Source organism: Cinclus cinclus, chromosome 10 (assembly GCF_963662255.1).
Source record: "Cinclus cinclus chromosome 10, bCinCin1.1, whole genome shotgun sequence".
NCBI lineage: Eukaryota > Metazoa > Chordata > Aves > Passeriformes > Cinclidae > Cinclus > Cinclus cinclus.
The window spans coordinates 713513-856367 of record NC_085055.1 but is presented as its reverse complement, the minus strand read 5'-3'; the positions used below and the strand labels follow the sequence as shown (position 1 = coordinate 856367).

Here is a 142855-nt window from a genome sequence, read left to right as displayed (position 1 = left end):
CCATCCAGCCTCTGGATCTCAGAGAATATATCCAGTTTTATTCAGAGGGGAGGGTGGGGCCACCCAAAGGAACTCATCCTTCCTTCTGAGAAGTTTCTACAGTCTAGTGCTTCCACCAAGGCAACGCAGCAGTCTTGCTTCCTGAAATATAGAACTGAAAATTGTGGGTTTTTTTCACTTTTGGAACATGTATATTTTCATCTGTGTGACCACACGCCCCTGCAGTGAGCCACAGAGGCTCACAAAGCTCCTGAGTGCAGAGGAGGCAGCAGGGCAGGAGGGAAAGGCAAATTCAGGGCACCTTTGTTCTCCCTCCAGTTCTGACATAGTTCAGGGGCTTATGTAGCTCTTGGCAGCCACTGCCAAATCAAAAAAACCCCAAGTGACGGCTCTGTGTAACTTCTGCTCTTTGGTTCAGCACGGAGCAGCTGCAGAGGGAGCGTTTGGGGTGCAGCCTCCATCCTGCTCCAGGTGCCAGGGATGTTCCTCCTCCTGCTCATCCCACACAGCCCTCTCACGGCACACAGCTCCAAACCCTTCCCTTCCTGGCTGGCCACCACTGCCAGTGCTCCACAGCATCTCTGGCTGTTGAAACAACCACATAAAAAAAAATATAATACACCTGTCGGCAGTTCAAGATAGAGTCACAATTTACATAAACCCAGGGTCACCTCAGGGTAAAATCACCCATAGAAAGGGATAAAAATAAGTTAAAGTTTACACTATAGACAGCTTGGCTAAAGGCACAGGGGAAGGGAGGCTTTCTTTTATCATGAAATTACAACTTAAAAAAACCCAACACACTACTTAGTGCATGTGAAATATTTCAATTTAGGCAGTGGTTAACTTTGCTTAAATGAGGCTCTGATTTCAATGAGGTTACTAAAGAATGAAGAATTAGGAACACACATCCACAGAATCAGAGAATATGTCAAGTTCAAATTCAAACTGTTAAGTCAGTGCACAAACAGAACTTTGATCATGAATTTATATTAACTATTCTATTGTTGGCACTGGGGACACCTAACACATTTGCTTAGGTGTGTTTACATCCTGGAATAACACGGTTTATGTCTCTGTGTGAGTATGCACAAACATGTTTTCCAAATGAACTCCAGTTCCTCATCAGTTAATTGCCGTTAACTACCGAGTGCGATGATTCCTCGGTGCCTCAGCACACCTGGAACAGCTGCCACAGGTGCACACCGAGCAACCCCAGCCTCCTAAAGGCTGCAAGGAGCCCAGGAATGTCTGTCCCTGGGCTCTCAGCAGTTCATCAGACAGGTTTGGCTCCCTGTCCCCGTTGCAAGGACACAGAGGTGACACAAGCCTGGCTTCCCTCACAGACCAGATGGGTCAGACAGGTCAAGGCCTCACCTTTCATCACCACAGGGACCTTCTGGTTTAGCAATGCTGAACTAATCTGTGCCAGGTCAAAAGTGCTTGAAAAGAATCAGAGAACTCTTTTTAGGGGCTTATAATTGGCTAAATCACAAGCACACACCTCAATTTCTGTTACTGGGCTGATACTCAGCGAATGCAGGCACACAGTTCCTAATTTGCTGTGCTAGAAGCAGAAAAATGGATGTTTCCCAAATTGTGGATACCAGATACATCTTAGTACATATGCATAAATATTTATGCTCAGCAATCTGTAACTGTCACTGCAGAGGCTGAAGTACAGTAATACTGTAAGGGAATAAATGTCTCAGCATCTGTGAACTCTAATTCACTCCAGGCTGACCCAGTTCTTTTGGAAATAATATTTTTCTGAGCTGTTTCTCTGCTGAGAGTCCAGGTCTTAGAAATACCTTAAATGTACAGTGTTCTCCTTAAACTTTATTATAAAAATATGTGGAGACATGGCATGTACTTCTGAAATCTGTGCAGCTTGTGCTATACAGCAACTCAGATGTGAATCTCCTCTCTATTTTTTCCTTTAATTAAAGGAGAAACCAAAAGATCCAACAACCAAAGGGAAAGCAAAACCCACGCTAAAGCAAACATAACATTTGAAACAAGAAACCCTGTAGAAAATAGGCAGCTGGTCTGGGATGCAGCAGTGTCCCAAAAAGAAGGGAAATGAAGACTGCGAACATTAGAAACTCAATTATTCCAGCACTTTGTTAGCATGGTCTCAACTTTGGTAATCATCAGTAAACTTGGCAGCAAACTCCCCATATGAAATGGGGGTACGTGATCCTGCTGCAGTTCATTCAGGGGATAAAATGATCACTAATCTCATCCTTCAGCACACACAGCTCCCAAGCCCCCTGAGCCACATTGCAACAATCAGCACTATAAAGTTCCACACAGCTTAAAAGGGATTTTGGTGATTAGTGGTGTAGGGAAGCTCAGTCTAAATGTCCAACTCATCCCTGGTGGAGAACACACGTTGCACAAATGTTTTTTGCACTTTTGAATCTGCTTAGCAATGTAAGGAGGGAAAAACCCAGTAAATCCATGACACACACACACACACACACACACACACACACAAGGATGTTTTATACCCAAACCAGAAGAATGGAGCCCATCTCCCCAGCTCCCTGCCCTCATGCCCACAACCATGTCTGGGACGTGGGGAGCCTGGCACTGTGTGTCCTGCTTCCAGCCCCACCCCACAGCCCTGCATGGCAGATCCCAGCCAGCCCAACCAGGATTTCATCAGTCCTACATTGCCACTCCGACCCCAGCTCACCCCAGGAGCCCAGCACAGCTGGGGAAGGTGCCACGACCCAGCAGAGGAAGGTGGACACGAGGAACATTTTGTGTTTTTTAAGGACCACAGAAACTTGATCTCCGAAATGAGCCTATTTTATTCTTCTGCAGAAAGTGTTCCTGGAATATCTGCAGAAATTTCTCTTTCAAGCTGCTTCTCTGGACAGGAGTGGATACAATACGTGTCCCCTGGATTGCTGAAACTGGGATAACTGTAGGAACACTACAGAAACAAAGGATTAGATTAATTTACCCACAAATGAGAAACTGGGAAGGGACATCTGCTATACATACCAACCTGTACCTTTTGCAATACCTGATTCAGAGGAAAGAACAGCTAGCTCCCATTTCAGATCAGTTTTCATCCAGAAGTCCATTTATGACTGTCCTCAAAAGTAACCTAAACCATCCCCTTTCACCCTAGTGTAACAAATTAACACGAATGTATCAAAAGGCAAAGACTGCAGCAATTTTTGATCATTCTGTTTGGTCTCACTGCTGCAGCATTCCTTGCACAATCTTTATTGGTCTGTCAAGCAGAGGAGAAACATCTGGGATCTGTCTGTACCTGGACACCAAATCTATTAACTTAGCCCTTTTTACAATGTTCCCTTACAGAACTCTGTAGAAATAAATGAAGTTTAAATCGCTGAAGCTGGAGTTACATGTCAGGCACCATTTTCCTAAAAACCTCTCTTGGCTTCTTGATCAGTCTGCTCTTTACCCAAACCTCCAAAAGACCCAATACGGCCAAAACTAAAAACAGAGTCAATACAGAACAGCTGCTTTCAATATGTTAAGGCTTACTTGAATGACTTGTAAGTTCTGGTTAAGTGACTTTTAATTTTACAGTGGTTTGGGTAGGATCTGGGACTTGTTGGAGAGTGCAGATGAAGGATTCGAGTTTTGGTTTATGCACAGCATGCACTTCTGGCATGGACAGCAGCAAAGCAGCCCCAGTGCTGGCTGGAGCAGTTGAACCCTTCAGAAATTTAAAACAGCCACAGAGAAAATGTGAGGGCTGTTCTGGAGGTTTGCACAGGAACATCTCTGCTCATCATCATTGACCAGGTTTTGCTGGGTGCTCCTTCAGCACCATAATGATTGTCCCATAAGGAATGCTCCAGAACTGAGATCACTGAGGTGAGATCATCTGTGGAAAGGGAGGAATTCTGATTCCAACCCCAGTGAAGTCAGATCGCACACACAACACACACTGACTCTTCCTTGGGAAACACAGCAAGATTTTTGATTACAGGCAACAAACTCCACACAAATTAAAACACAAAATCAACAAAAAAGCCCCAAACCCCAACACACACAGCCTCAGCAACACACTTGCACTCTATTTCTCATCACTACAACTCACTTTAATATCTTTTGCTTTTTGCACTAAAAGTTTGCTCTCAAATCCTTCTCATCTGCTGCACACACTGTCCCCAAAGACTGTCAGCCCCAAACACAAAGTTCTACAGTTTGGGCAGATGCTGGATTCCTGCAAAAAGGAGCTTCTCAAGCAGTGCTGTAGCAATGTGACAGGAAGGAGAGTCTGACACAGGCATTTTGCACCAGGCTGTAAATGCTGTAGGAACAGGCTGTAAGCTGTGAATATCAATATTTAAAACCATTTCCCCATGGAACTGAGCTCACACACATTTGCTTCTAGAGCAGGTCTCAGATGTGACCAGAACAGGAACAGTTCTGCCCAAGGGTGCAGTGAGGGCTCAGAAGAGTGCATGGGCTGTACAAAATACAAACCTGGACAGGGACAGAGCTCCTGATGGCAGCACAGCTCCAGCTGCTTTCCATTTGCCTCGTGGGAGTCATCCACACACTCCACCCACGTGTGCCACTCCTTTTAGCACAAAATTCTGAAAGAACACGCAAAGTTTCTGCATTTTGTCACTCCTTGAAGAAATCTGACCCCGAACAACACCTGCACACAATGAGTACCCGAGTGAGGAAGTCATAAAGAGCCAGCTGCCCTTTATTTAAAATGCCCTTTGCAAACAACTTGCCGTACATTCTTTTTGAGAGAAGCAGAACCACCAGGATCCCACAGAGTTCCACATCAGCTCCAGCACCATCAGATTGACAAATCCTGAGCATCATGTTGATCAGAAGCACACTTGCACCAGGCCTGGGGCTGAGCACGGTTACAGTCACGGACACTGGGATGCCAGACGCTTTCTTCCAATAGAACAAGCTCAGATTTTTAAAAATACAATCATTATGTACAGCAAAATATGTGGTCACAAGACCAGCCTTTAACCAAGGCCTTGTTTACACAATTTCTGCAATGTCAGGAAGTATTTTGGCCGGGAATGTTATTTTTCTTCCAAAACAAGTAAATATTTGCAATTCTCACTGTGAAAAGAGTGATATACCACCTCTGTATTGACACGGGTGTAACATATTCCCACAGGGAAAAGGAATAAAGAGTACCTTTATATTGATACAACATTTCCCTCAAGTGTCCAAGCTAATATAGCTTTCATCACTCAGTCAAGTTAAAACAGGATGATTTTTTTTCAGACTTTTTATAGACAAGGCCTATGTTTAACAAGCACCAAACCACTTCAGAATATTTGGAAGATCAGACTACTGAGCTCTACACTTTGCACTGCCCTTACCAGTCACAGAGAGCATGGAATGCCTAGCACATTCAAAACCCTGATCAGACAGTGCCATGGCTGTTTAAATGCTTCACTGTTTAACAAATAGACCTTTTTTGGCCAAAACTAGAATGTACCACAGAGAGGCCCAGCACAACACAGAGCTCAGCTGGCTGCCCCCAGCTGCTGTGCCAGGCTGAGCACAGCTGGATGCTCTGTGCTGAACACCCACTTTTGCTTTATTCCTCCAGCACAGCCCAGGCACTGGGGAACGTGAAGGACCTGGGAGGGCACAATAAATTCCTGCTTTTATCAACCACATCAAGCTCTCAGTGCCCTGATCTAGAGCGAGGCCTGGTGGGTGCTGCACATTCCCACTGAATTTAAGGCAAAATTGAACCATGGCAGTAACAGATGTAAATTCATTTATTTTTTAACATCAGACATGCAGTTTGTAAGCTGCAGATGTGGCAGCAGTCCTTAGCTTTCAATGCAGTACTTGGGTTAAAAGAAAACCCTTCTGTCAGTGTTATTCCCCCGTTTTCCTAGCATGGGAGTCCTCTGGCTTTTAATGGATTTTTAGGAACTTCTGGAAGATGAGCTGCAATGAGGTTTTCAATTTTCCCTTGAAAAGGTAGATTAATGTGTGCATTACAGGCAGAGCCCAGGCAGCAATGAGGGGCCCAGCACTGGGGCTGCCTTCTGTTTTTCACTGTGGTTGTGTCACTGAGACTGACACAGCCCCCCTGGCTGCACCACAGGTCCTTGCTGGGAGGACACACCTGAGCTCAGGAGGAGAAACTCACTTCCAGTATACAATCTTCTACAAATTTTCAGTAGATACTTGACATTGCTGCACAAAGTATCCAAGTCTGACTAAAGCACAAATGGTAATTTTCATTTCAATCAGTGGGATTTCAAAAGATAGCATCAAACTGACACTACACACTGTTCTTCCAGTGCTGAGGCACAAAGTTTTCCCGCTTAAAATAGGAGAATTTACCAGATTCACAGAGTAATCTTGGCAGTTACTTTTCAGTTGGCCTGATTAAAAAACCTTTACATATCATTGCTCAACCTTTGTTTTTGAGATTTAAGACAATTTCAAGATTTCTTGGGATAGGGGGGAGAAGGAAAAGGAGAGTTTCAGGTTTTGTGTGCAGACACCTTTAAAGAAGGGGCAAAGAGAGGAAGAAAACAGGTAAAGGAGCTCCTTGGATCTTCCAGCTGATGGGAGGCACACGTCTCCTCCCACCCCAGCCCCTCTGCAAACCAGGAAACAAAAAGATTGGGTTTATAATTTTAAAGATAATGCAATGAGACTAAAAACTTAAATTTCATAAATAGCTGACCTTTAGAACTTCACCCCAATAAACCCTGCTGCTTCCAGGAGGGAAAAAGGGCCTAAAGCTGCCTCTGAGCACAGCCTTCTTCTCACAGCTTGGTATCACACTGCGCCAGGAGCTGAACACAAGCAAAGCCTTGCTTCAAAAAGGACTAAATATCAGGTAAAACAGCAATCTTGTGCTTTGCCTTTTCTTAACTTCTGTTCTTAGCTAAATTGACCCCTCTACCTTTCACTGCTATTGAGATACAAATCTGGACTAAGAGCCTGTGTGAAAGTCAGTGTTTCATGTGATACATAACAATGCACAAAGTTGTTTTCTAAAAAACAGAATTTGTATTAAAATTCTCAAAATGGATAGACATCTCTTCAATGCATGTCCGCAATTAAAATGACAGTTGTTAGAATTTTCTTGGTACATCACAACGGTAAGATTTCCTTCTTGGCTGGCTGGAGGCACATCCCACGACAAAATCAAAGGGAAATAGAACAAACAAACAAAAAAAGCCCTTCCCCCCAAAATCCCAAAAGATTAAATTCTTGTAAATTTGAAGTAAATGAAGCCCGAACTTGCAAGACGTTGAAATAACAGTTAAAAGGCTCAGATGGAAATAAGAAATAAATTCCACTAACAATAGGCCCTTTTGTCCTGGCTTGCTCGGTGTGATTACTGCAAGGAAACTGTTAAGTAGTTTTTGGAGTAGTAGATAATGGGATTCTGTGGAGCTTTCACAGGTTGGCACCGGCTGGAACAGCTGAGTTTTGAAGGCACTCTACAGACACAGGGCTGCTGTTGGCCCTGTATCACTCATGGGAAATCTTTGCACTTGAGAGAGCTAGTCATCAAAATCAGGTATTGCCAACCCAAACCCAAAACCCCTGGCACAAAAAGCACCACCGCCCCCCCCCTCCCCGCCAAAGGAAAAACCAAAACCACAACGAAATCACACACACACGCACACCTAAAAAACTGTGCAGATTTGTAACATTTTCACAGCTGATTTAAAAAAACAAACAAAAACAGGAGAAAAACCACCACGCTACCACTCTCCTGCAAACTCCCATCCGATACAGCAGGTAAACAAAATAGAGCATTATTCCAGGGATATCGGCGGCGCTGCCCGGCGCCCCGTGCCTGGCAGCACCGATCGGGTCACAGTCCCAGTTCCATGTGCAACTCTCCGGGCGGGACGGCCCCGCACCGCCGCCCGCTTGCATAGAGACCGCGGGGAGCGGCACCGGGAGCGGCACCGCACACCGGGAGCGGCACCGCACACCGGGAGCGGCACCGCACACCCGGGGGGTGGGCTGTGGGCACCGCTCCTTGGGGCTGTCCCGGGTGCGGGTCCCGTTCTCCCCCGGGGCTGTCCCGGGTGCGGGTCCCGTTCTCCCCCGGGGCTGTCCCGGGTGCGGGTCCCGTTCTCCCCCGGGGCTGTCCCGGGTGCGGGTTCCCCGCGTGGCTCCGCTCCCCGGGCGGCGGGACCGGCTGCTCCCGCGCCCGCCGCCGACACTGATAGGAAATATGCCATGACCAAGACTGGACGAAACGTACATGCCGAGAAAAGCCACATTTCCAAGACGATGAATTTGATTTCTCCCGATGTTTTCTCGCCGAGCGGGGCCGCCGCCGCCCTCAGAGGATGGCGCAGGAGGCGCAGCACGGCTCGTCCCCGTTGGGCTGCGCCGCGTAGTTCATCTGCCTGACGATCTCGGCGAACAGCTCGTCCACCGAGGCTTTGTTTTTGGCCGAGGTCTCCATGAAGGGGCAGCTCCACTCCTCGGCCAGCGCTTTGCCCTCCCCGAAGGAGACCTCCCGCTCGCCTTCCAGGTCCACCTTGTTGCCCACCAGGATCATGGGCACCCGCTCGTACCTCTTGACGCGGATGATCTGGTCCCGCATGGGCTTGATGTCCTGGAAGCTCTGCTGGTTCACCAGGCTGTACACCAGGATGAAGCCCTGCCCGTTCTTGATGTAGAGGTCCCGCATGGAGGCGAACTGCTCGGTGCCCGCCGTGTCCAGGATCTCCAGCACGGACGGGGACGAGTCCACCTCGATCTCCTTGCGGTAGAAGTCCTCGATGGTGGGGTCGTACTTCTCGATGAAGGAGCCGGTCACGAACTGCACGGTAAGGGCGGACTTGCCCACGCCGCCCGAGCCCAGCACCACCACCTTGTACTCCCGCATGGCTCCCGCCTCCCTCCGCCGCCTCCCGCTCGGGGCTGCCGCGGCGGGCGGGGACGGGGCGGAGGGAGGGAGGGGACGAGGGACGGCCCCGCGCCGGGGCGGGGAAGCGGCGGCCGCGCCTTGCGGAGCGGCGCCGGGACAGCCCCAGCGCCGGGCGGCGCCGAGGAGGAGAAGGAGGAGGAGGAAGGGGATGAGGGAGGGAGGGAGGGAGGGAGGGCGGCAGCGCTGCCGTTACCGGCCCCGGTCCCGGCGCGGCGGCGGGACAGCGCTGCCACGGCCCATGGCGGCCCGTCTCCGCCCATTGGCTGCGGCGCGGGGCCCGTCCCCGCCCATTGGCTGCGGCGCGGGGCCCGTCCCCGCCCATTGGCTGCGGCGCGGCGCCGCCCGGCCCCATTGGCTGCCGGCGGCGAGCGGCAGAGCGCCCGCGCCCCGCCCCGCGTGTGTGACCTCCGCCCTCCGCGGGGTCAGCGCGCGCCCTCCCGCCCGGGTCCGTCGGGAACGGGACTTGGATCAGGATCGGGAGCACCGCGTGTCCCCTCCCGCCGCGGGGGTCCCGCACTCCGCTCGGAAATGGGGCCCTGGCAGTGGGACCGGCAGCCCGGGTGCCCCACCCCGGTGCTCCTGCCCCGCCCGTTATCGGTGCTGTCCGGCCCGGTGTGTCGCGACTCCCGCCCTATCGCCGAGTGCCCGGGGACACCGGGGAGCCGGGGTCGGGAGCTCTGGAGCCATCCCGGCAGGACAGCCCCGCTCCCGGCTAGCCCCGTGCTGCAGGGTCGGCACCGGCTGGTGGCTCGGGAGGGACACGGTACCGTCGCCAGATGTTGATACTGTTGGCACTTGGTGGCCCGTGACCAGCAGGGCTGAGTCACAGAGGCTGGCTACGTGCCACTGTTTGTAGAAGTCGTCCCTTGGACTTTCTATTAGACATTCCTTCCAAGAAAGTATCATTAGTTGTTTTGGCACCATCCGATCTTTGCTGTTGTATCTTACTCAGTTCTTCACAATTCTCGGTATTTATTCACATAATGGTGACATTTAGATCTTTTCTACCACACCTTGTTTACAAGCCTAATCTAAATACAGCTCTTGAGGTAGGCAAAGTCTAAAGGATTTGACATACGTTTCACAAATAATGTTCTCATATTCCTTAACAATTTCCACAGAGGCTAAATTCTACTGAAATTATTTTTGCATCATTCAAATGCTGTGGGGATTCATCCCCGTGGTCAGGGATCCTCTGATGAGTGCTGTACCCTGGTGATGCCCTGGAGCTCACGTTGAACCCCTCTGCTGCTGGTGTGTAAGTCTGCAAATAAACCTCTCCTGAGGAGCACAAAGGTTGTGTTCCAGCAGCCCTGCTGTGGAATGGACAATGGTTGGAACAGCTTTGTTAAATCCGTCCCGTGTGTGACCCGTGTGTGGTTTGTGGCTGCAGCCATGTCCCGTACCCAGTACCTGAGTGTCCCCAGGTGGGCTGCTGGTCTGTCAGGCCTCCACCTGATTTCCACCAGGTGCACGTTCTTCTCACACACCTACAAAACCTGCAGACTGCTCCTGAGCTGCTGCAGGTGCAGTGTGGGTCAGCCTGGGGGTGCAGCAGGGATTTTATCTCCCTCATAGCCCCAGGGCTGGGCTTTGGTCCCCTCTCTGTTCTAGGCTCTGCCTGCTCCCCAGGTAACCCTCACCTTGCGGCAGACTGCTGTGCCGTGATTTCCCAGAGCAGTACTGCAGCTCCTGGCACACTGGACAAGACCTGGGAGTGCTCACACTGTGCTGTGGTTCTGGGAATGCTCACACCGTGCTGTGGTTCTGGGAGTTCTCACACCCTGCTCTGGTTCTAGGAGTACTCACACCCCGTGGTTCTGGGAGTACTCACACCCTGCTCTGGTTCTGGGAGTACTCACACCGTGCTGTGGTTCTGGGAGTACTCACACCCTGCTCTGGTTCTGGGAGTACTCACACCGTGCTGTGGTTCTGGGAATACTCACACCATGCTGTGGTTCTGGGAGTACTCACACCCTGCTCTGGTTCTGGGAGTACTCACACCCCGTGGTTCTGGGAGTACTCACACCCTGCTCTGGTTCTGGGAGTACTCACACCGTGCTGTGGTTCTGGGAGTACTCACACCGTGCTGTGGTTCTGGGAATACTCACACCATGCTGTGGTTCTGGGAGTACTCACACCCTGCTCTGGTTCTGGGAGTACTCACACCCTGCTCTGGTTCTGGGAGTACTCACACCCTGTGGTTCTAGGAGTACTCACACCTTGTGGTTCTGGGAGTACTCACACCCTGCTCTGGTTCTAGGAGTACTCACACCTTGTGGTTCTGGGAATACTCACACCGTGCTGTGGTTCTGGGAGTACTCACACCCTGCTCTGGTTCTAGGAGTACTCACACCGTGCTGTGGTTCTGGGAATACTCACACCGTGCTGTGGTTCTGGGAGTACTCACACCCCGTGGTTCTGGGAGTTCCCTCCATGGCTGCTTAGCCCACCCTTTGGGAACCGAATAACTGAGCTCCCTTGGAAGCTTTTAAGCCATTTTCCACTTGTTCCTGTTGCTCCTTTCACTGTTCATCTGGTCACCCCCCCAGCAGTAATCTGGGAGCAGAGCTACCACATCACCCAGCTCGGTGTGAGCCAGCCAAAATCAGTCAGCTGCTAGCGAGGGCTGGCAAACTTCTCTTCAAAACCAGCTGTAAGAATTGCTGTAAGGTTACAGTGTCACTGCAGAAATATTTCATTTTCTTGTTCTGTGCTCAGGGTTTGGGTACGGTGTGGGCTTGCTCGCCTTCATTACTGCTGTGGCAAATTCACATCCACATTATTCACATTACACTTTCTCCTGGCATGCCAATTCCAGTCTCCTGATAGCCAATTCTATGAAGACCAGGCTGTAATGTTGGTTTAAATCCTATCTATTTAATCTAAACTCAGCTGTTGGATTGTGGTGTGTGTTGTTTTTTTTCAGTGACAGAATAAAATTATTCTCCATTTTTTCATTCTACACTATGCTATTAATTGCTGCTGTTTCTTACGAAGGAAATGTATTGCATTCAAAGTAAGGAATGATCTTTATGCTCATGAGTTTAAATATGGAATATGATTTCTCCAGTGGCAGTGCCCTACTACACGTATTCATTTAATCTCTCATTACCAACCAGCTCTAGTTAGTTAGTCTGCAATGCAAGGATTCTGTGGGAAGTAACTAAGACAATCAAGTGTGGTTTTCTTAGAAATGAATTCTGGTGCATGGCTACAGACCATTGAGGGGTCTGTGGGTTGGAAAGTTTGAAAATCCCTGGCTGAGGGTTTAGACACAGAAGTTAAATAAATCATGAGAGGATGCAGCACATAATATTTGAATTAGGAAGCATGTATTGCATTGGGTGGTTGTGCTTCATTAATGGTAGTGATCTAGATTCTCAGGAAAAAAAATAATATTTTCCTGAAACAAGCTCTGTTTGGGCAACATGAAGGCATGACAATGCAGCAGGATCTAGGCAAAATATAATCATCAGAGTTGGCTGTATTAATTTGATTTTCAAAATGATCACTCATATTTAAAAAACAGTTTCAGGATGATTTGATACTATCTTAAAAATGCCAAAATAAAAATAATGTGAAAAGCATAAATTTGGTTACTAAGCAGTTCACCATACAGTATTTACATGTATAAGCAACTTTCACTGTGCTGAGTAACCCTGCTGGTTCAGTAAAACTGCTTGTACAGGCTGAGGTTATTTCTGTGCATTGTTAGAGATGCTTTGTGCAAGTAAAGCACTGGCTTTGGGTGGGTTTTTTAATGTATTGTTCTTTGTAGGCAAAGATCAAACGAGGGTGGTTTAGATCAGCAACATGCAATATCTGAAGTTTGAGTACCCTGAAAGTTTGTCAGTGCCTGATGACAGGAAGGTTTAATGCTACAACAAGAAGTAAAAACTTCCTGGTGTCCCTGAAGGGACCTTCCAGCTCTTTAATGATGCACAGCCACACTCAGAGCTGTGGGGTCAGTGCCACCTCTGAGACCTGACCACTGAGACAATTTAGAGAGAGGTTGTACAGAAAAACTGTGCCCTGCCTGAGGGAGCAGAGAATGCTGAGAGGATTTTTGAGTTTTGAGCTGTTTGTGTTTCTGCACAGGGTTTGCTGCTGGATCTCAGAAAGCTCGAGCTCTGTAAGCGAAAGGGAGCTACGTTCTGGGAAATGTGAGGCTCTGGAATAGAGACTGGGAACATGCTCAGAGCTGGGTGAGAGAAGGTGCCTGTCTGAAGTCTGAAGCTGCAGCTGGGGCAGGAAGAGCTGCTTGCCTTCAGACAGTTTCTCTGCCCCTGTTAGTGGCTGCACATGGAAATAAGGTTCATCAACACGTGGGAAGTTCTTGTGACTGTGAGAGAGACTCCTGAGCTCATAGTGCTCTGCCAGGTACTAGCTAGGCAGGCTGGTAACTGAATTTTAAAGCTACTAATCATACTAAGTATTGTATTTTAATTTCTCAGCTCTTCTGCTGAGAAAATCCTGAGGGAAGTCACAGGCTAAGGATACTGCCCATCATTTAATTCCTAAGATGGCAACGTTCCCTGGATATAACACACACCCCTTACCACTCACTTAAGGTTAAACTGGCTCCCAACCCAACAGTTAAACTGAGAAGATTCAAAATCACTTGGGGAAGAATTGCTGTTCTGTCACTGCTGTGCTGTCAGTACGTGGCATTGATATTAATAGTAAACCTAAAGGTAAAGAGGGAATAATTACCAAGGGGAACTAAGAAGATGGAATAATCTCAGAGTTCAAAGAACAGAATTGCACAAAATGTTTTCTGGCATTGTACAAATCTGGAGAAATTTTTTGTTGTTTATTCATTTTGAATGTATGAAATTGAGCAATATTTTGGGGCCTAAATTAGTTTTTAGTACAGTGGTGTACAAATAAATCTTTCTTTTGGATTTGGCAGCAGGATGATTTAGGTTGCTTGGGAGGGGTTGAGGACGGAGAAGATAACAAAATATAACTAACAAAAATAACAAAAATAACCTGGCATCCAACAGCACTTAAATGAAATATTTAACTTGTCTGCACCTCGAGTAATTCTCGGTAACTCCAATCAGGGTGTGTTCATAGGGAGTGCAGAGAGACAGTCAGCCAGGGTAATTCCAGGGGCAGGTTTCATGGCAAGTGAAATTGTTGTATGGCAGCCCCAGGCAGGCAGAGAGACCCTGGTGCCACGGGCTGCAGGTGTGCCACGGGATACAGGTGTGCCACGGGATACAGGTGTGCCACGAGCTGCAGGTGTGCCACGGGCTGCAGGTGTGCCACGGGATACAGGTGTGCCACGGGATACAGGTGTGCCACGAGCTGCAGGTGTGCCACGGGATACAGGTGTGCCACAGGCTGCAGGTGTGCCACAGGATACAGGTGTGCCACGGGCTGCAGGTGTGCCACAGGCTGCAGGTGTGCCACGGGATACAGGTGTGCCACGGGCTGCAGGTGTGCCACGGGATACAGGTGTGCCACAGGCTGCAGGTGTGCCACGGGATACACGTGTGCCATGGGATACAGGTGTGCCACGGGATACAGGTGTGCCACAGGATACAGGTGTGCCACGGGATACAGGTGTGCCACGAGCTGCAGGTGTGCCACGGGATACAGGTGTGCCACGGGATACAGGTGTGCCACGGGCTGCAGGTGTGCCACGGGATACAGGTGTGCCACGGGATACAGGTGTGCCACAGGATACAGGTGTGCCACGGGCTGCAGGTGTGCCACGGGATACAGGTTTGCCACGGGATACAGGTGTGCCACGGCCTGCAGGTGTGCCACGGGATACAGGTGTGCCATGAGCTGCAGGTGTGCCACAGGCTGCAGGTGTGCCACGAGCTGCAGGTGTGCCACGGGCTGCAGGTGTGCCACGGGATACAGGTGTGCCACGGGATACAGGTGTGCCACGGCCTGCAGGTGTGCCACGGGATACAGGTGTGCCACAGGCTGCAGGTGTGCCACGGGATACACGTGTGCCATGGGATACAGGTGTGCCACGAGCTGCAGGTGTGCCATGTGCTGCAGGTGTGCCATGGGCTGAGCTGGGCTGTGCATCCATCCTGTCCTGCCCAGCTCCTGGGCCTGCCCGGGAAAGCGCAGCTCCATGTGGACTTTCCTCTGCCGAAAGATCCTCAAATGCAAAATACCGATCTTGGGTGGGTTTTTTTTTTTTTAAGAAATAATCACAGCTGCTGGTGGGTGTAAATGAAGTATAAAAAAATAAGAACGAAAGAAAAAAGTGACACACATATGCAGAAAGAAATAAAGTTCATTATTTTCATCAAAAGTCCTGCCAGAGATCTTATCACTGTTGCTAAAGTACCCTGTGCTGCCAGAACTTATCAGATGTTTCCCTTGAATTGGTGTCATAATGCTACTTTGTATTTCTTTATAAAGAATGTGTTCCATGGCATGCTTATATCCCACTCCTAGTGATGTTTATGTTCAAAATATGCATAATTTTCGAAGTTCAGGTCTATTTCTGCGCTCGTTATTTGTGGTCAACTCCCAGGAGCAGTTTACCTGAAAGGTTATGGGGTTTGGGTAAGCACACAGAGCAGGGAGAACATTTCTCTGTTCCTGTGTGCAGCACTCAGGTTCTGTGTAGGTGTGGTGAAACAACTTTTGGAACCATAAAAGCAATCTTGATAGCACTTGCATGGGAACAGTGCTATTGTATGGTAATGAAACTGGTGTAGTCAGCCTGGAGTGAAACGGGTGACTAATTCAAAAAGCAAACTTCCTGTTTGCAGCAAAAGCCCTTTGTAGAAAACTGCCTTTTCTTCACTGCCCCGTGCCGCTGTGTCACATTGCAGCCTTTGCTCTGCTGCTGGGAGTGCTCAGATACAGCAGATAATTATCATTCGGAGTTCTCACTCTGGAATTTAATTCCCCGGTCTCCTGATCAGGAGCAAAAAAGTTTTAGTGACGGAGTCTTCTGTCATGACAGGGTGGAAGGAGTGAGGTCCAGCTGGGGTCTCTGGGGGTGAGATGGGAGAGTTCCAGAGTCCCAAAGAACCAGCAGTGGCTCAAAGGTGCTGCACTCTTCCCGGGTGGGAGGAACCACTGTAACAATTTGCCTTTGGTCTGGGCTTGGTGGTGTCCAGCTCTGCTTGGGGCTACTGGTAGTGAGGTCTGGGGAGTGTTCCCACCCTGCAGTCTGAGGAGAAGGATACCAAAGAGAGGATTTTGGGAAGGATGGCATCGTTAGAGCTCCGAGCCGTGGGCTGTGCTGTATATAGTGCACAGAATATCTCCTGCAGTACCCAGCAGAGTTCTGCTGCCTTGGGCCCTTGAAAGCATTCAGGTGTAAATATTGGTTGTATTTGAGCATTTTAAAGTAATTTGGAGGTAAACATATCAACAAAGGAGATAAGGATTTTTTGAGACCCGTGTTGGGCTCCGTCTGATGTCAGCAGTTTGCAGCCTCAATAGCCTCCAAATCCCTTGCAGTCCTTTAACACAAAGCCACGTTTTCTGATTGCTCACAAGGGCTGCTGCTGTTTCTGGCTGGTCAAGGCTGCAGGGATCTTTGTGACTGGCCACTGATTGTGTCACCAGCCTAAGGACTCTTTCATCTTCAGCTGCTGGGCAGATCAAGGTGAGTGTGGGAGCAAACTGAGTGTTGCAACGCACGGCCCTGCAGATAACCCCACCCAGCACTACTGACAGCGGAGCTCTGAGAACCAGCAGATAAGGCTCAGGGATGTTGATACCGCTTGGTCTGAGCTATGTTCGATATTGTCAGGCAGGGCAGTCAGGAATGCTGGTGTGACCACGAGCCCTCGGAGGATTTGTGTGTGGGCTGGGGATTGTCACAGCCTGTCAGGACACAGCCAGCTCCCCAAGGGCTGTGTCCCTGCGGGCTCCTCACAGCACAGAACCCCCTGCTCGGCTTCCCGGGGCCCTCTCTGCATGCCACAGTCCACAGCTGCAGCCGTGAATATGGAATATTAACACTCCCTGGATGGAGATGCATTTCCATTTCTGTATCTTTTATTTTGTCATTAACAGTTCCATTTAGAGGACCCCACTGTTCACCTGCATAGTGACCTGCACTGGTGGCATCGAACTGCTCCCAGCAAAACACACCCAAACAGTCCTGTCATGGGAGAAGTATTGCACTGTCATGTACCAGAAAAATCAGGGTAAAAATGACTTCAAACACGAGTTGATTCTGTTTGTGGTCCATCACTTCACAAGGCTGAGGGACCTGCAGCAGACTCAGAGCCAGGTGCTGCAGGATGGAGGCTGACCTGGCAGTCGTGGCTCCATGGAAGCAGAGCAGTGTGGAATCAGGAGCTGGTCCGTGGTAACTGGGGAAGAAAACACATTCTACTTTATTTACAATAAGCATATTTCCCAGGACAGAGTTGAATTCGACTTGTTTGCCCACTTGCAGACAGCCAGCAAGACCCCTGATCCCAGGACCTGTTCCAATTAATCCTGCTAATGCTGCCTTTCATTTTATTCTTGACTACTCAAGCAGAGATGAAGTTTGAGGCTCTCTCGGTATCGCTGAGGCAGATGTGGCATTTTAACACTGTCAGCATGACAAAATATCAGGATGGTCAGAGTTTCAGCTTTGCTTCTTGAAGGATTTTTGCCTGTTTTTTCCCCAGCAGCAAAGCCTGTAGGCTGCTTCCCCTGCCAGCAGATCCTTTTGGGTGATGTGAACTGAAGTTAAAACTCGAGGCACCGTCACAGATGGCATCCAGGCACAAACGTCTGTCAAAATCCAGTTTATCAAAATCACTGAAAATTCTAATTCTGTTCTCCAGAGTGCTGACAGCAAACTTGATAACATCAGCAAATTTGGGGTTTACACTCTGGTTTTCAAGGCACTAATACAAAACTCTGGTATGTCTTCCAGTTTCATGACAAAGTACTGACGCATCAGAAGTTTTTAAACAGGTTATTTATCTTCTAGGTGTTTTCCCAGGCTGATGAAGTGCTGCAGTGTTCAGCCAGGTTTGTGGGCTCTGAGGTGACTGACTAATGCAAATTGATATCTAAGAGTCAGGTTTGATTTCAGTGTTAACAAGTGCCTTGGAACCTGTCTTTGTTCAGTAAACAACATATTTCATAGTTTACATCTGACTGAATCCTTCTGCAAATATAAACAAATACATTGATGGAACAAGAACGTAAACTCTGTGACACTCATGGCTGCAGTGACTAATCAATTAAAAAGTCTTTTTGTTGTTGGCTATTTAAATCAAAGCACCCAGCCCTGTAGTGCAGGGCACCTAAAGCAAGAAGAGTTTGAGGTCTGCAAAGCCTGGAGAATTGTTTGGAAGAGATTTGGGATCTTATGATTCCTGGGGTCTGAAAGGAATGTGTCAGTTCACTGTGTCATGAACTCAGTCTGCACTGTCATTGTTTAAATGAAGCTCCTGTTTGTCTCCTGGTGGCAGAGTCTCCTGTGACAAGGCTCGGGGCTGAGCAGGGAGGGTCCCTGTGCTTTGGGCAAGGGGCTGTGCTGCTCCTGCTGAGCTGGCTGAGCCAGGCTTGGCACGCAGGGCACGGGCAGCGCGTGGGGTCTGTTCTGTCTGCCGGGCTCACACCTGTGCCGGTACCTGGCAGTATAATAAATAAATTATAAATACCCCTGGGGTGTGAGTCACACCTCGAGTGGTACCCAGAGCCTTTCCTGCCCCTCAGCGAGTGGAGGCAGAGCTGGGACATTTTACAAGGTGTGGTGCTGACTCAGGGAGCTGCAGCCAAATCTCACCATTTTCCTGACCAGTGAACAGAATGAATCAGCAGCAACCCAACGAAACCCCACGACTTAACTGCACTGAGTGTCCTCATGCCATCCCAGGGGACCAGAGAGCTCCAGACACTGCACCAGCTCAGGGAGGAACCAGCTGGGAGCTGTGGGGCTGGGACACCCCCACGGGCCCTCAGCTGCTCTGGAGGATGTCCCAGCACTCTGATGGACTTTGGATAGCACTGATGGGGAAAAAGGAGCAAAAGTCACCTGGAACAATAAAAACCTCAGTAAATGGTAGGGTTGCCTCTGTGTCTCAGGAGTCTGCAAACAGCCAGCCTGTGTTCTTACTACAGTGACTGCACTTCTAAAATAGCATACTGGTAGCGAAAGTACCATTTCAAAGTAAAGTTTGGTGTAGATAAAGACCAAGCCACCGTTCCTACTCCTACTTACCGTATGGAGAAGCCACTGGCTGTTACAGCTCTGCCAATAACTGAGCTCACAGCACAATGAAACTCTGTAAATAGTATTTAAGCGATGACAGTATTTAAACATTTAACTCACCGAGCCTGGTGTGAGTACACTTTCTCAGCATTAGGAAATCTATTGCTTAATTAACGTTTTATGGCAGTTTGCATATATAAGGCACTATATATGAATGCTGAGCATGATTCAGTTGTCAGTATCTGAACATGAATTACATTTCACACAGGGTTTGGGAGAAGAAATTCCATAACATTAGGCAAAATGGCTTATGCATTCCCAGTAATTTTACATAAAATCTATTCATAGTGCCCATTGACTGGAAACAATATATGGGATTCTTTTAGCTGAACTACTTAATTCAGCAGATAACCACTGCTGCTTCATAGTTCACGGGTGAGAATGTAAGGGAGCAGCTGAGGCATCCAGCTGAATTCGATTAATGACAAAGGAACGTTTCAGAGGACAGTGGTGACACTGTCCACTGTGCCCACAGCACAGTCAGGAATTGGAAGTGACCACTTGGAGCTGAGCAATAAAACCCGAGACCTGATCCTGTCCTGGGAGCTGATCCTGCCCCAGAGCTGATCCTGTCCTGAGCTGATCCTGTCCTGGGAGCTGATCCTGCCCCAGAGCTGATCCTGTCCCAGAGCTGATCCTGTCCTGGGAGCTGATCCTGCCCCAGGGCTGATCCTGACCCAGAGCTGATCCTGTCCTGGGAGCTGATCCTGCCCCAGAGCTGATCCTGACCCAGAGCTGATCCTGTCCTGGGAGCTGATCCTGCCCCAGAGCTGATCCTGACCCAGAGCTGATCCTGTCCTGGGAGCTGATCCTGCCCCAGGGCTGATCCTGACCCAGAGCTGATCCTGTCCTGGGAGCTGATCCTGCCCCAGAGCTGATCCTGACCCAGAGCTGATCCTGTCCTGGGAGCTGATCCTGCCCCAGAGCTGATCCTGACCCAGAGCTGATCCTGTCCTGGGAGCTGATCCTGCCCCAGAGCTGATCCTGACCCAGAGCTGATCCTGTCCTGGGAGCTGATCCTGCCCCAGAGCTGATCCTGTCCCAGAGCTGATCCTGTCCTGGGAGCTGATCCTGCCCCAGAGCTGATCCTGTCCCAGAGCTGATCCTGTCCTGGGAGCTGATCCTGCCCCAGGGCTGATCCTGTCCTGAGCTGATCCTGTCCTGGGAGCTGATCCTGCCCCAGAGCTGATCCTGTCCCAGAGCTGATCCTGTCCTGAGCTGATCCTGTCCCAGAGCTGATCCTGTCCTGAGCTGATCCTGCCCCAGAGCTGATCCTGTCCCAGAGCTGATCCTGTCCCAGAGCTGATCCTGACCCAGAGCTCATCCTGTCCTGGGAGCTGATCCTGTCCCAGAGCTGATCCTGCCCCAGAGCTGATCCTGCCCCAGAGCTGATCCTGTCCTGGGAGCTGATCCTGTCCTGGGAGCTGATCCTGCCCCAGAGCTGATCCTGTCCTGAGCTGATCCTGCCCCAGAGCTGATCCTGTCCCAGAGCTGATCCTGCCCCAGAGCTGATCCTGCCCCAGAGCTGATCCTGTCCTGGGAGCTGATCCTGTCCTGGGAGCTAACCCAGAGGCACAAGGAGTTGTGGGATGCAGCCAGGCCTGAGTGGTCCTGCCAGATTCAAACTGTCATAGTCATTTTTTTCTGACATTCCATCAAATTGAGACAGTGCTTATCACTTCTGGGCTGGCTTTTTCTGTTCTACTTTTGATCATATCTGAGTTCTTGGGGCCTAATATTGGAGGGCCATTGTGGAGTATAATCTTAACACAGCAATTACCAATGAAAAATGGTAATTTCAATTAAATAATTGCCTGAGACTGTCTAAAACTGACTCAAGCAGAAATTTCTAACAGCAGAAAATTTCTTTCTGCTATTTTATGAAGTATTGTTAATACTCAAATAGCTATATACTTCAATAAATTTCCTTTTTTCCCCCTCTGCTGTCTTGCAACTTGGAGACAATTCTCTGGGTGTTTGTCACCAGAAGGTGACAGTTTGAGCTCATGGAGAAAATGATTGCAATACACATAGTAACAGAACAAGCTCTCCTTGTCCATTGTTTTGAACAAAATCCATGAAATCTCACTCAGAAAGATGTAAAACCCGACCCAAGGGCTCCTGGCACTGGTTATTCGCTGTTTCCTTTGTTCGTCTCCTGTTTCATGCTTGCTTGGGGCAGATCACCTGGAGCTCTCTCAGACATCCCTGTGGGATGTCAGCAATGCCCAGAGAGGATCCAGGGCTGGGACCAGGTCCCCTGGAGGGAAGACCAGCAGCCTCGGCTGTTTATGCTGTTCCTATATCTTCAAATTGAGCAAGAGAGGTCTGAGGCTTCTCCCTGCTATCAGCACATCTGCAGAGATAAGCAGGGGATCCCAGCCCTGGCCTTTGCTGGGCGCTTGTGCTGAACACCAAACACCCCAAATGCTGTGGGTGGAGCTGGGTGACTCAGGGCTGGCCATGGCTCTGGGTCACCGGGCCAGGACTGCTCAGGACCAGCACCCTGTGATCTGGTCTGTGTGGTGCCACTGGGGCTCAGGAGGTTCTGGGCAGTGCCCTGCCCCGAGCACTGGGCTTTGGGCACTGGGTGTGATCCTGGTCTCATTCCCAGCTCAGACTCTCCCTGCTGCCTCTCCTCACTGACCAAACAGAGCCTTTCCAGGGGTGCAGGGACAGACAGCTGCCCTGCTCCTGTCCCTTCACCTGTCCCTGTCCCCGTCCCTGTCCCTGTCCCTGTCCCCGTCCCTGTCCCTGTCCCTGTCCCTGTCCCCGTCCCCGTCCCTGTCCCTGTCCCTGTCCCTGTCCCTGTCCCTGCCCCTGTGCCTGTCCCTGTCCCTTCACCTGTCCCCGTCCCTGTCCCTGTCCCTGTCCCTGTCCCTGTCCCTGTCCCTGTCCCTGTCCCTGTCCCTGCATCCTGCAGGACTCCTGCTCCATCAGCATTTGGAGTATTTAACAAAGCCACTCTGTCAGATTTTCCCCATCCACAGCCTGGCTCTGAGACCTGTGAGTGACAGCACTCACCCAGCCACAGCCTGGCGTGGGGCAAAATTCCTGACCCAAGCTCTGCCTGCTCCTCTTGGCCCAGCACAGCACAGTTTGGGCTCTAAGAGGCTGTGGAGGAAGCTGGACATTGAGAATTAAGTTGTGCTTCTCTTCAGTTAGTTATTTCTTGTACCTGCCTGCAGGCAATCTTTGGGGTGCAAAGGAAGGAGACAGCAAGGAGTGAAGCATCACTGTTTTTCCTGTTGCAGGGACAACTGAGTTTAAGGAAGTCACATATATATATGTATATAAAAATATAAGCCATGATATTGTATGTTCATGTACACAAATTTTGAATATATATTTAAATATATAAATACAGACTATTACATGTATGTAATACATGCTATACATACCTCTCTCTTTAAAAGAATACAACTATTCCACATTAAAAATACATCTAAAATTCTGTATTCTCTACAGGTTTTTGCTATTCTGCCCAGGGAATTACAGGCATCATTCCCCCCACCTTATTTCCCAGGGATTCTGTGACCTGAGCCCACCGCCTACAGTTCAGCCCACAGACAGGCTGGCTACCTCCTCCCACAAATCCTCCTTTTCTTTCTTTCTTAGGTTTTCTGTTCCTGATAAAATTGTTATTCCAGTTTCCAGCTCTTCCTAAATGACTTGCAGAAGGCAGTGACAGGTTGCAATTTTAAATCCACTTAGCTGGGTTTTTTTGTGAATAATCCTGTTTGACAGGCTTTCCTGCCCTCCCTCCCTGTCATTAGGCACGGCTGCAGCTCTGGCTGTGCCAGGAGCAGGGGAATTGCTTTGGTTGGGGACGCAAATGAGAGAGGGGGAGACTTCCAGCTACTGCAGCCGAAACAGAAACAACAGAACTGCTGTCTGGAGCCCAGCTGAAAAGCAGTTTGATTGGTTAGATACCATGAATATCTATTAATTAATGCTTGAAGTGACATTTCAGTATTGTATTTGAGTAAGTTGCTCTGTGAAAAGTTGTAATTTTATTCATATAGTTTTTAACAATGATCTATTAGATACAATGAATCTCGTTTTTGTTAGTGCTTATGTTAATGCTCTCCAGTAGCAGGGATGGGGCAGCCTGTGCCAGGGCCTCAGCCCCTCCTGGGGCAGGATTTCTGCCCTATCCATCTTTGCTAACTCGGGGAGACCAGCCCAAGGTGTGCTCTCTATGCCCTGAGCTATGGGACACTGCCAGCAGCAGCCAAGGCAAGGCACCCCTGGCACGGCACGGCACGGCACGGCACGGCACGGCACGGCACGGCACGGCACAGCACTTCTCTCTTCCTGACTCGGGCTGTGGCCAGGGCAGCGTGCCCCGGGGGATGCCCCTGGGGATGTCCCTGCCTGGGATGGCCCTGCCTGGGATGTCCCTGGGGATGTCCCTGGGGATATCCCTGCCTGGGATGGCCCTGCCTGGGCTGTCCGTGCCCAGGATGCTCTGTGGCACCCCAGGACGCTCAGCCAGGCACTGGAACCTCACTGAAAGCAGCAGCAGGACCAGCCTTGGAGCCAGGGATCTCCACCAGCCCCCAGCCATGAGCCAGGCAAGATAACACAATGCAGGACAGCTGTTATTTGGGCTGTGCCTTTCTTCTGGAAGTTTGCTTCCTGCATCAAGCCCCTGCCTTTCCAGAGGTGCTGCCCAGACCGTGACATTTACATGTGGCCTCCATTGTGCCACTGCCCTTCCCAAGCCAAAGAAGTGCAGTCTTTTCACCGAAGTGCTTTTGACAGGGATTTTGAATGGGCTGGAGTGGATGTGATGGACACTGCAATAACAGCTGTTAGCTTTAGTCTGCCTGAACCACACACTGCACATATTGGCACTGCTGTGACCCTTCGTGTTGAAGCAGTCAGGGAAAATTAATTTATTTTACTTCTTATTGATTAGTTTAAAAGGTTTTTGCTTACCCTGTGCTCAGCAAGAGATATAAAGCCAATTATTTTGAAAAACTAATGGGATTTTTCAAATTGTAGTGCATTTATTGCCATCTTATTTAAGAACAATTTGCCTCACACCAAATTGTCCAAGTAATCAGTGTACACGGTGCATTCACTTGGAGATGTTTATTATTCTGGAGGGGAGAGAGGGAAATAAAAAAATAACCTCCTGTTGCCTTTTAATTGCTCATTTCCTGCTCAAGACAGCAAATGCCATTTGGCTGCTATAGGAGAGATAAATGGGCGGGGGGTTCTGCCTGCACAGAGGAGCCAGAGCTTTGTTCATTAGCACAGAACCAAACAGGAAAAATAATCACTAGGAAAGCAAGCCAGAGGTAGCATTACTTTCTGTAGCAAGGAATAAATGCAGATTATTTCCTCCAAATACATAAAGGTTCCAGAGCCACCTATTGTAGCACTAATTGATTCAATTCCCTTGTGCTGCTGCTGAGCACAAAAGGCTGTGTTAGATCCAGTGGTACCATGGAACTGTGGAGTATCCTGAGCTGGAAGGGACCCGAAAGGATCATGGGGTCCAGCTCCTGGCTGCCTGTGGGATGCACTCTCAGTGTGAGGGTGGCTGGCGTGGTGCTCTCTGGCAGGGCAGCACAAGCAGCCTACGTGCAGCCTCGGAACATTTTTAGCACAGCAATGCCATGAGTGTATTTTTGTTTGTGTTACAAAATCTCTGCCTTTAATTTGAGTCTGGAATGGGTTTTAGATTCAGTTATATTTAAAAATGAAAAGAACAAGACCCCACAAACAAGCTGCTGCTCCTCACTCAGAACTGGTAGTCAGGGAAAAAAATGAGGGTCCAGTTTTAAACAACATTCAACACCTTGACTAAAGAGCTTAACCTGCTGGGTTTAACAGAAAGATCATTACAGGAATTGGATTACAGTTTACACCTATAAGGAGAACATGAGAGGCTCCAGGTCTGCCTGACCTGGCAGACAGGTGTGACTTAGGACACAGTAACAGCAGGCTGGGGCTCCAGAGTGGCAGAGTGGGACAAATTTGACCAGCCAAGATAACCCAGCATGGAACAGTTCCTGAAAACTGGAAGGAGCCTCCTGCCCCTCCTGGGTTTGTTAGACCAGGGAGTTTTCCCTGCAGGAGCTGCTGCAGGTGGGCAGGGGTGAGCTGGAGAAATACTGCAGTTTATGATATGGAGAAGTTCAGAATGGAAACCTTCAGTGATTTCTTCCGGGTTTGGATTCCTTGAGTGTAAACTCACAGTCTAGAGCAAGCAGAAGTGCTGACAGGGTACCTGGGGTACCACAGCAGAAGTGATAAACCCAGGGCTTGTTGGAAGGTACAGAACTCAGTGTCCCGTGCTCTTTATTGCAGAGATAAGGCACTGAACAATCCCATCCTGGCAGGCAGGGGCTCATCAGCCTTGCTCCATCTTGTGCAAGATGTGATGAATCACATCCTGGGCCGGGAGGGGAGAAAGCACGTTTGAGCCAGCAACAAATCCTCGAGGTTCTGAGGCAAAAAGGACATTGAAATCCAAGGAATATCAGAATCCCAGACTGTTTGTGTTGTAAGGGGCCTTAAAGCTCATCCAGCCCCAGCCCCTGCCTTGGGCAGGGACACTTTCCACTATCCCACATTGTTCCAAGGCCTGTCTGGCCTGGCCTTGGACACTGCCAGGGGTCCAGGGGCAGTCACAGCTTCTCTGGGTATCCTGTGCCTTCCCACCCTCCCAGGGAACAATTCCTTCCCAATATCCCATCCATCCCTGCCCTCTGGCAGTGGAAGCCATTCACTGCGTCCTGTCCCTCCATCCCTTCTCCCCAGTCCCTCTCCAGCTCTCCTGGAGAGTGCTCTAAAGGCACTGGAAGGGGCCCTGAGGTCTCCTTGGAGTTTTTTCTCCTGATACCTCCCACAGCCCGTGGGGGGCTCAGGCAGGGACAGAGCCGCGCTCTGACCGGACCCGCTGCCCTGTCCCCAGCCCCACTGTCCCTGTCCTGCCGCGTGTGGAACATTCACCCCCCGAGCACCCCCGAGCACCGTTCCTGTCCACTCCCATCCCTCCCGTCCCCATCTCTCCCGTTTTCATCTCTCCCGTTCCCAACCCGTTCCCATTCCGTTCCCATCCAGTTCCCGTCCCGTTCCCATCCCGTTCCCGTCCCGTTCCCGTCCCGTTCCCATCCCATCCCGTTCCCATCCCTTTCTCCCGGGCCGGGAATGAGCTCCGGACTCCGCGGGCGCCACCTGGTGCTGCCGGGGCCGGCGGGAGCGGGGCCGGGCCGGTGCCACACGCGAGTTTTGGGGCTGAATCCTCGGCAGGGGGACTCCCACCTCCCCCGGGACACCTCCACGCGTCCCACGGGGCGGGAGCAGCCGCCTCTCTTCAAAATGAAATCAGAAACTCCAAAACCTGCAGGTTCTTTCCCAGTCCCACAAGCCGATGGCATTGAATTCCTTCAGGCTGAGAATTTCACCATAAATGGCAGGAAGCCGGCAGTGAAGAGCGGCTTCTGTGTCTGTCACCGCCGCCCTTGGATGCTGCCACGAGCAGAATTCCTGCAGGAGTCGCCGACCCCGCTGGGCTGGGGGTGACAGCAGGGACACTGCTCCGCTCCGTGGATCCACAGCCGTGGGCACCGTGCCCCTGTCCTGGCCCGGAGACACCGCACGGGGTCTGTCCCCATGGGGCGACACCCCCGGGCTGTCCATGGAGAGGGAGATGGGAAGGAGGGCAGTCCCTATCCCGATAGATGGGATATGGGGAAGGAGTGGGAGCGGGGCCGGGCGAGGGGCAGCAGAGCCGTGGGGTCCCCGCGGCTGAAGCAGCAGTTTGGTAAACGCCAGGGGTGCCGCAGAGCCACCTGCACCCGCACCGCCCCGCACCGCCCGTGCGGACACAGCATCCCCTCGGAGCCGTCCTGCTCCATCCTCTGTGCCCCGGGCACAGCTCTTGCTCCCGCCGGCCCGTGCAGGACGTGAGAGCAGCAGTTTGGGTGCTGGGTGGTTTTTCTGCCCCCAAGCACGCTGGCAGCCCCTGGAGCCCGGCCGCTGCCTCGCCGTGGCTCTTGGCCAAACGTTACTCACCACACGTTACAAGACTTTTATATTTAGCCGGTGCAGAGACAATATCAGCGACTTAAAAATAGGTATAAATGAGGCTGCAGCTCCCATGAGCGGCTCTGGGGTGCACAGGAAGGGCCGGGGCCGTGGTCAGCCACCGGGCAGGGCACTGCTGGTACCCACCGCCACGGACCCGTGCCACCACCGAGGCCAAAGCCACCTCTGCCCTGGCACACCTGGGCTGGCGCTGAGCCTTGCTGGTGCTGAGGCTGGGGATCTGCAGGGCAGCCCCTTGGGAAGGGAAGCCCCTCTTCCCCCGTGCTGCTCTCGGGTCGTGCCCGGCTCTCGGAGCCCGGGGCCCCGGTGCCACCCGAGCACCCCGCGGTGCCTGCGCCGCGCAGTCACCATGGAGATGCCGCAGCTCGGGTCCGTCCTTCGGGGGAAACGCTGAGGAGCACAAAGGCTGCTTTGCAGCAAAATTATTAGCAGGAATTTTTATTTCTATTTAAATTCTTATTATTTTCATTCATCCCCTTCTTGTTCTTTGTAGATACTGGTGGACATCCATCCCAGTGCTCCTGACCGGGCTGTGCTGGAGCCCCTGCTCTGCCCTGCACAGACCTGGTGTGTGCCCACTCAGCCAGGGCTGGCTCCCCTGCAGCACGGGACACTGGCAGCCCGTGCCAGGGACAAGCCGGCCTCAGCTGTGCCCGTCCCTCAGAGGCAGCTCTGCCCATCCCAGCCTCGAAGGCTCCATGGGGCTGCTCAGGAGGGGAAGCAGCCGGAGCTCCCTCACAGGCTTTGCACGTGGCTATGCTTCCCATACAGGGGATGAATCTCTAAAACAGGTTTCACAGCAATTACCTCTGCTTGGAAAGTTTTATCAGGGCCTTTTGCACCCCTCTCTGAGCCACTCCCATTCCCAAGGTGTTTTGGAGAGGGGGTTCATCCTGGGCACTTAGTGAGGTCTCCAGTGCCATGATCCCTACCCATGGGATATTTGGCTGCAGTGGCTGTAGAAAGGGAACACACCACTCCGTGCTCTGCTAAACACTGAAAATCTGAGTCAGGATGAGACCAGCTCCATGGAATGGTGACACACGTCATTTTCGGTCCACATTTCGAAGGAGAAAACACTGCCTTGAACTGCCTGACACAGTTCCTGGGCTGCTCCTGAGATTCTGAAGGGCACTTTCAAACTAACATGTTATTCTCACAACTCCCTCACTGCAAAGGACAGATCAGCTTTGGAGAGCATGGGCCCATCAGAAACAAGAAGCCCAGCTGTTGCCAAGCATCTGTGAGGGGGGGGCAGAGGCAGCAGGCACTCGCATTACCTGAGACACTGGAAGCCAAGGGATGCATCATCATTCCCACAGGGAATAAAACCCCTCCACACTGAATGATGCTTTGTCATGTATTTGTAAATTGATTTGTGATACATTATTTAGGAGCTCACATCATAAGACCATCATTCTTTTAGTGGGATTAGGAAATTGTTAAGATCAGGAGGAGCAATACATCATCTTTCCAAAAATAAAACACCTCATGATTTTAATGTGATTTCTTGTTATTGACACACGTGAACAGCCCATGATACCAGAGCCTCTCCCTTACCCTCCGAGGTTCTTGGAGAACGTGACATTTACCCTGCTCCATCCCAGTGGATTTCCTTTCACCTCGGATCGCTGTTTGCTGAGTGTGCTGCCACAGCTCCAGTTTGCACTTCCCAAACATCACGACTCCTTTCTCAGCCCCGTTCCACCCACCTCATTTGGGGGTGCTCATCCTGCCATGAACAGAGCAGGTTCTGTGCCTGCAAACAAGAGTTTTTCCCTGTGCCACTTTCTGTGCCTCGGACACACCTTTGGTGTCCTTCTCCTTCCTGTCACATTGTCTTATCCCCCACCCTGCCAAGGGTTTCTTCCCTCTGCTGCCACAGGAGCTGGTGCCCGCAGCCCCTGCCAGGCCCCCAGCTCACAGCCCTTCTGTGCCAGGAGAGCAGAGGTCAGAAATGGCAATGCTTGGGAGGGGCTGGCAGCCCAGTCCATCCTGGGGAGTGCAGGGGGCTGCTCCTGGTATATGAATTCCAGCACCAAAGTTTGATTACAGCCCACGAGTTTTCCTGGCAAAGCTGCTGCTTCTCATGGAGTCCAGCTGGAGATCAGCAAAATCCAGGAGGTTTCTAAGCAGGAGAGACACAAACCCTTCAGTTGTGCTAAGTGGGACTTGCCTAAACCAGCAGTGGGTTTGTGTCTGTGAAGGTGGCACAGAACTACTTTGACTTCTCCTTGCTTCAGCTCCATATAGCTCTGACATATTTTCCCTGAGTTTTTATAAATAACAAGTGCAGAACACACAGTGGTTGTAGGGAACTGGCTCTAGCAGCAAATCTCCCCTAATGGTTTCAGCTCCTGTGGGAGGAGGGATTCTTATCCTCAATGCATTTGTCAAAGAAGCTTTGCTAAGATGTAAAATTAAGCTACTTTTTAAAAATTTTTTAATGGTACTAATCAGTTTAACACCGTGAAAGACACCATGGAGAAGTTCTTTGTAATTTTAGAAAACCTTGGAATCCTGACCTCACTGTGGAATCACCCCAGGGTGCTGTCTCCAAAGCTGTGTGTTGGCAATGGGAGGGGAAGGAGATGTAGAGGGACACACTGTCCTTCCCAATCTCTGGGACATTCCCTGGGTGGGAGTCCCCATGGACCCAATGCACGTGGGATGGATATGGGGACCCCAAGGCAGCATCAAATGTCCTGGGGTGTCCCCCCAGCCCAGGGGGGTCCATGGAGCTGAGCTTCCTGCTCACAGTCAGGGGAAATATCTCACTGCTGCATTTGGGCCTTCTCCAGAGCAGGTTTTATGGAAAAGGCACATCAGTGCAGAAAGGGATGTATCCTGGTCCTGAAGAGTTTGATTCTGGCAGAAACAGATAATCTGTTTAATTTAAAGAAAATTTGCCCATAATTATTCCTTCCCAAAATCTGGACATGATCTTCTGTGTGCTTCCAGCTCCCTGCCCTGGATGACAACATAGATCCTGTCCTTCAGCTGCAGCATCACTCTGTGCACTGCAGCAGCTCCTTGGCCAGCAGGGAAAAAGCCACCCTGATGCTTAACTAAGCCTGCAGATAAATATGGGTATTGCAATGGAGAGCACCCACCCCCTCCTGTGCTGCTCCAGCCCTTCCTATGCACTCCCAGAGTATTTATAACCCCTGGATATGTGCATTCTAGGAAAGCACCAGGCTGGTGCCAGCCCCTCGCTGGTGTGCAGGGCTGCGGGCAGCAGGGCCCAGCACTGGGGTCAGTGCAGCTCCAGCAAAGCCCTGCTAGACCCCACAGCCCACTCGGGAACAGCTCTATCCCAAAGTGTGAAATCCCATCTCCAGAAAAAGGGATCCTGCTGCAAGTGTCTGGGAAGTACAAGGTGCACGAGCAGCTATTTCAGAGCTGGATTTCAAGCCACAGGCAGGGAATGCCCCAGCAGAGCAGAGATGCAGCAGCTCAGGGACATGTGGAAGGGAAGGGAGGAAAAAAACAAGAGAGAAACAAACCCAGCAAGATTCCTCCTCCATTATGAGGTTATAAATGAGGTCTTTGGAGGCCCAGGGATGCTGATTAACTTGCACGGCAGACAAAGACCCTGACATCAATTAAATACTGCTGATGAGGTGAGGTCAATAGTAATTATAACCTGCTCATATCTTCATACATTAGAGACACATTTAATCTTTTTATTGAAAAGCTTTTTACTGAAATCAAATAGTATGATAATTTCCTGTGGTGTCCTGTTTCTAAGTAGGTAGATGGAAAGACCCTGGGTTGCACTTCATCAGCTCTGCTTCGGTCAAGCTCCTGCTCAAGAAATACCTTTAGGACTTTTTTGGTGTTTTGGCTGTTTATATTTTGAAAAAGTCTTTTGAGTGGCTTTGAAAAGGGAGCTCCCACTCGTATCAGTATTTCTCAACATGAGGCTCAGAGTCAATGACCCTGACCATAGGACAGCTGCACTTTTGTGTTTTCCAGGGCAATCCTTGCTGTGTGTCCGGCTGTTCTGTGCTCCCTGAGCTGCCGGAGGCCCCGGAGCTGTTGAGGAGGAAAGGCACGGCTTGGAGCTGCAGAGGGAGCTCTGCCTTCCCCCTGCACTCTGTCTGGGCCTCTGAGAGTCTCCTACACCGCAGCGTCGCTCCGGGGCTGCCCGGGGCAGCTCAGCCCCGCAGAGCTCTTGCCCCCAGAGCAAGCTCAGTAAGGAAAATAAGGTTTTTTCCTGCCTGGGGATGTGCTGCGTGCCCGGGGGAGCGGCAGCAGCGGGTGCAGTCGAGGACAGAGGCGGGCACAGGCGAGCAGCACCTGCCCACAGGTGTGCCAGCTCCTGCCACCGCTGCTGGACCTTCTGAACGGGTGACCGTGCCGGAGGTGTTCACCCAGCTCTATAAACTACCTGCGAAACCTTCCATCCCTTAACCCAGGCGACTGGGAGAGAGAGCGGGGGCTAAATATATCCCTGGAGCAGTGACAGCAGCAGGGCTTGGGTAGAGGTTTGAAGGGAGGCTGGAACCGGGAGCGCTGCAGAGGGGGCGGCCGCCAGTTCACACTTCGCTGCCGGAGCTGAAAGTGCTGAAAGTCCAGGAAAGGCGAGGCAGCTCCTCCTTCTGTGCCGGCTGGGAACGCCGCACAGCTCCTCGGCACCGTCTGGGATGGCGGGGATCGATCGCTCACGGCCGGGCTGGGTGCGCGGGGGCAGCAGCCCCGCAGGGGAAGGGCGCGGGCAGCGCCGGGTGCCAGCCGGGAGCAGGCAGGGACAGCTCCGTGCCAGTGCCCCAGGCTGTTCCGGGCTCCCACCTCCCCTGCCCGCTCCTCTCTGCTCCTTTGCCGGAGGAGTGGCTGCGGAGGGTTTGTGCGAAGCTTCTGTTGCCGCATGCAGAGGCAGGAGCCATCGCCGCTCGTGCTGCGGGCACGGCAGAACCAGGGGCTGGGCTGTGCCCCGGCTTCGGGACCGCGGCAGTGCTGCCCGCCCGCACCAGGCCTTGAGGCATCACCCTGGGGCTGCAGGTCATGCGGAGAATCCCTGCTCCCGCAGGATGAACCTGCTCTGCCCACCACGAGCTCCTGGACCAGAGCTGGAGCTGCTGCAGATCGCACAAACCCTGGGCATCACCAGGACCCACACGCTGGGATGGGCTAATGGGGTTTTTGGATCGAGTTCGTTTAATGGTCGCTTGGCACCAAGACAAATGTATTAGGTTTGCCAGGGAAAGTTTATACCCCGGTTAAGTGGCAAACACAGAGCTGCTGGAGTTAGTGCTTCTGACTCAGTGTTTTGCTGCTCCACACTTCGCACTTGGTTTGGGGTATCCCCACCATTCCTTGCCACTCTTCTGTCCTGATGGCCCCATCCCCTGAGCACAGGGGGATGCTGGGGGAGAAGCAGATCCTAAAGGCACCAAGGCTCAGATACAACAGTGACCAAAGGGATTGAAACACTCGTGGTGCCTTTGGTGACACATACGAGAGTCAGGGAGTGCCCAGCCAGGCTCAGAGCAGTGGGAAATGGCAGTGCCAGAGCCTCATGCCCCCTCAGGGGTGTCGCTGCCACCTGCCCAAAAAAGAGCCTCATTCAACTGGATACAATATGTGAACAGCTCTGCAGGTTTGGAGATGATGAAAATGAGCACTACACTTTAACCCCTTTCAAAGCAGAGACTTTGAAAACCACTGGAGCCTGGCACACCTCTCCAGGGGTTATGTAAAGTAACTGTTCACAGCACGAGCTGACAAATATCACGTACAGCATCTAATAATTAGATGGCACTGAAATATGACTCATTTTCAGTGACTCCATGAGGATGTTTATACCCTTACAGTGATACTGGGAAAGAAGAGCAGAAGGCTCTGGAGGAGCCCCAGCCTGGCTTGCTCCTGTTTCCAGGGGTGGTTCTGGGGCACACAGCCCTGCCGAGCCCCAGGGAATGCAGAGCCCCTGCCTGGGGCTGCAGCCAGCCTCACATCCCTGGTGTGGGAAGAGGGGAGCTGTGGCCACTGCTGGAAGGACGCTGCCTCCAAAATCCATCTGGGAGCCTCCATGCCCCAGTCAGGCTCCTCTGGGTGGCCTCTGCTTCTGCCCTGCTGCCTGTGCAGCTACACATGTTCAGTGTGGTGAGTAATTCCAGGTGGTGCTGCTAGCCCGGCTTTGTGCTTGTTGGCTGCAGCAGCAGGACCAGTGGTGTGGCTGCTGAGGCAGCACACAGCTCGCACCAGTGAGATCTGGGAACATTTCACAACGTGCAGATTGCTCCTGAGGTTTGCTGTGCACATCCTGTCATGACTTAACTGCAGTTTATCTTAGTCTGGGAGGCAAATTCTTCTGTTTGCTATTTTAAATTATCCAGCCAAAGAGGCAAAGCAAAGCCCACAATGCAACACCTCAACTCCTGGCTTCAGATGCTGATGAGGGCAATGGGGCACAGTGGTTCTGGCTTCTCTTTCATTCTGGAGGTTTCCCACCAGTGTGAACTTACTGATGCTTCTGGTCCAGAGTCTTCATGGCAAGGGACAAAGGCCCCATTTGTGCACTGCCAGGGCATGGTGTTTTCTGCCTCCCCATCTTTTATAGGAAAGTATTGGGAACTTGAATAAATTACAAATGTATCTTAGAGTTTTAGGAACATGTGCACATGCACATAGTTACACACACACCCCTTAGATCCATCTGTGTGTAGCTGATGGTGTATTTTTAGATGTGGTGTAAATTGATCCTGTTTGTGAGCTCTGGTCACTGTGAATTGATCAAGAAAAGGAACAATTGAAATTTGTGTTTCTGTACATTCAATAGAGGAGAATAATGTCTGGGGGTTTACTTTGGAATCCCCTCCTGGACTGATGGTAAAAGCAGGTGAAAAGCCAGTGCCACCTGTGTCCCACCACCAGCTCCCCGTGGTTTAGGAGATGTTCCTGGCTGACCTGCACCCGGAGTCCCGAGCTGCTGCAGGGCTTGGCTCTATTTTGGGTGCAGGTAACTATACTTAGGGCTGAGTCATCCCTTCCAGTATCAGTTACAGGACAGCTTAAATGAGCTGAGCTGGTGGCCAGAGCCGGTGGGAAGGGTTGGGGCCACGATGTTGATCTGAGCCTCTGGTGGTGGCAGCAGCCGTGGGTCTGTTTGGAGGGGACAGCTCCAGCCCTGTCCCCTCTCCCTGGCTGAGCCCAGGGGGAATTGCAGCACAGCTCCAGCCCTGTCCCCACTCCCTGGCTGACCCCAGTGTGGGCCAGGGGGAATTAGAGCTGGCACCCGAGGGGTGGGTGCTGCCACTGCCCAGCTCCATCCCTGCTGTGGGCAGGGCACCCAGGAGTCCCCCGGCGGTTGTAAAGGCAACATCCCTCAGTGGAGCCATTCCTTGATGTCACCATGGCCTGGCATGCTACAGAGAGATGCTCAATTCAGCCAAAAATTCAGGTCTGCTTCATTATGGCCATGCACTAAGGGCACCTGCTTATCCAGCCATCTACTGGGCAATGGGATTCAGGGGGGACTCACTGGTATTTAACCTTTCTTGGTTTCAGCAGCCTGCTCTGACCCTGGAACCAAAGCAGCTCTCATAGCACTCAGTAAGGATCGTGTCCCAGGGGCTGTGGCAGTGCTGGATTCTGCTGGTGTGGCACCAGCCCTGCCAGCACACAGCTCTGAGAAATGTTTTCCTTTGCAGATTTATCCCCATGCAGAAAGGGAAGGGGAGAAAACATTTTCATTGAATCACAGCCAAAGAGACAAGTCAGCTCCTCCATCTGCTCCCCGTGAGGGTTTGGGTGTTGATTTGCCTCTGTGGGTCTCTCTGGACCTGCTTGCTCTGTGTTCTACACGACACCTGTGGGACAGGTTTCTTCTGATTTTTTTCTGTTCTCAGTTGTCTCAATCAAGTGACACTTTGCCCAGAGTCTGAAGGACAAGAAACAACTCAGAAACAAAGGAATATCTTGGTGAAAAAGCTGTTCTGATGATAGCGAGAGCTGGCTTGAAAACCTAGAGTTTTATTCTGAGTCGAGTCCCTCAAGTAATAGCTGAATGTTGGCATAATTTGTTTTTTGAAGTGTTTAACTTTATTTTTAGTGTGTCAATGTCAAGGTGAATGACAGATTTTCAACATTCCCTTACCTCCACCTGTTCTGTGCTCAAAGCTCCCCTCCATCGCCCTCTGAGGGGCCTGGAGCCCCTCCATGGGAGAGGAGGAGGAAGAGGAGGAGGAGGAAGATGCTGCACCCTCCAGGGCCAGGAGGTGATGGAGGGGGGTGATGGGATGGGAAAAACCAGGGCTGGTGGGATGGGGGTGGTCGAGGTGATGAGACTGGGGAGGGCAGGGGTAGGAAGCAATTCTTTCCAGCTCTCTCCCTTCCCCAATGGACTTTGTTTTAAAACAAGTAGTCTTTTAAAAATCTAGGGCAAGTCAGCCTTCTGCCAAAATTAGTCTTTGTGTAAGAGCATGAGAAGGAATTTTAATGGGTGGCTGGTATGTGGGGATGAGGGGAATGACTGCTTTTACTATCTAAATGCTGTTTAAATAAGGCTGTAACATCAAACAGCTTTGCCACGCTCACAGCTCAGTTTTACAGGAAGCATCACTGCCACCGCTCACAAATACACAAGAATGTTAAACAACAACTTTTTATTTGTGCCAAACGTGTCCCGACACATTGCTGAGGAGGAGGAGAGCTGCAGTGCCAAAGGAGCTGGGGCAGCACCCGGGACCTGCTTCCCTCTGGCCTGGCTGCTGGCCCTGCATTGGAAACTGCCACAAACCCCTGCAAGGCCACTTTTCCTGTTGGGCTGGTCCAAGTGCAGCTGAGGGCAGCAGGGAGAGGTGAAACCCATCCTGGGATGGGGATACCAACGGGCCAGAAATACCAAATAAATAAATAAATAAATAAATAATTTGCCCTCTACAATGCAAAGCTTTATTATCTTCAGTGTAAGACTGAACTGCTCCGGTGTTTTTACTGAGGATATTAAAACTCAGTAGTCTGCTAAGAATTTAACTTCTGTGGAGCCTTAAAGGTACTCTCTAATTCTGAAATTAGCAGTAACATAATATTTGGTACAAAAGCTGTGTTATAATCTCCAAGAGCTTCTCCCAGCTGGGTCCCAGAGAGATCAAGTGAGCAAATCCTCATCTGTTGGTCCCAGGGCTGTGCCCCAAGCTTCTGGCACATTTGGGATGCTTGGCTGCATGCAGGAGCATCCCTTCCCCTTCTCTTGGAGTCCCTTGGGTCTGTTTGGGTGATACCAAGGCTGGGTGCCTCTGCATAGCTCCTCCACACCTCTGTCTGGCCCCAGCACCTGACACTCACCCCAGTCCACTGAGCCAGCCCTGGCTCTGTGGCTGGGTCATTTCTCAATCACTGTCCTGGAGAAAAATCAGTTCCCCACAAAAGGCCATTATTCACAGTGGAAGGAAGTGCATTTGTGACCAAGCAGCCTGGCTTCCACAGGGAAATCTCTGTCAGTACACTCCTGAATGCCAGCACAGCATGGCGCACAGCCCTGCCACCCACCAGGGACCAGCCTGGCCTTGAGCCCTGCCAGGGGAGGGGCAGCCACAGCTTCCTGGGAAACCTGTGCCAGGGTTATACCACCCTCATCATAGAAGCGAAGAATCGAAGCAGAGTGAGGCTGTCACCCTGCTGGAAGAGGTCCCTGGGAGCAGCAGGGTTTGATGGATTTCAGTCCATCCCAGGTCATTGGCCCAGCTCAGGGGGAAGGGTGTGGGACAGAGCCATGAACTGAAAGGAGAAGTCTTCTATGAATTATTAACATAAACAGCTCTGCTGTTCCTTGGCTGTAGGGGAATGCCAGGAAGGGTAAATGTGTTTCCAGCACTTTAAATGAGCTGATTTTCTGATGGTCACTTAGGGATGCAAGGATGCTCCCACAGGCAGGCAGCAGTCACTTGGGACCCTGGGAATGGTTTCCTGGTGGGAGACTCTGCCTGGCTCTCTTTTGGGATCCCCAGGGAGCACAGCGTGGGCTGTGTACCCCAGGGACAGAAATACACCCAGCACTTCACTGTCCCCTCCAACAGGCACTGCTGGTGCTGGTGACCCCCAGCCAGCTACCACGGAGCCGAGCAGTGCCGGGAGCTCCTGCTGATGCCACGGACACAGCTGAGCCCCAGCCAGCTGCCCCGGGCTCTCCTGCCTCACCCTGAGCACCTCCAGCCCCGTGGGGATGCCAGCACAGGCTGGGCACCATTCCCACATGGCTGCATGTGATGGTTTGGGGTAAACCCCACAGATGGGTCTCTTAATATATCATAGCTGTGCTGAATGCAGAGTAGGACTGATGGGCTGCCTCAGGATATCAACCTGTCTCTGCTCTGGTGGAGGAAAATAGCAATGCTTTTTGCAGGTACCAACTATAACCTGATCAGTAATTCTGACCTGCTGGGGAGAGAAATACAAATTTGCATCTAAAGTCTTATACATTAGGAACTTGTGCCAGGCCCTGAGCTCTGCCCTGTTCCAGCCCTGCCTGGGCTCAGCTCCATCCGATTCCCATTCCTGCATTACCCTCCCACTCCAGCAGAGCCAAGGCCTTGTGCTGCCGGCAGAAACCCAAGCTGCACAGTCTAAAAACCCCCATTTATTTAATTATTTACCTGTTCCACCCACTGCCTCTTGCCACAGGCTGGTCTTTGCTTTCCAAATGCTGTAAATTAAAGTTTAGAAACAAATATCCCCTGGGGCCACGCGCTGCCTCACCTCTGCCAGGGTCACAAAGTGCCTTTGCCCTCTTGGGCCAGGGTTAAAGGAAACCACTGTAATTGCACTTGATGATCTTGGGGGTCTTTTCCAACATAAATTATTCCATGATTTGGTGGAACCAGAGATAAGTGCACAGTCAGCTCAAATATTAAATCTGGTGTTCACAAACTGCCTGAGTCTGCTCATGTCAAACACAACCAGCCAGAGCAGGGCTCTGGACCTGCCTGGCTTGGAGCATTTAAAGGTTTATGTGCTGGGGGGAGACGAGGTCTTTGGGCCGCAGCAGGTTTTGGAATGGAAAGGAAGTTTTGGAAAGGCATAGAACGGCATGATTTGTTGATGACGGAATTCATTTACTGGTAAGAAAATATGATTTTAATGGAATAATTTTAATGGGTAGCTGAACCATTTGCATGAAGGGCAAAGATAAATGAAGAGGAAGAAAATTCAGAGAAAGGTAAATAGATCTTTAAATAAATTAGGTGAAATCAGTGAAATACTGATATGTACCCACAGCCATTCCACAGGATGAGGAGAGAACAGAACAAAACTGCACATAGTATGAAACTGGGGCAGCTGCAGGCAGCCAGACGAGACAATGGTATGGAAATACAGCCCAGCATAAACCTGAAATACCTATAATGGCAGGGAAGGCATGGCTAACAGAGGCTTTCCACGTTTTAATCAGATTTGACATGTTAAGCTGTTTGGGAAGGAATCATCACTCAACATCCTGTGAGGAAACTGAGACCCAGCAGTCATTGCCAGAGGTGAAAAGGCAGTTTTAGCTTTGATCTGTACAGGGAGAGGGGCTGGGAGCAGATTCACCTCTGGCTGAATACTGGGAATGGGAGAGGGTTTGGAGTGGGTGGGAATGGGGCAGCAAGTCAGCCTGCTGCCTCTGGAGCTGCACAGGTGTGACCCTTGTCTGTGCCACCCACGGACACACTGACCCCAAACATCACAGAATCACGGAAAGGTTTGGGTTGGAACAGACCTGAAAGCCCATCCAGTGCTACCCCTGCCATGGCAGGGACACCTCCCACTGTCCCAGGCTTCCCCAAGCCCCAGTGTCCAGCCTGGCCTTGGACACTTCCAGGGATCCAGGGGCAGCCACAGCTTCTCTGGGCACCCTGTGCCAGGGCCTCACCACCCTCTCAGGGAACAACTTTCTTCTAATATCTGATCTATATCTACCTTCCCTCAGCCTAAAGCCATTCCCCCTTGTTCTGTCACCACATCTCTACATGCCTCCTTTGTCTTCGAAGGCTAAGCATCACTCATTTATTCAGTTATTTTGATTCTCATTTGGTCTGCCTCGTTCCTCTCAAGGTTTTAAATTGCATGGATTTTGCAAGCCTTTTATTACCTATTTTTAAAGACATATCACTGCCAGAAGAACCTCCTGGAAACATGAATTAACAACACAAAAGGCAGAAGGAGTGTTTCATAATGTTACTGGGGCGGCTCCAACACGAGTTGCTCGGTGAGGTGGTGCAGCGCCAGCAACGCTGGGGCCACACTTTTGCTGCCACTAAAAATAGTTGCAACTTCAAACCCAAATATATTTTTGCTCATTAAAATTATAGACAAATTAGAGGATTTTTTTACTCTTTAATTAAAGCGGCTGCATAACCTGAGTGTAAACAAAAGGTAGCACGGTCCCTGCAGATGTTGCAGTCAGATTTCAGTAGTGTTTACAAAAAAATGGAACTTGACAATATTAAAATCACAGCACGCCAGAAAAACAAGCATTTTCACATATGCCCTTGGAACACACAGTAATTCAAAGCCACATGCCAAGTAATAAGTCCTGTGCCTTCAGAGTATTTGAAATTGCTATGCCCATGCAGTCGGGCTCCAGACACACCCAGGAGTCCCTGGAGTCCCATGTCCTTCCCCACTCAAAATAAGAGGACAGCAAGGCCAGGGAAGCTCCCCATGACCCCTCCTGGGGCTCACACAGCCTCCTGCTGGGGTTTGGCTGGGGGGCCTTGCTGTGGAGCCAAACTCCAGAGTGTCCCTGCAGTGCTGACACAGGGGCTGGCAGCCACCAGAGCAGCCCTGCAGCTTCCCCAGCCCCATCCACACAGGGCAGGGCTGGGCACCAGGCTCACCTGCACACCCAGGGCACCCTGCTGCCAACAACAGGGCCAGGTGCTACTCATTCCCCACCCTGATCAGGAGTTCATTGATTCCGTGTCAAATGGAGTGGGTTAAAACAAAAAAAGTCGACAGTGCTGTGTCATGCAAATGTACAAACTGACAGCAGTTCATGTGAGGGTTTCATCCTGACTTCACGTTGTGTTAAAGATATGGAAGAGTTACTGGGCATAAATGGGAGCAAACATTAACATATGAGCTGCAGGAAGCAAGTACAGCTCCTGAATGAGAATTTGGGTTGGCATGGATCTGGAACCTTTAAGCTCTAAATAACTGTTTACTTAAAACTTTGTGGTGTCTTAAGAGAATGATTTATAGTTAGAAGATTCTCAAACATACCCGGGGGAAACAGGTTACAAGCATGAGCACAAAGTCAGAACAGGTTTAATCTCATTTGCTAGTCACAGTTTGCACAGCATGAGGGAAGGTGGAACTTCCAGGTGGTCACAGTAGTGAGATAATGAGCTGAATCTTGTCCCTAGTAATCACAACCCATCGTTGTCACTGATTATTAATTACCAGCCCAAAGGCTGGAGCTGCAGTTGCATCCCTTTGCATATTGGATGGATTAGAAACTCCAGGTGAGTGGCTCAGGGAAAGGCCTCTTCAGCTACACCCATCTCTGCGGTTTATGAATAGTCATAGGGGTCATCTTGGGCTCCTAGTACTGGAGGCCTGATTGCCTTTCACAAATCCATCACAGAAAGGACAGATTAGTGACAGACTCTCAGCTCCCCAGGAGCTCATGGCTGCAGCCCTCACTGTTCCTGGAGAGCTGCTGGGGTGCCCAGCTGACCAGCATCCTCCCAGTGGGATGCCCAGTGCATGGCTCTGGCATGCTCCAGGTGAAAAGGAGGTGTGGGAGGAGACAGGAACCTGCTGGGGTTTTGCAATGGCTCCAACTACCCCACACTAAATTCAGCAAGGCTCAAAAATGAAGCGGAAGCTCTTCAGAAGGTTGTGGGACTGAGCTGTGGCTGCGGCAGCTCAGTGTGTGCAGCTGCGAGTCCCATGGGCAAGGAATGAGGGGTTAGCTCTGCAGGGCAGGGGGACTGTGAGGTTTTGGCTCTGCAGGGCAGGGGGACTGTGAGGTACAGGACCAGTGCCTATAAAATGCATTTCATGACCCACTCCGTGTGCGCCAGGAGGCTCCTGAGAAAGCTGCAAGTTCTGCTCTCTGTTCTCAGCTGCCCAGCAGTCACAGGGACCTTCCAGCAGTGAAGTGTCCGAGCAGCAGTGGTCACTTGCTGGAACACCCTTGAGCAAGCCCCAGCTGAGCTTGGCCAGCGTGTGGGTGTGCAGGGCTCACGGCCACCCACAGCCCCCCCCCGGCTCTCCCTGGCCAGGCTGGACACGGGTCTGTCCTGCTGCCTTTTCGGGCTCTGTCCCCTCCAGCCAGGAAGGGCCAGACAGCTCTGCTGCCCTAAGAGCCATGGTGCAGACAGGGAACTGCACAGAGCCTGGCCTGGGTCTGTGGGTCCGTGGGTCCGTGAGTCTGTGAGTTTGTGGGTCTGTGGGTCTGTAGGTCTGTGAGTCTGTGGGTCCGTGGGTCCGTAGGTCTGTGAGTCTGTAGGTCTGTGGGTCTGTGAGTCTGTGGGTCCGTAGGTCTGTAGGTCTGTGAGTCTGTGGGTCTGTAGGTCTGTGGGTCCGTGAGTCTGTGAGTTTGTGGGTCCGTGGGTCTGTGGGTCTGTAGGTCCGTGGGTCTGTGAGTCTGTGGATCTGTGGGTCCGTAGGTCTGTAGGTCTGTGGGTCCGTGAGTCTGTGAGTTTGTGGGTCCATGGGTCTGTGAGTCTGTGGATCTGTGGGTCCGTAGGTCTGTGGGTCTGTAGGTCTGTGGGTCTGTGGGTCCGTGGGTCCGTAGGTCTGTGAGTCTGTGGGTCTGTAGGTCTGTGGGTCCGTGAGTCTGTGAGTTTGTGGGTCCGTGGGTCTGTGGGTCTGTAGGTCTGTGGGTCTGTAGGTCTGTGGACCTATGGGCCTGAGGACCTGCATCCTGCTGGGGACCTTCTGTCAAACATCAACTCGTGAACATTTTATTTCCTAATTGAAAGCGAGAAACTGACCACAAAAAGAAACAGGATTTTCAACAGGGAGAAGCAGAATCAAAGAATATCCTATTTTTATGCTCCCTCTCTGTGTAATTCATCTGCCATTCCAAACAAGACGTGCCTCAGCTGAATGAAGCCTCTAATAATCACATAATAGGAGAAGTCATTTATTGTGAATCAGGCTCTTTCTGTGGTATATAAATAGTCTGTGCTGTTCCACAGGCTTTGTCAGTCAGGATTAATTAGCAATTGACCCTTGCTTAAGATTTCTTCACTACCTTTACATTTTTCATAGGGCTAAATGAGCTCTCCACATTGCTTTAAGAGGCTTCCTAAGCTGGAGTTTCATTTACCTCTAGGCTATAAATCAGTAGTTTAATTTATCACTACATTACATATCAGCAGTGAATAGTCAGGGTGGAATTGAGTTTATTATAAAGATGTTCTGTTAGAAGACACAGTATTACAGTGATTGAAACATGCTCTTCAATTTTCCATTAATGCCCAATTCTGAATATGACCACAGAGAACCACACTTTACAAACTTTACATTTAGCATTCTAATAAATAAGTTCAATAAATAGGGACTCTGCAGAGGAAGCCGTACATGTGAACAGAAGCTGCTTAACAATGTTGTCAAAAAATAACTAGAGCTACTCTCATTTGTAACCAATCACTGGAAATTGGTAAGTAAAATATAAATATTTTACTCTTGTGATGCAGACCAGAGGAACAAAGATCTGTTAAAAATCACCCTTAGGATTACATCGAACTTAATTTTGTACACTGAAATTCATAACTCAGAGCATGCTTTTTTACTGCTTTTAGCACAAAATATTTTCAAATACATTTATTAAAAATATGAGAAACGAATGAGACTGCCCATGTAGAATTTCATCTGTGCCTGAACACTAGCTCTTGTGTTACACAATGTTGCAGTTTGGCTAATTTTGGATGAACTATTTCACACTTGGAGAAGGCCTATAGTAAAGGGCCAGATTTAGCCTGTAGTATATAGCAACATCTTTTTAATACTTTTGTCAAAGTACAAAAAAATTATTTTCCCCCATTACTGTTATATATATTATATATATATAATCCATTTATATTATCCATTTTAATAGACACTGTTCTTGGGACACGACTCCTGTGTTATCTGCAAAGCCTGCAAGAGCAGAACCATGGTGGTTCTCCAAGGGCAGGTCTGTGGAGCTCGTGTTCCCCGCTGGCCTCCAGGCTCAGCTGTCCCCAGCACACCCATCTCGGGTTCCGCACAAGCTCCGGTGCCAGCGCGGTGCCAGCGGCCCCTGGGCCGGGCGGCTCCAGCCAGACCACGCCGGGCCGGTCCCTGCGGCTGGCACCGCGCCACTGCCCTGGGCACGGGGACAGGACCGGGCCCTCGGCCCCCTGAGCCGCGACCCCGCACGGAGCCGTGACCCCGCACGGCCCCGCTCCCCACGGCCGGCAGCGCCCGCGTGCCCGGCAGCGCCCGGGGACGCCTCTGGTGCTGAGGGGCCCGGGCACCGGGGAGCCCTGGCCGCTGAGGGGGCCAGGCTTGCCAAGAACAACCATCGCGATCCTAAAACACAACCATGCACACACCAGTAAAGCCTACCTCGAGTAAAACACCGGCACTGAAAGAGGACTGAACCATAAATGCCACCGAAATATCAAGTCATTATCAGCACTAGATGAAAAAATAATAGAACTGAAAATGATAACTGCATCATGACTTTGATTTAAATCCTTGCGTACAACAGCGAGTGAGCAGAAAGCCTGGTCTGTGACTGAGCCTCAGAAGACAAGACACTGCTCTTATTTTTATTTCCTATTTTTAAAGACAGGCTGACTGAGAACATTTTCAAACGTGGGAGACTAAGTCATTAAACCAGATGCACTTGGATTGCTCTCCTCCTTTAGGGGATTTATTTCATTTTACTTTATCTGACACAAGTCAGAAATAAATGAAACTACTGAAGGAAAGCTGAATTTTGACACATTATTTTCCATTAAAATTCTTCCGCTGACTTTGTTAAGCTTTTGCTAAGACCAGAAAATGAGGCTTTATCTAAAAAAAATTTGAGATTGGTAGATTTTCCTCACACACTTGTAAGCCCTACAGTCTCCTACTGCCTCAAAGCGGAGGATTTTTTCAAACTGTTCCCAAACCTTCTTCATTTGTTCACAAACTGGTATCTCCATTCTGTTTATACTCTGATAAAATATTGAGAGTCATTTCCTCACTTTTGGACTGCACATTGTGTTCGCTCCTTCTGGATGATTTTCTGGTGGCCCGGGAAAGCCGCCTTCGGAAGGTGTCACCTGCCAGGAAGTAAAGGATGGGGTCAACGCAGCTGTTGAGGCTGGCCAGGCCCCTTGTCACTTGGTAAGTGGCATAAACCTTATCGTTGAAGGCACACATATCTGGGGTTTGAAAATCCACCCTGGCCCTTAGATTTAAGGTTTTCATCACATGGAAGGGAAGGTAAGACACTGCAAAGACCGTCAACACAATAATGACCAGGTAAATCGATTTTCTCCTGAGAGGAGAATTGTCCAAATCTTTGTAAATCAAAGCTTTCACGATGAGCCCATAGCAACCGAGAATCACTATGAAGGGGATGCAGAACATCAGCACTGTGGTGCACATGCTATAAATGAAGTAACTTCTCAGGTAATCATCAGCCGTGGTGTCGTAGCACGTTATGGTTTTATTTTTCCTTATCCCTGTTCCCGAATAGAAGAGTATTGGAGAAATCACGGCCACCACAAGGACCCAGACCAGGCTGCTGATGTACATCGCGTTCTTCTTCTTCAGCCTCCCTAGCGACTTCAAGGGGTGCACCACTCCCGTGTACCTGTGCACGCTTATGCAGGTCAGGAACAGGATACTGCCGTACAGGTTCACGTGGAAGATGAACCTCTGCAGCTTGCACATGATATCTCCGAAGATCCAGTCTGTTTTGTTGAAGTAGTAAAAGATGAGGGCGGGCAGAGTCAAGACATACAAGAAATCGGCTAGTGCCAAGTTGAACATGTAAACCGAGATGCCGCTCCAAGGCCTCATGTGGAAGACAAACATCCAGATAGCCACGCTGTTGCCCAAAAACCCAGTGATGAAGACCAAAATGTAGACGGTGGGCAGGTAATAGAACTGGAAGCCGGTTTTGGTCAGGGAGCACTTGGTGGTGACGTTTCCCGCAGACCAGCTGCTGCTGGATAACAGGTTGGGTTCAGTTCCGTTCAGAGCAGCAGAGAGAAGGACTTCGGTCATGATCCTTCCCCCAGCGTCACATCGGTCCGAGGCGAAGCAACGAAGTCTGTACAGGCACAGTAACGCATCTAAAAAAATAAAGAGAGCAACGGAAACGTAGCTGGAAGGTGAGCCCTGCCCTGCTTTTCCTCAGAGGTTTCCAAGCGGCGGTGCCGGGCCCCGCTCCGCTCCCCGTCCCGCTCCGCGGGCTGGAGCGGGGACGGGGACAGGGACGGGGACAGTGACAGGGCGGCGGCAGGAACGGGGCCGAACGAGGGCAGGGAGCGGCAAATCCACCCGCGCCCCTCGGCGATCGCCGCCGCCCCCGCGGCTGCCGCCCCGTCCCGGTTCCCTCTGCCCGCCCGCCGAGCCCCTCCGCCCCCGGCCCCGCCGCACCCCAGCCCGGCTGCAGCAGCGCCGGGGCCGCCCCACCTGCCTCCTCCTCCTCCTCCTCCTCCTCCACCTCGTCGTCGTCTTCTCAGCCCGCGCCCGCCGCTCCGCGCCGCCAGCAGCGCCCGCCCGCGGGGGGCGGCGTCCCGGCCGCGGCTGCCCCGGTGCCCATGGCCGGGCAGGGCCGGGAGCGGCGGCGGCGCCGCGGAGCGCGGCCCCTCGGCGGGCACGGGCTCGGGCACGGCCCCGCCGGACTGAGCCGGGCGGGACGAGGCGCGGCTCGGCCCCGGTGCGCCCGCCCCCCGCACCGCCCCCGCACGGGCGGTGCTGCCGCGCCCGCCGGGGACGGGGACCGGCGCTGCCCCTGCCTGCCCCGGGGCGTCCGGCGCGCCGAGCTCGGAAAGCGCCCGCGCTGGGCAGGAGGCGGCGGTGGAGCCCGCGCGGTGCGGCGGCCGTGGAGCCCGGGCACGGCCACCGGCGGCTGACGGTGTCACCGCACAGCCCGGGCAGGCGGGACAGGGAGCGATGGCCGCAGACAGGGTCCCTTTAGCCCTCAGGGGCACGGGGCAGGGTCTCTTCGGCTCCCGCAGCGATGGGACGGGGTCCGTTTAGCCCTCAGGGGGATGGGGCAGCGTGGTGCACCAGGGCTGAGACCTCTCTGTCCCACGTCTTTGCCAGTGGGTGGGTGCCAAGGGTGCTGCTTCCGAGCTGCTGCCTGAGGTGGAACAGTCCTTCCCTGATTCTGCTTTCACTCAACCCTTTGAAATCTGCTCTGCAACCCAGTTTAAGTGACACGAACATGTTAATTGCTGTAAATGGAACAGCTGAGCAGAAATATGCTCTACTGACCTCTAATTAAGCGCTATACATTTGGCACTTGAGTCAGAATATGGTTATTATTTATTGTCTTGGCAAAACACAATCTGCTGGTTTCAGCCATTTCTTCCTCGTTCCCATTTTCGCTAAGTGTGGTGGGTGAGACATGAGCCAGTCAGAGCTGCTCTCAGCTCAAAGCTGTGTTCTAGACGGAGTGTTATTAGTCCTTCATGAATATGTATTCATTTCTCAAACTTTTGAGTCTGTTTAAATTATAAAACTTCTTTGCTGGGAAAGCTTAATTGGGAAATCAGCTGCATATTGTACCCCTGTGGGAATATGCAAGTGGCTGCAGATGGAGTCGCTGGCCTGGCTTCACTTTTGGGGTGACTTAAACTACAATGTCAAAGCAACAGCTTCAGTTTTGTAAATATAATACCTTTCCTTCTTGTATGTTAACGTTTTTTTTTTCCCTTCTGTATTTATCCACTAATAACTGCTTATTCAGTACTTTAAGATTCTTTTCTATTTTAATACAAAATGAATGTGAAGAGAAAGGAAAGCAAAAAAGGAGACAAGAAGTGAAACACCTGTAAAATCCATGCTGTACAGTGAGCCTGGTTTGCAGAGCTGTTCTGTGGTGCCCTCTAGGATTTGAGAGCACTGAAAAAATGAATCCTGAGTCTTCATATTCCCAGGAAAGCAAACACCCAACCCACGAGCCAGACACATGGCAAATGCAGTACAATGATATCAAGCCTACCACGCCAGCTTAGGGAAAAGCCATCTTGTTCCTCTGAGAATCAGCTGCATGACCCAAAGCAGAATTTATTTTAATGAAGGACTTGGATTATTGTGTATGAAAGTAATAAAACATGCAAACCGATGCTATTAATAGAGGACAAACCTTTTAGTTTCTCTGTCCCTTTGTAAGAGCCGTTTCACTAGTGACTTCTCAGTGCCACTGCTCACCGCAGCTTCTCGCAGCAGCTTCCCTGAGTTTCCTGTCGAGCAAATTTTGAGTCATGCCGATAGCATCAGCAAACATGCACTATGAACTCCAGCCTGTTTCCCTCAGTTACCTAAGCAGCGCCGTAAATCCAGGCTGGAAAGACAAAAGGTTGGAGCAGCAACTGGGGGAGCACATAGCTGTGGGGAAGGAGGCATTTCTGGGCTTTGTGCTGGTGCTGGGGCCAGGCTGAGGTGCAGGCATGGGCACGGGCCATGGAGAGCAGCAGGAGGTGATGGTGCCAGGAGGAGAACTGATGGTGTGCTGGGAGGAGGATTGGTGTTGTGCTGGGAGGAGGATTGGTGTTGTGCTGGGAGGAGGATTGGTGTGGAACTGGGAGGAGGATTGGTGTGGTACTGGGAGGATGTTCCACGTGTGCTGCCCAGCCATCTGCAGGTCTCACTGACCTCAGGGGGAACGCTGACACAACAGAGAGACACCCCCGGGCAATCCCTGGCTACATGGAGAGGTGACAGCTGGACTGGCAGGACATTCCTGAGGTACCAGTGTTCATGCTGAAGGATGAATACAAAAGTGCAAATACTTAAGGCAGAAGGGCTCTGTACCAGATCCATCCTTCCCTTCCCTCAAGCTGCTCTTGATCTGTTACTAAACACTCCAAACTCAGATTTATAATCTGATGTGAAGCCACAATTTATTTAGTCTTCCGTGGCAGGGCAGGATTTTCCAAGATACCTGACTCATCCCTGTAACCTTTTTCTAAGTGCCATCTCATTTTTCAGTGGCTCTTTGGAAGGGTGGGCCGCTGAACTGTTTGCAACAGTGGCTGACACTGATTCCGGGCACCAAGCTGCCTCCCTGCCCCGGCAGTGTCCCATGGGAAATCTCAGGACCCGAGCAGCCTGTGCTGTCCAGGCAGACCACCCCTGCCCTCTCGGGCAGCCTGCACCTCAGCATGGCCCTGCAGAGCCTTCCAGCACTGGGAATGGAGATCTCACATCCTGGGTACAACAGTTTGCACATTCTGGCTGCAGTGCTTCAGCTGCAAAAGGTCCAAACGCATGAGTAAAGAATGAGGCAGATTTTTTCTCAGCCACACTGTTCTATGCCTTCTTCCACAGCCAGCAAATGAGTGCCTTCCTGCTTGCCACGCCGAGCTGTTCTTATTTTGGAGCACAACGTGAAGCATGTTGCATTAGCACCTTTCCCTCCATCACTCCAGCATATGCCTGGAGCTGACTCGGTTTCTGTCTGGTAGAGCTGGAGCTGAATTCCTTCCAGTTCTGCCTCTTAATGCACTTTCTGCAAAATCTGGGATTTTATACCACTGATTTCCATTAAACTGAATGTTTTGTTCTGTTAGCAGCTGATTTAACCCAAACGGATGATATATCCCTAACGAGGAACCAAATTGTGCTGGAGCACAAATGGAAATTCCCAGTCAGTCCAATTAGTGCTGAGCCGTTGTGGTGTGGGGGAGTGTGAAGGGAACAGGCTGCTCCTGGATCCAGCTGTTCCTACCTGTTGGTGCTGGTTCTTGGGAAGACTCAGATTTCAGGATCTCAGGGTGTGCTGGTATGAACAAGGGGCCCAAACCAGGTGCTGAGAGCTGGTGGAAGGAACCCTTGTAAATGGTCATCACAACGCCTGCTGGTAGAGAGGGAGAATATGTACATGTATACACATATACACAGCCAGAGAGGAGCTAAGGCATGCTGCATCTCACTCGGGAGTGCTGTGGAAAGGACAGGTGAGAACAGGGATTGCAGAGAGAGCACAGAGCTCGCACGGCAAGCACAGAGCTTGGAGATTGAACTGCTCTCAACTCCCCACCACAGGACTCCTTACCTGCTGCAAAAATGCCTATTTCACGTTTTACCTCAATTGGCTTGTGACCTACCTATTGGCTCCTGGAGAGCTCCATTCGCCTTCACTTTCGGAAACTCTTTAGGTCAAACAGCACTTTACCACATTTTTTTCTTTCTTCAGTCCCTGAAGCTTCTCTTACTCCTTTTTCATGTGTCACAGAAGACAGCATCTCTTCCCAGTACTCGTTTATACACCCTGCAGGCATTCCACGGGAGCCCAAAATACAATTTATTTTATTTAAAAATACTTCTGCCTGCAGTGTATAAAACAGTTTACAATATCCCCTTAACAACAATATTCCCTTTTCCCCTTGTGAAGAGCCGGTTTCTGGTGGGCAGCTCTGCGGCAGCCCCAGGGCAGCTCAGGAGCTGCTCCGGTGCAGGAAGGAGTTCGTGTCCCCTGGGCAGCCCGGCCGCGGATCCTCCCCTCGCTGCCAGCCTCGGCCGCCACTGTTTGCCCTTTCCTGCGGAAAACAAGCCTGAGAAATGGCAGCTCAAGAGCTGACAGGAATAATTAGGCGTGTCTGTGGCAGATAGGACACGCAGGGCTGGCGGGAGCAGGTCTGAGCCGAGCAGCTGCCAGCGGGATGTGGCCGCAGGAGAGCGGGAGAAAGGAGCTGGCTCTGCACAATTCCCTGCGGGAGGGTGCGGGTGGGATCGGGCTCTGCTCCCTCAGAACAAGGGCAGGACAAGGGGAAAACAAACCCAGGTTGTGCCAGAGGACTCTTAGGCTGAATACTGGGAAAATTTCCTCACCAAAAGAACCCTTTTGGTCCAGCCCCAGCACAGCTGCCCAGGGCGATGGTGGAGTCCCCATCCTGGAGGGATTTAAAAGCCCTGTGGATGTGGCACTGGAGAGCCCAACGGGGTAAACGGTGTGGGGGATTGCACGGTCTTGGAGAGTTTTTCCAGCCTAAATGATCCTGTGGTTCTGTGACTCTAAGCTCTGATGGTGTTTCTGTCCTGTGCTTCCTGTCCTTGCAGAGTGGCAGCTGCTGTCCCCGGAGACTGTCACCCCACAATTTTGGGGGTGACAGAATCAAGCTGTGTTCCAGTTCCTCCAGAAGGCTCCTCAGTGCCCGCTGTGGCCGGGGCAGCAGCTCCCTCCCCTCCAGCACAGGAGGAGCCGGCTCCTCTCTGCATTTTTATTTCTGAGCTGACATTTTGCCGTCTTGAAAACAAAAGCTGTTCGTGGGCTAATTAACTAGATCTCACAGAGCATCGTGTGTGCCCCAGGGAGCCAGAGTCCCGACAGGGTATGAACTTTGGGAGGCAGAATGGCACAGTGGGAAAAGATGGCAATTCTGTACTCAGCACTGGGAGCTGTGGTCAGGGTCCAGCACGGGAGGTGGCAGCGCCACGTCCGGCTGCCCCGGGCCATGTCCCATGGGAATCCCACAGAGCCCCAGAGGCCTGAATCCTGCACATCTTTGCTTCTCCCTTTTTACCTTATTAATATCATAAACCAACAAGGATAATGAAGCTGTTCTGGAGTCCTTTCTGTATTCCAGAATATGCAAATGGTTTGTGGTAGCAATACAGCGCAGCAATAATTGGAGTTAATGGAGGTGACGTATTAATCCTAGCAGAGCAACTAAACTTCCAGAGTCTAAAGATAACACACAATCCTGGAAAACTTGTTCTAATTACAGCAGGGAGCAATCTTGTCTTCTTCCTATATTGCCATTTAGAACTGGAATTACTATTCTCAGTAGAAAAGCTCTTTTGTTCAGCTCCCGGCCAAGAAAGACAATTCTGCTGAGGCGGTTTGATAGCACATTAATACTCACATTATACAATTTCCTCAAACGGCCAGGAAGACAAACAGGTCAGAAACACTGAAGATCACATACCAGGGGAGACAAAATTAAATATTTCAATTAAGAATTTGCTACCTAATGCATAGGGGCAATGAATGTGGCACTGCCCCTGAGGTGCTGCGACCAAAGCTACGACCCAGTGGACTGGCAGGGCACTGCTGAGATATCAGTGGGACCTTGCAGATTTGAAAACTCCTTCCAGCCCTGTGAGGCTCCTCATGTGGGCACAAATGAAGGCAGTAGCCAAGCCTGTGACAGAAGAAGTCAAATACAGGTCAGAAAACACCAGTCATTGCATCACCACCACATCATAGCCAGCATCATCTACTGATGTTTAGCAAATATTAGCAATATGGTCATAATGGATTTTCAGCTAAGTTTCCCTTTTGATATTTCTTTATATATTTGTGTAAATGTTCACAAAATTGTTTCTTGTTGTTTTAGTGTAGTTTTGGTTAAAATAAGTCTTCTCAACCCTCAAAACCTCAAACAGCTAAAATCAGGCAGAGTTTCAGGTGCTAAACTCGTACAGAAGTTGTTAAAACTGATCTGAGAGAGTTTTTTAAGGCTAAGACAGTGAAATCAGAGGGCAGTAATGTAATGAGAGGTGAGAACCCAGAATATTGCCTTTCCATGGGCAGCCACAACCACAGATCCAAAGTGGTGGAGGTGACTCCTGCCGCTGTTTCCAACCCCACGCGCTGGAGCCCTCTGGAGCTGCCATCCTTCTGCTTTCCTTCGTTCCCTGCCCACATTTCCCTCCCGATCAGCTGTGCATGAGCTGCTCTCTGTGCAGCAGGCACACACCCACACACCTGCGAGGAGCCGGGGCTGCCTCACGCCTCACTGCCCTGGGAGCCCACCTCTGCCTCCTCTGGGCTTCACCTGGAGGGCCCCAAGCGCCCAGTGAGGATCCAGCAGGGATCACTTTGGCTAACGGATCCTGCTTTGGCACTGGCTGTACGACCAGAATAGGGAAGGTGCCCGTGTTTCATCCTTTGCTGAATGCCAGGGGTGAAACCCAAGTGGTCCTGGGTGGGGGTGGCCCCGTGCCCTTCCTGCCCACAGCACCAGCTCTGCCTGTCCATTCCTCACATCGCTTTGCCTTTTTGCAAGCTGCCCTCCCTCACTCCCTCCCATCCCTGCCCGAAGGGTCTAATTAGGGGAAGGAATGGCCTCGAAAAAAACAGTCATGGAAATGGAAACCAAATTGTTCAGTTTAGTGCTGCCACATAATGAATCCTGGATTTTTAGACTGGTGCCAATTCTCGCTCTTATTTTATTTTTGGAATTTCTGAAAATGCAGTAATGACAAAAAGGTGTCAGGAGTTTAAATTGTGTGTTAAAAGCCCCCTTTTCTGAGCTCTCTTCCATCAGGTTTGGAGCGGATGGGGGTAGGAGCACCTTGAGCAACACCTCTGCACTGCTATCTCCACAGCCAGATCTTTTCATCCCTTCTCCAGCTATTGTTCCCTCCCTCATTATCCTGCAGCTTTCTCTGCCCTGCTGCTCCTGCCCCCGGAGCTCTTTGTGGGGCACAGTCACCTCTCATTACTGGGGTGCTCTCGGCTGCTTCCTGTCCTGTCTCTCATGACCCTTTTGCTCTCGGCTGGTTTCGGTGCTGCCTCTTCAGCTTCAGAAGGTTTTCCTGTCTCAGAGCACTTGGGCACCTGTGTGTACCTGCAGCCTGGCCTCAGGGACACTTCTGTCTGCCCATGGCAGCCAGAGGTGAAACTCAGCAGCTCCCAGTGATGCTCAGGAGGGAGGTGATGCCAAGGAACAAACACAGAGACACATCGGTACCTGAAATAAAACCCCCTAAAGCTAATCCTGCAGGACAAAGAAATGCCAGCTCTGCCCTTACTGGAAGCAAACCCCCTGGCACTCCCCAGCAAGGCATTTCCAGTATAAGGAGCAGCCTCTGAAGCTGCAGCTTTAGTTGGAGTTGCAGCTCTGCAGTGATGGGGTGGCCCGGCTGCAGAGGCCCCTCTGTCCCCACATTCCCTCCTCCCTGTTGAACTTCCAAACACAAATAAACTCATCTGATTTGTACCCTGAGTCATGGCCCTCTGCAGCCTGCCATGGCACAGGGACACCCACACCCCCTGTGGCAGCAGGACTGGGCACCCCACACCCAGCTGAAGCCAGTGCCTGCTGCAGGAACATCTTCCCCTCCTGCCCTTCAGCTTCTGCTTGCCCTGTGCTAATGTTTTCCATCCCTTAATGAATGATTGTTTATCCAGCTCTTAAGGGATTAACCTTTGTCTTTTCAATTTGAAGATTCAGGAGCTTATTCCACAAGCGCAGTCTAAAAATGTACCGGAAAAAAATGGCTGGCATAGATAATCCTTTTTATAACCTCTAGAATTTGACTAAACTAACCCACTGTTACGGAAAAATACATCTGTTAATGCTCAAACATGTTGTTGTATAAACCTTTTAAAACTATTAATGATTGATTTTAATGTCTCATATTTAATGTCTCATATTTAGTGTGGGGGGGCAAATTCAGCACCAACTAAGAACCATAGCAAACTGGGGTGAAGGCAAAACCTGCTCTGTGAGTTTCTCTTTGCTGCTTTGATTTCTAAATAAAGTAAAATCAATTTTAAATGGGGCAGGTAAAAGAACTGCACTCCCAGAACTGCAGGGTTGGTTCTGATAAGGATCAACACCAAACTATTCTGTGTCATGGGGCTTTCCTTAAGAGAAAATCATCCTTCATGCCTAGAAGCAGCACCCTGGCACAGAGCTCACTGGGTTTCACCTGGCAGACTGATTCCCCCATGCCTGACACTTCCATTGCAAAACATAGATTGAGCTGTTTTACCCTGTTCTGGTGAGAAGCTGATGGACAGGCTGGACACGAATCAAGTTTTAATTTAGCCCAAAAAATGGGCAGAGGCAGGAGGAGCAGGAATTGACAGCTCTGCAGCAACAACCCCACCTGGAGTGCTGCATCCAACCCTGGGGCCTCCAACACAGAGAGGACATGGAGGTGCTGGAGCAAATCCAGAGGAGACCATGAAGATGCTCTGAAGGCTGGAGCCCCTCTAGTGCCAGGCTGGGAGATCTGGGGGTGCTCATCTAGAGAGAAGAAGGGTCCAGGGAGAGCTCAGAGCCCCTTGCAGAGCCTAAAGGGGCTCCAGGAGAGCTGGAGAGGGACTGGGGATAAAGGATGGAAGGACAGGACAAAGGGAATGGCTTCACATGGAGAGAGGGCAGGGCTGGATGGGATACTGGGCAGGAATTCCTCCCTGGCAGGGTGGGCAGGCCCTGGCACAGGGTGCCCAGAGCAGCTGGGGCAGCCCCTGGATCCCTGGCGGTGCCCAAGGCCAGGTTGGGCACTGGGGCTGGGAGCAGCCTGGGACAGTGGGAGGTGTCCCAGTCATGGCAGGGGTGGCACTGGATGGGCTGTGAGGTCCCTCCCAACCAGTCTGGGATCCTGTGATTTCCAGGATCAGGGAATGCTGATGGTCCCAGGGGTGCAGCAGCTGCCCTGTCCCAGCCCCGGGGCTTCCCTGGGTGGCAGTGGAGCCCCCAGGCTGCTCGTTTTCAGCCCAGCCTGGTTTGCTCCGCTGGTTTAACACCCTGTGAGTGATGAGGGAGTGCTGAGGAGAGGGGAGCAGGGTTCTGTCTCTCGCTGTGCTTGTGCTGTGCCTGGCAGGAAGGCACACTCCACGCTGCCTTAATGGAAATAAACACCTCCCTGGTACAGGTGCTAATGAGGCTTCATCTGTTTGGCTAAGGGAGCTGCCTCAGGAACCCTGCCAAATCCCCTCGGCCTGGCTGCAGCCAGGAAAGTAGCAGCTACAGCTAGAGCTTAGTACTGCTGTAAAGTAATGAGGAGTGGGATCATCCTGCCCTGCTCACTGGCCAAATAATGAGATCACATCCCTGAAGTCAAAATCTGGTGGTTCAGTGAACGAATTCTATGTAAACTGACAGGTCTAATTATTGGAGCCATTTCCACAAACAATGAGGGTGCTCATGTCCTGTTCTGCACTCCAGAGCCGTGGCTGGTCAGGGCTCCTCCTGGCCCAGCAACCCAGACCCTGTGGCTGCCCTGGTACCTGGTGACAGTGCACGTGAGAGTCCCACACAGACCCCCTGGGTGACAGGATGTGTCTGAGGACATGTCTGGTGGTGTCTGCTGCCCGAGGAGACCCCAGCAGCAGGACCCTCCTGCTCTTGGGGCTGGGAAGGATCCCCGTGCCAGCCCTGCTGCTCCCAGGCTGCTGGGCACCATGGATGGATGGATGGATGGATGGATGGATGGATGGATGGATGGATGGATGGATGGCAGCAACTCTCCTACCTGGCACATCAGCCTGGACCAAGCAATCCAGCAGGGAGGTCAGCCTTGCCTGAGTCCTCTCCAAGCCAAAGCAGTGATGTGATCTTACAGCCTCTTGCTGCCCTCCAGGATGCTGCCTGTGCTCTGGGCAGGGAGCGGAGGGACACGGAGGGACACGGAGGGACACGGAGGGACATGGAAGGACACGGAGGGACACGGAGGGACACAGCAGTGTCACCGCTGCCCCAGCCCCTCCCCATGCACAAACCCCAGCAGGGGCCACAGCTGAAGGAATTCCGGTGTGGCAGCAGTACCAGCGACCCTGATTTCTAGAAGAGCAGCTGCTCTTTCATGAGAAAATAGCGTGTCTGGTAAACACTGATGAGAGGATAAGGGGACAAGAGGAAAGGTCAGATAAGGAGCCTTCCGTCACGCTGCAGGTTGTGTAGAAAACATAAAACCTGCATTTTACAGCTCCCTCACAAGCAGCTTCCCCATGCCTGCCCTGCATGCCAGGTCCCAGTGCCACATGTTAATCCCTTTTCTGTGCTTCTTCCTAGTGGGTAAAACCTGATTTTTTAAAACTTATTTTTTCACACTGATTAATATTTAAGCACATCTCCTTAGGGGCTGTTTAAAAAACATGCAGAGCCTTTGGTGAGGGAAGATGACATTAACGTGCACCAAACCACGTAATTTAATTTATATTTTCCTGTTTAAATTAATGCAGGGTTTAAAAAGGCTGTTTAAAACCAGGGCAAAGGATTCTCTGGTGGTGTTAACTGGACCACTTAGAACAAATGGGCTTCAGCAGAGAAATGCACAAATAAATGTGCTGTTCTAGCAGTGATAACGGAGCAAGGAGCAAATCTTTTCTCAGTGAAAGCACAGAGAAATGACAGGCTCGTGGTTATTGACTTTGGGTTTTGAAATGAAATTACAGCAATTATTTTGCTCTTACGAACAAGAAATGCAGAATTAATAGAATTCACAGGAGATGAATATTCAATTATCTTGGGTTAGGGGGGTTTGTGGTGCTGTCAGCCAGTGCTAGAGCAATAAAACAAACATTCCTCAGGAGAGCTGGGTGCCACGGAGCTGCCAGGGCCAGGCTGGCCAGTGCTCTGCTCACCACAGGCCAGGGCACCTCGCCCACCCCGGAGCCAGGGGCAGGAAAAGCTTTAAATAAAACTAATTAATTGGTGGCACCCAGGGCATGGCTTCACCTGCTCAGTGTGGGCTCAAACTCCAAACCCAGGGAATTTCCTGCCCTCTGCCCACATCCACATCCGTGCCCCGTCAGGGACCCCCAGCCCCAGAGGTGTCCCCAAGGACACTCCAGACACGCCTGGGAGGGGATGTGGGGCTGCCCTGCAGCCCAGCGCACCCGGCCACACACGGCCTGTTCCGAGGCCAGGGCTGCACAAATCCTGCCTTCAATAAGCCAGGAATAAACAATTCCCGGCTCCTCTCCAGCCAGCCCTGCCAAGGTGCCCGCGCCATGCCCACCCTGCCCCAGCCCCACAGCTCTTCCATTAAGGAGCACTAAGGACAAGACTTATTTTTCCAGCTCACAGCTCTACATTAGAAAAGACACAGGTGAAGATTTTTGCATGTATTTTCTGCTGATAATCAAAAGGTTGGTTTTGGTTTGTTTTGAAAGCAATGAGCTACCACAGGACAGAAAAAAAATGGGAGAAAATTATCTTTGAAACAGTAAAATGCATTGAAATTGGTTTTTTTGTTTGTTTGTTTGTTTTTTTTTTTAGTGCTTGCAAAGTCCTTGAGCAGCCGGGACCACTGATCCTCAGTGCTGTGTGTGTGCCCAGGCCCTGCATGGGACAAGGACAGAGCCAAGAGGGGAGGATGTGCACCAGAGCCAGGCAAAACCCTGTCCCGCAGGGATCAGGCTGAGGGAGGGAAAGGGATGTTCTCCCTGCAGATGTGACACGGGGCAGGTGCCCTGGGACCCTCCCCTCAGCCCATCCCAGCTCCCAGGTGCACATCCTGACATCCTCCTGCACAAGCAGAGTGTTTTGACGGAGGAGCTTAAATACCTTTTTTAGGGAAATAGGAGGAAAATATAAATATAAATAAATTTAATATTAAATATTTCATATATAAACATTTAATATAAAATATTTAATAAATAAGTATTTCTTATATATGTGCTCTTTTAGGTTCTCACAGCCATGCAGAGGAGGCATCAGAACAGCACAAGCAAATGTGTTTACAGCTTCACACTTAAATTTGAAATGTGTTTCTAACCTGACATCTGTGTATTTTCAGCCCTTTCCAAAGCTCTTGTTTTGCTTTCTATGGCTTCTGCTTCATTATTCTAATTTAATAAAGCTGCATAGAAGGCAGAGTGCCGACTCTTTGTGGCTAATGAAAGACTTTGATTTGTTTGTACTTCTTGTTATAGATTTTTTCCTAATTACAGGCATTTTTCAGAGGCAGTTGAAAAAACTAAACGAGCAGCTGGTTTGAATGTGCAACCTATTATTGTACTTCTTAGACCTGCAGAATAAGTATTAATGCTCACAGCAGGATGGTTTTCAATGGAGGAGAGCAGAAAAGGTTTTTTCCAGGTGGAAGTCCACTCACCAGTCCACTCTCCTCCTTCCTTCAGTGCTGCTGCCAAGAAGGGCTGAAGAATTGGCTTTTTCTGACACACCAGCTCCAAGGTGCCACCTGGGCTATGCCAGGGAGTCTCCACAGAGCAGCCAGGGCAGGGAGGAAGAGGAGCAGCATCCCCAGGGCCTGGGGGAACTGATGGGAATGGGAAAACAGGGGCTGGGATGTGAAACAGAGCAGCAGCCCCGGGTGCAAGATGCTTTTCAAAGCAAATGCAAACAATCAAGAAGCAGGGGGAATGAGCAGCACACACAGAGCCTGCCCAGAGCCCCTCCAGGGCACGGTCTGGGGGGGCCACAGCCTGGCACCCGACTCAGGAGCCCTGCTGCAGTGACAGGGGACAGCAGGCACCTGGCTGGCACCCAGCCCTCCAAACAGCTCCATGAAACCCCAGGGGCAGCTCCTGTGGGACCCCACTCACACCATCCATGGAGATTTCCCATGAAACGCGGATGGGGAGATTTCCCCAGGTGGAGCAGGCTTTTCTCTCCAGGCAGTGATGTTATTTACTTCCCAGTGTTGGTGTTCCTTGCACCGAGGAGCTCTGGCGAGGGGCAGGACCTTGGCAAACCCCACAGAGCCCTTCCCTCCCACGGCCACTGCAGCCCAGCCACTCCTGGTCACACAGCTCACTAGAAATCACACATGTGTTGCAAAACTATTGCTAAACCCTGGAAACTCATCCAAGTCCCAGCTCCTACACGTTTGAATCATGCTCCCAGCAAAGGCTGATTTTCCTAGGCAAACAAACCACTACACACTTCACCCCAGGCAGGAGGAGCGTGGAGGTGGCATTGTTTGTTTGTTTGTTCGTTGGTTGGTTCGGTTTATTTTCGTGGAAAAGCCATTTAAGATTTGAATCAAAACAAAGATCTATTTGGAGCTGGTTCTCTTTGCTAAGGCAAATTAAGAAGTTCACTTTTAACCCAAACCATTCACATTTTGCCCCGGCAATGTGTTGTGGAAGGGCACAGCACAGGACTCCTGCCAGCACTTGGCAGCTCTGCCTCTTCCCTGCCCAAATCTCTTTCAGAGCACCAGAACTGCAGCAGCAGGGTCAGGAAGGTGCTGCTGGGATTTCCTGCCGCCTGCTGCTGCAGCGAGGTGCCTCAGGTGGCAAATAGAGGCAGGTGCAGGGGAAAGGCTGAGCTGTACCTGAGGGCAGGGGCCTGGGAGCCCTGCCCAGGGGCACTGCAGAGTGGGGCACAGCCAGGGGATCCCTGGGGACAGGGGGGCTGTCACTGCCTGGGGCTGTGCTGCAGCACCAGTGGGAGGAGCAGGGGTCACTTTGCCAGCATCCGTGACAGAGGCAAAAATAATCCTTTCGCTCCCACACCATGAATTTCTGAGCATGATTCATTGGAAAGCAGAATTAATTCCAGTGGGCTTGGCCATGAAGTCTGTTGCAATCGTGAAGTGGAGGAGGGAATGCTTGTGGGGGGCAGGAGATTCCAGAAGGGAGCCTGGACACTCGCAGGGAGCAAATCCCTTCATCTGCCCCTGCTTCAGCTCCCTGGCGAGCAAACGAGGACGATCCAAATTAACCACCCTGGTAAAACACTTGGAAATCTAAAATGGAAAAGGACTGTAAAGGAACTGAATCTATTGCTGCAGGAGTATCGAGCTTTAAAGCCCTCTTGTAATTGTTCATGACCCCAAGGCTCAGAGCTGCACACACAGACTGGGGTCCCGTGCTGGGGCTCTCTCCAGCCTCGGGCTGAGACCTCGCTCATCCCTCCTCGGACAGGAACAGCAGGAGGAGTCACAGAGATGCAGAGGAGGAAAAATCCTCAGAAGTCTGGTTTGAGAATAAGGAAACAGCATTGTCAGCTCGTTCAAACCCTTCCTGGCTGCCTCTGAGTGTGTGCAGCCAAATCCATTGGGTTTTCTGCCGGGGTGTCAGCCCTTGCTGCTGGTGCTGCTGGGGGTCAGTGGCAGGATGAGATGACAGGACTCTGCCCTGCTGCAATATTTAGAGACCAAGAGACCCTCCCCTCTGCTCCTTCCCCACAAGAGCATCCGGAGAGGCCACAGCTGGCAGCGGGCAGGAAACAGATCTGGCTCTGTCTGGTGTCTGGTGCCTCCTGCCCCGCTGCAGCCTGACCACAAACCCTGCGGGTGCTTCTCCTCCTGGGCTGGAGCAGCACCGGAACACAGGGGCGAGCCTGGACCCCTGCAGCATCCGTTTCCTATTCAAACCAACACAAAAGAAACCCTTGGGATCCCCCCCGTCCTGCATCCTCCCAAAAATGCAGTGGGGGTCTTCCACATGGAATCCGAACAAATTCCCTGCAGGTCTCTTCCCGGGTGAGCTCAGGACAGGACCAGAAGGTACCTGGTGATGAGCCAAACTCCAGGCACAAACACAGCAGTCAAACAGGAGCCAAGAGGCTCAGCTCACTGCTCGGCCCACCCAAGATTCCCTTCTCTGTCCCCTCAGCATCCAGGATCCCGAGCTCTTCTCCCCTGGATGCGCCGGTCCTGCATTCACACAGCCAATGCTGGAAGTTGCACCTCACGCACATGAGCTTGATCTGACTCGGATCACAGCCAGCTCTTGCTGCAGAGCAGCTGTGTCCCCCCTGTCCCCCCTCACAACCCGAATGAAGTCAAGACTTGAGCCAAGCAAGTGCAGCAGAACCAGAGCTTTCTGCTCTCTGCCCTTCCCCTGTCATCCCAGGTGAAGGAGTTCAATGGCAGCTGTGGGGTGGTGCTTTGTTTGGTTTGGGGTTTAAGCACAAAATTTTTATTACTTAAACAATAACGAGAAGATTGCACTCCTCACAGAGCTGGCACCCCAGCCTGCAGGTGCCCATGGCCTCAGTGAGGGCAGACACATGTCCTGGGCCATGCAGCACACTGCTCCCACAGCCCGGGATGATGCTGCCAAGCCAACTCCCTCCCTGCCTGCCACTTCTCCTCTGGAAGCTGCTGTTGTGCCATGGGCCAGGGCCCCTGAGCCCTAGGCAGACGGGTGGGCTGAGAGGGGCCCGTGCTGACCCCCAGAGCGGAGCAGTGAGAGGGGACACGGGGAATGGGGGCACTGGGGTGAGGCTTTCCCACCTCCCCAGGCACTGAAAAGCATCTTCTCCTTTTCCTGCATGCAGCCCAGCTTCTGCAGGGCTGTCCTGGCCGCCCCATGTCCCTCCTGGGTGATGTGGAGCCTGATTGATGCCTTGGGGGCTCCAGGTTGGAGCACACACCTGGCCCAGCACCCTTAACTCTGCACAGGCTGCGGGGCTTCGGGTGTCACAGGTGAGAAAGAACAGGAGCTGCTGCCTGTGCTCACCCAGCACACCTGGATGGAGTGAGGGCACTGCCAGGCTCTGTTCCTGCCCTGCTCCACAGATGGGATGTGTGGGGATGGCTGTGGGCAGGGGCGTGCCGGGGTGAGAGCCTGGAGCACCCCCGGCCCTGACGCGGGGCTGGGATCCCTCTGGGGTTCATGGGCTGCTCAAACAACCTTTACTCCTGGAAATTCCCAAATGGTTTTCAAGGCCTGAGAAAATTGAGCCTTGATAGCTCCCCTTTTAGCTGAACTTTTGGCCATTCGTGCCAATGCCTTTGTTGACATTTGGTGACCTTTTTTTATTTATAAATTTCCTTCCCTGCACCACGGGCTGCTCTGCACAAACAGCTGCTCCACACAAACAGCTTTGCAAGCGGAGTTCTATCTCCCAGGCCGAGTTATCATACTTCCCCCAGATACAGACCAGCTCAATAATGAATGACTTTTTAAAATTTCCTGGAATATTGTATGGATTCCTGTGGTGCACTGAAGGAACCCAAGCCTGTGCTCAGTGCTTGGCTGGGAGCTGGGAGATGAGTGCTCTATGCTGGGTGTGGGGCAGAGCCAGCTCCCAAGAAACTCATTCCTGCCGGAAGGTCATACATTTTTTTAAAGATTGCCACTTCCTGCAGCTCTGGGGAGCAGTTCTCAGCCATGGAAAAGCAGCGGATGTTTAAAAAAGACACCAAGTCTCAGAGTCACCAAATACTGGTGTTTTCCAGCAGCTCCCGTGGTTCCTTCACAGCCCATCCTAAACCTGCTGGCAATGTCAAACACTGGGACAGCCACGCCTGAGAGCGCTGTGCCCCACAGAAGAAACCCCGAGGGTGATGTGCCGTCCCCCGTAGGGCTGGGGGTGTCCCTGGGACAGACCCGGGCGGGGCCGTGCCCTGCAAACCCAGCAGGGTTTGGCAAACCCGGCCAGCCCCGCCGCCGCCCAGCGCAGCTCACGGCTGAAGCCTGAACACAGCAGCGTTCCTCTTCCCTGGGCCATTCCGGCGTGTTTTGAAGTGAGCTGCGAGGTTTTTACATTCATAGTTGCTATTCAGTATTTTGAGTCGAAATATTAGATTTTTTTTCACATTGAATAGCGTTAAACCCAAAGTGCTGGAGCATGGCAGTGCTTCAAGCTGCTAGCAACATTCTACTCTGAAATGTTTCCATAAATAGGAGACTGGATAAATTATACCGTACAGCTCCATAAAACTGACATAAACCCATAAGCAAAACTAACAGGGAAGAAAACCTCTCCTCAACAAAGCTTATCTGAGTCCTTTAATTCTCATCTCCAAGTCTTTCCTTGTTTAACCCTGGTTTTAAAAGACCTTTGACAGTTTACCCTTTTTTTCTCCCCCTTTCTTAAAATAGTTCCAGTTCCGTGCAGTTTTGCAAGAGTGAGTGACAGAATTTTTCCTCTCTCACTGCATTTACTCCGCCGCTAGTGATAATTAATGGCAAACCTGGGATTCAGCCTAGCTGGGGGAAAGCCGGTGCTGCAGTCAGAGCCACTGCTGCCAGGCTGGAGCTGTCCCACGGAGGGACTGTCCCCATCCTCCTCCCAAAGCGTGTCCTCAGCCGCCCAACACGGCCGGCGAGCGCTTCTGCTTCCTCCTCTGATAAAGCATCGCACATTTTTGCGTTATCGCAGCAATTTCTGCCCCGTGCAATGCCAAGCACGGCTCAGGAATGCGGCTCCCGGGAGCACTGGGAACCTGTGGAGCATCAGCTCTGACACCCCCGTTCCGGGGCTGCTTCACGGGCAGAGGAACCGGCCCTGCCCCGGCACCCTGTCACCCTGTCACCCTGTCACCCCGGCACCCTGTCACCCTGTCACCCTGTCACCCTGTCACCCCGGCACCCTGTCACCCTGTCACCCTGTCAGCAAATCAAGCTGCTGTGCTCTTCCCCCCGAAAATTCCGAGTTCCAGCGGGTGTACGGCCCCAGCACACATCGTGCACCCACGCTGGGCCCCTCCTGCCAGGGGGGCTCCTCAGCTAATGAGCAGATCCACTCACTCTCAGGGCCTCTGTAACCCAGCAGGAGTCTGACATAGAACGTCTAATTAAAGCAAATCCCCACGTGGTTTGCAAACTTTTTTTTTTAATTACAGTGCATCAGAATTATATTTTTAATGAATTGTACGGTGCTGTGGTGGTCCCCATCCACTTCCAAAGTGCAGGGGCACACAGATGTTCATTTTCTGATCTCAAATGTTTTCTTTCCCCTGTACAATCACGCAAAGACAGCAGCCTGCCTGCAGAAGCAGCAACTGGCCGAGGAGATGCCCACAGAAGGGCTCGGGCATTTCGGGATCAGCACCGCCCGTCCCGCTGGGGCTGGGGCTCAGCGCTGCGCGGTGAATCCGTGCGGGATCCCCGGGCTCGTCCCGTGCCAAAGCTGCCTCCAAAGCCCGATCCCTGCAGGTTTGTCTCCTCCCGGGACAGATCCCGCTGCTCCCGGGGCACAGCCCGCTCCTCCCGGGGCACAGCCCGCTCCTCCCGGGACACAGCCCGCTCCTCCCGGGGCACAGCCCGCTCCTCCCGGGACAGATCCTGCTCCTCCCGGGGCACAGCCCGCTCCTCCCGGGACAGATCCCGCTGCTCCCGGGGCACAGCCCGCTCCTCCCGGGACAGATCCCGCTCCTCCCGGGGCACAGCCCGCTCCTCCCGGACCCTCGGTCCGGAACCGCCCGGCTCAGTCTGGGGCCGAGTCTGGCAGGAGAGGAGGCACGGGAAGCCCCAATTCGCAAAGGTGCAGCGCAAAGCGCCAGCTCCACTGCGGTTTGAATGCTCCTCTCCTCTTCCTTTCGGGGACAAGGCGGAGCGCAGCCCCGTGCCAGCCCTCCCTGAGGACAGCACCCCTCAGGGGTGACCGGGCAGCGGGCACCGGCACTCGCTGTTCCCGGCAAGGGCATCGCGCACGGAGACTGGAGCCTCTGCACGGCTGGCGAGGAGACAGCTGAGCCTCCTCCGGACCAGCAGAGCCAGGGCTGAGTCAGCTCCGGCGAGCGGAGCCGCGCCTGGGGCTCCAGGTGCCCCCGCAGCCCGCGGAGCTCGGCACCACCTCGGGCCCAGGGGAGGGTCTCGGGGTGATCCGGCAGCATCCCAAGGAGCTGGCAGCAGGCAGAAGCTCTGCCAAAGGCATTCCCAGCTTGGCACGGGACCTGCTCCCCAGGCAAGAAGAGACACGAAGCTGCTGACACATTCCTTCTTGTTCCCACTGAAAACTGCGTCGGAGCGAGGCTGCGAGAAATCATGTGCTGGGTTTAACAGATTTCTCCCCTGAATGAGGCTTCGGCTCGGAAGGGAAGGATGGGAAGGTTTAAAAAATTAATACAAAATTCTGTTTGCCTGAGAGTGCTGCCACAGCACACTTGGACAGTCTGCCAGGTCCCTCACTGACTCCTCCCGGCCTGCAGGAGCCTGAGCTGGTGCCACTTGGAAAGCAGCAGTTTGGTTTGTGTAATCATTAATACCCACTGCATCAGGAAAGGATTTACAAATCAAGTTCAAGAAAATGTTGCCCATCTGTTATGAGTGGGTACCTTCAAATTGCAGCATCACAAACAATAACCCAGGACTGTGGGGGGTTAAAAAGGAGGGAAGGAAAGAAAAAGGGGGAGCAGGTTGGAAGTGTGTCCCTTCCCTGCTGTGTGTCCCTTCCCTGCTGTGTGTCTGGCTGGCTGCAGGGATGCTGACAGCCAGGCAGAGTGGGCTGTGGGCACTGCCCTGGGAGTGGGGCTGGCAGGTACCAGGGAGGGCAGCACTGCAAGGTGCTGCAGCAGGCAGAAATACAAAATGCCAGGAAATATCCAGGAAATGGGAAAGGCTTACGTTCCAGAGGTGAGTGTGGAATGACACAGGAGAGGCACGTGAAACACAGAGCAGGGCTCTGGCACTTTCTAACACTGAGTGCTGCCTGTGGGTGCTGCCTTGCACCTGCATTTTAGGGCATCTCAGGGCATGGGGTCTGCCCCATCCCATCCCATCCCATCCCATCCCATCCCATCCCATCCCATCCCATCCCATCCCATCCCATCCCACCCCAGCAGCCCCAGCTCACAGGTGGCTCATGGCCTCTGCACAGCTGCCCTGTGCACCCTGGGCACGGTTGCAGGACCCCAGAGGTGGCTCAGGCTGCAGGATGGGACCCAGGGGAGGCGGCGGCAGCCCCGGGGACTCAGCAGTGGGCACTGGACACAGCCCTGTCTTCCTTCCCATGGAAAACAAGAGGTTCTGCCCCATCTGCCGAGCAGCAGAGCCACGTGTGGGAACTCGCAGCTGGATTACATTTTTGCTTCCCTGGAAGCAACGTGATGACTAAATTCCTGAGAAAGAAAACAGATTGGGAAACAGAAGATTGCTCAATGCACCTGCTGGTGAGTCAGAAGGCTCAGGCCCAGCACGCTCCCTCTGCAGAGAGTGGCTGCAGCACGAGGGTACTTGGAGGTATCCAGGAATGACCCTGGGGGGACCAGACCCTCACTCTGGCAGAGAATTCACACACCAGGCTCAGCTCTGGCATGAACTCTGGCCTGAACCACTGCTGAGGGCAGGGAATTATGAGGGTGCTGGGCTGGGTTTGGCATCCAAATCCTGGCCAGGTACCCAGGGCCAGAGCTGCCCCCATCAGCATCCTCCATCCTCCTGTGCCCTGGTGACACAGGCACGGGCAGGAAGGGCCTGTCACTGGGGGCTGTGGCTGGGGGCTCACAGGAACGGGACCAGCTCAGTAGGTTCACTACCAAAGGTGTCTGACACTGTCAGGACAACATCCGTGTCTGCTAACACCAGTCACAGGAGATTCCTCCAAAGGGAAAAAACACAGATAAATCACATGAAAATCTCAACCCAGCCCCAGTGTGTGCATCACACTGCAGAGACACACATCTTCCAAAGAGCGTGGAGGCATTTTGGAGCACAGACACAAAGTGACGAATACCAGGTATGGGGAGAGATCAATACAGGCATGACCCTGGGGAGATAATGTGGATAGAGGCTCAGGGACCTCCCAAAAATTTCATAGGGCAAGTTGAGTTTTGTGAATTCCCTCCAGCTCTCTCCTGTGAGCTGCTCCTCTTCCTTCTCTATCTGTGCATCTATTTAAGGATGAAGTTTTCACTTCAGCACAGATGTTAAGAACTGGGTTTCATGAAGTGACGATCTGTTCACATGATTTTCCTTTTCACACCAGAAACCACGAATTCAGGAGCTGGAGCCAGCAGCAGCTGGCAGAGTTGGTAGGTGACACTCTGGGCCTATTTTCCCCCTTTGCTCATGGTTGCAGATGCCACGGGCGCAGTGGCCACCGTCACAGACCCCTTGGCCACCTCGTGTCGGGGTTTTCCTGGCAGCAGCCCCTGTGGCACCGCTGCCACCTCCCAGGGCAGACCCGGCCCCCAGAGCGGCCGGTGTTAGAGGAGCCTCTGCCGAAACAGCAAGGGCGAGCGGGGAGGGCGAGGGCCAGCATGGGAAACAGCGGGAATGGGAGGGAAGGGACCGGCAGAGCCCTCCAGGCCACGGGGCTCGGTGCCCTGACACTGCCCCGGGGCACAGGGACCCCGGCACAGGCTGCAGGCTCCAGAAGCACCAGGACAAGGTTTTGAGGGGCAGCCCCGGCCGGAGCAGCAGCTCAGCCCGACCGAGGTCGGTGCTGGCCGCGGGAGCTGCCCTGAGGCTGCTCCAGCTCCTACCTGCACACGCTGAGGCTCCAGAGCCCTCCAGCCCTTCCCTCCACCCCGTCAGAGCCCCATGAAATCCCCACCCACCCTGGGCCGCTCAGCCCACCAGCAGCTCCCGTGCCAATCTCCAAACCCGCTTCTCTCTGCTGCTCTCCCCGTGCTCCGGGAGCTGCCGCAGCTGATGACAGGAGCTGATGCTGTGCCCGCAGCTGGTGCTGTGCCCGCAGCAGCAGCCCTGGCACGATGTGCTGGTGGCCGTGCCACGCTCCCGGCCCCGCCTTGTGCTGCGTGTCCCGGGCACTGCAGTGGGCAGAGCTGAGCCCGTCCCAGCGCCTCTCCCCATGCCGAGGCTGTGCCCGGCACCGGGGCATGGTGCCACCCACAGCTGGGGCCACAAAGAAGGGTGTGATCGGCTCTGTTTGGGCAGGAAATACGCTTTTTTGAAAATTATGACTAGTATCTGGATGCAAAAACACCCTCAGAATAATTCTGTTTCCTTCTTCCTGCAGCCGTTTCCTGCCCAGGGAGCAGAGGTGATTTCGAACTCTTTCCCAGGTTCTTGTTCCTTTCTCCCTGAAGGCCCAGAATCCTCCCCCAGTTCAGAAAAGCCTCTCAGCTTCAGACACAGGAGATCCTCAGAAGAAAATTCTGTTATTTTGGTCTTCGTAACTGATACAGTTCTCATTGCTGCTCCCATTGTCCTGGCCACATCCCGGAGGGGTGTCCCATCCCCGAGAGATATCCCAGCCCCGAGAGGTGTCCCAGCCCCGAGAGGTGTCACAGCCGCATCTCCCCGAGCCGCTTTGGCAGCAGCTCCTTCTCGTGGCTCTGCCCGACATCCGAGCTGCTGATTCCTCTCTGCAGCGACAGCCCCGGGGCACAGAACTGCTGCTGCTGCTGCTGCTGCTGCTGCTGCTGCTGCTGCTGCTCCGCATCCTCGGACCCGCCGGGCTCCGCAGAGCCGCAGGGCAGACCCGGCCCTGGGATGGACCCCGGAGCCACCGCAGCCGCTGCCGAAGTTACAGAGGAAAACCGAGCTGGGATCTATTTTGCCGGTTCTGAACACTGGCACTGCTCGACACGCTGTTTTTCCCTTGGCAGATAACTGTGGGGATAAACGAAACGCTGGAGCCACCCTGAGCATGGGGCAAAGGTGGTGCAGGGGAATGGGTGCTCGGCCAGCAGGAATGGGGTGTCCAGGTGTGCTGAGCTGGGAAATGGTGCCAATAGATATGTCTGGGAAAGGGCAGTTCGTGCTGGGGGTCACAGGAGACACCCGGAATCCCCCTCGAAAACAACTGCCCTGCAGTGTTTCCTTTAATTAATTAAAGCTGTGATGTTGTGATCAAAACTTTTGATTATCAGTGATTTGTGGGAAACCGACGGAGGAACTGCAGCAGGTGGCAATAGGGCTCCCTCTAATGTCAGCCACTGCCGGGCTGCGCCCCATTCCCTGCTGCCCCATTCCCTGCACCTCCCTCCCCAGTTCCCTTCACTCCCTGTGCTCCCATTCCCTGCTCCCCCTTTCCCTGCCCCTCCAGGTTTCTGCTCCCCATTCCTTGCCCCCCCCCCCCCCCCCCCCCCAGTTCCACGCCTCTCTCATTCCCTTCACTTTGAATTCCCTGCACCCCAGCTCCCTGTTCTCCAATTCCCTGAGCATCCAGCTCCCCGTGCCCCCATTCCTCACTCCCCTCACTCCCTGTGCCCCCATTCCCTGCAGAGGGAGGGGCTGGGGGTCCCAACGTGTCCCTGAATCTCAGAAGTGTTACCACAGGAGGGTAAGGACAGCTGAGGCTGACCCCGAGTATCCTGGTGCCTTGTATTTACCCCCTGGATCTAACAGGAATATGCTGAACATGTGGCAGCATTTCAATACACATGGTGTGGATGGAACGTGCTGGTGCAGAAAAGCCCCAGTTCCAAATAAATTGTGGGCAGTCCCACAAGTGCTCAGACATGTTCGAGCCTACATAACACAGTGGAGCCACTTCTGACTCGGTAGAGGGAAAGATGATTAAGAGAGAGAACTTTCATTAGGGCAATTTCACTTTATTTTTTCCATACAGCAAGGTCAACTATAGCAGTAATAATAAAATAAGCATAAACCCAAATTGCAGCCCAGGACAGAGTACGTAACTGGAGCAACTACAAGCGAAAGTAAGTCTGTGGTTACGTAAGAGCAAACCCAAGCACGCCCGTCCTTCCAGCAGATGACCCGGGGGCTGCACACTCACGAGTACAGCTCATTAATCCATTAATTACTGATTGCTGTGAGCTCCCAGCCCCACGCCTGCTCCCAGCTTTGGCACGCACAGGATGACCGGGTTCCTGCAACGCTTCCTGTGGCAAGGGGAGATCCCCCAGGTGGTTTTCTCACCTGCTAAAAGAACAGGAGCACTACAGCGAGAAAATAATCCCCGACCCTGCAGCTACGGGTGCTGTTCCGTTTGCCTGTCCATGGTTGAACTCTGTGAACGTCAGTAGTTGTTTTGAAGAACCTTTTTTTTGTGAACAAGAAACCACTGAAATTGTCAGAAACTGGTTTGAATAGCATATATCTTTAATATATTTTGATACTTTAAACATGCAGTAGATTTTGAATAATGTACGGAATATCTGAGCCATGATTCCCTGGATGGGCTGAAGTACCTGCTTTATTTTTTTTTCTTTTTTTCTTTCTTTTTTCCTTTTTTTTTTCTTAATGATTTTCAGGCAGATTTAACCCAGTGGAGCTTCTGTCAGTCATGAGATCTCGGAAGGATGGCAGATCTTTCCAGCTGAAAAAATCCTGGCAAACTACAAGCTGTCCACATAAAGCAAAGCAACTTTTTGGAAGGGGGATGGAGTGCTAACTCTGTGCCACTTTTGCAAGCAATTTTGTTCAGCCTGTCATTTTATTTAGCCTTAACAAAACTCCTTGTAATTATAGACATTTTTATTCAAAATAAGATCTTACTATTATACAGGTTTCTCTCTTTTTTGACTATATACAGAAGTGCAAAAAGTCAACCTTCGCTCTCGACGTCCCAACTGCAGCATAATCAACCCTCAAGAGTTTGCACACACACACTAGAATTCTTGTTACGTAAACTTTGAGTATTTGGATTATCAACAAAAAGTCCCTTGATCTATTGATTATGCAGCTTATTTATAACAAGGCCTGATATTCAGGGATTTCAAAAAATATTTAAACAATATTTTAACATTTGAAATGGATACAGTAGAAAATAAATTTTATTCTAATATCTAGGAACTAGATTTTTTTTTCTCATAATAACTAATTACAAACAAAATAAATCATCAAAATATTACTCAATTGTCTGCCAGGATTGTTGCCATAGCAACAACTTAACTTCTTACTTAGCAATGATTATATAATTATAAGATATCCATATAAAAGATCTTTGTTCTTTTAATGAAAACTAGACAAGAACTAACAATGACTGACATTCTTACATTGTCATATTAGATCAGTAAAATAGAAATCATTTAGTTAACAATAATACGAATACTCATAAGACACTACATGTAGATTCCAAACTGAGTATGTTATGAAGAAAACTACTTTTTTTTTGTATTTTGCAAAAGTCATCAGTAAACTCTAATAAAACAAAATTCTATGAACTGAAATGGTATCAACTGGTAATAGAAAATGAAAACGAGCTAATAAATGTAAGAAATAAAAACTACACTTTTAGCAAGAAAAAAAATAAGTAAATTCTCTATGGTAAGTCACTACAATAACATGTGAAGTCACCTATACTTTCTTAACACGATTGAAATTACATTGGTATGGGTTTTAACCCGTAATGTAATAATCTAAGGCTTTAATAGATGTACAGTACAATCAGGAAAATCAACACATCATTCTTATCTATAAAGCATCTCTCTCAAGCATAAAAACTCGCAGTAAACTCGGAGTATGGCGAGTTCTAGAACCGAACCCGCGCCTCTCCCTCCCTGCCCGCCCGGGGCCTGGCCCCAGGCAGCCCCTGGCTGAACAGAGCAAAAATATCCTTTACTGGCTGCAACATCCAAACCACAAAAAGGAATTCCTTTGGATGAATCCATTCTTAAAACTTGAATGCACATCTATTTGTTTGTTTTTATTTTGTAAAGGCTTTCTAAGGCTATAAGCAGTTAATCTGAACAAAAAAAAAAATCACATATAAAACTCACCCGAGTATTAACCCACCCAATTTCTACACTAATTAACGTCTCATTTGTCCTATTTTGGTTTGTCATGCATCTGCTGTCAGTGCTTCTGCGTCTTTGTTTAGAGTCGCCGCGGATGCGGGACTTGATGAATTAAAGTGAAACCCATCTCTGCAAAACATTTATAGTCCTTGTGACTGGCGACAGAGGCTATAAATAGAGCAAAAGAAGTTCCTCAAACATTTGTTACTGTGTCTCAGAAATGGCTTTTCCCTTTCGCAGCTCACCTTATACAGTAAATATGCATAAATATGACATACAACGCCTCGGGAGAGTTCATAGATAATATTGTCCATAAGGGTTATGCACAGCTGGAGCATCTCTCTGGTGCTGCCCACTGGCTGTGAGGAGCAATTGGCCATTTCTGAGACAGCTTTGGTTTGAAACAGAACGGTGCCCTTTGACTGATCAGTTCTCATCAAGTCAGTGAAAACGCGGTTCTGAAAATAACACTGCGGAAATAATACTCTGATGGATGTACAGTCTATGGCACTTCATGAGAATCCTTAACAACGTGGTACTTAAAGCCATTGATGTGCTTTAAAATATACACAGTTGTGGTTTTGCTTGGCACATTCATCTCTGTCAGATTCCTCTCTTCTCATTTCTTACAATCTATTACATTAAAAATATTACTCTTAAACAAAAATTACTGTGCATGCACGCTCTCGTCTATAATGGCAATTTTAAATACAAGGTGCACCTTTGTTATTTGTAAACCTTGAAAGAAATAAACTTACTTTAAAAAATTATATCTTGGTCTACAGACGTACCAATACATAATAGATTTGTGGTTACAGCATCGTCGGTCTTTCCAGGTGATGTCCATGATTGTGGAGCAGCCCCGCCCTGGCACCACAGGCAGGAAAGGCAGACGATGCTGCAGGCATTTTAGACAATAAGATCACCTCAGCACAAATATCAATTCAATGTACAAAGTAGATAGGCAACAGTGTGCAGTGGAGTCCCACGGTCTCGCTTCGTCTCGTTAACATGCAATGTGTGATGTCACTGCTGAGGGGTTCCCAGTGCTGCTGGACAGTATTTACATACACTATGGCTAATGAGCTCGGCCTCTTCCCACCCAAATCCGGCCTCTTCACCTCGGATTCCATCTGGGAAGGGAAGAGCACAAAGTGTTCTCGGCACAGCCAGGACTCGGTGTCGGAGCACACCAGCCCCAGCTTCACGTGGCATGAGGGGCAGTGTCCCTGCAGGAACCCTCTGGCAGCAGAAACATCCCATCCCACTTGAGGCATTCCATCCATCCATCCATCCATCCATCCATCCATCCATCCATCATCCATCCATCCATCATCCATCCATCCATCCATCCATCCATCCATCCATCCATCATCCATCCATCATCCATCCATCCATCCATCCATCCATCCATCCATCCTTCCATCCATCCATGCTTCCATCCATCCATCCATCCATCCATCCATCATCCATCCATCCATCCATCCATCCATCCATCCATCCATCATCCATCCATCATCCATCCATCCATCATCCATCCATCCATCCATCCATCCATCCATCCATCATCCATCCATCCATTCATCCATCATCCATCCATCCATCCATCATCCATCCATTCATCCATGCTTCCATCCATCCATCCATCCATCCATCCATCCATCATCCATCCATCCATCCATCATCCATCCATCCATCCATCCATCCATCATCCATCCATCATCCATCCATCCATCCATCATCCATCCATCCATCCATCCATCCATCCATCCATCATCCATCCATCCATTCATCCATCCATCCATCCATCCATCCATCCATCCATCCATCCTTCCATCCATCCATGCTTCCATCCATCCATCCATCCATCCATCCATCCATCCATCCATCCATCCTTCCATCCATCCATGCTTCCATCCATCCATCCATCATCCATCCATCCATCCATCCATCCATCCATCCCATCCCAAGCCATCCCACCCTCAGCAATCTGCCCTCCCAGCACCCCTCCAGCAGTTTAACAATGTTTATGCTCAGCTGAAAGGAGCAGCTGTGATTACAAATCCACTGTGGCCAAAGGGTCAACCCTCACCCTCAGAAATAATCCCATTATGGCCAAGGAATTCAGTAAAAACACAGCAGAAATGGAGCACAGGAGAGGAAGGTAACACAAAGGAGGAGCCATCCTGTGGCTGGATGGCTGCAGGGGAGAATCTCACAACAAGAGAATTATGAGACTCCAAACCCAGGAAATGCTGGGGTTCCAAGTTTTGAGATTTAAAAGCCGTTGCTTCTGAAGAGAACCTGATGGAATCATCTTCCCCCCAGTGTGCCCCTTAGCTCAGCTCAGTGCTGAGGCCACCACAAACAGAACATAAACCTCTGTGAAGGCTGATTTTACAGGGTGGGCATGTACAAACTAACACATGATGTGGCCACTGCTACCATTGGGATCTCTCCCCAGAGAGGAATGGCCCCTCGGGGGGACAGACCCTCTGCTCCCAGAGCTTACTGGTTTTCTTAGAAAGAAAATAAAAACATTCTGTTCCTTACAGCAACAAATTACACACACAAGAGTAAGAAAAAATACAGCAACAACACATTTGGAACTTACTATTTGATGACCAAATGTCTACATCTGTGTAACATACTTGTGGCTAGTCAGATGTTCGGCAGATATTATGGGTATCTACAGGTAAGAAATGTAAACAGTGAGTGACACGTGCAATGAGCCCACCCAGAGGCACAGCATTTGCTACAGAACATCACTTTGGGAAAGGGAGGATCAGCTGTGAGTTGGTGGATTTTATATCATAACTATAAGTTAAAGTCAACTGAAGAGCTACAGTAGCAACTTACAACTGGAAAACACTGGGTTAAGTACTACTGGACAAATGCAAGTAAGTATTATTGGTTGTTCAGGAAATAGGAGAAGTTAACATCTACAAGTCATGCAGTGCAGTAATTGAAAATAGCCCTTTTTGTTGGCCTACACAAAATTCTGTGCTTTCAGTGTCTCAGATGATGAATTCTACAGTGGCCTCGTTTCAGTGTGATTTTGTAAAGTGCTCACTGCTGTCACTGTCCTGGGTTTTGAATGCCAAACCTACGATGCCCTGAGCTCAATTTTCACGGCTGGTGAAAATCCCCGGCTGAGAAGAGCTCTGCCCTCCCCAAGCAGGGAAACAACTCCCAAAATGTTGGGCTGCACAAACAGGACTGAGATTATGGCTCCCCTCCTGTGCCCATCAGCTCAGTTTCCCGTTGGAAAAGCCAGGATTACACTGGGAGCCAAGTGCCAGCAGTGCCACCACAGGTGACACTGCATCCTGGCCTGGGCTGGCACCACAGCCCTGCAGTGCCTGGGGAGCAGATGTGCCAGCACAGGGAGCTGTGCTGGGGCCTAGGACACTAAATGGATTTGCACTATCCCAAAGGACTGTGGCACTTGGAAAGACCCTTTTTCCTGCTGGGCACCAAGGCTGGCCTGTGAACGTGCCCTGTAAAGAGAACGGGAGGGTTTCTTCTCATCTGACTCCCTGGCAAGTCCTGCTGTGTTTTTCCACCCGTGTGTCCTCTCCTCCCCTGGCAGCTCACACATCACAGCATTGCCAACTCCACAGAAATGGGCCTGGAGCAGAACAAAGCTTCTCATACCATGTTTTCCTACTGCTGCAGGACAGGCTGTGGCACCCGACTGGAGCAGCATCAGGGGCAGTGCTGTCGAACAGACCCAGGACCTTCAAGACCAGCCCAGGCACATCCAGATCTCTGGCCTTTGGCATGCAGGCACACAGCATCAGGTGGCATTAAATACCTTCAGCATTGCTCACATGTATATACATATATGGGTATATATGTATATATGGAGGTTTGGCTGCAGAACTGCACTAAGTGTGTTATGAGGCTCTGGGGAGAAAAGGCATGAAATGACCAGATTCTACAGCACAAGGTTTTCCTGTGATCTACCTGGGAAGTGCACGGTTACCAACAGAGAGATGATCTAAAAATAATGACTTTTTCTGTGGCTTGTCTTGTTCTCACAACCCTCAGGACATGCACAGGATACAGAGACACACAGAAAGTAACTGTCTGGTGCAATAAACTGCAACATTAAGAGACTGTGGGCATACAGGTTGCTTGCTGAGGTGGCACTTATGCAGATAGCCCCATCTATGAACTAGCTTTTCAAAACACAAATTCTTAGGCCAGGTTTAAAGACCTGAGTGAGCTGTTCATTCAGCAAACATTTCTCAAGAGGAGAACGTGCTAGCTGCTGAGCAGACTAACCTGGGTTGTTTTTGGAATTCTACAATCTCCAGGTCCCTTTGGAGGCTCGGGATGTACACGCCTAGGTGTCACTGCAATGATGCCATTTGGGAATTGTATTTTTGAGAGATGAGGAAGCAGACAGGTTAACGAGGGATGTACAGCTGGGGCAGCACAAAATGGTAGTGCTTAACAGGTAAAGGTGCAAAGGCTCGAAGCCAAAGGCCCTGGGGCTCACTCTGCAGCTCTGGGTGTCCTGAGGAGTCACCTGCCCTGAGCCAGGAGCTGAGAGTGTCAGGTAAGCCTGCCTCAACACTGACATTTACTTGCACAGCTCGTCCCACACACAGGACCACACCTGCACAATGCTGAGGAGAACCTGGAATTCCCTGTTCTAAGGGGCACACATGTGATCCCACTGAGCTGAGCTGGAAGCAAGACCTGCATGTCAGAGCAGAACTGAGGGCTTCACAGCATGGACAACTAACTGCCCAGTAAATCTCAAAAATAATTTGCTTTTAGAAGAGGAACAGGAGGCTTTTAAAAACGTTTTTATTGTATTGCTGTAATATTTTTGTATTGTTGTACAGAAATCTGTCTTTCTGACAGCGTCCTGTGCTCAGGTGCAGCTCCAGCCTCTCCTCTGGCCCAGGGACTCATCTTTAGAGCATTGGTTCTGGCTTTCCTGGGAGGACTTCTAATCACTTACGTGGTAAAGCATTACTCTCACATTCCTGAAATACATCCAAACACGGCAATGACTGGGGTGGCTATTGAGAAATAAACTCAGACTCTAATGGGCATTTTCTTAACTGAACTCTGTTCAAAGCAATGGGCAATTCCAAAGAGAATCACAAGGCTGGAACAGAGGTTTCAAGGAAGTTTCTGTGTGGCCCATGCTCACAGGGTTTTGTTTTATGCTTGGAAGAGGAGATTCAGAACATGTTTGGACTGCTAAACTCAGACTGCAAGAACCTGCAACCCCTCTGCACAAAGACTCTCCTGGCTTTCCCTGAGTTCTGCACTGAAAGGAGCTGTTGGCTGCACGGAAATGGAAATAAATCATGGGTTTGTGTATTATCCCTTGCTCTTTGCATCCCTGAGAGCAGAAATAAGCAGCATGGCCCATAAATGTCAAGACTGAGTCAGAAACTCTACTGTCAATTATTTTTAGAATCAGAAATGGAACTGCAGCACCTTTGGAGCAGGGCTAAGGGCTGATTAAGCTGTGCTGCAGCTCTCTGAGAGAATGTGTAGGCCAACAAGAGGTCAGATCCAAACCCCCATGCTCATTAAAGCACCGATTTCGAGTTGTCTGTAAGGAACAAAGCTGTAAATTAGCAAACCTGGTTGGCTGTGGCTGTTGCAGCGAAGGGAACACTTGTGGCAGATGTTGTTGCTGCAGACACAGTGGCTGGCGTAGCACCGTGCACCATGGGAACTTTCGGAAGGAAAATCAAATAAGCAAACACACAGAAGAGTGTAGCAGTATGGGACCAGAGCGACACGTGGGAGGTCATTGAGCATGGTTCACCACAGCGAGAAGCCCGAGACACCATTGCCAGAGCGTGACATGCAACCACAGTGCAAAGCAGGACAGCATTCCGGGAGGGAGGGGAGGGAGATGAAAGAGAAAAAAAAAGGGAAAATGCTTGTTACCATCAATAAAGAAAATCGACACACAAGCTTAACCATTTCAATATGAAAAACAACAGGAGAGTTTTTTTCAATGCCCTTATATTTACATTTTTTTTTGTTTTTTAAAAATTCAACCCAAATATTTACTGCTAACAGAAATTAATCTTGTAGAAGGACAGAATACAGCTACATGGCTATGGTAAGATACAGTCTTTAGTTAACACAAGATAGTTTCTAAACACTGGAACTCATAGTCCAGTCAAAATCCACCAAGGAATGATGTGCAATTAAAAACTGCTGTACAAAATTAACATCTACGTGTCCGTGTCAATTAAATAAAACAATCACATTTAATTGACAGGTGTTAGTGCAGGAGGCTCGGGGACATGGACTGGCACGAGGGCTGTACATTAAATCTAGCAGTGGATTTTGAGGGTCTGTGAGCTGCACCACAGGTTTAAGATAATCAAGAAACAAAGCTGGCACCTACCAACACTTGTAGCGGGTGTCATGCACAATATTGAGCCTGCTCATCATGCATTGCAACAGGAAGGTGGATTTGGAGAGGGAAAAGAATTAAAACAACCCATCACACGTGTAATTAGAAATTTCATTTGAACAAAGAAGAAAAATTGTTATTATGGGCACAGTGGCATGTAACTGTCAGCACAATGAAACCATACACCAGCACAGTGACCTGTTAGAACGGGGCCTTGGGCACAGGGCAGTGCAGGGAGCTGTGCTGGGCCAGGAAAACCTTCCTCAGCTCCAAACAGAGCTCCTGAGACCTTTCTGTCTTCTGACACCAGCCTTGCCATGGTCCTTTCCCTGCTCTTCTCAGATCAGAGGAGATACTTCAAACACCAGGCCTGCCTGGTGCCTGCAGTCCCTGGTACGAGGCCAGTGGGACCAGGCCCTGCTGTCCTTGTTCCTCTCCTCTCCTCTCCTCTCCTCTCCTCTCCTCTCCTCTCCTCTCCTCTCCTCTCCTCTCCTCTCCTCTCCTCTCCTCTCCTCTCCTCTCCTCTCCTCTCCTCTCCTCTCCTCTCCTCTCCTCTCCTCTCCTCTCCTCTCCTCTCCTCTCCTCTCCTCTCCCATCCTGACTGCTCCAGTGTCCAGGGAATGCACAGGCCAGCCCCAGGTGAGCTGGCAGGCAGGACTCTGGCTGCATCCACACGAGAAGGGGCAGTGATCCCGACTGTCCCTGCTGCACATGTGGCTCAGAGCAGGGGCTGGATGGTCATTGTGCCCTGTGCAGCTCAGGGACACCTCACAGCACCTGCTCAGCCCTTTGTTCTACACTGTAGGATGGATTCCAGCTCCCTCCAGACCACACAACAATCAAGCACCTGCAGAGTTCTGCCCTGCAACCAGAGCCAGGAGCAGGAAGGTGTTTTAAGGATCATTCTAGCATAATTTTTAAGTATCACCAAATTGGCAATTATCTACGTTACACAGCAAAATGCCTTCCACCAGACTGATCTGACAATCTTCTATTTCTGTTCCCAAGATGATAAACATATACTGATCTTCCAGAATATCCATTCTTAATAAATTATTTACTTTTAAATCTAACAAACAGCATATATTAACACTGTTAATGATGATTGACACAGCAGAAACTGAAATAAACTGAAATCTGGGAATGAGATTGCAGTAGAAATAGAAACATGTCCTAGCAGACTGTCAAGGCAGCCAGGCAATGCTGCTTGTGTGACATCCCCACTGCTCTGGGGTCAGGGAATGGCTCCAGCCCTGCCAGGCACTGCAGGGGATGCACAGCCTCAGGAGCATTCACTATGCAGGGGAGAAGTGGGCCAGTTTAATTACTGCTGGGGCCAATGTTATTCTGTGTCACTGCTGTGTCTGCAAGGCAACAAGGGCATCATCATGTCTCCTAATTACTCCTCTGTGTCATGGAAGAGACAGAACATTCATTCCCAAAGAAAGGGCCAAGGAAGGGCACCTCTCCTGACCTCCCCAGGCACACATCATGGCTGAAGCCAATGGGATCACTTGCAAGATTAAAACATGGAGAATTTGGCTAAAAAAGTACAAACAGTACTTACAAGCAGTAAGAAAACTGCTCTCTTGGTCCCTGTTATGGGCTCTCAGTGGTGTTAATGGGTTACAGAGAAGCTCAGAGCTGTGGCTCTGAAGAAGTTCACAGGGCTGTGCACCCTCCACTGGAGCTGCAGTAGCACATCACCCCATGCACAGGTGTATCCACATGCTCCACGTGAGCTGGGTATTTAAAACGACTATGAAATATCCCTGTAAAGCTTTCCAGTTAAAAGCTCCAAATTTCAGTCTGAATGATCTTCATTAACATGATGACCAGTGCACATAGTTTTTGAAAGGGAATTTAAACAAATGAACATGAAGCGGAAAGTAGAACACTTGCTGGGTCCCACTTGGGTGGCATAATGCCCAAATACAGTTATTATGCTATATGACCCTCTTACCACTAATAAAAATAATTTTTGCTATGATATTAATATTCAGCTTGATTTCAGAAGCTTTGACTGACTAAGGAGAACACACAAATAATGAATGTGCACTTTCAATGTTCCCTGGCTCTTTGGCACAAGGCAGAATTATAATTTGAGGATGTTCTGACTTAACTGACCATAGCTTCACAACCAGGTTATTTCTGCAGCACAATAAAGCTATTTTTATAAATATTCTAGGCGTAATATTAGTTTAATTATTTTTTTTCCTCTCTTCTCTCTTGTATTATTCCCCTCAGTCTATTTCTTCTGCCCAATCTACTAAAGCCTATTTGAAAACAACATGCAGACAGCAGAAGCACTCCTGTGGAGGTGAGCAGTGGTGTGTGACTTTTCCCTCCCCAGTGTTTTGGGGCAGAGCAGTGGTTTTGCACAGCCCCAGCAGCCCCAGGAGGGAAGTGCTTTAGGAAAGCCTCTGGGCACTGAGTCCCAGCCAGGAACAAGGGAGCCTCTGGTGCTGAAGCTGCAGTAATTAAACAAATACACAAGGGGTTAACACGATGCAGAGCTAGCTGCAGCCTTTCCTCACTGGCTCTGGGTTCAGATGCCAGCTGTAATCCTGCCCCTTGCAGCTGCACCACCACATCAACTCCTGGGAGCATCCTGCCAACCTGAGCCCTTCCTCTGGAGGATCTCGCCTCTCAAGGACACTCTGGTCACCTGGGGGACACACCTGGGGCAGAACAGCTGCACTGGCACTGCTGAGGAGACAGGAGCTGAGGCACAGGGTGGGACAAGCACCGGGCAGATGTCACTCAGCTGCCACAGGAGCAGCTCCAGCCAGCTCCTGGTCACTGCAGGACACGGGGCAGGCAAAGCTCTGAGGACCTAGAGCTCTTCACACCCACAGCAGGAGGGTCACCCACGAGGTGTCCTGAGCCAGGACCCAAGGACCAAACCAAGCTGTGAACACCACCAAGGTATGCAGAGCCTCTAACTCCCCTTATTTCAACAGCACAATTGTTCCTGGGTCTTTCTTGCAACACCCCTGAACTCCCCTCTCAGTCTTGGGGACAGCTTCCAGCAGCCAAGGTTTTGGGGACACGTCAAGAGGGGAGCTGTGCACAGCAGGAGCTTTAGCTGAGAGAGGAGATATGAATGTCTGAAGAACATTTAATCACTTAAGGTGTGCTGGAATGCAGTGTCCACTCCCAGGCATGGATGTTCCCCAGATGTGCTTCACATCCCTGGCCAGAACAGTGCCTTACAAGTCAGAAGAGGTATCTGAGGTTTTCTGGATTATCAGTGGGAGAACATGAGGACTAAAATGCCCTGCAGAGAGGTGGGCCTTGCCCAGATGCCCACAGGGGTCTCACCCTGGGCACACCCATCCTGTGTAGGCTCTGCCCTCCTGCACGCTCTGCCTGGAGCAACTGGGAACACAAATGAGCACTTACACCTTGGGTTCTGAACCTGAAAAATTCACTTTAATTCAGATCCCATTGAGCTGCCCTGGCCCTGCTCTGTGGCTGTGGAGCTGGGGGCTCCCAGCTCTGTGCTCTCCATGGTTTCGTAGGGACAGATGGAGAAACTGTTTCCAGGTGACTGTGCCCAAATGGGAACTGATCCCAGTTCATTTGAAGTGGGAAAAACTAAAAAGGGCAAGGTGCCAAAGACATTTTTCAAACTTTCTGGAAAGTACTGGATTACTAGAAAGCTCAAACTACTGCTATCTGAAAAATATAAAGAGAGAATTTATAATAGCTCAGGCTAAAAACTCTCTTACTTTTCTTGTATAACATATACTAAACTTCAGTGGTCAGGAAAAGTTTAAGGAAGCCTCAAGAACCACTGCTAAGCTCCTGGAGGTTTCAGAGTGGATCTGCTGGAGGAAGAGCTGAGGTAAGGTGTGTCAATGGGAAAGACCCCAGTATATGATGAGGTGTAAATGGGGTCTGGCACACACAAACCACAACCCCAGCTCCTGAGTTCAAAGGGAAGTACAAAGGCAGCTCCAGCATTTCCAGAAACCATCCAGCCCCTCGCTGCTTTCATGGAAGCTGGAAAATTGCAGTTTACAGACTCCACTGGTTATGCTGTGCCAAAAGAGATCACTGAATTGTTTAACATTCATAGGAAGGATTCTATCTGGATGGGGCTCTGAGCAACCTGGTTGTATGCCAGATCAAGACAGAACACTAAAGGATATTATACTGAACTCCTGGGAACATTCTTGCCTAAGACGTTTAGGACAAAATCCTTTAAATTTTTGGGTGAAGACTGATTAGCTGCATTTCTTCCTCTTCCCAGTGTGCATTATGAAGGGCTGTCCTCACAGACTCTCTCCCATTTCTGAGTACAGATCCATCAGCTGGGCTCTTCCCAGCTCCTGCAATGATGGTGCTGCTTTAGTGTGGCTTCAGGTGTAACAAACTACCTGAGCTGTGTAACTAAGGGCAGAAGCTCTCGGGACAAACTAGAGATCATTTCTCATGCAGTGCCATCGGCAGAACCGAAGCACATATTCCAACTTTACATCTGTTCACTGGTCCTCCAAAGGGATTTCTGCTTGGTACAGTACAGGCACCAACTCTTCAGCAATTACACCAGGACAAGAGTAGAGCTGGTCACTCTTGGCTGAGAACAAGCACTTGGCTTTACTCAGTCCAAGACCAGCCCTGAGACATCAGTGGCAGAGGCCCAAACTGTGATTGACTTCTAGTGCAGGTTTGTGATTCTGCACCTGTGAGACTGCCTGGGATTGCTGAACCTCATTAAAACCTCATTAAAAAACCCCTCGGTGTGTGTGACTCGGAGCCACCACTGCCAAGCCCAGGGGGTCTTACAGGGAAACAAGCACAACAGCTGAGGGATGTGAAAGGAAGAGCATTAATCCAGGGAAAGAGAAAGGAGGAGATTTCAAATTCTGATTCGGGGTGACAGAGCATGATGCTGATTTTGTGTTAGACTGGAAAACACCCACCCAGCTTCTGCAAGGAGCAGAGAGAAGCCAGCGTTCCCACAACCAGCCCCTCCTCTGCCCAGGGGCACAGGGCACTGCTGTGCCATGGCTGGAGGGGCTGCCTGTGCCTGACACCAGCAGCTCCAGCACACACCGCTCTGCCACCAGCAACCAACAAGTCTGTCTCCTGCTGTGCTTTTTCCACAAGTCCCCCCTCTCCCTCCCCTGAAAAGGCACCAGAGAAGCACTTACCTGGTGGGAGAAAGGCTGTATGCTGCTGTAACTGCATGTTGGCAAGAGCTTGCTGGTATTGGAAGATACCAGTGTTAAAGACTGCGGTGGCACCATTGGTTTTTTCAAGCGCAGGCCTCTTTGGTAAGGGGGGAAGTACAGCTTGAGGAATTCCCTGAATGGTGGATGGGTATAAAAATAAAGTCCAGTAACAAAAAGAAAATAAAAAAATGGAGGGGATGGGTGGGTGGGGTGTCGGGGAGGGAGGGAGGGAGGGAGGGAAGGAGGGAAGAGAAAAGGAGAGAGAAAAAGGAAAAAAGAAAAATCAGTAGAAGGCAAAATAACCAGGCAGCAACATGTTTCTCCATGAGCAAGCAAGCAGCATAGCAGACTGAACTACCAAATAAAAGGCGAGGGAACAGCTTTCCAGGGAGCACGGTTTGCCTACCACTGCAGCGGCACAGGGACCGGCGGGACAGCCGCCACGGGCACCGGCACCGGCGCCACGCCACGGGAAAGCTTCGGGCTGGGCCAGGAGCCAGGCTCTCGGGGAAGCAGCACCGCTAGCTCCACGAGGACCACACGTAGAAGCCATGTTAATAATAGTCGCCGTCTGGAGCAGATGGCGGGGCCTAGTGACACCCCAGTCCCCGGGCCCCAGCGCTGCCCGGGCATGCAGAGCGCGCCGCATGCCGGCCCCGGCCGCCTCCGCGCCACCAAGCCATGCCAACGCCCCAGCGCCGGCACCCGCGGGGGACGGGGGACAGGGGATGGGGGACAGGGGTGGGGGACACGGGACGGGGGACGGGAAGGGGCCGGCAGGGCGCGGGGGCGGCTGCAGGGAGGGCGCCTGGCCTGGCCCGGCCGCCCACACGCCCTTGGCCGGGGACGCGGGGAGGGAAACCGGGATGTTCCGTTTCTACACATTAACCCCAAACTCCACTCTACGATACAGCTACATGCCAAGCTAAAAGGTGAAAGGTCATAGTACCAGGTCAAAGGTTGCCTCGAGGGGTCGCTTCAGTGATTTGACAGCCGACTGAGTCTTAATTAGCAGGCAGCGAGCACATGATGGCAATGGCCAGTGGGGTCAAGCGCATTAACATAAACAGCAAGCAGAGGTGCGTCATGGGGGCAGCAGTGCATTTGGGGAGGTGAGAAAAAACAAATAAAAACAAATCACCGGATGCCGTGTACAACGGTAACAAGACTAGGCATGCACGGGCCCGACGGGCAGGGCAGCGGGGCAGCAGGGGTGCCCGGGCTGTCCCCACCCTGGCCCCCACGCCGTGGGGCTCACGGCCACGCAGAACTGGGCTCCTGCTCGGGCTGGACCCCGCCGGGAGCCCACGGCCACCGCCTCTCCCCGCCGGCCCTGCCGCCCCCACTGTGCTCTGCTTCCCACACCCACAGCTCAGCACAGCTGGGACCCTCTGCCACCACAGCCCCCCAAGTGCTGCCCTCGCCTCGCCAGCAAACCAGCTCCTCAGTGGGCCCAGACCCGGCTGCTACAGCCACGGGCCTGCACTAGCCCCGGGACAGCCACTGCCAGCTCTGGGGACACGGGACGGGGACAGCAGTAACACGGTCAGATCCACTTCAAACTGCACTTCTACAAACACGGACTTACAGAAACTAAACACGGATTTATAGATATAAAAATCTATAGCAGCTGGATAGAAACACACCTGCCCACACACAGCCAACCAGAGACACGAGTCGCCCACACGTACGGACACACACAGGGGCACGTACAGGTACATACACATACAGGTACTCTGTACATCAGCAGGCAAAATTAGTCAAACACCTCAGTGGTCTGGAACTACTTCAGAGCAGATCTGGCACCACATGCTGAGAAAGCTCATTGCACCGTGTAGTGACCGGGGTCCCCAAGCACACGCACCCTCCTTAGCAAGGACAAACACACACCCACCATTGCCTCTCCTCAAGGTACGTCTACATTCTATCTTCATCCAGAGGTGTTCCCACACTCACCATGGCAGCTGCAGTCGCTGCTGCTTGGGCAGCTGCAGCTTGGTTAACCTGGTACTGGGCAGCCTTGATCTTGGCTTGCAGGTGTGCGGGAGGGTGGAAATATTTGCACTTTTCCCGGGAGCACCTCCCTTTGATGTAATCCATGCAGACGGTGACCGTGTTGTCGTTGGTGTCGATCATGGCGCTGTCGGCGGGGTGAGCGAACCGGCAGTCGTTCTCTCCCCTGTTGCAGTTCCCACGCTGGTACTCCCGACATACCTGTGACACCAGGAAAAGCCACTTACTTTTGGTGATGGGTGATGCGGGCGTGGCCCAGAGCAGAGACAACCTTTCTGAAAGCCTGCGAGAGCACCATGAGGAAGGGGTCCCACTGCAGTGGGATGGAGGGCTCAGGGAGCTGGCAGCAGAGACTGCTTCTCCAGAGCCACTTCTGATGTCAAGGAGCAAGAAACCCCGCCGTGATCAGAGCCAAGCACACAGCAGGAGTCACTGTGGCTCCCACTCAGCTGCCCGTGGGCTGTTTCTGTCTGCTGAAATGTGCCATGGCCACTCTCAAGCACCCCAAGGTACTCGGCCATGCCCCGCTGTGGCCTGGCTGTGCTTGATGTGCTCATTAAGGTGAGTGGATGGTGTGTGGCTGCCCCCAGAGAGCCCCACCAGGAGGGCATTCTGTGTCCATGTGGGCACCATGTGCCCCCACGGTCCAGGTGCCTGCCAGGAGACAGCAGCCCACAGCCCACGGTGGTGGCAGAGCCCCTGTGCCAGCCATCACCCTGAGCAGACATGGGAGGTGGGGAATGGCAATGGCCACAGCCAGAGCCTGCTCCTGCTGTGACACAGCAGCAGCCAGATGGAGCTGGAGGGCTCAGACACTGCAGCTGCTTGGTGACAGCCCTGCAGTGTCCCCATGGGCTCCAGCCAGCCCTGAGCCCACACAGATACCCCAGCACTGCAGACATGGACTGTGTCACCAGTGTGACAAACACTGTGCAAACCCTGTGTCTGACAGACTGACATGGGCTCCTGTCATGGTCAGTTCTCCCCAAATAGCCAACAAAACACACTTAGCATCCTAGTTTTCCAAAGGCCATAGGAAACAAAGGGACAAAAGCAACTGGGTCTGCATAAAAATCCTTTAGTAGATGGAATTTCGTGTTCAAGGTTGGTGCCTGTGAGCTTGGATCATCAGTATTTCCCCAAGGACCTTGGCTCTGATTCCTGCAACAACCCAGATTTGGTGGTGGTTTGGTTTGCCTTCACACCAGTCCTCTGGCTGCCGCTTAACCCTCGTGCCACTGCCAGTACCACTTGCCCATCCTCTGTGGTTATGAACTGACCCCCCTGCAGGACCAGGACCAGGTTGGGTGTGAAAATATTTGTCCAGGGTCATTCCTGCATGACACTGTTTATAGGTTTTTCCACGTGCTGACAGACTCCGGGTGTGTATTTGCACTGGAGCCACATGAGCCAGGCCCAGCCCCTCCCTGTTCCCTGCTCATCTCCTGTCCTCCTGCTCAGAGCTTGCAGAATCTGCAGCGTGCTGGAAACAGCTCAGGCAAATTCCTGGGGTGGAAAATAACCACTGGCCAGGTAATCCTGCAGCCAGATCCCTTCCCTGGTCCAGTCCTCTGCAGTGACACATGCCAGCCAGCACAACAGTCCTGATCACCCAGAGCTGACCAGCTCCAAGAACTTCTAAGTTGCTTCTTTCGGGCAAAACATGGCATAAAAGAACCAAGCAAGAAACAACAACTTGGCTGTGGTCATTCTTGACTTTGGAACACTTCTAAAATAAAATGATGGCATTCTAGCAGAAACAGCTGTTTTTGATAAAGTGGTAGGCAGTTCCTTTCTCTCTCATTTCCCTGTCCTTGTTGCTTCTTTTCTAGTTCACTGAAGAACCACACTTTGTTCAAGGCATTTCCTACAGGGGAGGAGTGTGAGGAAAGCTGTGGAAAAGCCTCAAGCCATGACATTTCCACCCCGAGGTGCAGATTCCTTACAGGAGTGGCACTGGACACCCAACACCTGCACGCTATCAGTATGAAATCCAGATGAAAGCAACCCCACTGCTAGTAGCAGTCACTGACCTCACTTTACCAAGACTCCCATTAATTCATCAGACACAGCACTGCCCGACAGTCTGCCTGCATCCCTGAAAACCCCAGGTGTGCCTGCTGAGAGCTGTCAGCCTGGGAACAGCCTGGCTCTGTATGCCAGAACGTGTGCTGACTTAATTCCTGCCAGTGTACATCACTCTTGAAAATAAATATTTAAAATTCTAAGCAGAACCAATCATACTCCAAGATTAGATGCTAACATCATTGTGGTTATTTTTCTCCAGGACAGTTCATTCCAAGGGAGAGTGAGTGGAGCCTTATAAAGCTCTGATCATGCCATAACAAATGGCAATGCCACAGCTGCAGCTCCCCAGAAGAGCAGGTAGTCACTGCTGGCTCCTCTGGGAGGTAATAACCAGATCTTGCAGAATCTTCAAAATCCATTCTGCATTTCTGTAGCCTATAAAGTACATTCAAATATTTTGCTGTTCATAAAAATGACATGCTTGTTTCAGTGTTTGGATACTAAATTTGGATACTCCAGATCAGATGGCCACTGTACTGGAAAGCATCTGCAAATTATGTACTCACCTACATGGTTCACTGTTTAAACTGAATTTGCAGAAGGGAAAAACAGTATTGTGACCCTGAGAGTGCTACTCTAGGATCTCCCTCTCATGCAGAGGAGTTTGGCTCAGCAGTGCATCACTTCTCTGAACAGCATTATCAAGAGAATGCAGCATCCAGAGGACCAAATCCTGCACACTGACGTCCCAGATGTCATCAGCTCCCTGTGCAAAGTGGTCACAGCCTGTGGCCAGCATCAGTGCTGCCCTGGAGGGACACACCAAGGAGTGCCCCTGCTTCCCTAGGTGCTTGGGGACAATGGGTACATCCTGCTTATGACCAGGATGCTTTAGAGCCCTCATGTCCCACCCTGACCAGCCCATGGGCACTGCAGGGCTGGAAGCACAATCAAACACAGCAGCTATCCTGGCAGCACAACCCAAAGGGTTCCCACCATAGGCATCCTCCCCTCCATACTCATTTCCAAATCCATTATGATTTATTTATGAATTTACCTAATTACATTTTGGTTTTAGTCCACCTCTGGCAGCTGTCCGTTATGAAACACAGTCCCCAAGGGAAAAACATCCTTGGGTGATTTCAACCAGCCCCCTGTGTGCCAGCTCAGAGCTAGGCATGGCTGCTTCCCCTGCAACCTGAGCGTGCTTTGGCGAACGCTTCCCTTGGGAAAAACATCTCTAAAAAGGGGAATGATGTGATCCCACAGGAGGGTGGCCTGTGGTGATGTGAGCTCTGAGAATAGTGACATTAGCAGTAGGAAATGCTGGCTGCCAGTTGACCCTCCACTGTTCCCAGCTCACCCCTTCTGAGCAGCAGCTCCTCAGCCAGGGATGCAGCTAAGGAAAAGGGATTCCTTTCCCTTGGAAGGAGAATTAATCCCTGTTAGTGCAGAGGCACAGGCAGAAAGAACAGAGTTACAAATACAGTAGGCTGCATAAAACAGAGATCCTTCTTGCTCCCGACAGCATGCTCCCTAAGCCCAGTGACCACTGGCAGAAGGGAGACCAGCAGCAGCTGTGCAGGAGACAGCAGCCTTGTGCCCTCACACCCCCATGTCCAGCACACACCAGGGTGACAGCAGGGCACCCTGGCTGCTCAGCCTCTCCCATCCCTGCCTTTTTACCACCAGACCCAGCCAGGGCTGCCAAGCACCTGCTCTCAGGCTGTGCCCATGGGCTGTGCTCCATGCTCTCAGGCTGTGCTCCATGCTCTCAGGCTGTGCCCATGGGCTGTGATCCATGCTCTCAGGCTGTGCTCCATGCTCTCAGGCTGTGCTCTTGGGCTGTGCTCCATGTTCTCAGGCTGTGCTCCATGCTCTCAGGCTGCGCTCTCGGGCTGTGCTCCATGCTCTCAGGCTGTGCTCCATGCTCTCAGGCTGTGCCTACAGGCTGTGCCCCAAGCTCACAGCAGCTGGCAGCATGTCCCTGGCTCTCTGCCCATGCTGTCACAGCACTGATAAGGGGCTGAAAACACTGTCGGGTCTTTCAGATAAGAAAAATTGGGAGCAAGGAAGAGCAGCAGCTCGAGAGCAGGACACTTGTCAGGGCTGTAGGGAGGGTGATAAGCTGGGTGGGGGAGGCCAGGGGAGCGTGGGCACCACCTGCCCAGAGACAGAGAGGCTGAGCCATCTGCACCTCTCCCAGTGCTCAGTGGCTGTGTCCCCACCATGTTAACACCTTCTGGGCACATGCTGACAGCTTTGTGGCACTCCTGCTGCTGCCATGGCCATTTCTAAATATTCCCATTTCTTTCTGCGAGGGAGGGTCAGGAGCAGAGTGGCAGCCTGAACTTACTGTACAGTCACTCAGTCCCTCCTTGTTCTTGTGTCACAAAGATACAGCATTACCAGCCCAAGTGAGACCTGCATTATTTACCCTCACAAGGAAACTATTTCCTATCTAGAAGACATAATAAATGGTAGCACTTGTGAAGGTAAGTCCACGACCCAGCTCCTACCTCCAGCCTGTCTGTCCTCATCAGCTTCTGGGCAGCGGCGGCAGCGGCGGCAGGAACGGGCACGCCAGGGTTTCCTGTCACCAGCATGGGGGCCGTGGGCAGGATCTCTGCAGGGACCAGGCCTGGGGACACGGGCCCCAGGTAGGGGTTGAAGGCGGCTGATGCGTTGGTGGCTAGGCTCGGTGCGACGGAGAACATGGGCTGCAATTGGAGACAGGCAAAGAGACACTGAGCATTGTGCTTGCCCTGTTGTCACCCACACAGCTCTTTGGCCATCCCCTGGAGCTGAACGAGGTGAGCTCCTGCTGCTAACTGGAAGGGAGCATTTGTTGTGTTCGTGGGTGGCAGGAACAGCTGTGCAGTTGTTGTAGGTGAGCAAGAGCACAGGACAGGTATCCCCAGCAGCCTCTGCTGGTTCTCTTCCTCCAGCTCCCCTGCACACTCACAGCATGTGGCAGCTCCTGGAGCAAACTCCCAACAATGCCATCACGAATGACAGATGCTCTGTGGGGTCACAGAGAGTCTGGGGCTACCAGGAGGACATGGCCACAGCAGGTACAACGCTAGCTCTTGGGGAAAAGGCATCTGAGAGCCCTGACAAAGCAGCAACCACACTCAACTACAGGCACAAACAAAGCTTTTCTGACCCTGGGGCAGCTAGAGCTGGCTCAGGAACTCCTGGGGTTTCACACAGCCAAAATCCTTCCATTTTACAGAATTCAACAGGCTGGCCATGCAGGTATTCAGACACTCACTGCATCAGGGATATGCTTTAGTTAGGCTAAAACATTACACCAGTGGAAGAAAGAGCACATGCAAATATGATTTTCTTTTGTTTGCTTGCATGTTTTCAAAAAAGAGTCAAGTGCCCTTGTGGGTGTGAAGATAATTGGGTGTAGAGCCCAAATAATGCTGTGAAAACCCAACACAGAGCTGCTACACTGCAACAAGGATTAAATAACTCTCCTGCCCCCAAGTGCAGTGTAACTGCCAAATAAAATTCAGCCAGGAGTGTTTGTCTTTCACTATCTAAATAAAGCAGTTACTCAAGTCATTTAGGTTTTCTCCCCAACTAATTTTTAGAGGGAAAAACAACTACAGAGTGAACACAACTCTTTCTCTGTTTCATATCAATTTAAGGCAGACACCAGAGAACACCACATGTTTCTGTATGCCTGAGGAAATGACCGAATTGTTTGGAAGCGAGAGACATTGGATATAATGAACAAAAACGTGCAGGGATTACTGGAGAAAACAGAATGAGAGTTGTGTAAATGGGTATAATTTCTGTAATGCTTATGATTCTTCGTTCATGTCAATGAAAAACAACCTGGCAAATATTACAGGAAATTAAATATTACTCTTAAACACACTAATAAATAACTGTACTTTTCATTAGTGGGTTATCAGCTATATAATAATGAACTTTAAAATAGAACCAGTCTGTTACTGTGTAACTTAAGAGATGTTGATGTTTGATTTTAACCCAATACACTCAAACAGACACCTGTGTGTTTGCTGCATGGCAAATAAGACTACTCCATTTATTTTCTACTGAGCTTATTCTACAGAAATATAAATATCCTGCAGCCTTTTGACCACTGCAGGATAACAGTATGTTATCAGAGCCAGCTGGCATTGCTCTGAAGCTCACAGGTACATTGGGATGTGCTGCACAGGTCTCGGGGGGCCACCCTGCTGTCCTACAGCCCCATCAGCTCATGGCCACTGCTGGGCCAGGGCACAGAGCCACCCCAGCTCTCGGCTGCCACACAGGCTAATACTCACTGATGCACTAGCCATTGTCAAGCTAAACCTAACTCTCCCTAAACCAAAGCAGAATTCCAGCAAGCAGTTCTCTGGGAAAGTTCCCTTGAGTGAAGGGAAAACACCCAGTGGGCATCTTCCCAAACCCAGGAGTTTCCTAGAGCACGTGATACTGAAAAGGAAACTAAAATCTCATGCAGATCACTCGCTGTCCAAACTTTGAGAATTTGATTGCAGAATATGAGCTAACCCAAGGTTACTGAAGTAAATTTAAAAAATTACTCCAGGCATGGCAGAATGAATCAACACAAAGACACACAAAGGGACATTTCAGTGCAGCTGATTCCTGTCCCATTCCCGAGCTCTGTGGGATTTCCCTGGTGTGGAAGGCCTGCCCTCAGCTCCAGCTGCTGAGGGAACCCTGCAGTGCACGTACCACAGGCTGCAGCGGGGCTCCGGGCATCATGGCATTGGCCAGCTGCATCTGCTGGGCCAGCATGGCCATGTTCTTCTGCTGGATCAGGTTATTGCGGCCATTGATCTCCAGCTGCGTTTTTAAGTGTGGTGGTGGGTGAAGATATTTGCAGTTTTCCCTTGAACATCGACCCTGAAGAAGAGAATGGGCACAGCAGGATTAGAAGCTGCATCTTTGTTCTTTATGCCACAGGATAAAGAAAACACAAGCAGACTGCAGACACATTTACCAGATACCTGGAAAATGAGACCTTACCTGAGCACAGTGTAGAAGTCAGAGCCAATTACTGCTAAATGGGTAACATGGAACTACAACATGTATTGCTGGAATCAGAGGAGCAGTTGAACAACCTGATTCTGAAATCCAGATTAAACTCAATGTCCTCATCTCAGTGCTGAGCTTTAGGCTGATCCACAACTCTCTGGATAAGATCCAAAGCCTAGCAGTACGTGTTGTACACCCCAACCACTTAATGTACTTCATACACCCAAATGCTTTAAACCCATAAAAAATCATTCCTGTGATCTAATGCAATGTCCTCTGGCTCCCAGGAAACAAGGAGCCTCACTCATTCCCCACTGAGACCAGCATTTCTCTCCACCTAGAAGATGGCTTTTAAGGAAAGGTATTTACTCAGAGTTAAAGACTACCAGAACATACCACAGCCCCAGGTAAATTGTGCTTATGCTTCGCTATCACCAGCTACTATCAAAACACTTACATCCTCCTTGTTTGCATTTATCTGTAGACCCCAGGGCACCTTTAACCTTCAATCTTTTTTAATTTATAGATCTAAGTGAATTTCCCAGAAGAAATGCAGACTTGTCTGTCTGGGAGCAGGGTTTCTTGTCTCACTTTTACTCCATGGACCTTTACAAATGGTTCACAGAGCACCCAGGAGCTGGAAGACACAGGCTGGAAACCACTACCCCAGATCTCACCAGAACACAGGCAGCATTCATCCCCTGACCCTGCAGCCAGCAGCTCCTCATTACCCTGTCACTGGATCCCGCTAACTGCAGTCCACAGGGCAGATTCTCATCTCTCTGAACCTTTTCTGAACTCTCTTCCAATCACTACAAAGGAATATTATAAGTGAGTAAATTCAGAGGCAGTAGTGGATGCTGCAGTGTCCTGATGGGCCACATCAGCACACCGGGGCATTATCCAATCCTCCTGGACCAAAACTCAGGATAAATGCTCCCGAGGCTCCCCAGCACACTGGGGATTATCCAATCCTCCTGGACCAAAACTCAGGATAAATGCTCCCGAGGCTCCCCAGCACACTGGGGATTATCCAATCCTCCTGGACCAAAACTCAGGATAAATGCTCCCGAGGCTCCCCAGCACACTGGGGATTATCCAATCCTGATGGACTCAAACTCAGGATAAATGCTCCCGAGGCTCCCCAGCACACTGGGGATTATCCAATCCTGATGGACTCAAACTCAGGATAAATGCTCCCGAGGTTCCCCAGCACACCCCTGAGCAGAGGCCCTCGAGGCCAGGGCGTCCCTTGGTGTCCCAGCCACTCTCCTGTGGTGCTTTGCCCAGCTCTGGGCTCAGCAGTGCCAGGCAGTGCCCACTGAGCTGTGCCAGCCCCTCTGACGGCTTGGACAGCATCGTGGCTGCTGATGTTTGAGCTGCCACACAAACTCTTCACTTTTACTTGAAGCATGGCAGCAAGCACACATTTGCTTTGCTCTCCTTGCAGCAGTAAATATTTTAACCTCATGCTGCCTCTCCATTTCTTTTTTTTTTTGTGTTTAATACATAGATTTATTTCCTACTCTGTATAGTTCACTTTGATTGTCAAAAATGAAGAAATGCCATGCAGTCCGGATGTGAGCAGGATGTGCCTGACCTTGCTGTGCTCAGCCTCCTGTGACACCTCATCGGGCGCAGCACAGGGCTCAGCATGGTCTGGTGATCAGGAGCTGGACTGGGAGGAAATTTCACCTCATCTTCAGGGGAGCAGGAGCATGTACCTGTCCCCAGGCACCTTCCCACAGGGCAGAAGCATCCCCAGCTACACATCATGGCTTTACTCCCCACAAAGCACAGGGCACTTTGTGTGAATGCTTACAGAGCTGTGGAAAGCATGGCAAAGTCAGACAGAAGAAAATGACCAATCACACCTTGGGAAAATCACTCCCAAAACTCTACATTCTGAAAAGACAGGGTACCTCTAGTAGACTTGGATCCTCTGACCGGTGTGTTGGATCGTGACAGTATACCTGGGTTTTCCTGTCCTGCACACAGGTGAACAGGAGTGGGCCCATTTGTGTGTGGTCACCATCAGGCTCTTCCCCACAACACCATTTTTCTGGGAAGCAAAGCACACCCTGCTTTTAGCACCCCACACCAAAACGCGTATGCCTGATTGCATATTTAATAACAGAAGAGCTTTCTTGGGATTCTCTTTGAAGAAGACTTTGGGGCTCTCTTGAGACTGCAAGCTCCTTAACTCGCTGAGTGTGATTCTGTAATTTTAAGCAGCTCTTCATGGTCAGACCTACAACCCTCTAACATTTAACAGGCTACCTCCTCAAGACAAAAGAAAAATCTTGTGGCCAACAGTGAGTGCTGCACATCCCACCTGCCCCATGTGAACACCCATCACTCCATCACTACTGAACAATTATTAATGCCTGACATAATTTTCAGTCACTTAAACACTTCAGGATGTTCTGAGGGTGCTGTGGTACCGACTGGCTGCTGCTGGAGCTCTGCTGGCATTTCCTCAGCCAGGGGCTCTGCCTGGGGCTGGTTCCCCTGTGCTGAGGATGCCAAAGCTGCAGAACCAGCAGCCATGACTCAACAGTGCAGCTGGAACACACGGAACACTTGTGACCCAAAACAAACACACGAACACCTCCCTCTGTCAGGGAGTACAAATTCCTCCTGAACCTGAGCAGGAGGATGGCTGCTACATACCATCAGCTATTGCCTGTAAATGGTCAAACTATTTATCCTGATGCCCATGTGTTTTACAGGAAAACATTTAACTCCATGTAAGCTATGGTTTCCTTTTTAAAAATAAACTGTTTGCAGGCGCTTTGTGTTGAGGCTGCCTGCCACATTCAGGGAAACCTTTTCAATAGCATTCAGGGAAACCTTTTCAATGTACATCAGGGCCTGCCTCAGCCTGCAGCCCCGTGAGTCAGTGACTTGCACCTCTGGCCAGAGGCAGGGCTGCATTCAGAGCCTGTTTGGAGGGGTCACAGCCCCCCAGCCCTGCCACTGCCCAATGCTGGGGGACCACAGGTGCCTCTCCCCAGAGCTGCTCCCTCACCATAACCAGGTGCTGTTCCAGGGCCAAACCAGAGCTGGGGTCGGTGCCTGCCTGCCATGGGGGAACACTCCCAAACAAGCAGAATGCCAGCTGGGAGAAAACACACATCTCCAGGGCACCAAGTGAGGCTGTCCCCTCTGCGAAGCCCCCTCAGCTCTCCCCAGGGCTGCTGCTGTGGCACAGGGATCCTGATGGCAGCACTCTGCAGACACTTTTTTAAGTGAACCATTTCATGTGAGAACACACCAAAGTGACCACTTAATGACGTCTTTGTGTGTGATTCTTGTACATAAAAGCCTCAACCCCTCTAATGGATCATTTGGCTTGCACAGCTAATAGCACTCCTACGGGAGCTGTCCTACTGCCATGAAATACAACAGGGTTTAAAAAAAGAAAGAAAAAAGCAAGCAGAGCAAGCAGACTGCCAGCATGAAACAGAAGGAAAGACACCAGCTCAGCAGCAAAACCCTCCCTGCTGCTCCTGCTGTCTTTGGGTCCCTCCTCCTCCTCAGCCCCAAGGAAGCACAGAATGATCCCCAGTGCCACAACAGTGGCATGAGGATGGGGACAGGGATGCAGGTGGGGACATTCACACCTGTGCCACTTTTCTTTGCATCCACAGTGATGTCAGCTGAGCACATGGCCACCCCTAGCCACTCTGGCCCTGGGTAAGGTGGCTGCTGGGATACCCCCAAATGACCCCAATTCTCATTTCATAACAGCATTATATGTTATGTATCAACCACATATAGATGTACAAGTACTTACATAAATTCTTTAACTTAAAAATTTTTATTTGTATTTATGTATTTAAAATTCATATGTTTTTTAATTGTGGTTGATCTTGGTATTACTACAGATATTTGCATATCCCCATGTTTGTACAGACACAGCATAAGTATCCATACATCAGAATTTATATTGACATTCCCAGGACACCCAGACTCTGCAGCCTGAGACTGAGCAACACTTCACCCCTCCCAAGCACCCCTCCACCTGCCCCCAGCCAGAGCTACACCCCAGGACACGAGGGAATTACGTTTTTCCAGGTGGGTACAGAAAGAGCAGCCTCCCCCATCCCGAGGGGCTATGTCCCCCCAAGGGGTGGCACGTGGGCCACAGCACCATTGGGAACCACAGCGACAGCTCTAGATGCTCCTTGAACTTCCAGTGCTGCCAAATCCTTCTAGAGCAATCTCTGGTTATCCATATGATCCTCACTCAGGCGTGGAATAGCTCGCAATTTAAGAGGAGAATGAATGACTTTGTGTCCAGAACAAGTAAAACACACGGGAGATTTAATCTGTTTATCAGTGCAGATTCCCCTGGTGCCCAGCACAAGTGGCCAGAACAGTGGGATGCAGAGCAGGTACCAGGGCTGCTGTGCTCCACACTCCTGCTCACAGCTGTAATCCTTGACAGTGACCACAGGCATGACACAAAGCACTACAAAGAGCCTTCACAAGAAATCTGTCCTGGAACAGAGCAGATAAGCAGCAGGAGAGAGGCACCATCCCTGTGCTGATCCTTCTGCACAGAGCTCGGGTCTGAGCCCATCACAGGCACCCCCTGCACAGGGACCCCAGCCTGGCACCCCTGACAGCTGCCTTTAGCTCCCAGAGATACCCACAGCCAGAGTGTACCCAGCCTGCCATCCCCCTGCCCCATCAGACAGGACATGTAGCCCTTCTGACAGGACCCACATCCCCCTCCTGCAGCTGGATGTGACCAGGGACAGAGCCTCCCCTCCCAGATGTGCACAAGGGCCATGGGGACACAAACTCCAAAGGTACAAGAGGGGCAAGAGAAGCAAACTCTTAGCTATAATGCACTATTACTCCTCAGTACTCACAGTGGAGGTGTTTAACTTCTGAGGCTCTCCCTCGGATGCCTGGCAGGGCTGTGCTTGGGCAGATGGCACAGTGAGCTCTGGGAGGCTCTGTCCCATGGCACAGTGAGCTCTGGGGGGCTCAGAGCCATGGCACAGTGAGCTCTGGGGGGCTCAGAGCCATGGCACAGTGAGCTCTGGGAGGCTCTGTCCCATGGCACAGTGAGCTCTGGGGGGCTCAGAGCCATGGCACAGTGAGCTCTGGGGGGCTCTGTCCCATGGCACAGTGAGCTCTGGGGGGCTCTGTCCCATGGCACAGTGAGCTCTGGGGGGCTCAGAGCCATGGCACAGTGAGCTCTGGGGGGGCTCAGAGCCATGGCACAGTGAGCTCTGGGGGGCTCTGTCCCATGGCACAGTGAGCTCTGGGGGGGCTCTGTCCCATGGCACAGTGAGCTCTGGGGGGCTCTGTCCCATGGCACAGTGAGCTCTGGGGGGCTCTGTCCCATGGCACAGTGAGCTCTGGGAGGCTCTGTCCCATGGCACAGTGAGCTCTGGGGGGCTCAGAGCCATGGCACAGTGAGCTCTGGGGGGCTCTGTCCCATGGCACAGTGAGCTCTGGGGGGCTCAGAGCCATGGCACAGTGAGCTCTGGGGGGCTCAGAGCCATGGCACACCTTGGCTGTGCAGGGCTGGCCCAGGTGACACGAGGACAGCACTGAAGGCTCCTGTGCAGACGGCAGCGCTAACACAAAAATTAACATCTCATCAATAAATGGCTCTCTGCTGCCCAACAGTACACCAGCTCCTCCGACAGCCTGAAGGTCAATGGCTGTCAGATTTTATGTCTAGATTTTTATGGGAGAGAGGCTGCTGTAAAAGCATTGCCGAGAACTGCAGCCCCACACCCCAGACACTGGAAATCACTGCTGGAATCCTATGCTGAAATGCCAACACATCCACGTGCTTGGGGTTTTTTATTGACAGAGTTTATATAAAAATCATACCTTTACTTATTGTTATCCTTTTAGTTGTATTTTTCCCTTGTTTTAAGCAAGTACAGCATCTTGATGTGCTGTTTTAAATACAATTTATATATTATTAGAATACATTTGTCAAACAAATATATTATTGACTGAAAAATAATTAATTCCCCAACATTAGTGGGGAAAGTAATTACTATAATATTATTTTACTGAAGTGAAGTTGAACAATAAATTCTCACTGAAATTTTGGAAGTTTATTAAACTTCATTTCAAAATAGGATTTGAGTTTACAGCTGAGCACAGGTGAAACAAAGCGCACTGAGAGGAAAAGCTCTAAATGGGAAATTTCATAGCATTACAGAATCATAGACTTGTTAGAGTTGAAAGTGACCTTAAAGATCACCCAGTTCCAACCCTCCTACCATGGGCAGGACACCTTCCACTGTCCCAGGTTGCTCTAAGCCCTGTCCTACCTGGCCTTGAACACTTCCAGGGATCCAGGGGCAGCCACAGCTTCTCTGCCAACCTGTGCCAGGGCCTCACCAGACCCACCATCCGCACAGAGAACAATTTCTGCTGAAAGAAGACATTTGCCTGGACCTATCCTTATAGATAAATAAAACCTTTCCCTGAAACCAAGGTCAGCCACTCAACTGGGAACTGGTCTGAGGATCAGTACCAAAGCCTGATTTCAAATTAATCCCCTGAGCTCTGCTCTAAGATGCCACTTAGACTGTGAAAGCAGACAGTGACCCCTCCCCAGGTGGACAGGTACCTGTGCACAGCCACAGAGCAGCTTCATGGCACTGTGGGAAGCAGTGGCTGTTTGCACCTGGAAAAGCCAGCAGCTGCTTTCTCAGCATGAGGATTTTTCCCCAGAGTGTACCAAGGATCACAAGTTCAAATCAGCAGCACAAGAAGTGATCTTGACTCTCTTTCAGCAATGCCACACAGAAATCTGCTGCCACGTGTGGCTCTGTAAGGGCTGCCTGGCACCTGACAAAACAAACCCAGCATGTTCCTCTGCTGGAAAACCCACGGGCTGCAGGGCATCCTGTGAAATCCCTGAAAGGAGCATGGAGTTTTTCAGGAATGCAAACAGCTCCAGGTCCCTGACGTTATGCGTGCAAGAGACATTTTATAACACAACAAATGCCTAAGATGGAAACATACTGTTTGATCCCATCCAAGCATTTCTACTTAATCACCACACACCTCTAGTACTGCCAAGATAACCAAAGGTGCCTATGGAGGTGATGGGGAGAGCAGTCAGGACTGGGACAGAGGTGCTTGGGCATTACAGAACCCCCAGCCTTTGAGAGCAGCAGGGAGACCTGTGTGGGTGCCATACCCACAGACAGGCTGCCTTTGGCTGTGACACCAGGTTCTGCCTCTGGCAACCAAAAACTGGCTTCTGGCTTTTCTGTACAGTTTGCTCACATGATCAACAAATGAAGGCCATTCAGACCATTCAGCAGTAAAACAAGAGAGGCCAATACAGCACACTTGGCACCCAGGGCAAGCTGCAGGAGCAGCAGGGTGCACATCACCCTCATGGCACTGGAGCTCCAAAGCAGTTTAGTCTGTTCTTTCTGCACCACAAATCACTAAACCTGGGGATCCGTTCCACAGGGGGCTGAGGCACCACTAACATCTGTCACAGCAGGTAACAGGGGGACATGGAGCCCCTTAGAGCAGCATGGGGTGAGCCACAGGTTAGACACTGAAGGGCCATGGCTGTCACCAGCACAGTGCCACTGACTGCAGGTGTGTGGGGAACCAGCCAGGGCTGCCCTGCCTTGCAAACCCAAACACAGAAGTTCATGCAAGAATGGAAGGAAAACCACTCAGAGCTTGTAGTAACAGGACACATTAGGCCAGTGGATGCCTCTTCCTGCCAGAATCCCACCAAGACTGAAAGAACAAACCCACAAATGTACTTGAGTAAGGCAGAAAGCACTACCACAATCCAAGAGGAATTTTAGGAACTAAATAAAGTTGAAGAATTTCTTCAAAAAAAACCAAACCAAACCAAACCAAACCAAACCAACCAACCAACCAAACAAACAAAAAAACAAAAAAAAACCCACAACAAAAATGGGGAATCTTTAATAGCTTTTAAGAAAAAAATTTCACCTGTTTTCCACAAGAGGGAACTTTTGACAAGACAGCGATTTCCTACAAAACACCCCTTTGAAATCAGTCAGTGTACCTTCCCAGAACCAGTGATCAGCAACTCAGGAGGAATTAATGAACCCATCCACATTCACCTATGAGGGCCACACACGAGCCCAGATCAGCACAGCCTTGGCACTGCTGTGCCCACCCCAGGGCACTGCCACATTCCCCCTGCCAAGGGCATTGCCATGTCCCCCCCAGGGCACCACCACAGCCCCCTGAGACACTGCCAAGTTCCCCCTCAAAGGGCACTGCTGTGTGCCCCTGGCCCCACATCCCACCCCAGGGCACCCTCCTATCTCACACCTTTCCCCTCTCCTTTGGCTAGCAATTAAGTATCCCTGGGCGCTTTGAATTTTTTTTTTTTTTTAAGCTCATACTGTCTGGTTTGAAGGGAAAATCAAAGAACAATCATTAAAAGATGAAGATTAGGTTGACAGAAAACTAGACTTGCATCTTTCCTTAAATGTGCAAGACAGATCGAACACAGCTCTTTTAACTCTACCACATCGTATTTATCATGTAAGTCCAACTGTTAGCTTTGGCCTTTGCTTCTGCACGTGTCACCACCATTAAACCCAATGAGCCTAATGGGTATGGCGCCCTGGAATTTGGTGATTGACAGAATTCAACACGTGCAAGGCAAAACAATTCAAAGTAACACTTTTTGTAGTGATAAAGTGCCATAAAAAAGTAAAACAAAGGAGAGCTGCTCTTTCCCTGGCGTAGCCAGCCCTGCTGCAGCCTGGGGTCAGGAGCAGTTTAATTCTACCTATGAGAAACTATTTTTCATGCTGTGACATTTATGTGTCAGTTTTCACACCCATCTCTGCCAGGCACTACTCGTTTCTTAGGAGCTCTGTCCCTATTTGCTTTCAGATAAAGTTTCCCTCCCCACTTGTTGAAATTCCGTGCAATTAACTGTACCTGGGCACAAGCAGCACCCGAGCTGGCAGCAGCTCCAGCAGGACCTGCGGGTGTTGCTGGGGAGCCGAGGAGCTGGCACGGGGATGTGCCCTGCTCCGTGACACAGCGGCTCTGCCTGGCAGCCAGCAGCCCCTCTGGGGCACAAACACCTCCCAGGCCCCCCGGCACCAGCCCACCCTGCCAGCACCAAGGGAAGTGCCTCAGGCTGCTCTGAATGCTCAGCATGGCTGAATAAACCCTCGGTGGCAGCACAAGGCAAGGCCCTGAGTCAGCTCCGCATGGGCACCCCTAACACACAAAAATAGCTTGTTTATTCCTGCAGAGGTATTATTTTTACACCAGCAGCACCGGGTCCCCGTGGCTGTTTGCTGCTATTGGTCCCAGTGAAGGCACATGGTGGGGGCCAGGTGCATGAGCCTGCAGGGTGCTGCACTGGGGACATCCCTACCCCCCTGAGCACCTGCCTCGGTGCAGGGGGCTCAGAGCAGGGCTGGGAGAGGTCCTTGAACTCAGGGGGTCCACGGGAGACACCTTCAGGCACTGCCCACCCTGCCAGCCGTGCCCAGCGGCCAGGGAGAGCCACCACACACCTCCCCACAGCATCAGCCGATGTGTCCAGGCTGCCCCTGGAGATCCAGAGGGAAAACCCCCTCCCGAGCAGCTCCTTCGATTTCCCACCACCTGAAGGAAAGCCCTGCTAAATCAAAGTGTGCCTGTGGTTTCCAACGAGGCAGGAACAATTCCTCTGTACACATGAACACATCAGTCAGCGATAGCTCAGGACTGTACCCATGCCAGGTGGGCTCACATCACGAACCAAAGGGCAGCTCTCCCTCCACAGACCAAACAGGGCCCACAGTGCACTCCTGCAGCATCCAGGCAACTTCTCCTGGGGTTCATAGCTCTTTATAAATCCTGGTTTCAGCGAAAATAAACCAAACAGAGTGAACGTGAACATCCCTGAGGGCCGCAAAGAGCAAATTGAGAGGTGTGTGGGAAGAGGACAGAGCAGGACAGCAGCACAGCAAGCTGTTGGCAAGTAAATATTGCCCAACACGGCAGCAGGATTGGGGAAAAACTGACAGAGTGCAATAACAGGAAGCTTAGTCACTTCTGGACAAAAAAAGTGAGCACGCGAGCGGGGCGGAGGGGAGAGGGGCGGCTGGAACACCGGGATGGGATGGGATGGGATAATGGGATGGGATAATGGGATACCCTGCCCTGGGTGCCCTGCTGCACCAAACCCTGCACAAACACTGCAGGCTCCTGCACAGGCTCCCCCAGTTGAGCTGTGACCCCATTAACTCACATGCCCAGCTCCTCCTCCACCTCAGCACAGAGAACACCCCAAGTGCTCAGCTTGGACAAGAAAACACCAGGAGCAGCCCCCTGGAGAACACTGTGTTGGTGGTGGAATTACCATGGCTCTGGTGACTCTCAAGCCAGCTGGTACTCAGACCATAGAGACACTTTGCAGAAGCCTCAGGAGTGGGGAGGAAAGTTGAAAGGAAGATCAGATTTCCCTGCCGGCAATGAAAGTACCCATTACCACTGAAATATGGACTGTGCCATCACTGATGAGGGGATAACAAGCACTGGGTGTTAGTAAAGGGACTAGAGAAACACAAACCCAAGATTTAACTACATCATCCAGAGAGGCAAGAGAAAAAACAAATTTGAAGTAATTAGAAGCTAGATAAAGAAAGCCATCAAACCATGGCCAACCGATGACATGCTTGAGTAATAGATTTTTACTGCTTAGGCAAATGAGGGAAGAAAAGGAAATAAATAACAAAGGGTACAGCAGCAAAGAAATAAAGAAACTTAAATTTATAGTTCAAAAATTCTTACAGGGAGGATCAACCTAAGTAATTCAGACTTCAGGGACAGAAAAAAATACCAAAAAAGTTGATGTATTTGACATCAGAAGGCAAACGGAGAGTTAAAAGCCTTTAACAAAGAACAAATTGAAACAAGCAAGGGTAGGAAAGGGAAAGTGTCGTGGGTAAACAAAGGCTGACACATCAGGTTTGTTTTACCTTTCAAGTGTTCGATGAGGCACAGTAAAAGCTTCCTAACCAAATAAACTCCCTCGCAGTCCCTGCAGGAACCACCCCTGAATGAGGCAGGGCTGGAGGCCCCGCTGGAGCAGCACTGGGACCTCACATGCAGCACCACTTCCACTGTGCCTTTGGGATACACTTGTCATGTTCCTTCAAAATAAACCAAACCAAACCAAACCCAGCCCTGAAGCACTTAACAGCTCCACGGAAAACCAAGGAGGAGGGAGGACATCCCACTGGGGGCAGGGAAGCTCAGTGGCCTGTGGAAGCCAGCACAGCCCAGGCACAGGGGGAGCACACAGAGCATGGAGAGTGTGAGCATTCTGCTGAATTTCTCACCTGGGGGGTCAGCAGCACCCAGAGCATGAGCACTCTTTGCTGCATTTCTCACCTGGAGGTCAGCTGGGTCTCACCATCCCCACAATAATGAGGCACTGCAGTGCCCAGCCTTCCTGCCCTTGGGTCAGTGTCTGGCTCCAGCACCGACACACCCATGACATGATTCAATAATCATTAACATTGCACATGGAAGCATCAACCACAGCTGGAGGTTTCAGCCCATACCAGCGCTGAACTCCTTGCTCAGTTCTGTGCTGCACTGCTAAAGGGGGAAGGCAGGACAGAGGGCTCAACAGGCTCTGTATCAGTCACAGGTTTGTTTCTCATACAGCTCAAGAATAATTTCCTGCACTAAGTGCTTTCCAGGCCTCTTAACATTGATATTGCAGATCAATATTTCACAAAGACAAAGCTGCCTGATGGATGTGTGCACTCATTTAAGCATCTCTAACAGGCAGCGCTGCTGTAATCACACACTGCACCCCTGCTACCTTCTACCCCAGAGGTTTGGCCTTGCTCACTTTCCACATGAAACAAAATGACAGTTAAAATGACAGAACAAAAGACCCACTGTAAGGCAGTGTGCAAATAAAGACAGTATCTCTCTGCTCCATCCGCACCAGTGCAGTGCAAATATAATTACAGCTACCAGGAAACATTGCTTGCTCTCAGGAGCTCTCCAGCCTCTCTCTGTTAAAACCCCTGCATAGGTTTCACTTTTAAAAATGCAACTCCCTGTTAGAACAAATACTCACTCAGAGTGGGACCAGGTGAGAGCCTCTGTGTGCTCAGAAATGTGGCTGCAGGGTGAATATTTGATGCAAAAGTCTTGAAAAGCTCAACTCTGTCAGTCACACATGAAGGGGAAAAAGGCTCAGAAAATATGAAATACATACTTATGAAATACATGACAATGACACCAGAGGAGCAGAAAGAACATGTAAACAGCAGGAGCTGTTACTCAGTGTCTGCAAGGCCTCGCAGAGCGTGTGGGCATGCAGGAAAACAGAGGTGCAGACCCATCTGCCCTTGCCACACTGCCTCAGCTGTGAGCAGAGCAGGTCACTGCACACTAGTGGGAAACACAGGTGGCAGCATTTATTTTTCTGACGTTAAATAATCACAAACCATGCCAAACGCTGCTCTGCGGTCAGAATTACCTTTGATTGTTTATTTTCACGTGGGCACTGACAGTGCCATGTCCTGTTCCAAGGCAGAGCTGTGCAGACAGCAGCAGTGCTCTGCTCCTCCAGAGGGAAGCTCAGCTCCTGGGCCCAGCCCCACAGGAGCTTACCCAGCAGGAAGACACAAAATTCCAACCCAATGGTAAAAAGGAAAGAGTAGGATTTGCTTTACAAATGCAGCCTTTCTGTAGGAAGCAGCAGCTCCAGGAAGAATCTCTTTACAGAAAGGGTGGTCAGCATTGGAAGGGGCTGCCCAGGGAGGTTTGCAGGTGTCCAAGGAATGACTGACTGCAGGTGCACTCAGTGCTCTGGGCTGGGTGACAAGGTGGGCATCAGGCACAGCCTGGACTCAATGATCTTGGAGGCGTTTTCCAACCTAAATGATTCTGTGGTTTCTGCTCCTGGCAGTTAGATGTTGTGTTGGGACATTTCGGCAGTGTCACCACCCTTGGCACAGGCTGAGCTGCAGGAAATGCACCTCTGCAGACACTGTGTGTGTGTGAGCTCAAACACACCTCCACGACCTGCTGACTCAAACACTCTCACTCCAACTGCTCAGCCACATGCCTGGTGGGAAATCAAAAACTTTCCACGTGTGGGAGCCAACCGAGCTGATGAAACAAACAGGAGCATTCAGAGGGAGGACTGGAGTATCATGATCTCACTGCAGAAGCACTTTTTCCCCAAGTTCAGCATGTGTGAGGCAGAATCAAAGCTCCAGAGATGAGAGCACCAGCCTCGGGGCTGGGTTGCAGAGCTGCCTTACAGGTGCACACTCTTCAAAAACCTAAATTCTTTTCTAATATATTTCACTTAGATCTATGAGAGGAAACAACTTATTTCTGCGTATTAAAAGGAAATAAAACAAATACTGAATTCCTCTCTTTTCCGTGGCCCTTTTTTTAATGTCAGACCTGACTCACTCTAAAAGTAGTAAAACAGCAAAGTGGTGAAATAGAAAATAACAACTTTCTACCCCACAAGCTCCCTGCCAAGACACAAGTTCATGGTGACAGCTTTGCTCACCATTACACCCAGGAGCTCAGAACCAACAATCCAGGGAATCTGGAGATATGCTGCTCCCAACAGCTGATCCTGCTCTTCCATGGCACCACAGCCTCTGGGAGTCCCTGCCTTCTGCAGCTCCCAGGGCTCAGACAGATTTTACACAACATGAAGGAGCAGAAGTTGAACCAAGTCATTTGTCAGGTGATCAAAACAGAACTTGAGCAGTCACTCAGTAACACTTAATTATTTGTCATTTAAACAGAACAGAGAGGAAAGAATGGAACAGCTACAGATGGTGCTGGACAACTGACCCATGGCTGTACTCCAGACAATGATAAAATTCAGCAATGCTTTCCAAATTTTAAATATTAAATATGGGCATATTTTTAGCAACTACTACTTTTAATTTTTTTAAGCATAAAGTAGCTTCTTAATTCACAGAAGGTCTTTGCAGCTTCTGAAGGCTCCTTTTTGAGTAAAAACCCAAAGTCAACACACAGAACACACAGCCTGAAAAAAACTTGGAGGGGTCATATACATACAGACATATATTATATATAATATACAATGAGCACACATTATAATATTATGTAAAATATACAATGAGCACACATACACACACAAACACTCTATAGTGTGTGCACAGCCCGGAAGAAAATACTTGATAAATATAACAAGTAACTTGAACCTTCCACTGTTGCTACTTTTTCAGCCTAATTCCTTAGGTATCTACAATCACAGGAAACATCTACACCATGAATATGTAACAAATGCTGTGTGGAAATATTTTACATTGCTACAAACATTAGCAATGTCTTCAGCCAAGGGACTAAACACGAACAGGAGACCTCATTTCCCTTCTGATTTTCAGTGCCAATCTTAATGAAGCCAAATGCTAAAGGATTCCAGTAAAGCAAAACTAGGTGTGCTTTCCTCCATGGTAAAAAAAAATAAATCCAGCAGCAAGTGTTATTTCTGTCTTTAGATATATTTAATCACACCAGTAACCACGTTTGGAACTAGGTGCAAAAGATCTGTTGCAAAAAGCTGGCAGAACCTGGGAACAAACACATTTTGTCAAGAAATCCTGGAGCCTGTCTCACACTACATCCTCCAGTATCTCCTGATCTCCCTGTCCTGTGCTTCACTCCCCTCCCACCTGCTCACACAGAGCCCTCTCTCCTGGGTTATCTGCCAGGTGGTAAAACAGCATCTGACCTCTCCAGCCTTTTGTCTCTCTTCTGTTCCTCCCTGTAATTTCTTTCTCTCCTGCCTTGTCTTCTGTTCTAGTTAGAAACTTAATCGCTTTTATCACTGTCATAAAAAATCCCGTTTCCTCCTGTTCAGTGCAGCCACAGAAAAACACCCAAACCCTGGTCATGGTTGCAGAGCTCACTCTGTGCTGCACATCTGTTCTGCTATTTGCAGCTCCACTCACCAGCACTTCTCTGCAACAAATGCCTGGCCTGCCGAGGTATTGCCTGGACTGACCAACCCCACCATACCCCTCCAGTATCACCTCGAAATGTTTATTAATAATTATATTCATTATTATTACAAATAATTATTTTTCTATTAAACAATTCCTTGTGCTCCACTGTCAACAAAAGCTTTGCATATTAAGGTACTTTACTTGGAACTGAAGTTGCCATATCCATCCATCCATCCATCCATCCATCCATCCAGCCCTTGCGTAAGGAAAGCACCTCATTCTGTTTCACAGACATGAAGGGCAGCCTGTGTTCAACCAACAGCAGGAGTAAATAACAACGTAGTAGATACAAAGAACTGACTCTTCTGTTTCCTCTAAGGAGTGTTTAGTGAACTCTTTAACCCTTCAGTTTGCCCAGTCAAGTGCCTTCCCAGCTCACCTGCATTTTTATTTGGTTACAGACACTGCAGACATCCAGGCTGTCTCCTGACTCAGCTCACTGCAGGGAAGATTTTACCAGGGCACCAGACAAGCAACGGTATGTCAATGCAGATGGTTTTCTGAACACACCCTACAACCAGAAAGCTGAATTTCCAGGCACAGTTTCCCATCTACAGCTGGCTCTAAACACTGACTGCACTGTAAAAAATGGGCAGGGATAGCAGAGGCAGCAGCACATCCAGCTGCAGCTCACCCTGTCTCTGGTGGCACAATGTGCTCCGAGCTGCTGATGGCCGAATCCTGCACAAAGAGCCCAACCAAGTGTATTCTTTCTTTTCCACTCAGTATTTGCTTCACCAGTGTCAGTTTACAGCGAGCCCCAAGGACCCAGAAAACATTTCATTCTGCCTATTCTTTTCAAAAGACTTCAGTTAAATCTGCACACTTTTGTTCCTATATAATAGAATAAAGTAGGGAAAACTGCTGTTCCTGTGACATTGCTGTGGTGGCTACTGCACACCTAAAAGCCTTCCAGGCCCCTAGGAAGTGAGAACCTCTCCCTGAGCCAGACAAGGCTGCAAAGATGCTCTCAAATTAAGAAAACACAACTTTCTTCTTGCCCAGTATTGAATACCAGCACTGAACCTGTACAGGTTTTTAGACTGAAGCCCACCAGGAAAAAGTAAGAGCAGAAAACAATGAGTTTTACTCCTGCAAAGTGGTAGTTACCTGCTACAGCTGCAGCTACCCTGGCTTTGCTGGCTGTTTCTGGATTCCACGTAAGCCTGGAATTAACCCACACAAATTCAGTGAAATCACACCAACAATAAGTTACCAGCTTTGCCTCTGCCCAGAACTGCTCCTCTTCTCAAACAGCACTCTCTCTCTTTTTGCTAATTTTCTGCACTATTTTGCCAAGCTAGGAATGGTCCAAAGAAATCTGGAGCTGAAGAGAGTCTTTCCAGGAACTTGATGGGACTTGAAGTGCCTGAGATGAAGCTGGATCCAAACCTGCTCCCCTAGCCAGCCCCTTCCCCCTCCTGCTCCTGTCAGCAAACTTCAGAACCATCAGCATTCTCCCATCAGGGCCACACTACCACCCCACCATCCCCTCTCTGAAAAGACAGAGAACTTTCTGGATCTCCAGGGCTGAAAACTGAGAAGTTTATTCAGCGAGTGGCGTATGACAAAAAGGCAATCTGAGGAAGCAGCTTGCTAGTGCCAGGGTGAAGCCCTCCAGCAGCACTACACCGGATTTCTTCTTCTTCTTTAAAAATCCACTTCATCAGATGTATTTTCCTTTATTTGATCAAACATTGCAGTTGCTTTCAACTACCTCCATATGTGTTCTGCCTCAGTTAAATCCTGAGATGTTTCCTAATGAAGAGGATAAGTCATAAGTATTTCAATAAATTCAACCAAGAACCTGAAGGTTTTCTCACTTGCATAATCCTGCATTTCAGGACCTGACAACTCAGCGCCGACTTAAATCTCATTTCAACAGCAGTAATCCTCCTAGTGGCACTGTGAAATGGGGAAAAGACAGACCTCTGGATCAGGATAGAAGCAGCTCTTGCCGTTTCCTCCAGGGGCTGGTTTGGTGCAGCCCTGGTGGAGGAGCAGCCCGGAGCCCCGGGCAGGGGCCAGCGCGGCACCGCCGGGAGCACAACCCAACGCGGAGCACCGGCCCAGTACCGGCACAGCCCAAAACCCTGCTGGCTCTCTCTGCACGGGTGGCTGCACCTCAGCACTTCGGGAGGGCTGTGGCCTCGCCCTGCTTTGGCTGCTCACCTGGAGGAGAGGCTGGTTCTCAGGATGGCACACGGGAGCAGCTCCCGGCAGCAGGCGCAGACTCCTAAGCAGCACCCGGGGCAGTAGTTCCTAAATAACATCCAGCTGGGCTAACAAGGCTCTGCAGTCCCAACAAAGAAACACCAGCATTTCTCCAAAGTCAAAAAACAGATGTGACTGTTTGGTCTCGAATGCAATTTGTTGCTTCCAACAGATTTCAGTGAGCCTTGGCAACAAGGCATCTGTATTTGGAAAAACAGACACTTGGGGTCATCCTGGGAAGGAGACAGGCCTCACAGGCTGCTCCTGATCACTCAGTTAAGGCTCAGGACAAATGTCTGAATGTTCTTCACATGAGGTTTTCTTATTTTATGCTTCTTTACATCTTCTCTGCAAACCAGTTCAGAATTTTACTGATTTTGACTATGCCCAGCAGAGTTCCTGACTGTAACAGGAGCCCATGCTGTTTTCTATTATGCACAGCCTTTAAAAAATGAGAGTGCAAATGCTGCAGTACAATGTTTTAATTTCTACTTAATTTCCTTGTGCCGAGGCAGAGCTGAAGCTGTAAAATGAGCTGTGAAGGCTGTAGTTAGTTGTAACTCCTCTGTCCAAAACCTTGATAAGATTTCAAAACACCATCTATCTTCCCACAGAGGAACACACGTGCTTTCAATTGTTTGGTTTGCTAATGGACTATTTGCCACTCTGCCTAACAATTGCCCCATTTTCCCGATGTGTTTGCCACTTTTCCCTTTGCTTCCTCTTCTGGAGCTCAGCCTGCTGGCAGACACACAGGCTGGAGAGGAGAGAAATGGCAAATCAGACCTTAGGAATTTGAACATTGTTTATGTTTTCATTTTTTGCCAAGGGTTACTGCTTTACGAGCTTCCTTGGAACGAGCCATGTGTCCATCTGCCTCCCAGGCCTGAGCCTCACCTCATCTCTGCACCCAAAGTCCTGGCACTGCTCCGTGCTCCAGGGATGCCACATAGGTAAAATGACCCAAGAATCACCTGCTCAAGTGTTCTGGGCTTCTTCTCTTGCCTTCATTAGAGAAGAAAGAGACCCATGATCTGCCACTCTCAACATGATTAGTGCAATAGGCTTACAGGATTTTCTTTTCTTTGTATGAAACAAGGTTCTTAATCTACATCCTTAGGTGTCACACAAAGGGGAACAACAAGTGAGAAAAATCAGTACTTTTTTCTGAAGCAATGACAAAGTAGACTTGAACAACTAACAATTACCTCTCTGATGTAAAAGAAATAAGATGATCACCAATTTTAGCAATAATAATAACAATAATAATAATAATAATACTGCTACATTTATAGATTTTAAGCCTTCTTGGTAAAAAGTGGCAGTCACTTTTACAGAGTTCATGTATTCTATTTTTAAAAAAATAAACACTTCTGCATCAGAAAATACTATCATACCAAGTGCTCGTGGGTCTCAGACACAAGGCACCAGAGCTTCAACCTCAGACATCATCACTCAAGTGACTTACACCTCTGGTTTCCAACTTTTTCTTAGAATTAAAAAAAAAAATGCAAAGAAATGTGGAAGTTTAAGACTTTCCAGCTTGAAGAAAGAGTAGAAAAAGCTTTTATACTTCACTGGGACACCCAGCTCGAACATGAAGGAGCCGCCTTAGCAGGAGCATAACTGAAGAGACGAAAAGCTGACTTGGGAGCTGTGCAGTTATCTCCAGAGCCATGGAGTGTGACTCGTGCTCACCTGCCACCACTTCACCACGTGAAGTCCAGATCAGTTCAAAGTAGCAGCTTTGGGAACACTGCAGCAGGTTTGGGAACACTGCAGCAGGTTTGGGAACACTGCAGCCCCCACAGCACAGAGAGCCAGTGTGGGGCTGGGCCAAGTCCCTGCCCCTCTGCTGGGTCCCTTTCCCTGAGCCCCTGCCCCTCTGCTGGGTCCCTTTCCCTGAGTCCCTGCCCCTCTGCTGGGTCCCTTTCCCTGAGCCCCTGCCCCTCTGTTGGGACCCTTTCCCTGAGCCCCTGTCCCTCTGATGTGGGACACTCCCTGGCACATCTGCAGCTCCCACAAGATTTGCATTTGCCATCCATCTCCCCATTGTTCAGACATCTTTATCTCAGCTTTCAGGAAATGTGGATGACTCATCTATGGGAACATCTGACGAAGCTAACGTAATTTCAAAAACCAGTTCTGCTTAGGCTTATTTTTCCAAGAAAAAAAATAAATTCTAAATTATTGTAAAAATCAAATTTCTGTTGCAAACCAGTTTCCTGATTTAGGAACTCGAGCTTATTTTTGCTGTAGACAGTCTAACAGGCTTTTAGGCATCCAAATTTAGGAAAAAAATCCTACGGCATTTAAACAAGGCAGAGCCAGAGCTGGAGCTGACTCAGCCGCTCCAGCGCATAATTTGAATACACTACATAATCATTCTTAGTTTAAAATTATCCTCCTAATATCTAAGGGCCAGATTATCCCACACACGTTCATCTTGATTCATGCGCTCCCTAGGCCAGCCCTGCAGGTTTCATTCGCACTAATTAGGCAGCAGGATGATAACATCTCGCCTGGGCTGTCCCAGCCCCGACCTCCTGCAGCACCTCAGAGGTCACAGCACGGGCCTGGTGCCTTTTGCTGCCCATGAACAGGCTGCTCGTTGTGCTCACAGGTGAGGAGGAGCTGCCAGGTGCACCCACGGGTGTTTCCCAAGCAGAGACGGTGTCCAGAGCCCACTGCCACCACACACAGCACAGGAGAGAGAACCTCAGGGGGCAGCACTGCTTTCCTTGCTCTAGCCCTATACAGAGTTTGTGCCTTCATTTCATAGGAAGGGGAAATAATAATTTAGAGGGGAAAAAAAAACAAAAGGCTTTACCCAAGCTGCAAGTTTCACTTCTGGCATCTATTTCTGCCAGCTCCTGGCAGGGCAGGGCAGGGCAGGGCGATGCTGCTGGGCTGCAGCGCCTGTGCACTCGCTGTGCTCTGTCCCTGTGCCCGCAGAGGACACCTGGGCCAGGGCCAGAGGAGAAGGGCACTGCCACAGGGTCCCCTCCGAGGAGCTGCTCTGCCTGTTTATACTCTAAATATAGCAGAGCACAGCGGCCATGTCCGGCTCGGAGCAGTGCTGCCCAGGGGCTGCAGCTCTGCAGCGCTCACACCTGCCTGACGTCAGCCCCACACGGCAGTCACTCACTCCTAAGGCACAGCACACCGTCCTGGAGCGACACATCACAGCATCACACAGCGGGCTGGGCTCGAAGGGACCTTAAAGGTCACCTCCTTTCAACTCCTGCCAAGATGCAGGAGTTTGTAGAGAAAAAATCAGTGACTAAGTATCTGTCTTATGTCCAAGAGATAATGCAAGAATAGCTGTCTAATTAATACCAATATTATATATGTTAATAAGAAATCAAATATTTTAACATTAGGGTCAATTTTTCAGTGTACTGCTATTTTAGTAAAGAACAAGGACATTACATCTATATTGAATTACTGAAAAATTAAAAATTACTTTTCAATGTCCTAACCAAAAATCTCTTTTATCTGTACTAAAGTATTGACTGACCTTATAAGGTCCAGACAGAGCTGGTGCAGCATTTCCCTAAATTGCTTTTGCAGAACATCCAAAGTTTGGGATATTGCAGACAAGGTAATTCAATGACTAGAGCTGGTTGAGCTCAGCACACACCAAAACCAACACAGAGCTGAAACAAAACCAAAACCGAGCAATGGCTTCAGCAATGGGGATTGGACTGGGAATCCCCCAAAGGGGCACGTTCCATTTCCTGTTTCCCCAAGGTATTCTGGTACACGGCACAGCTACTTAACTAACCACCCCTGGCCAGGGCTGAGAGCGACTGACAGCCACGGGCACCGGGCCCAGGCTGGGGCACTGCTGGGACAATGCTGGGACACCTCTGGGACACGGCTGGGACACGGCTGGGGCAATGCTGGGGCACGGCTGGGGCAATGCTGGGGCAATGCTGGGACACGGCTGGGACACGGCTGGGACACCACTGGGACACTGCTGGGGCAATGCTGGGATACTGCTGGGACACCACTGGGACACCACAGGCTCCTGTCCCAGGCTGCAGCAAGGGGATGGCCGGATCCCCGGGAGCCTCTCCAGCACACAGCAGCTCAGCCACTGGCAAACCTTTCAGCATGAGCACAAGTAAACAGCTCTGGTCAGCAGTGTATTTTTAAACAGCAGATTCTTTCCCAGCTCCCAGCTCGGCCCCTGCGCTGACTCCACAGGGCAGCAGCACACTCCTCTCCTCCGGGGATCCGCAGCAACGCCGTAACGTTACCCACGTTATCACCCACGGACCTTGCAGTGCTTTGCAAAGGTCAGCCTTGGCTCCTGCATTAAAAAAGGAAGCGAAGAGCCCTGCTGACAGCAGCAGAAGGGCCAGTCACGCTGCCGGGGCTGGGGAAACGAGGCTGGGCCCTGCTCCATCCCCTTTTACACGGACACCAGCTCCACCAGCATCCCCACCAGCACGGAGATTTGAAGGCACTTCCAGCGAGCACTGACATCATGTCCGGCTCGCTCTAGTGGCCGGTTTCCAGCTGAGGAGAGCAAGGCCGGTGGGGTCAGGCCGCGGTGGCCAGACGCACGTCGCTGGGAAACCAGCCCGGGGACACTGCGGGTGCTGCTGCACCAGCAAACCCACGGTGGCTGTCACAGCCCCTCACTCAGGAGCAGGCTCGAGCCTCCGGGGCCAGGCCCGAGCTGTGGCAGCGCTGCCATCCCCACAGTGACACCTCAGAGCCACCGACGGCCACACGCTGGCACCGCAGCGCCGGGACTCCCCTCTGGCGCTGCCAGCCCTGGCTCTGCTCCTACCTCCAGCACGTGCCCAATGCATAGAAACATCTCATTTCCACATTTTAAAATTAATACCCTGCACGCATTGTGATTGCTGTATTTAAAATAAATCAAACAACGCAGGAACAAATCCTTTTGGTATCTGCAAGTTAAGCCATGGCTGGGGGTGATGGAGTGGGCATTTCAGGTTTGAGAGCACCGTAAAGCTTTACCCTGTGCCCTGACCAGAGACAAGACACGATCTGAAGTCTGGGATGCTGAGGATTTACAGAGACCCGCTGTCAGCCACTTCCTGCCCCGCTCACGGGGACCTGGGACCAGCAGGAGCTGCTCCAGTTCCAGCTCCCTCCCAAGCACAGTGGTGCCAACACCAGCTCCGCACACTCGGCTCCACTTCCCGGGACCGGGGCCCAGGAAGAGAAAATCACACTGTACAAAACACTGACAGACAAATTTCTGCTTCCCGAGTTTTGATTTTTTCATGACTCCACAGGATTAATTCTGTATTAATTCTGTTTGTGGTATATATTACATGTTAGGTTATTTAAATCATGAAAAACCAAAGGAAGGACCTGGGACACACACATTTAACACCTATCACTAACACAACAGCTACAGTGAAACAACAGCCCCATATTTATGGTGCCTAGCTGAGATGTGCCTCCGGAAAACCCTCTCTGCTCCTGCCATGCTTGCACATCCAGAGGCACCTTGCCTTCTGCTAAGTGCTGTCCTTCCCTTAAGCAAGTTCACTTGGGAAAAAAGATGGGATAACCACACCAATGCCAACCCCTAGAAAGGCAAGCAGGGTGCTCACAGACACCCAAATAACCCAGGAAGGAAAACACTCTTCTAAGGTTCACCATCAGCTGTCCAAAGACACCAACAACCCGCTGGTAGTTACGAGATGGAAACAAATCCTCATATTGCTTACGTGGTTTGTGCTATTAAAAACAAAGAATCCTCACAGTGACTTTGCTGTTTCTACGTGAAGTACCCTTTATTCCAGCTACAGGCAGGGAATAACTTGGAGGCAAAGAATGAGCCCCTGTAGCCATACTGGAGGATTTGAGCCCTGCCAGACGTATTTTCCCTTGTTCACTATACCCTTCCCTTTCCCCCAAGGAAAGCTGCAACACAAATCGAAAGCATCAATAAAATAAAAGCAGCAAAACAGCCCATTGCTGGCAGCCAGCACTTGCTCCTGCTCAGCTGCAGGATTCCTCTGGCTACAACTGCTTCTTTCATTAGCCACATATCCTTTAAAATAATGTAATATTTACTCACTTTCAATGAGTCAAAGCAGGCGATTACGCGTCCGTTTTCAACTTGGCAGCTTTTCGACGGGTGTGCAAATTTACATTCCGTGTCTGGTCGTGAGCAAGTCCCCCTTTGGAACTCCCTACACACTTCCAGCGTTAGCCATTTTGTGTCCCGGATCGGTGTGACGCTAACAGCCATCTTTAGATTTTACAGGTAGTTAAAATTTCCAATAAAAACGGGCAAACGAGTATCTGAACTGATAAACTGGAAATTATGAAAATGCCACCTCCAGAACACTATTTTCCCCCGCTCCCTATTTTAAAATAAGTACGTGTAAAACTGGGTGGCCGCAATCCCGAGGAAGAGCTGTGTCACCAGAGTTCAGAGCGTGGCACCGTTAGCGGGCTCGGGGAAGGCCGGCAGCGGCAGCCAGGTGCGCCTGCGGGAGCGTGGCCGGGACTAGCCCCGTGCGCTCAGCATCCCGTCCTGAGTGCGGCCGCCGCAAGCATGGGAACGTGGCGGGCTCCGGCAGCGCTTCCCGAGCTGCTCCCGGGGACGGTGGCTGGCAGGTGCCTCCAGGCAGCGGGCTCGCAGCGGGCTCTGCGGTGCAATCGGGATCGATTAGTTTGGCATAGACAGATGCAGCAGTTTAGAGCAACGACCGACACTGGGTTTAGGCTGGGGTTTTTCTCCTCCTCTCCTTGGCTTTCGGGCAGCAGAGCTCTGACCTTCGGGGCACACTTTAGTGCACAGTGCAGCGGCGGCGGGGGAGCAGCGCCGGACCCTCCTCCCGGCGGGCGCGGGGCTGGCAGCGGCGGAGCGCTGTCGTCGCAGTCTAGCTGGCAGCAAGCAAGGCAAAAGCAGCGGCTGCTCTAGAAGCGGTCCCAAGCAGCAGCGACGTCAGGAAAGGCACTTCTTAGTACCAACCTGTGGAGAGAAGAGACACGTTACGAGCGGGCGGCGCGGGCGCCCCGCGAGCCGCCGCCCCGCGCAGGGCACTCACGGCTGCGGGCCGGGCGGCAGCACCGCCGCGGGCCAATCGCGGCGAGCGTTGCAGCGACACTCCGGGCAGGGAGCCAATGGCGGGGGCCGTCTTATGAAAGGTCGCGCCTGTCAGACGCCGGCCGCGCCGCGCTGCCCCGAGCGCGCCCGCCGGGGGCCGCGCGTGCGGCCCGGCGGTACCGGCGTGCGAACCCGGCCGGGAACGGCCCCGGCCCCGGCCCCGGCCCCGGCACCGGCAGCGCCCGCCGGCCCTCCGAGCGTCTCGGGCCCGGCGCCGCCTGACCGCCCGCCGCGGCTCCCCGGCGTGCGGAACGCGGCGGCTGAACGGGAACGGGACCGGCACCGCCCCGCCCGGTGTGAGGACAGACCCGAGACGCGCTGAGCCCGCAGCGGCTGGGCCCCGGCGCCGCCTGATCGCCCGCTCGGACACGACCACCGGCGCCGGGGCCACGCCGAGGGCTCGGGGGACACCGGGCCCTGCCCGACGGGAGGAGCGCACCGTGCCGCGGGAGCGGCACCGGCACCGCGAACCCCGCCGGCCGGGAACCAGGGCAAACCCTGCCCTCGGATGCTGAGATGGGGCCGACGAGTTTCCCTTCACACCGGGACTCAGATGCCCAGCTCTGCCACGGAAGCCTGGTGCCACCTGCAATACAAATCTAGAATAAGGAGCCACAGCTCCTGTCCCCACCTGAGGATCTCAGCCCGGAGCACGGAGCAGAGGGACCCTCGTGGCACTGCCGGGGACACACTGACAACACCAACGACAGGGATTCTACCAGCACTGCAACCCCAACAGCATCCTCCGCCTGTGCTAGGGGCAAGACTTTTCCCATCCCTGTCTATCTAAAGATGCTGCTTCATCATCTTCCTATTTCCCACCACCCTCCAATGCAGGTCACTGACACAGCCTCCAGAATCGCACCTGGGAAGAGATGCTGCCAGCGTGGATGCAAACCAACAGAGGATAAAAAGCTAGTCTTTCTCTAGGGACATAGCGATCAGAACAACCAACTCCAGGGGAAGGAAAACACACCAAACAGAATAATGAGATTACAACAGGCACCGCGGGTTCTTTGCCAGGACACTTGAAATCATGCCGCATTTTTAATCCCTGCTAGCGAGAGACAAACAGCTACATAATTACTTGCAAGCACAAGTTAACAACTAAGTGTCTTTGTGGTAAACAGAGATACTAATTTGCTTCAACTGCCTAAAACTCTGAAGTTTGGGGTCATCCTGCACTAGCAGTCACTACTCCTTGCTGCTTGGGATATAGAATTCTTAGGTCTTCAAAACATGCTCTGTAACAAGTGTCCAGGCAAATCACTTTGGTTCTTGCTCTTGTCTTCTTGCTCTTGCCACACTTCCCCAGCCATGACAGATCAGCACCGAGAGATCTGAAAGCAGAGAATGCTGCTGGGGCTGTGTGCCAGCAGGTCCACCAGACCCACCAGGCATCCCTGCAGCCTCGTGCAGGACTGCCAGCACATCAGAGCGCTTTTGGAAACCTAAACACATCTCCCAGCCCTCAGTCAAAGCGCACTGCAACTTGTCTTCCACAGACAAGAGCCGGAGCTGCATCCTCCCACCGTCACTCCCACACTGCACAAAATGACTTGTGTTATTTTGTTACGAACGTTTGATTTCTGTGAGACCCTCAGGACAGGGTGCTGCCAACGCCAGCAAGAAGAGCTCTGCCACAAAGCTGTGGAACTGCTCTAAGAAGGGTTTTCTCCTGTTCATTAGCTTGGTAACCAATCCATACCAAGCATTGATTTTTCCGAACACCAAGAAGAGTTAGAGCAGCAAATTGATGCATTTTATACGCTAAAGCCAATGCAAGTTAAAGGCCACCTTCTCCAAACAAGATATTTCACTCTCATTATACAAGTAGTCACCCCTAATAAGAAATGAAAGAGAGCATGAAGGCAGCACCCAAAATGAAAACAGATGAAAACTAGCTTTTGTGCTCGTATGTACTGACAGGAGAAATAATTCTGGTAAGACTCCCAAACTATGCTTTACTCCTGGGTTACTTGTTTCATCATAGTTTATTGTCTACCTGAAAACAGCAGGAAATATCCGTGCATTAAAAATAGCCTTCGAGCAGAAATAAAGCCTGACGTCAGACCAGAGGTTTATCTTCAATATCTCCACTAAATAAAGATGTTAGCATAGAATTATCTCTTTTTTTATCTAAAAATATCTTTTTTATCTATCTATTTAGCATAAACTATTTTCCCGTCACTTTGAAATTCTCTTGTGATATTCACTCAGTCACTAAGGAGTCCTCAGTAAGCTTCATATGCTAGAAGGAAGATACACCGTCTGCAAAACCCAGCTGGTCCATGTGATGTCTCCTTTGGGCTGTGGCTGATAAGGTGGGAGCAACTGCAACAAATCCAGAGGGAGAACCATAGGGACAGGACAGGAAAAGTACTGAACTTTTTATTTTTCATCTAATTAAATGTGGTTTACGGGTTGATGGTTTCTAGACCCCACCTAGCAGAATAGTCAGTACTAAAGACTCTTGTGATGCACAGGTGGGTTTTAAAGTTCATCTTTTGAAATTTGGAAATATTTGCCACTTTTCTTGGGAATACTGTAACATTGGTTTGGCCAAAAGCAGAACCTTGCCTTCACTGAGTATTGGGATGACTGAAGGCAAATTAAAAAGTGATTCTCAGAAGAGACAGAAGAGAGAAGCAACACTGAGAAGTCACTCCTTAGGAGGATAACAGAGATGACTTAATTGTCTCCTGAGCTGGGTCAATGAAAATGATTAAGAAACAGCCTCACAAATCAATGGAAGGGTTATCTGGAAATGTCCAAGAAAGTGAATCTGACACAGGAGAGGCTCCTGTTACTTCCCCTTACTGCTATAAAGAAATGTACAGACAGATTAACGATGCACTTTTCCTCCTCATTATGGTCTTTGACACAAAAATAAGATATCTCCCTGCACTGAGAATCACTCCCAAAGAAACACTGTTTTCACTGTTCCTGTAACTGGGTCTGCTGGACACCCCTGCTTTCTATATCTCAATTCACACACATCTTTCAAAGAAAGATGTAGAAAGCTGGGCAGGCAAAAAGCCCAACACTAAGGAGAAGACGGCAGGGAAGAATGCTATTTTTATGTTTAGAGAAAGTGGAAGCTGAAAACACTAGTCTCAATGACACGAGAACTGTCAGCAAGAACAGATAATTACACAACATGAATTCATCCTCATGACAATGACTCTAATGAGATAGGAAGTGGAATAAAATCAATATTCTATTTACACTGACAGAGCAGTCTCAAAGCCTGAAATTGCCAAATGGTTGTCTTTTAAATCAAGGAACACAAAATTACTGACTCCTTACAGTATTTTCAAAACACCTCTGCCAAACTCAAAGTTTATCAATAACATATCTCAATATAAAAGCTGGAAGACATACAGCAATTACTCCATGGCACAATTGAGGGATGTAATTATAGCACTGTCACAAAATTAAGCTGAAACAATGAGCTAATTAACATCTTGTCACATAATAGTATAGGATTGGATAAAGGAAAATAATCTTTAGTAAACTACAGCTGAAGAAGCCAATTGTCTCACTCTGGGCTGCACCCACTGCTCCCATAGGACAGCACAGCAAAGTAAGATTACTCCTCTTTCAGTTTTGTACTTTCATATATTTTAGGAAAAAATGGAAGTGCAAAGGCAGGAGCAGAGAGCAGGCAGCTCTAGAGCAGGACTGCCAGGGTCTGTCCCCTGGGCTGCATTTCACAGCTGCCCAGCCCAGTAAGCTGGGGCTTGGAGCCTGGTAAAACTACAAGCACATGTCAGCTTTGAACTACTAAGTGCCACATCAGATTCATAAAAAAACTGCCAACACTGCTTCTGTGACCCAGATATTTTGCATTATATACATAGTTTTACTACTACTACTACCACCACCACTACTAGTACTAGTGTTTTAAAGGTTTTTTCTGTACTGTTTTAGCTCTGACAGACTTGCCTGGTGCAACCTCCCACTGACTTCAGTGGCTCCTCTGGCACATCCCCATCAGACGTGGTTTTATCTCGAGTCTATTTCACAGTTTCTGAAACTGTTTTAGCAGAACCACCTAACTGTGACATTCCATCTGAATTTAAGACACCCAAGTGTACTCGGTTCATGGCAATTTGATAAATAATGAAAAAAGAGGCAACATGTTGTACACTATGTGCTCCAACCACGTGCAGAAATCAGGTATTGCTCCAGGATTTCCCTAACCAAACTGTGAACCAATTCCCACCAGCAGTGCATGGGCACTGACATACAAATCCCACAGCCCAATCCTCTCCTACTTTAGATTACAATAATGCTATTTTCAAGTCAGAAAGCTACACTGCAAATTCCATAAACCCTCTTTCCTTTAAGGAGCAGACGGTTATGGATTAACTGTTCTTTCTGATTTTAAAAAAAAATAAAGTCAAGAAACATGTCTGTTGAGTTTTTTTTTTTTTAATAACCTGGGGTATATATCAATCTCTTTTACAAAATTTGACACTCTGGGTACACACAGGATTCACAGCTTGACAGCATTAGCTGGATGTGTGTTTATGAGCATGAACAGGCACAGGCCAGTCCCTGTTTCTGGACAAGGACGTGGCACACAAGCTGTTATTCTCTTCTTGCAACTTTAAGTCAGTAACACAATATAGAAAAGGACCACTTTTCCTTTGATCCACTTTTCATCAATTTATGTATTACAAAGCATTTACATATCCATCCCCACCCACCACTGAAGTCACAAATACTGTTTCTGGTAATAAAAACATACACTGTAATTCCTTTACCATAACATTCACATAATGTATTTTAGAAATGGGAAGTTCTGTATTATCCTGGCATAGGGGAATTCCAACTATGAAAGAAGTGACATTGCCCAAGCAAGCCTAAAAAGTTGTTCACCTTTAAAAATGACAGTAATCTAGTGATTTAAGTTATTATTCCAATAAGTAACAAACTGAATTGAAAAAAAAACAAAACCTGCTTTATTAAAATCAATTTTATTTTCTTGTTCTAACAGTAAACATGCTGTTTCTATACACAGGCATTTGAGAGGCCATCATAAATCAACTATGCACCCCTCCAAAAACTACAAGCTATTTATTAATCCAACTCTTGCACATTTTGTTTGATTAACTGCAAACGTACACAAGCCAAGCAAGGCAGGAGAGCAGCAAGATGACCCACGGCAGCTGGGTCAGCCCAGGACCTGGCCCCCCAGCCTGGGCAGCACAGGGTGCATGAGCAGAGCACTGCACCTGTAAAACCTCCCCTACTCTGCACCGTGCAGTGTGGCTGATGCTCATTATCCTGCCTGGCTCAATGGCAGCATGTGCTGGGTGCTGTCCTCAAGAGCAGCCATATGGCAAACCCCAGGATGGGTCCCACAGCCCAGACTCAGAGCTGGGAGGCACCTGCAGCAGCAGCAAAGAGGCAGAGACTGTCCCATAGTGACAGGTGATTTCTAACTGCACGTGTGTGCATGAATTTGTATAAAACATGATCATTAGCATCATCCATAATAAGAATCCCTACAGAAAAAAAAGCCACGTCCATGACTCAGCAAGGGAAGGAACCGCTTCCCTCTGACACCAAATTCAGCTGATGCTGGTGGTTTCAGGGAGAAGTGACCCAAAGGAGTCTCACTGGTGAGAGGAGCAGCACACAGCAACCCCAGCTTCCTGTGGTTTGATGCCTGAACATCTCCTGTACTGCAAGGAAAAACAGACCAGCACCTTATTCCTGCTCAGGTTTCCACCTCCCTGCCTAATGCAGCTGCAATGTGGCCCTGGTGCAAAGGGAGGCTTGTCCTTGCCCAGAGACAGCTGGATAAAGCAGTGGGGAAAAGGAGTCCTGAGAGACCAGCGCAGCCAGCACCTGATGGATCAGGACATACACAGGGTCACTATTAACATTATTAATTTATTAATAGTAGCACTTTCTCCACGCAATAAGCTCCTCCCCTTGGCCTCACTAACTCGTCCCTGGCTGGGACACCCCTCCCACGTTTGCTCACAGCAAGAACTCCAGACTTCAAAGTTCATGCCCATTTACATGACAATCACTTTGTTAGGACAATAATTTCAAGTCAGGAGTCTGGATGCAGCCACCACATCCCTGCACACATCAAATTAACTAGCAAGATTAAATCTGAACCTAATTACCAGGAATAGAACAGGCCATTCATGTCACCTGCCTCACCCTGGTGTGTCATCCTGCTCCTGGTGACAATGCCAGCAGCTCTCCTGGCCCTGAGGACACATGGACCACAGTGGGGCTCAGTTCCATGGGGGACACCTTGCTGCTCTCTGCCTGCTGTGTAACAGGCACACTCCCAGCCAGGCCCATCAGTTATGGTAATTCTGGATTGCCTCATCTTGCATCTGACTTGAGGGCACCCAAAAAGGGACGCGAGACCAGCTCACGAGGAACTCGTTACACCAAGTTCTGCTTGCAGCAGCTCTTAGAGCTGGTCACTTCAGCTCAGCCATGGTGAGCTATGGCAATGCAGGGAAAATCACAGGCTTCTCCCCAGAGACCAGAAAAAGACACGGGAATGAGGGACAGCAGAGCCATCAGCGCAGTTCAGTTTGGGCTGAAGGACTGGTGCTGAAGCGGCAAACCCACACCCTGGCTCTGCAGCATGGCCAAGCAGTGCCAGGCACAGCACCCCCAAGGAGGGATGGGGAGTCCCACACCTCTGAAAGCACGCCAGCATCACCGAGTGGCAGCACTGCCATGCTGGGGACACCTGGAGCAGGGAGGCACTGCCATCTCAGTGCCATGACGACACCGACTCCGGTCACCAACGTGAATCACACTCACGGCAAGGACAGTCCTGGAAAACACTCCAGCATGTGCTGGGAGACAGGAGACACAGCCAGCTGCATTTGCATTCACAGCTGTGTGCTTCTCAGGGAATCTCAGATCCAAAATAGAGCACTTACGTGCTTTGATTCATTCGGGCCTTACATTCAATTTATGTCTATCAGCACATCCTTCCAGGATAATAACAACTTGTACAACTTCTCAGAAAATGCAACTACTCTATATAATATATTTCATTTGTTACTGTAGGTTATTCACCAGTACTCCAGGCACCATTTGTCAGGTTGTTTGTTTTCTTTAAAGAGCCCAGCAGCTAACAGTTGCTATAAAGTTGTTTATTGCAAAGGCACATCAGTCTTGAAAGGCAAAGAGTCAGAAGTGTTAAAGACCACGCTAAAGTTTTTGTATAGAGTCCCAAACAGAAGCAAAGTCCCAATCAGAGGTAGAAGCTGCTCCTCTCGAGGTCCTGGCAGGACCAATGATGGTGTGGCAGCTCCTGTCTTCTTTGGGTGATGAAGATGGCAGTGAGGAGAAAAGAAAAGCAAGAGAGCAGGAACAAAAGCAAAGCAAAAGGCGAATCTCTCCCCAGTGCACAGATTCTTATACACAAGTTACCCAGCAAGCTAAAGACACAAACTCGAATCACTTCTTCTTACCCTGTTAGAATTCTAGTTTCTTAGCACGCCAGGTTACGTATAAGCTACGCATATGGTCTATCTGTTCTATCTGAAAAATGTAAGCAATATTCTTACTATAGTTTTATTATGTCTAAAACTATAGTCCTGGAGCCTCCACAGAAACATTAGTATCTAGGACTATGCTTTTCAACTTTCACTAGAACTCACTACCTTCTACTCTGGTATCTAAGACCTTCATTCTCTAAAGCACTTAAAACTTATCCTTACTTACTTACTTGCTTGCTTATTCTAAAACTTAAGCTTACACCTCTACTTTATGTGTGAGTGGCTTAATATACTTCAATTCATCCAAAGGTTTTAATTCAATCCCTGCACTCTGATTTTTCTCTGAAAAATTCAGAGAGACACTTGACTTACAGATTCCAACAAGTTACATAAGACTCTAAACCACAAAGAATGGGATTTTTAATTCTGTCTGCTCTGTCACTGTCTGAGGTATCAGAGATGACTGTTATACACTAAACACAAAATGATTTTTCCACACATAGCAAAACTAAACCAGTTTAGGAGGCGCTTTCCTTGACTTAATAGAGATCCCTAACACATACAGTGCTCAGCAGCACAGAAACACCAATGTGATCAATTTTGGATTGTGACCAATCTCATGCAAACTAAACAAATATATGCATCTTCAGATACCGAGCAAATGCTCCAAATTAGTCACCGGTATTAAAAAGAAGTAGTAAAAACTACATTACTTTCACTTTAGGAAAGAAGTGGAAAATATCTTTGAGGCAAGTTTTTAATCAGAATTTGCTTCAGCATGTAGTTACACTTGTTCATTTTGAATCATGATATGCACACAGCTAACAATAACCATGAGGAACAAGCCTCTAACAGCCCCTGCTCAGAACAGCTTCTGTGCACACAGCCTCAGCCAGCAGAGCTTCCACCACACAGGGGACAAGTCACAGAGGGGCTCCTGAGCTGGGCTGGCCCCTGTGCATGAGACAGCAGTGGTGCCACTGACACTGTCCCACAGTCCTTCTCACACGGAATTCTCCACCCTCTACCTGGGCTCTTCTCAATGCGTCCCCTTTTCCATTAACATAGCAAGCCACCAAAATTAAACTCAATGAAGGAATTCTGAAAAAAACCTCAAAAGATTACTGTTTTACTTGTAGATTCCCTCCTGCCTCTAAAAGCCATTTTAAAACACCGATAATGAAAGTTTAAATTTCTACTCTTATACAAAAAACATGGGATATTTGGAAAACAGTTTCTGAAATTACTCAAGAAAGCACAGCTTTTATAAAAATGATGATTAAAGACAGAATGTTCAGAAGTTGTAGAAAACAAACAGAATCCACAGCAATAACTTCGTCAGTCATGCAGAAAAATGAGTGAAAGAAGCTCAAATGCTTGTATTTCTGTTCCACCACTAGCTGTACTTAATTAGAAGAACTGAACAGAACTGTGTCTACTTTTCACAACAAAAATCACATCATTAAAGATTTACTTATTGAATATATTTGCACATAAATACAGGAGCTCAATAAAATGCTGATAAGCAGCAAATAAGATATCTGCCCAGGGACTTCCTTTCCAGCAGCCTGCAAAGCTCCAGGACCACAGCAAGTGTCTGCACTCCCAAAAGAACATTTTTAACTGCTACACATCAGAAAGTTGAAAAATACATAATTACATTATCAGGATCATAGACTCACTACCTTTGATTTTTCACCGCTTGAAAGAAGACTCAAAGTCCATTGAAGCTCTGCCTATGTTTGGAGCATGGAAGGACTCCCATAGGAAAATCCAGGTAAAGAGTATCAGACTTCACTGAAAACCAGAGGTGGCCACACAAAGTCAAGAACGGTGCCCAGGCACCAACAAACTCTTCCACACACCGGAATCAACATTTTGGTTCAGATTTTATTCCAAGCTTCGGAGAGTCACAGAAGAAAACTGGGAGAGTTTGTTCCTGCCCAGAAAGCCCTGCCGTGTTTATCAGTACGTGCAGCTGACAGACCTTCCTCCCATGGAAGCCAGAGGCACAGGCGGCCCCTGGGAGCACCGAGGAAGAGGAAGGGCGGGTGGCCCTGCACAGCACCTCTGCCAGCAGCTCCCAGCGCCTGCGTACACCCCGACACCGCCTTTATATGGCCAAGCCAGGCCTGCTGCTGTGCCTCCAGCTTGGCAACCTGCTCGGAAAACCTGAGCCACGTGCAGGGTGCAGTGTGCTCAGAGTGCAGGGTTAAAGGCTCCAGAGCTCGGGTACATCCAGCCCCGAGCGACACAGCAAACTGCATGTGCTCCCGTGTACAGCGGAGTACTCACACGGCCAGTAAGGCTGATCTCCTGAGCGCTGGGTACTGTCACTGCAGTGCAGACACTGCCACTGCAGCGTTATCCACGGCTCCAGCAGCCTCGGGAGCACATCCCAGGGGGGCTTTGGCTGCCCACAGCCCATCCCTGCCCAGGGCACACGGGGAGCTGGGCTCACACACGGCACGCACAGGAGCGCCGAGGGCCCTGTAGGACAGAGCTGGGCAGTTCTGATCGCTCTCCCTTTTTTAGAAGGGAAAAAAAATCCAATTAACTTCTCTGGAAGCAGGATTGGGCCCAGAGCCCAAAAATGCTCTGGGTTCCCAAGTCCTTACTCACTGCTCGCAGTTGGACCGGCTGGCACAGGAGACAGCAGCGCAGCAGGAATGCGCGGAGCTGCTGCGGAGGCTTTGGGAGCCGGGGCCCAGCCCTGCTCCTGCAGCCTGTGCCCAAGCCCAGCCAGGGCTCCGGACGTGCTGCAGTAAATGCCAGCCATGTACGGTACAAACACTGCCCTCGCCCTCTCCATCCCGAGGGGAATGCAGATGTCACCAGCTGCCTCCTGAGCAGGCTCTGCAGGCCTGAACCCACAGCCACCCAAGTCAGGGCACGCTATTTATAACATTTCACTTTTCTCTGCAAATAATACCTGCTCCAAGTTCAAGTCCAAGGCATATTTTGCCTTGCCAGATGATCTGCGACCGTCTCATCACTTATTACATTGTTATCGCTGCTAAGCTGAGCAAACAGGGCTGCTAAGTCTATTAATCTTCTGAAACACCAAGTCTGAAACTGTAGAAACAAAACATCTCACTACAAGATACATAAAATGTGCTATAGAGAGATAACGGGGGAATTCAGTGCACGCTCTGCTAAGTTTTTTTCAGTGCCACTACAAGCAAGACTGACGCACTTTTGCAAGAGCTGACTCGATGTAACACCAACAAGTTACATAAGGGAAAAGCAATTCCTTTGACAAGAGAAGCCTGCCCCAGGGCGGACAGCGAGGTACACTTCCCACAGGAAAACCTGGACACTCTGCAGGCACTGGAACTGCCACCTGTACATTCACAAGGACTGACAAAAGGAGCCCAGCCCAGCCCAGCCAGGCTAACCGCGGCAGGTTGTGCAGGAGCTCTGCTCAAAACACCAAAGGAATGGACTTATTTCAACCTGTCTAATACTTACTACTTTTTATTTTCAGAAAATCACTCCATTCAGCTACTCACATGCAGCTAGAATATTTATGTACCAAAATATTTTTCTGAGAAAACAAGTATTTGGCCGATTTGCCCAAAGCAAAGGTCCCATGAGCACACAGGATTCATACATTTTATCACAGTGCCCAGATCAAGGCAGCTCCAGGAGGTAGTGGGGCTGTGGACCCGAGCTGAGCGGGCCCATTCCCCAGGCTGGGCTAATGCTAGTCATGCACTTGCCTTATGGGAATTACAACCTGGCTACACAGAACTCAGGCCCAGCTGCATTTTCCTCAGGCCTGGCTGCCTCAGTTTTCCTGTACAAACCTCTAGATCAAATCAAAATGAACTCAAATTGCAGGATTTTGCACCCTTGTGACAGAAGTGCTGTCACCTTACACACCACTGCTGCTCTTACTTATTTGCACCAACAGCAATTTTGCCTCCAAAAATTCAATCTTAATCAAGCTGAATTGTGAGAACTCAAGTTAGATTTTACCGAGGATAGATTATACCTATTGCAAGTGTTTTTATTTTTCACAGCTACTCGAAATAAAAATATTTTGGATAAAAATATTCTTCTATAACAATTGCATGCACATAATCTAAAACATGGACTATTTCACAGGGTAGGAGCTGATAGAAAGTAGACTTCAAAAGAAATTAATTGACCCCTTAGGAAAAGCAATTCTTCTGATAGACTGTGGGATTTCACCCTGAGGTCAGCACACATCAAAGCCAGCCCCCAAACTGCCCAATGGACACAGGAACCCTCATACCTGTCAGCCTGGCCCAGCTCAGGGTGCTGCTGTTGCTCTCCTGCCGCTGCCTCTGAAGCTGAAGAGACTTCAGAGCACCTTCAGAACAGAACTTCCAGCTGGTTCTGAATGCACACATCAGGGCAAACTAACATCTGTCACTGGCTTTTTTCTCTGACCAAAGTACTGCCCAGCACATTCCCCCTACACAGACTGCTGAAGGGAGAGTGGGCTAAAGCATCCTCACAGGAACCACACAAAGCCTTCACCTCACAACTCCGTATATTAACTGTATTTTCTTATCTTCGGGTATATTGAAGTTCCATCACAACTGCAACACGGTTTTAATAGTCCCTTCTATTTCCCTGTTAATTGCTGGGAACTCTCTTTGACACTAATGGAATTGCAACTGCACGTATTCACAGCAGAGCAGGCTCCAAACGTCACCGAGGACAGCATTCAAAAATATTTATATGTTTATCCTTTTGGTAAATAACCATGGGGTAGGAGGAAAGAAATGTTGTTTACTTTGCAGCATAGCTTGGGAAACTAAGTTTACAGTACATAATCGTTAATAAAATTAAATTTTAAAATAACAATCAGAGGAAACTGCTGTAATCCTTAAGGCACACAGACAGTGGAGACCACCAGTCATGCAAGGGAAAGGAGAGCCCCTGTGTAGGGCTGGGCACAGCAGGACACACTGAAGTGTAGGAATTCCCAGGGAAGCAATTGAACTCTGCCAGATCCTCCCTCTCCCTCCCCTCCAGACAGGAGTAGTAGCAGGAATTTGTTGATAAACTCATAGTTGCAAAAATCATCCTTGGCATGAACATAAATCATAAGTAATGGAACAGAACTTTTCCTGCAGTTTTCCCTTAAGGAGCTGGCCTTAGCTAACATGCTGTTTACAGCATTCCCATCGAAAATAAGTCTAAGGAAAACACCTACAAAACCTTTAGAAGTAACAGAATTACCACAAAGCCTCTTACAACCCAACACACATGACTTCCTCAGTGCCAGAGTATGGTGTGTGCAGATTACCCACCAGTTCCTGAGCAGGAATCACCCCGAGCAGAAATCATCCACTAGTTAGGAACCAAGAGGTGCTGAGGTTCATCCCCCTAATTACAGGCATTCCTGTGTCACTACCACCTCCCCACTGACGTTGAAGCAGCAGAATAAAACTAAAAGGAAATAAAAACAGGGAGGGAAGCCTATGATTTAATATGAGCTGGTCATCAGATCTTCATCTACACCACACATGTAAGAACTTTCTGTGGCCACAGAAACCCTCCCAGCCAGTGAGGTCAAAACTATGGGGCCTTCACAGCCTGTCTGCTCTGGGCAGCCAAACCCTGTGGGGCAGCACCCTTTCAATGGCCAGTGGCGCTCCAGCTGTTTGCTGGCACCCATCACCATCTCCTGGACTTCACTGTGATATTCCAGGCTTCCAATACAGGCAGCTCCAAGTAAGGGAAGTCAGAGCAGCACCTGATGCAGGACACAGCTGGGTCATTGCACCAAAAGCCACGGCATGGGGCATTGACCTGCCCTCCACAAACCCCTTGGGGACAGACTGCAGGAGTGCATTACACTTTTCTCAGGGGTGTCAGACACCTTCCCAGGGGGAACCAGGCTGGAGGCAGCTGTGGGATACGCCCAACTGGCCATTAGCCATGCCTGCTTTCAGCCCAGAGCAGAGGGGCTCCTGACACCTCTGGTTCCTGCAGCAGCACATGCCAACCTTCCACATGCAGCAGTCCTGTCACCATTGCAGTGAGCACGGGGCTGCCAAGCCTTTCATTTCTTCCTCTTTTATCTTCCTTCAATTATCATAATATTGTTCTATGCCAGTGGGCCTGCCGAGGGTCAGTGTCACATGCAGCCAGCCCGAAGGGAGCCTGCAACCTCTCCTCAGCTCTCACCCCAAACTTCCCCTGCAGCAACAAGTGCCATCGGCTAATTATTCATCATGCAAATAATTTCCTTGTCACTTTGGAATGTGTTGTCATTTCATTAGAACCCTTTGTCCGTAGTGCCAAAAAAAGACATAACCCAGTTAAGTTATTCACCATTACTATTCATTACTGCCATACCTCTGTCCCGTTACATCCCTTCCCTGAACCTGCTCTCCTGCACTTCATTATCTCTGTCACCCGTGTCCTGCTTCTCCCTTGCTCTGGGGCATATATTCCCCACCTCAAAAAAAAAAAAAAAAAAAAAACCACCAAAAGAAATTCTTTCTTACTAAAAGAAACAACCACATATTTTTCCAAGACAACCATTTTACAAAAACATCCCTGCATTTTTCTCGTCCACTATACCACCGTCTTAACAAAGGGACTTACACCTGCAAACCAAAGTTCTGAATTCAAGAACTTTCTCTAAAAAGAAAACACAAACCTCTCTTTCCGTCACGACGCCGCGGCAGCCCCCGGGCCCAGGCCGTGCGGTGTGTGCACAGGGCGATGCCGTGAGCGGCACCGCAGAGCCTGGCTCAGACAGCGCACCGCGGGGCCGGCCCTCCGGAGACACACCGGAGACACACCGGGCATATATAGGAGACACACGGGGACACACAGGGCACACACCGGGCACCCTCCGGACACACACCGGAGATACACCGGGCACCCACCAGAGACACACCGGACCCTCACCGGATCCCCACCGCCCCCCGGAGCCGGCCCCGACCCACGGCCCGGCCCCGGCCCGCCGCTCGCACCGCGGCCGAGAGCGTCCGGGCTCCCGGCGGGGACACGAGCGGGAGCCCGATCCGGGCGCGGCCCAAGGGACGAGCGGGCACCCGGCCGCGCCCCGGCCGGCGCTGCGGCCCCTGGCGGAGCACGGCCCCGGTTCCCGGCCCGCCGAGCGCAGCAGCGCTCCCCCCGTTCCCCGCCCGCCGCCGGGCCCGGGCCGCGCCGCCGCACTCACCCCGGGCCTGCCGGCGGGCCCTGCCGGCGCGGCCCGCCCGGCTCAGCCGCTCATGCCGACGGTGCCGCCGGCGCGGCGGGCGGAGGCAGCGGCGGCCCGGGCTCCCCGCGCCGGCCCCGGCCCCGCTTCCGCCGCCGCCCCCGCCCCGCCCGGAAGCGCCACCCGGCCCCGGCCCCGCCGGCGGCCCCGGGCCCGCGGGGAGCCCGGCCCGGCCCCGGCCCGGCCGCGCTCACCTAGTCCCGGTGCGGCCTCCGCGCTCCGGGCACCGCGGGAGCCAGGGGCAGGCGCGGAGCGGGGCGGCGGCGCGGCGGGCTGCCCTCCCCCGGGGCCGCCCTCCCTCATCCTTCCCCGCGGCGGAGCGGCCGGCGCCTCATGAGTCACCGGGCCCGGGCCCGCACACGTGCCCGGCCCCGCCGCCTCCGGCCGGGGGAGGCACGGCAGGGCCGGCGGGGGGCGGGCGGCGCTGCCCGCGGCCCGGCAGTGTCCGCAGAGCGCCCGCCGCGATCGCTCCGGACCCCCCTAACGAGGCTCCTCGGGACACGATCCTCTAAAGATTTCCTTCCCCAAGCGGGCAGATTGACCCTGTTTTCCTCCCGGTTCCCGCCCCTCCTTCCCCGCACGAGAGGAGCCGTTTTAAAGCGGGTGGTTTTCCGGGGGCTGTCCGGCACCCACCCCGAGGAGCTGCACCGCTCCCGGTCCCCCGGAGCAGCAGGCCCGGCACACAGGCTCTGCCCCGTGTCGCAGGGCAGGTGCCGGTCCTGCCGTGCGGGTCACACGGACGGCACAGCGCAGGAAAGGAGAGACGGTCCGGATTAGCCCGAGGTGTGTGTGTCAGTGTGTCCCCTGCCAGGACACGCACCTAGGGCCACGTGCAAAGGGCTCATCAAAGCGCTGTGGTACTAACCACAGTTTAGGAAAGACATAAACAAACTGAAAAGAGACAAGGAAACAGACAAGGAAAGAGAAAGGGTTTATCTCCAGTGTCAGATAGTGTTAAACATCTTTTAACACAGACACCTAAGAAGTGGGTTATGTTTTGTGAGATGAAGTAATTACAAATAATTCCTCACTTGATTTTGGGAGACAGATTTTGTTACCTGCACTTGAGATCTAACTCCGGCTGCTTCCTTCATGAGGCTTTTTGTTCTATTACACAGCCTAGAGGGGATATAATTAACTCTGCTTTTCTTGTGCTCCAATCACCCCTGCAACAGAGCAGGCAGCACTTTGGAAACATAATGGGTTTAAGTGAGCATCCATCCTCAGAGCCCAGCCTCGGAAGCATCCAGGTGTGCCACATGCCCGAGGGAGTGCAGATACCTCACTGCCTGGGAGAGCTTTCTGATACCTGCTGCTCAGCTCTGATGGCTTTTTCCTACAAACTGGAGACTGAGCGGACAAAGAAGCATGGGGTTTTCTTTTAGAAAAATGTCATGTTCTTACAGTTGTGTTTCAATGAAGTTTAATCCGATCAGAACAAAACCCATGACAGCTGGTACCCCATCATATTTTATATTTATGTGCCTCACTGTGGTGCAATGCAGATGTCCCTCAGACACCTGCACAGCCCCGATGGGCCCTGGCAGTGAACACTGTACTGGGCCATTTATGCTCTTCCTGTTCCCGTTCAAGCACAAAGAGCTCCGGGGGCCATTTCCTGCCTGAGAACCGACATCACCACACCGGGCTTTTTCAAAGCATTTGGTCTGGTCACAGAGTTTCTGTACAAACTCCTCCCTGCCCAAATTCTTCTCAGATAATGGCACAGGACCGTGTCTTGGTGCTGGGAGACTGGAGCTGTGCCCTGGGCACTTGTGATGGCATTTCTCACTGTATCCTGTAAAGGGAATTCATTCCATTCACATCGGTTTATGCAGCTTACAGGGGATCAAACCCTAAGGCATGGATGTTAGGCACAAGCTCTGTCATAACAAAATGTCCAGGCAGGGCAGGGTAAAGAGGAAACAGTCAGGAAATCTCAGATCCAGGGGTCTCTCCAAGTCATCATCCAGTACCAACAACAGTGACCACCTGGGACTCCAACAGACAGCAAAGATAAAGAAATATATCACTGCACACTCAGCATTGTGTGCCACTTAGCCCTGAAGACATAAATCAGTACTCAAGGACACAGAAAGTTTTTTGGAGATATTTTATGTTTTAGAGTCCCTGTGTGCTATTGCAACTGGAGCAAGAAAGAGGAGCTCTCCTGGCTGAGTCAGTGCAGCCCTGCTGCTGTTGAGGTGAAAGGCTGACCTATGAAAATGGTGCCAAAGTTCCTGCCCTTCCCTGTGAGCCTGGCAGGCAGCAAGACCACTGGTCACCTGGAGCATGGCACTGGGACCAGCATGTCCCAGAGCCTGACATGAGGCTGGCTGTGGGCATCCTCTCCACAGCTGCACCTCAAGCAGAAAAAAAACACTTCCTCACTGCAGGGCTTCCACCCACCAGGGCCACGGGGGACTCTGTACCTGGCTTGACACAGAGACAGAAACCACAGTGCAACTCCACCAGAGCTCCAAGTATGTCCTGTGTCTTCCTTTTATCTCACCAAATAGCTGCAACAGAGCAGTCACTAAATCAACCTATACTCTAATTTTCCTTCCCTCCTTGAGCCTTTATTAAAGGCAGACACATGAGTTGCTTCAAACCCGGTCTGAACACGACTGCAACCCTGGAGAAGCTGTTTGCTTCCTGATGCCCTTATTTGTGCAACAGTGGTGAAGCTCAGTTCCCCAAAAAGGTCTGACACAAGCTGCAGTGCTGCCGCCGCAGAAGGCCCTGCTGCCTCCCTGCTCTTCCGGAGCACGCAGCCATCGCTCCCCACCAGCCCAGAGCACACTGCTTTCTGTTTAATGATCTCAGCTGCACGTGCATTTCTGTAAATATAACACACTAATTTACGACTTGGCCCTTACACCGTTTTGTGCTTTTGTTTTAGACCCTTCTGCAATGACTGTGTGATAGTATTTTTGTTGAAAGCAATAAAAGACTTAAAACCTCCCCTAGTCTGCAAGCACGTAAGTGAGCAGAATCCACAGTGCAATTCCCAGCAAATATTTGTGATACGCATTTTAGCTTTTGCGCTTCCTGCAAAGGTGATTTCTTTCCTTCTCTGCAGCTCGTGCAGCCCCTCTGGCAGCGCCTGGTCACTGTCCCAGCCCCAAGGGAGCAGTGTGGGTGCTCAGCCCAGTGGCTGCTGTGTGTGATCCAGCGTGGTGTTTAGTCACAGAAAACTGGCGGGACGTTTGCCAGCAGCAGCGGATTTCACGGTAGGAAGCTGAGGGTCACTCTCAGAGGATTAATGCCATTTTAATCTCCCATGAGCTTAACCAGCAGCCCCCCAGAGTGCCAGAGTGGGCTGAGGAGCCATGCCCCAGGGCTGGACTCCCACCTGCCTCGTCCAGGGCTGGCAGGAGCCTGCGGAGGAGCAGCACTCAGCCCCGCTGGGAAATGCCCCCAAAGTGGAGCACAGCCATGGCAGGGTACCTCACCTGCCATGTCTCCTCTCTACCACCAGAACTCAGCAGATGTTAAACCAGCTCACAGGGCTCTTGTGAACATGTGAAAACCTCTCTCTCAACTTTTCCAGCACGGTAAGTACCAGAGGTGATGAACAGATGAAACCGTAGTAGAAGCAGAAGAAAAGAGCAGATGCACACGGCAGTGGCTCCCGCGCCATGTTTGTCCTGCGTGTCCCTGGGAGCAGGCTGGTGCTCACTCAGGGTGCAGCTCCCAGTGCTTGTGGGTCCCAGTGCCCCCCAGCACATACCACAGAGGGTCTATGGTGGGTCTGACTGCAACTTCTAGTGCTCTTCAGAACCTCAGTTTCATTACTCATGTCTTGCATAAAACCGTCTTGAATTTAGCGTTCATTTCTGTAATAAATTATTCAAGCCTTCACTAACTCAAGACGGCGAGACACATATGCGAAAGCAGCACAGTGACAGACAGTAAAACCACCCAGCTCGGTGCACAACTCACCGTCCTTCACCAGCGCCACACGGTTCCTCTGCTCTCTGCGCTCTGCCTCGGTCCCACCTGGGGCTCCTGTGGGTGCACGGGGTGCAGGCAGAGCTGCTGGCACAGCCACCGCCTCCCTGGTGCCGCGGGGCCAATTACAGCATGCAGCACGGTGGCCTGGCCAGGGGAAGTGGGGACAGACCAGGGAATGACACCAAACCTACGAGGCCAAGGGATTGAAATGTGCCCTTCGTGCAGCGGAAACCACGGCCACGGGCCAGGCTTTGCTTATGTATTTTCTTAAGGAAGCAAAAATTACTTTCTGCTAGTAAAAAAGGGCAAGGCAGAGGAAGTGCTTTGCATGGCGGCTACAGCCCCTCTGGCTGGTGGGGAGCTCACATCAGGGACACGGACGCGCGGTTTGGAGCGTGCCGGGAGCCGGCGTCTCCCTGTGACCCATTAATCTGCCTGCTGGCAGCTGGTGGGGGAAACGGACTTGGGCCACTGACATGGGCCGTGGCCTGCGGTCCCTGGAAATGGGGCAATGGCTGGGGCGGTGCCCCGGGACTCCTTCCTGCTGCAAACCACAGATAACGGCTCCTGGCCAGCACACCGCCACCGGCACCCATGGCATGGCTGGCCTTGCCAGCCAGGGCCTTTCAGGCCCTTTTATGTTATTTCTGCTGGGGTTACCACCATCTCCAGGCTTCCAAAGCTAGCCTCCAGCCCTTCTGCCCAAAGATCTGCTGCACTTAGAGCCAGCTGGAAATGTCTCTCGCTCAGCCCACGGGGAAAGCGCCGTGGTGGCCCATCTTCACCGGCCTTGCCAGCTTTGGTAAACCTGTGCAGTGGCTCCTGCCTGGCAGCGTCCGTGGTGGCATGGCCCCGGGCCAGGGGTGTGTGGGCAGCAGCCAAGAGCCCCAGCGTGGGCACTGCTGCGGTGGAAACGCTGTGTGGCTCTGCTCGGCCGTGCCAGCTGTGCCCTGCAGCTGGAGCAGGAGGGCTCATACACACAGCCCCCTTGCCATGAGCAGAGCCGACTCTCCAGGACTCGACCCTGCAGTGCCTGAGCTCAGGATGTGCTGCAGGTGAAGCTGGAGGTGCAGCACACAGCTGAGCAGCCTGGAAGTGCTGCTGAGGGACGCTGCAGCCAGCACAGCCATGCACAGGATTTCCTGTCATTTCTTGCTGCTGCTCCTCCACTGGTGACCCCTCCTCTGCTCCTGCCCTGCAGCAGAGCGCTGCTGGATTCACCATCCCACCCTAGGGCTACTGCAGGAGTTGAGGGAGCAGCTTCCCGTGAGTCCCTGAGCCTGGCTCGTGGTATCAGCCAGCCCCAGCCTGGCACAGACCAGCACTGGCAGCAGAGCCTCCTCTCTGAGGCTGCTGCAAGAACTGCCCTGTGGTGAGAAAGACACATCCTAAGTCCTGATTTCAGTCACTAATAAATAACAAAATCAATTGCAGAGAATAAATGATACACTGATTTGATTTTACTAGGATTTGGAACCTGTGAAATATCCATTCCTATTACAGAATTGTGTGCACATTAGCAGGGATAGAGATACTCTGCACTAGGGCTCTCTTCCCATCCTGAAGCCTTTTTCCAAGCACAGCACAGGCACCCAAGTCCATACTCTGGGTTTTCCAGAGGTTTTGCAACCTGGTCACAGTAAAACCCCTGATGAGAGTGCAAGGTGCACAGAAATTACACCCAGAGAGATAAAACAGATAAAATTTGCCATGGGTGTCAGCTGTCTGTGGAGAAACCCAACATCCTCAAGGCCTCCATGGAGAGGAGCCCTGGTCTGTCTGAAAATCATGGCTGAAATGACAGGATTTCTCCTTTCTCTTGAAACGGCTGTGGCACTGCTGGGTGCCGTGTGCTAGCAAACCCTGTTTAATCTGACATGATCACCCGGGCTGCAAACAGAGCAGGGCCCATCCACCTTCCCCGTGGTGTCAGACATGCAGCAGGGGGAGTCTTCATGCTCTGATGAATGGGTAAAACTGCTCACTAAATCCTTATCACAGAGCACTTGTTGGCACATTATTACTCAGGCCATGGTTGGGTTCGTGGTGTTTGCTCTGAATTGAGCTAAAATTTGTCATCAGCCCCAGCCTGCACCGGGTGAGCAGTGGTGGTGTGACAGACAATAGCACTGCCCAGCTTTTTTCCTTTTTTTGTTATTATTCCTGAAGAGTCCAAAGCCTGAGGTTTTTCTTAGGCTGCAATTATTAAAATAATGAGTTCTTTCAGAATGGCAGCAAGGCCAGCCCATGTCATGGTGTTGCTGAGGGGTTTCTGTTCCCAATATTTCAGTAGCTTTAATTCTTTATCATTATGTCTGACCAGTCACCCAACTCCATCCTTATTATTTTTCCAAATTTTGATCACATCTTTATTTTGAAAAATAGTGACTGTAAAATTTTTCAGGGGCGGAAGCATTTTGTTTTGTTTGCAAAGAATGAGGAGCCTCTGGTTAATCTGTAAAAGATTATCTGAATCAGAGGAAGTGTGGGAAACATATGGATAATCTCATCTCTCCCTCATTAGGAGATAAAGAGTCTTTGCTCCTCATTTTCATCCCAGCTTTGGAGATAACAGCTTTGCCTTCCTGCTGGATATCGTGTCAAACAGATCTAGATTGGAAACAAAGGTCTCTTCCCTGATATGGGAACCAGGAGCAGGATCCTCATGCTTTTATATTAAACCCCAGTGTGAAATAATAATAAACTGGCCCTGTTGTACCTTCTTGTGTTGTTAGGCAGGTTTTGTATTTCCAATGAGGAATTATGCAACCAAGGCAGACCTGTGCCATGGGCACACCGGCCTGGCTAGCACTGGGCAGGAATGGGAGCATCTCAACATCCCTGAGCTCCATCCCACAGGATTGTTTGAGTCCTGCCATAAGGGAGGAGGAGGTTGGCTCAAAAAATAAACATGTAATTCCCAAAAGTGAAATTCATATGTAAATGCAAAGTGCACCAGATAAAACAACAGATGCTTACTTGCTTTGTTTGGCATTTTTTCCTTTTCAAAAGCTGTATCCCAAACAAATGATTTTACTAAAGGTATTCCTACTGTATTCTTTACCTTTTCTTAATCTTTTTTTTTTAAAAACTAATTGTATGCAGGTATAAAATAAAAGAGTTTTAAGAAGTTTGCAGATTTACAGGCCTAGGACTTAATTTCCTTTTTCAAGCCTACATGTTATCATCCCAGTGCCTGGCAAAGAGCCAGTGGAAATCCCCTCCTTCCCTGCCTTTCACAGCCTCCCTGGGCATCCAGAGCAATGGCACATTCCTGCTGCACCTATGCAGCCAAATTACACATTAACTCCTGGAAACGTTCCTCATTTCTCTCACGTATCTCTGGGTGAGGCTCCCCTGGCTCTGAAACTCGTCAGTGGAGCGGTGCCTGTGATGCTGAAGCACATTCTGGGTGAATGAGAGAAATGAGAAATTCTGAGAGCCAGCAGCTCTCCCGGAGGAGAGTGTTCCCATCCCAGGATGGGGGTGCAGGTGGGTGCTGGACCCACGTCTCCTGACACCCTCAGCACACAGGCATCACCTCCAAGTGTCTTGTACAGCCAGGACTTCAGGCATTTTGATCCAATCTCCAACTCTACTATTTCAAATCTCAGCTGCCCAGCTGGGGGGGTCGTGGGGGTCTTTGTCTGCTCCCTAAATGACAGAAGCATTAATAGTTCACAGCCTCGTTTAGAAACAAAGATATTCTTCATGGAAAAACACAGCCAACTACTTAATTATTCTCAGTATTTCACTCAAAGAACGGCTGCTGCTGAGCAGGAAATGCTGCTCTGGTGAAAGCTGGGGAGTTTGACCAAAGTATCCCTTTTGCTTCTAGAGAATTTGTGCACCTGCCATCCAAGACAGCCACATTTAAAAGTATTCTGCTGTGAAACAGCCAAGGGGCACAAGTGGAAGCACAAGGTGAGTCTGCCTTCGCACAGAGCACAGCAACTTCAGACAGTGAGGCGTTTCTAAAGGACAACAACAATGCACAGCCTTTCATCCAGCCCCACACTGCATAACCCAGCCCAGCTGCAGCATCGCCACTGACCGGCAGGCAGTGACGGGGAGAACAGTCCCCTCCTGCCGAGGAACGCCATCAAAATTACATTTCAAAGCCTGGTTTCATTTCTGTGTGACCACAGAGGGTTGCTGCTACTTGGCCTGCACATACACTGAAATATTGCAGCATAAGGAGCGAGGTAGACATAACTTAGCGACCCCCGTATTTTCAGCCGAATACAAGGATGCTCTATTTTTCCACGTTTTAGCAAGCACTGGCCCCAGCAGTGCCCAGCTCCAGCCGGACCGCCTCTGGCAGCCCCCGATGCACACTTGCACACCGGAGCCAGCGTCAGCCTCGCAGCAGCTCCGGCAAAGCCGAGTCCGAGAGCGCCAGGAGGGAAACGCTGCTCCGGTCTTCTGTGATCCTGCATTCCTCCCGAGGGAGGGGACCCCGCCGGTCCCTGCCCGTGCCCAGCGCTGCTTCTCGCCCAGCAAAGCGCGGTCCCTGCAGTGCCGGAGCACGAGGGGTTGGCAGCTCCGGTGCCGAGGCACAAACGCTCGGACCAGACCGGCGGCAGGACGTGCCCTGAGCCGGGCACAGCCTGGCCCGGAGCCGCTGAGCGGCTCTGCGGGTCCCCTGCTCCAGGGAGGGCGCTGGGATGTGCTGGAGTCGCGGGGCTGCTCTGCGAGAGGACGGGCTCTGCCATCCCCGCGCAGGGCGGCTCCGGGGATGCTCGGGCGCTGCGGGACAGCCGAGACCCTCCTGTGAACGTCCCTGGCTGCGAGAGGGCTTTGCCCTTTTGTCACTTTATTGAAGGGATGCCTAAATGTTTCCTCCAGCCTTGCAAACCCTCCAATCAATCCATCTTTCTGTCTCTTCAGGAAACCACAGTCCCCAATTTCTTCAGAAGACACTGCTATTTCACACGGGTCTGGCTGAGACCTACTTTCAGACACATCATCTGCTGTGACACCCTCCAAACTAATATTTCATAGCACGTGTTCTCCCAGCCTGAGGGATTATCCAGCACAGATAAAGTGTTTTGGGGAGGGGATTGTGTTCACAGCACGTGAGAGACCACAATACTTCCCTGGAGCGACTTCTCTGGCTGACATCCTCATCTGGATGCACCAGCCCCATCCTGTCATGCCCAAAAAAAAATAATCAGAACAAAAGTATAGGAAGATGACAAGAGTGCTGTTTCTATCTTGCTCTCATCAAGGCCGTGTCAATAAAGACAATTTCAGGGTTTTCTTCTATAATCACACATTGCTCAAGAAGTGCAAACAGGACAATGGACCTCCAGTTGACCAAAGCACAGTGACCAGCACAGACCCCACAGACAGACAGAGGGCAGACAGAACACACCCCCTGCTTCACTGTGACACAAACCAACAACCGCCGTGGTCTGCTTTTCCAGGGCACAACTGTGCACAGAACATCCATCCTGTTGCCAGTGCCCAGGCTCCTGGCCCTGTTCCAGTGGGGCACAGCCCTTCCACAACTTGCCGTACCACGGACAGAAGACCAGAGCAGTGCTTGCCCAGTACAGACCAGCTGGTGCAATGGGCATACTGGGAAGTAGGGTGATATCCCCAGAGACAGGTTAATGATCACCTCATCTGTAAACACCAGCTGGATTCTCAAACTTGGTATTTAAAGTTGTACTCTTTCTAATTAAGTAGTGACTATGGCTACATGTCATAAAAATCAGATTGCAAGTAACTACTCAGTGAAAAAGGCATGCTTAGTCCCTTGTGCTTTTGAAGGGGATATAAAGAAAAATATGAAAGATACTATTGCAAAAGGAGAGAAAAATAAATGAGATGTGGCATATCTAGACAGTGAGTCCATGAAACAGATTTACAGTCTGTATGTTACAGGCATGAAGCAGAAATCTGCTTTAAAATAAGATTTCAGGAGCCCAAGGAATCCAAATCAAGGTTGTCATGCTAAGAAATACTGTTGGAGAAGCTTACATTCAGTGCTATGAGTACAACAGGCTGAATCACTGCAGTAATAGGCAGCAGCTTTAAGAAAACCTGATTTCTCTGGTATAATTCAATAAAGGAATAAAGTAGCTAAGAGGAATCATTTACCTCTGTTTATTTTTATCTTTATCTGTGTAAAGCAATACTGGGTGTTGCACAGAATGGTCTGAAAAACATTTTTGGAAGTAAGCAGGCTTATTGTTCCTCACATAGGCAGCAGGTCTGGAAAATATAGCAAAAGTCAGACCAAACCCCCTGGAATCTTGTATGTCACAGTAAGCAGAGGAACTGTTAATGAGAACAGGATAATTCTAACTAAACATTAATTCCTCTCTATTTATTTTGGTACAAGGTCAATTCTGATGTTATTTCTTCCCTTGCCAAGTTATACCAAACACTCTGCCCAAAGGTGTTGCAGGCAGGAGGAAACAAAGACTGAATTAATCTCTGATTGGAACAGGAAAAGTCATCTGGGGATCCTTTGAGGTTACTACAGAAATCCTTCTAGGAAATAACACAAATTAAAGCAGAGGAGAGAGCATCTGCTCATCAGCTCGAGCTCCAGGCACAGGATGAGGATGAGAATGAAGGATGTGCCCTGGTCCTGAGGGAAGGCAGGGATGAGGCTGGGACACGCACCAGGGGTCACAACGCTCCTCCTGAAACACAACCAAACCCTGAATTCAAAGGGCTTTTATGGAAATCAAGCCTTCTAAAGCATCCTGTGACACTTGTCTACGTGAAGCAAAATGAGCAGCATGAATCACCACCATTTTGTAACGATTGCCCTGAAATGCACAAGAATGCACGTTAAAAGGAAATAAGAAAAAACACCCTGAAAGAAAAAAGTAATTTGCTCTGAAAGTAATTTGCTCCCAGAGCAGGGAAAGCTTATTTCTCTGTGGCAGAACATAGACACAAATCTCAGAGAAGCCAGCATGTCTTAGGGCACTAAATAGCTAAGGCATTCCCTGCAAAAATATTGGGTTGAAATACAAAGAAACTAGAATATCCCATACACCATAAAGAAAAATAAACATTAGGATGATAAACTACTTCCTCTCCTGTCAAAAATATATTGCTAGATATAAAATCATGGCGACTGAACCTCATACATGAGGTTTTTAAATTCAGGCCTCTGTAGAAATGTGATCTAACAGGATGATGTTTGTTTTCCCTGGCTGCCGCTCACACTGGAGAGCCCCCAGCCATTGTGCTCCTGCAGGAGGAGGATTTCCTCTGGTAAACCTGCCAGGGGAGCACAACCAGGCATCCCAGGAGCTGCATTTCTTCAGGAGAATGGAAAACCCCTTGAGTGTCAGGAGTTGGTCAATCACAAAGTTGAGTGAGCAGCCCAAGGTCCAGCAGGTAATGTCAGGTTTGTTCTGAGACTCTCCATAGGCTGGGCAGGGGAAAGGAGACACTGGAACTGTTTAAAGAAAAAAAAAAGAGAAAATCCAAACTACTTCAAAGCTATGGTTCCAAGGAGGGGGGGAGCCCACTGGAATGATTCACACATCCCAAGGGGTTTGCCAGGTCAGCTGGAGACAGAAATGTGAGTGTCCCTGTGGCTGGGTGTCCCTAGAGCCCAGGGGGCAGCTCCAGGCTGCTGCCTTGGCTCACAGCTGCTCCCTGTGCTTCCCTTCACCGGGGATGTTTCTGAGCAGTTTCACTCGGAACCAGCTCTCAGGATGAGACCCTGGCACACTGCCTCTCAGTAACTACACCTGCAGGAGCCACGGGCCCTGCTTCCCCGTGCCACACTTCACCTCCTCCTGCCTTAGCACAAAGCATTCCCCTCGTGCTGCTGCACGAACTCTGAACACACCGAGCACACATTTCCTCTGCCAGAT

The 142855-nt window shown here is 50.6% G+C and overlaps 3 protein-coding genes across 19 annotated transcripts; all 3 read right to left on the bottom strand.

Annotated features, from left to right (window-relative positions):
• Positions 1-8168: 8168 nt before the first annotated feature.
• Positions 8169-8869, bottom strand: RAP2B (RAP2B, member of RAS oncogene family). The gene has a single exon (XM_062499011.1). The coding sequence runs from the start codon at positions 8864-8866 to the stop codon at positions 8315-8317; it is 552 nt and encodes a 183-aa protein (XP_062354995.1). The 5' UTR covers positions 8867-8869; the 3' UTR covers positions 8169-8314.
• Positions 8870-42529: 33660 nt separating this feature from the next.
• On the bottom strand, positions 42530-49839 carry P2RY1 (purinergic receptor P2Y1). 4 transcript variants are annotated; one of them, XM_062499263.1, is made up of 3 exons: positions 49436-49839; positions 49057-49182; positions 42530-45448 (listed from the first exon to the last, which is right to left on the bottom strand). In XM_062499263.1, the coding sequence occupies exons 2-3, from the start codon at positions 49172-49174 to the stop codon at positions 44289-44291; spliced, it is 1278 nt and encodes a 425-aa protein (XP_062355247.1). In that variant the 5' UTR covers positions 49175-49182; positions 49436-49839; the 3' UTR covers positions 42530-44288. The 4 variants fall into 4 exon arrangements, with proteins under 4 accessions (XP_062355247.1, XP_062355248.1, XP_062355249.1 ...); XM_062499264.1 differs by lacking the exon at positions 49436-49839 and adding an exon at positions 47473-47569 and having other exon boundaries at positions 47982-49136; XM_062499265.1 differs by lacking the exon at positions 49436-49839 and adding an exon at positions 47473-48089 and having other exon boundaries at positions 49057-49136.
• A 19827-nt stretch (positions 49840-69666) lies between these two features.
• MBNL1 (muscleblind like splicing regulator 1) lies at positions 69667-135467 on the bottom strand. 14 transcript variants are annotated; one of them, XR_009933479.1, is made up of 12 exons: positions 134991-135467; positions 115299-116201; positions 91677-91847; positions 89474-89674; positions 84870-85127; positions 83863-83916; positions 82893-83046; positions 77722-77757; positions 76940-77034; positions 74982-76327; positions 73939-74013; positions 69667-72457 (listed from the first exon to the last, which is right to left on the bottom strand). XR_009933479.1 is itself a non-coding variant. In XM_062499510.1 (11 exons), the coding sequence occupies exons 2-10, from the start codon at positions 115470-115472 to the stop codon at positions 73957-73959; spliced, it is 1200 nt and encodes a 399-aa protein (XP_062355494.1). In that variant the 5' UTR covers positions 115473-116201; positions 134991-135462; the 3' UTR covers positions 69667-72457; positions 73939-73956. The 14 variants fall into 14 exon arrangements, 12 of the variants coding, with proteins under 12 accessions (XP_062355494.1, XP_062355495.1, XP_062355496.1 ...); XR_009933480.1 differs by lacking the exon at positions 77722-77757 and having other exon boundaries at positions 134991-135466; XM_062499510.1 differs by lacking the exon at positions 74982-76327 and having other exon boundaries at positions 134991-135462.
• Positions 135468-142855: the final 7388 nt, after the last annotated feature.

What these genes read in the sequence shown, in the direction of transcription:
- RAP2B (XM_062499011.1), bottom strand. Translation starts at nt 8,866, where the DNA reads ATGCGGGAGTACAAGGTGGTGGTGCTGGGCTCGGGCGGCGTGGGCAAG.
- P2RY1 (XM_062499262.1), bottom strand. Translation starts at nt 49,174, where the DNA reads ATGACCATTTACAAGGGTTCCTTCCACCAGCTCTCAGCACCTGGTTTG. An exon ending in CCAAGAACCAGCACCAACAG is followed by an intron (nt 45,449 to 49,056) that starts GTAGGAACAGCT and finishes TTATTTTTTTAG; the next exon opens with ATGCGTTACTGTGCCTGTAC.
- MBNL1 (XM_062499510.1), bottom strand. Translation starts at nt 115,472, where the DNA reads ATGGCTGTTAGCGTCACACCGATCCGGGACACAAAATGGCTAACGCTG. An exon ending in GAGCCCCGCTGCAGCCTGTG is followed by an intron (nt 89,675 to 91,676) that starts GTACGTGCACTG and finishes CTCCAATTGCAG; the next exon opens with CCCATGTTCTCCGTCGCACC. An exon ending in CAGCGACTGCAGCTGCCATG is followed by an intron (nt 83,917 to 84,869) that starts GTGAGTGTGGGA and finishes CTGCTAATTAAG; the next exon opens with ACTCAGTCGGCTGTCAAATC.